We start from the raw sequence: 144,179 nt of genomic DNA on the forward strand, positions 1-144,179 counted from the left end.
TATTTCTTCATTCTCTGCTACCCTCAAATTGCATGATGTGGACCATAAGCCAATTATGAAATTTAGATGTTTGGGGCAAAATAGAGAGCTGTCATTGGACCAATTTCATAGCATTTTTGGGTTTGCAATTGATGGGTTATTTCGAGTGCCACATACTGGAGTAGAGGTAGCACACAAGGGTATTTGGAATGCTGCATAATTCTGGAGAATCATTACCAACCAACCTCAGACTTTCTCTGCTGGGAGATCAAAAACCTCTCAAATACTTGACCCTGCACTTAGGTTCATTCATAGGCTGATTGCTAGCACCATATTGGGCAGAGGGACTAGTTACAGTCTTTGGGAAATCTGAATTATTTATGTTATGGTGTGCATTTCACAAGGTCAAGGTTTCTCCTGGTTATTTCTTTTGTGAGCATGTGCTGCATATTGCCACCAAATCCATAGGTGACATTGTTTTGGGTGGGCTCATAACTGTCATAGCAAGGCATTTTGGTTTTAATCCTGAAGAGCACCCAATACCAGCACTTGTGGACACTTTATATTTTGATACTGCACTCTTAACCAATACAGGGTTGGTTGCCACATTCGACATTGCACAACTGCAGTGGCCGAGGCCCATTACACAAACCGAAGCCCAACCTTTTCCACCAGCCCCACGGCCTCTCAGACCTACCCCACCCCTCGGCTGCACAGGACACACCAGTAGCTTCTGCTCAGCCTTCACCTCCTACAGCTGAACCTTCCTCATCCACAGCCCCTCCTGCATTCAACACTAAAGCCTTATTCACCTATCTTGAAAGGCTTAGTGATGATATATATTTTGTGGATAGGAAGCTTGACACTGGTCTTGATACACTCAAGGATCGTCATGATCACCTATTTGACCTTGTCATGGAAACCAGGGACAAGCAGAAAGAATTGAAGGAGATGGTGAAGCAACTCATGATCTTTCTGGGCATGCCACCCCCACCTCCATCACCTCCTCCAGCACCATCATTTCGACAGCAACCAGCAGCTACCAGCCCCTTAGCAACATCTTTGGACAAGGGCAAAACAATAGAACTAGATTAGTTTTTGTTTTACTTTTGTTCAATCTTGTAGGACCTTTTCTTTATAAATATGTTCAAACATTTATAGTTTGTTTTGAATTATGTTTGTTTGTTTTGAATTAGTTTGTTTTAAATTCTGTTTTTCTTGAAGTTTTATTGGATAGCTATTCCATTAGTTTTCTTTGATTGCCCTTTTGTACATATTTACCCATACCCTGTATATATTTCAATGCTTCTACTGCTGGTTGTACATTTCCCCTTGCCAATCCTCATGCAGCAGCTTTTGTATACACTGCACAGGCTATGAATTTCCTTATGCAGATATTTTGCACAGCCTGTGCAACCCTTTCTGCTACTTATGCATAACTGCACAGGCCGTATTCCCCTTATGTAAATGTCCTGCATAGCCTATGCAACCCATATTGCCACTCATGCAGAACCGCACGGCTTATGCACCCTACTTATGCACATGTTCTGGACAGCACTTAACTCTGCATAACCTGTGCAGTTTCTTATGCATCCCTTTATCTTGAATTCTCATCTGCTCCATACCAGGTAACTCTTTCTTTTTGCTCTTAATTTTTACAATTCCTGGTCAATATTATTTGCTTTGAGTTTTGGTTATCTACTACTTGAGACATTGAAGACAATGTCCAATTTTGAGTTTGGGGGTGCAAATTTGATTTTTGGCTTTATTTTTCACATTTTGAGTATAGGAGCATCTCATCCCATTCTATTTACATATATTGTAAATATTTACATACACATTCATACATACATATACATAACACATTTACACACACATTATACATCACTTAGAAATTGTACACATTGCATACAAATAGACTTCCTCCATTTAGTTAATGCATTACTCATTTTTAGGAATCATGCATCATGCATTAAAATCTTTTGCCAAATCCCTTGAGTATTGAAAATGTGCCTATGAGAGTGATTTGACTTACCTTTAGTTGGGTTTGTGGATTGAAAGTTTCCTAAAATGTGCAAGGTTTTGAAGTGTCTATCCCTTGCCTATATCTTCTTAGCCAAAAAGCCACCCAACTAGTCATTTGGAGATTGGAATGCTTAGAGGGAATTATTGGATATAAAGTAATCAAATGATGTCTCACCAATCCTAGAACAAATTTTCTAAACCTTTCAAGGCGAAATACCAGCTTGTATTTGAAAAGAGAGATGATTAGGCATTCTTTGATTTAAAACCATCTCATTTTAAACCTTTGGCCATTTTTCCTAATTAAAATTGACCTTTGAAAACCCCTTTGAGCCTTTTTATCCCTAATTTTTCTTGAAATCCTTATTGCTACCTAGCCAATGAACCAAACACTCCAACCCTTTTTATGAGAATAATATTGAATATTAGGTACACTTTCTAAAAAAAAATAAAAATAAAAATAAAAAAAAAGAAAAAAATATACAATAAAAGGGAGAAGAAGTGCTTGTCATCTTGTAAAAGTGCTAGTATATGTGCTTTTCACTATTGCCATTCAAAATGAAAGAAATCCACCCAAAGTATTAAAAGAAATGAGTTTGGGGGTGGCATTTTTAGGACAATCATCAAAAGAAAATGCAAAATACAAGTTTAAAGAATCAAATGTCCCTCCATTTTTATGTGTTTTGTAAACTATGCTTGCACTTGACAATTCTCATTATGAATTTCTCTCCTCCATATATATATATATATATATATATATAAAAGTATAATAAAATAAGAAATGTACCTTATGTTGTCAAGATTGAAAATATTCTCATGCTTTGAATCCTTTTTACCCATTTTTCTTCTTAGCCTCATTTTTGAACCCCATGGCCCCATTACATCCCTAAAAAGACCTTTGATCTCTTGATAGTACTTGCTACATTAGTGGAGATAGAAGTAGGGAATTTGCCTATGGGATTGGAAAACTACTCATTCATTCATTCAATTCCATCATTCCATATAGAGACACTTTGACTATTGATTGTTCTAGAATTCCTTTTGAGCATGACCCTCTCTTTTGATTGGTTGGTTTGGGGATTTTGAATGATAATTGACTTGATAGCTAAGCGGTGAAAGCTTGGATAAGCATTAAATTCTTTGCATTTTGAAGGATGGGTATATGGATTGTTGGTATGGCTAAAGGTGTGTTTAGTTACTTTAATAGGTGATTTTCATAGCTCTTTGGACAAGGCACCCCTAAAAGTTTTGCATCACATTTTAAAGTTTGCTTGAGGACAAGCAAAAGCTTGAGTTTGGGGGTATTTGATGCATACATTTTGCATAGTCATTTAGGTCTAATTTCATAGCTATTTTATTCTATTATTAGTTATTTTTACCTAATTTTATTAGTTAATTAGTTAGTTTTCCATAATTGTCGATTTTGGATTTATTTGTATCTTTTACTTTGTTTTGTAGGAAAAATGGTGTTTTTGAAGGACTGAAGAGAAATTTTGCCATTGAGGAGTGACTTCTACAGCCAAAGATGTCAAAAACAAGTTTTCAAGCTGAAATATGCATTGACCAAATTGTGCATAACTTGCCGCATAAGCTATGCAGATCTGCATAAGGAGAAAAATCACTGTTCCAGAACCAACCGAAATGTGCATAAGGATACTGCATAGCTTATGCACATTCACACCTCTCTTATGCACCTTCACGGAATTGTGCATAGCCTATGCACCAAGTCATGCAGTTTCGCATAAGTGACCCAGAACCAGCCGAAAACTGCATAAGGGACTGCATGACTTATGCAGTCCCATAAAGAGTTCATTAATGAGCTGGCAGAAGATTCCCTCAGATAATTCCTCCTAGAACATACCATTTTAGGGCTCCATGTCAGAAAATACTATAAATAGTCCCATTTTCCCATTTTAAAGAGGAGACAAAGGGAGCAGAAAAGGAAAGGAGAAGAGAGGCAGAATTTGAGGAGTCACTTTCACCTTCCACACCATTTTCAACCAAGATTTGCAAATTTCTTTCTTCCCTACATTTTTCTATATTTCTAGTGTTTAATTTCTTATTCCTTAGCTTAGATTAAAGCTTTATTTTCATATAAACTCAGATTTTCTTGTAAACATTATGGATAGTGAGTAGTTTAATTTTGATTCTGGAGTAAGGGTTGTAATATTTGAGATATTTTGTGGATTTTGATTGGGTAATCCATATTTTGTGGTCTTAATGAGTTTTATTCATTTCTTGTGTGCTTAATGACATGCTTAGTGTAGGATCCCATTAAGTAATGTTCTTAATCCATGGTTGAAGCACCGAAAGGAGAAGGCCTTGTGATAGATAATCAAGAAATTGGACTTAATTAACTTAGACCTAGAAATAGGCTAAGGATTAAGAGGATTCACAGATTAATTAAAGAACTTAATGGGTCTTAATTAACTCTAAGTCCACGAAAGTAGGATTAGATTGATTAAGGCACTCTTTGTCTCACTCGAAAGGGAATTCAAAGGATTTAAGAATTAATCTCCTTAAAACCATAAGTTTTATAAGATTGGATAACCAATTTAAAATCCCAAAATAGCTCGGATATGAAATCCCGAACTCCGGAATCGCCTTTTTACCATCGTTAATTTCTAATTGAATTTAATTACTTGCCATTTTGAATATTGCCATATTTGAACTTGCTTATTTCAATTTTGATGCAATTTTAGTTTAATTAATACATTGTTGAATAGATTATTAATTTTGCATACATAGATTTCACATTCTCAATACCCATTAATTCATTACTTTAATTTCAAAAACATTTCAATTTAGTCAACTTTTATATCAAAAATTCAATCATTAACTCAACTCCTCGTGGGAACGATATCTTTACTGTATTACTTGTACGACCCGTGCACTTACGGTTGGGCCACATCACCGAGCAACATCCCAACAGCCTAACAACATTCATGTGACTAATTTGAGAAAGAATGAAAACCTTACTAATCTATCTATATATAAAATGTAGGCAAGTATTCCCATAGTATTGTCACATGACATTTTCTTTAAAAAACTTGTACCCACCATAAAAGATGAGTGTATAACTCTTTTATATTCCAATTATTTGATTCCTTTTTTAATTATCATTCTTACTAACGTTACTACTTAATTTTTATGATTTAAACTTTTTTTTTTCTTTAAAATTTGACTTTTAAAAATTAAGTCTTTTGTAATTAAATGCACCATTTAAAATTTTTTATGTTAATTTTATTATAAATTCATTTATACAAAAATATTATCTGTCACATGTCACCCTCCATAAAAAAAAAAGGTGTATAACTCTATTTTTATACTAATTATTTTATTCTTTTTTATTTTTCTTTTAATTATCATTATTATTGACATTACTAGCTTAATTTTGATGATCTGAATTATTATTTTCTTTAAAAAATGATTTTTAAAAAATTAAAATCTTTGCGATTAAATGTATCATTGAAAATTTTTTATATTGTTTTTTTTAAGCTTTTATAATTTTTTTTTCTATTTTTTTCTCAGCATTATCTACTAAATATGGTTCGTTGGTAATTACTGATGAACAATTTTCGTAAGTAATTTATTTTAAAATTTTATTTTTTATTTTCTTTTTAATATTAGCTATAAATAATAAGTTCGTTGGTAATTACAGCCGAAATATTTTTGTAGGTAAAATTTTTTAAGCCTTTGTAATTTTTTTTCTTTTCTCTTCTCAGTATTACCGACTAAATATGTTCGTTAGTAATTACTGATAAATAATTTTCATAAATAATTTATTTTAAAATTTTATTTTTTATTTTCTTGTTAATATTACCTATAAAAACTGAGTTCATTAGTAATTACCAACGAAAAATTTTCGTAGGTAATTTATTTTAAAATTTTATTTTTATTTTCTTCTTAATATTACCTACAAAAAATAATTACCGACGAAAAGTTTTATAGGTAATTTATTTCAAAATTTTATTTTTTTATTTCTTTCTTAATATTAGCCACAAAATCAAGTTCGTTGGTAATTACCGACAAAACATTAATTTATTTTAAAATTTTATTTTTTATTTTCTTTTTAATATTACCTATAAGAAATGAGTTCATTGGTAATTACCGACGAAAAATTTTCGTGGGTAAAATTTTATTTTTATTTTCTTTTCAATATTACCTACAAAAAATAAGTTCATTGGTAATTATCGACGAAAAGTTTTATAGGTAATTTATTTCAAAATTTTATTTTTTATTTCTTTCTTAATATTAGCTACAAAAATGAGTTCGTTGGTAATTACTGACAAAATATTTTCATAGGTAATTTATTTTAAATTTTTTTAATATTACTTAAAAAAACGAATTCATTGATAATTACATGTGAAAAATTTTTATAGGCAATTTCTTTAATTTTTTTTTTATTTTCTTCTTAACATTACCTAAAAAAGAGTTCGTTGGTAATTACCGATAAAATATTTTCGTAGGTAATTTATTTTAATTTTTTTTTAAATATTATCTACTAAATACGGTTGGTTGATAATTATTAATATAAAATTTTCATAGGTAATAGTTTTTAAGCTTTTTTGAATTTTTTTTCTTAATATTATCGACTAAATACGGTTCGTTGGTAATTACCGATGAAAAGTTTTTATAGGTAATTTATTTTCAAATTTTATTTTTTATTTTTTTCTTAATATTACCCACAAAAAATAAGTTTATTAGTAATTACTAATGAAATATTCTCATAGTTTAAAATTTTCACTTTTTTTATTTTTTTAAAATTTTATTTTTAATATTATCGACCAAATACGAGTTAGTTGATAATTATCAATGAATTTTTTCATTGGTATTTTTTTATTGGTCACTAATTTTGTTGTCAATATTAGGCGTTACTTTTACTTAAAAAATTACGTCATCAGTAAATTGTTCATCGATAATCAGTTGTTAATTTTGTGGGTATAAATTAATTTAAATTTTATTATTTTCATCGGTAAAGCGTTGATAAATTACCAATGAAATTTAGTGATCTGGTAATTTTTATAGTTATTTTTAAAATTATTTGCAATAAAATAAAATAATAATTTATAAAATAAAACTTTTAAAATAAAACTTTTCATAGTTTTCAAATCTTTCGTAACTTTTTAATATCGGGGGCAATTGAAAGTTTTTTAAGATATTAAAACGTTTTAAAGAAAAAATCTGGTTAACTCATAATTTAATAGATTAAAATTAAAGTTTTTGGTCCTCCAAAATTTTAAAAATATTATACTCTTTTAAACATAAATTTTAAGTTTTTCAAACCTGAAAGGTTTTTAATTTCAAATTTTTTTTTATTATCTTGTTTTACATTAAATTATCAATCCCTTATAAATTAGTTCCATCAAATATAATTCAAGTGATATTAGTAGAGATCTATTCATCAATCTTACAAAATATAATTAACCTAAATATAATAAGTACCATGTAACAGCATTAAAGCTTAGTGCCACGTTTGAGCTCCATTATCATTTTTCTTTATTCTTAATCTTGTTTATGGAATCGTAGCATGTACAGTTTGCTTAAAGATCTCATGTCGGTTATTCTGGGTTGGATGGTGACGTACAGGATGGGTATATCATGTCAAATACTGAATATCAATTACAGTGGTGTGTAGCACATATACAAAAGACAAAAGACAGTGGTCAGCGAAAATGGGGTGGTGCTGGGCCTTGTATTAGTTTTATTTAATGTAATTAAACCACATGTAAGGCTACATCTACCAACAATATTACAGAAATTTCATCATTATATTATATACTTTTGGGTAACTGTGTGGAGATGAGTAATAAATGTAAAATTCCCAGAACTATTTTCCAAACAACTCCAATTTTGGGAATAAATAATCGCAGTTGGCATCTTCTGACCATACAAAAACAAAACGATTAATTAAAATCACATCTTCCATAACAATTGCAGTAAGAAAAAATATAAAATTTAACAATTGAATATATTGTCCCAACTGTATATGATAGCGATATTTCACGTGATATCCACATGTTGCCTTATGTTAATGTTCAGTTTAATTGATTTTTAATTACACGTGCCTTAAAAACGTGGCAATCAAAGTGTATATATTGACCCCTCATATATTTAATTATTTAACTCTCATTTTAATAAAAATTAAAATAATTAACTTATTTATATAACTTGCTTGAATTTAGTAGTTTTTATTTTCACGTGAAAATATCAACTTCATTCGCTTCATTTTATTATATTAAAATTTTTATATATTAAATTTTTAATACTTGAGAATTCATTTAAAAGTATTATTTTCAAGTTTTATTTGTCTTGTGAAAAATAGTTTATATATAAAAAATATTTTTTATGAAAATTATTTTTTTTTAAAAATATTTTTTAAGTGCCTCAAATATTAAAAAAAGTAAAAAAAAATTAATAAAATATTTTCCACGAAACATTATTTATTAGAAGAGAAAAAATTTCCAAATTTATTTGTTCATTTTAGTTTTTTAATTTCTCTAAATTTGGGAAATTAGTTAAAATTTTTATGCTTAGAAAAATACAGTACTTGTCCCAAAAGCATTGAATTATATATGATCCGCCATATCAACATTTGACTCGATCAATTGTTGAAAAAGTCAAAATATCAAAAGAAAAAGGCAATGTAACTTCCAGGTGAAAGCCAAAATCCTAGCTCCAAAAACAAATATCTTATTTTCAAGTTCCCCAACATGGAAAAGGAATGCTAGTGACATTCTTAATTACCAAGTACTTTCAGAAGCCAATGATTTAATGTCGATTGATAAAGCCCTATTGGCAGCAAAACTTAAGCATGTCGAAGTAGATGCAGCAGAAATGTCGTGGAGCGCTAATTCATTTTCTTCCTTGTTTTCTTCAACACATGCATCTTCGTTTGAAAACCAGATTGCCTCCAACTCCATTGTCACTTGTCTCATTGTAGGGCGTTTCTTTCCATTGATGTTCAAGCATCTCTTTGCAAGGTTAGCAACAACCATGATTTCTTCTTTAATAGACAATTGCTCAATAATTCGAGGGTCAATTATCTCAAAAATTTTGTTATTTTCCATCATTTGAATAAAACTCGTTGCTAAACTAATTAGTTCTTCGGACTTTTCTGAATAAATTGGTTCTCGTCCAGTCAACAACTCAACAAGCACCACACCAAAACTATAAACATCACTTTTCTCTGTAAATTGACTTGAACGAAAATATTCCGGATCTAAGTACCCAAAAGTGCCATGTACATTAGTTGTAAGATGAGTTTGGCCAATTGCAACTGATCTTGAAATTCCAAAATCTGATACTTTCGCCCTATACTTTTCATCCAAGAGTATGTTTGTCGACTTGATATCCCTATGAAATATTGGTATAGGAGCTGCTGAATGCAAGTAGGAAAGTGCTCCTGAAATTTCTATGGCAATTTGCAGACGTTTTGCCCATAACAATGGAAATTCCTCATCTTGGTCATGTAGATACCTAGAAAGTGTTCCATTGGAGATGAATTCATAGACAAGCATAGGAACCTCTGTCTCTAAGCAACATCCAAATAGCTTTACCACATTCCTGTGATTAATTTGTGATAAAATGACAACTTCATTAATGAATTGTTCAAGTTTTGCTTCATCTACTATCTTGGATTTCTTAACTGCAACAATTCTTCCGTCCACCAACATTCCTTTATAAACAGTACCTTGGCCACCTTGGCCTATAATTCTATTCACATTAAAGTGATCGGTTGCCTTTTTCAACTCTTTTAAACTGAATATTTTGGCCTTCTCAACATTGCCTTGGCTTGAACATATTTGTTGGTGTAACATTCTCTTGAATAACTTTTCCCTCTGCTTGATCTTCTTTCTTTTCTGTATAGATTTATATAACCACTTTGCGCCTAGTATAAGCACAAACATTACTGGAATGCCAACACAAATACCTGACAAATTCAATTTAATCAGGAATAAGGAAAATTTGAGTTAATGAGCCTAATTTATTAATTATACTCAACAAACACATACTGATTTTTATATGTTTTTAATAATTGAATGATTAAATAGCCTAATTTATCTTGGGTCCATGATAGATTAGGTCTATACAAGAATTTTCCGCATCAAAATTATAGAAAAAGAATGCTCTATAATTATTAGAATCGTAACATCACAAATTAATTATCCATCTCATTCAAATCACTAATACTTGCCTCCACACTCCAAGGTACACTAGTACCATATCATGTCTTTAGTCTTTACAATAGTAGTTGTAAAGAAAAAAAAAATCTCTAATGATTTAATTTATCTTAATTTTTTTAAATTTTACCAATTTTAACCAAACTAATGTTATTGGTAATAATTTTAACCAATCTAATAAGAGAAAATGAAAAGTTACAAATAAATCAAGCTTAGCCAAATTGAATGAAAAAGCTAATATTATTATACTTATTTATAATGCTGATAAACCTAAAAACACAAGACAAACAAAAATGATTATTTGGTCAAATGAGTTAACGTTATTTTGAGAACAACCATTTGAATTAACGTTGGATAATAAAATTGCTACTTGCTGGCAAGTTTTATAGCTTTTGAAATTATAAATTGGGCAAAAGGAAACTTACTTATAATGATAATCCATTTTGGATCGATCACACAGTCATATGATCCATGAGTATTTACGCATTTTGTTATTCCTGAGCAAAGGTCATCCTGTTGCATTTTGCATTCATCAATATCTGTAAAAGAGTGAAAAAGAGGAGAATAGGCAAATGAATTAGAATAGCACCATTCTGGTGAACATATTTAGACATACTAGAAAATTTATAATTCAAAGTATAAATCAAAATGAAACAAATATAAAGGAATCCGTTGTAATAATCCTCTTACATAGTTGAATGAAATATAAATATTTAACTATGTGAAAAGGTACATATTATGAAAAGGAAATTCACAAATTTGCGGTTAGCATTTCCCTGATAATTTTGTTTGGACATATAACTATGAATAAATGTCATGAGCAGTAAATTTACCTGTGCATCCAATGTAAGCATTTCCCTCATACCCATTTTTGCATCGACATTGGAACTGTGATTCTGACGCATGGACATCAGAGTAGTAGAAGCAATCCACGGTTGCCATGTCAACAGCATCCGCGAGGGTAGAATTCACCGTCCACTCTAGGATCATCAGATACTGGACATAGGAATGATCTTGTATCACCACATCAAAAGCCAAAAATGCCAGTTTGCAACCGTCTGTGCTTTGATTCCCATCTATATCCTTTAAAATTGGATTGAAAACCTGATCAGTGGATTGAAAACAATCTTTAATCTTGCAGCAATCGGTGCCATTACAATCCCTCCCTATGTAATTATTTCCAAAGGAATCAGTTGTTACAAGTTTAGGAAGCATTTCTCGGGAATCAATGCCTTTCTGGCCATGGCATCTTAAGTCGCACCCAACGCTTCGGATTGGCTCATCCATCAATAAAGCACGGGTGTTGCAACCTACTCCAATGAAGGAATTCCGGTCGGAAAGATAGAAAGGACTTCCTGTCAAGTTGATAGGCACATTGCTCTCCCTGCCGGCAAAGTTGGAGTATATCACTGGACTTTTGACGATAACGCCGCCATAAACTTCAAAATGGAAGACCTCCATTTTTGTTCTACTTATAAAAGCTCTAGAAGAGTAGGCACTTTCGTTGCACTCAATCTCAAACCATTTGTTCAAATAACAATCTTTACCCATTCCGAAGGGGTATGGAATGGTAATATTTCCGCAATGATCTTTACAGTTCGGCTTCGACATAGGTGGCGCTGCTATTGCCAGCTGGGTACTTAGCAATAGAGCCAAACCGAAACTGACCTGACACACTAATTCTATGGCCATTCTTACTCTCTTTTGGCGTTTCTCTTGAGAGGCTTTTGAGTTCAGTAAAGTTAATATCTGCTTTTAATGAAAATGAAGAGATTGAAGATGTTTCTTTGCACCTTCAAAATGGAGACTCAAGTTGAAATGATTAGATCGTGGGAGTGCAAGTGTGAACTTGTCTTTATGTGAAGCGCACTTTTTTTGATAAATTCTGGCTCTTTCTCCAGTATCATAATATAGTATACAATTGTGAAGTTCACATGTCATCATAATTTTCTTTTTTTAAGGGCAAAAATAATTTTATAAATTATCCAAGACAATTAGATGCAATCGCCGGGAATCTTAGAGTAAACAAATTAAAAGAACGCATCTAGAGGCTAAATTAATAATATCAATCGTTTTTTAAGTTGATAAAAAGGAGAGTGACGCTATGCGGGTCAAAATAGAGGTATAATTGAAAATGATAAACAGTAATTTTTAAAATTTAGTGTTAATCTATTAAAAAGAGATGAAAATTACAAATATAATCTTACATATTAAATTAAAAAAGCAGTGCTAGATAATTATTATATATTTATTCATTTTTCTCTCTTCGGTCTCACATTTATTCTCTAATTTATAGACAATTAACTAAGGTCCAACAAAAGAGTAAAACAAAACTGAATTGAACCGATAAATTTCAGTTCCATTCAAAAAATTGGCTAGTCTTTTTTGAGGGATTTGTGATTTGGGAAAAAAAATCAAATTATATTGAACTCAAAAATAAAATGTTCTATGCAAGGAGTGTTTATAGTCCAGTCCTTACAACTTGTGAACGAGTCAAAGAAACTAACTACACAATACCAAGTCTACTAAATTAGAATTAAACAAAATAAATCACAATAGCTAAACCACCAATAACAACTCAACAAATTACAAACTCAGCAGCTCAAATCACCAGCTCCTTACCCTTCCCCCTCCTTAGCCTTTGTTACCGAGTGCATAGTCAGGCCGTGCACTTTTCTCCATCGACACAGTCAGGCCGCGCACTTTACTAGCTCACTTGAAAACTTTATTTTTCCCAGCTTTGTCAATTCCAAATGGCCTAAGCATGAACTTAAGCCTTTTGCATAGCCTAGCCATGCACTCTACTATTTAAATTACTCCCCGTTATGTGAAAAAGCTCCCATTATGCGAAAAAGCTCTAGTTCTTATCATTATCACAACCTTCTTGGTCATCAGGTTTTATGAGTAATCAATATCATTACATGTTCTATAAAGCAAGAACTAATATTATTAAATTTTGTAAAGTTTCTCCTATAACTTTGTTATAAACAAATTTAAAAACTGAACAGAGTACTAATAAACAGGTTCTTTCTCGAAAATTTCTCTTTGTTTTGGGTTTTCTTCCTATAGGGTACCAGGCCCTTTCTTTGCTACAGTAGGTGGTTTTCCCTTGCCCCTCCGGTTGGGGGAGGGCTGCCCTTCCCCCTACCCGGGATGTGGGTCCCTCTTTGCCCCTGGGTGTGGTTACAGATAGTCTTTTGGTTGAAAAGTAGTTAGTGGAGAATAGAATTTGTGGTTGTTGCTTTCGAGCTCTGAAGTGTCCCTACCGCAAGTGCACGGATCGTACAAGTGATATAGAAAAGATATTGTTCTCACGAGGAGTTGTGTTAATAATTGAATTTTTGATATAAAAGGTTGACCAATTTAAACTATTTTTGAAATTAAAGCAATAAATTGATGGATATTGAAGTACGAATTCTATAAGTGTAAAATTAATGACCAATTCAACAATGTAATTATTAAACTAAATTTGCATCAAATTAAAACAAGCAAATTGAAATAAGGCAAGATTTAAAATGACAAGCAATTGAATTCAATTAGAAATTAACAATGATAAAAAAAAAAAAAAGCGATTCCGGAGTTCGGGAGTTCATATTCAAGCTATTTTGGGATTTTAAATTGGTTATCCAATCTTGTGGAACTTACGGGTTTTAAGGAGATTAATTCTTAAATCCTTTGAATACCCTTTCGAGTGGGACAAAGAGTGCCTTAATCAATCTAATCCTACTTTCGTGGAGTTAGAGTTAATTAAGACCCATTAAGTTCCTTAATTAATCTGTAAATCCTCTTAATCCTTAGTATATTTCTAGATCTAAGTTAATTAAGTCCAATTTCTTGATTATCTATCACAAGGCTTTCTCCTTTCGGTGCCTCAACCATGGATTAAGAACATCACTTAATGGGATCCTACACTAAGCATGTCATTGAGCACACAAGAAATGAATAAAACTCATTAAGATCACAAAATATGGATTAGCCAATCAAAATCCACAAAATATCTCAAATATTACACATCCCATCTCCAGAATCTAATGAAAACTACTCACTATCCATAATATTTACAAGATATTCTGAGTTAATATGGAAATAAAGCTTTAATCTAAGCTAAGAACTAAGAAACCCAATACTAGAAAGGTAGGAAATATGCAAGAAAAGAAAGAAATCTCCAAATCTGGTTAGAAATGGTGTTGGTGACGTTTTTTACTCTTCAGCTGCTGCCCTCTTCCTTTTCCTCTTCTTCCTCCTCTTTCTCCTCTTTTTCTAAAATGGGTTAAGGGTCTATATATAACTTTTTCTGACAAGAAGCCCTAAAATGGTGTGTTTGAGGTGTGATTTTCTGAGGGAATCTTCTGCCAGCTCATTATGAAGTCTTTGTGGGACTGCATAAGTGGACTGCATAAGTTATGCAGTCCCTTATGCAGTTTTCGGCTGGTTTCTGGCTCTCTGTGCGAAACTGCATGAGCAAGGTGCAAGATTGCATAAGTTATGCACAATTCCGTGAGGTTGCATAAGGGAGGCATGAATCTGCATAAGTTATACGGCAACTTATGCAGATTTTGGTAGATGCTTGGGACATTGTTTCTTCTCCTTATGCAGAACTGCACAACTTATGCAGCAAGTTATGCGCAATTTGGCCAATGCATATTTCAACTTTGAGACTTATTTTTGACATCTTTGGCTGTAAAAATTACTCCTCAATGGCAAAATTTCTTTTTAGTCCCTCAAAAGCACCATTTTTCCTACAAAACAAAGTAAAAATTACAAATTAATCCAAAATTGACAATTATGAAAAACTATCTAAATAACTAATGAAATTAGCTAAAAGTAACTAATAATCAAATAAAATGGCTATGAAATTAAACCTAAATGACTATGCAAAATGTATGTATCAAATACCCCCAAACTCAAGCTTTTGCTTGTCTTCAAGCAAACTTTAAAACATAATGCAATTTTTAGGGGTGCCTTGTCCAAAGAGCTATGAAAATCACCTATTAAAGTAACTTAACACACCTTTAGCCATACCAACAATCCATATACCCATCCTTCAAAATGCAAAGAATCTAATGCTTGTCCAAGCTTTCACCGCTTAGCCATCAAGTCAATTATCATTCAAAATTCCCAAACCAACCAATCAAAAGAGAGAGTCATGCTCAAAAGAAATTCTAGGACAATCAATAGTCAAAGTGCCTCTATATAGAATGATGGAACTAAATGAATGAATGGATAATTTTCCAATCCTATAGGCAAATTCCCTACTCCTATCTCCACTAATGTAACAAATACTATCAAGAGATCAAAGGTCTTTTTAGGGATGTAATGGGGCCATGGGGTTCAAAATGAGGCTAAGAAAAAAAAAAAGGATAAAAAGAATTCAAAGCATGAGAATATTTTCAATCTTGAAAACATAATGTACACTTCTTATTTTATTATTTTTTTTCTCTCTTTTTTTTTATGTATATATATATGGATGAGAGAAATACACAATGAGAATTGTCAAGTGCTAGCATATTTTACAAAACACATAAAAATGGAGGGACACTTTGGTACTTTAAAATTGTATCTTGCATTTTCTTTTGATGATTATCCCTAAAAATGCCACCCCCAAACTCATTTCTTTTAATACTTTGGGGGGATTTCTTTCAATTTGAATGACAATAGTGAAAAGCACATATATTAGCACTTTTACAAGATGGCAAGCATTTCTTCTCCTTTTTTTTTTTAAGACCTAATATTATGAATAATTTTTCTCATGAAAAGGGTTAGAGTGTTTGGTTCATTAGCTAGGTAGCAATAAGGGTTTCAAGAAAAATTAGGGATAAAAAGGCTTAAAGGGGTTTGCAAGGGTCAATTTTAATTAGGAAAAGGGCCAAAGGTTTAAAATGAGAAAGTTTAAATCAAAGAATGCCTAATCATCTCTCTTTTCAAGTACAAGCTGGTATTTCGCCTTGAAAGGTTTAGAAAATTTGTTCTAGGATTGGTGAGACATCATTTGACTACCCTATATCCAATAACTCCCTCTAAACATTTGTGACGCCCCTAACCCGTCTACTGTATAGCCAAGCAAGAAGTGCCACATTTGGTGCCAGAGCACCCTATCTTGTTTATCATATCTATTATAAACTTTTAATGTCATTTAAAACATGTATTCAATGTGTAGAAATTTCTTTTTTTTTTTTTTTATTTCTGTGGAGACTCGGACAGAGCCTCCCTTGTTTTATTAGCATCTGTCGAGTTCCACTATCACCTGTTAACATATTCATAGTCATCTCACATATTTTCATATCATATTCTCTTTTATCATATCATTCACAACTATTTATGAGATCTTAAAATGAAATATCATCTATTGCATTCATATAGAAATTCATAGATAATAAATTATAAGTTTACATTTCAAGTCCAAAATGAAATACATCATAAATTAGTAATTACATCATGACTAAACATAATGAACCAAAATACTAGTCTTTACATAGGCCCTACCAAAATACAAAAGACCGGTGAGGTGACTCTGGACAATGGCAGATCTAATCAGAGCTCTGTCAGTGCACTACTAGTGGTGCTACTGCTGCTGCTGGGACTGATCACCAGTACCTATGCGATGGAAAACCAACGCGCTAAGCATAACGCTTAGTGGTGCATAATTTATAATAACAATAATTTAATAATTTGAAACAATATATGCAACTCCTAATTTCTTGATCTTTTATATTTTTATTGCTCTTTGGAAACAATTAACATTATCGGGATCTTTTATGATTACTCATTGTATTTTAAGTCTTAATTAATTTTTATTGTCGCAATGGGATTTTGCGGTCGCCCGGACGATCACTCACCGAAGTGGGAAAAAGTGAGGAGTCGCCACCTTAGTTTTGAGGGAAGCTAAGGAAAACCATTTGGGAAGTTAAAAAATGAAACCACTTCAAAACAGAGATTCTAAGTTCGGGGTCCGTAAACGGGTGGGGAAGGTGTTAGGCACCCCACCTCGTCCCTTAATAAGGGTAAGTAGATTTAATTCTGCGTCCTTTACAAATTAGTTAGAAGGGCTTAGGCGGCAATGTTAATCCTTTTGGTAGAAGGAATGTTTGATTTTTCACTAAATTTGGATCACCCAGATACATAAGTAAATGAGACAACCTTAGTGAACGGGTGTGAGAATCGGATAAGAACTCTCCTCCGATCTTTTTTTTTGTTCATTAAAATTTTGAGGGGAGACCGGATAAGAACCCTCCTCCGGTCTCTTTTAAATTATTTATTTGAAGTTTTGAGGATGAGACCGGATAAGAACTCTCCTCCGATCTCTTTCAGATGTTTATTAAAATTTGAGGTTGAGACCGGATAAGAACTCTCCTCCGATCCCTATTTAATGTTTATTAAAATTTTGAAGGGAGACCGGATAAGAATCCTCCTCCGATCTCTTTTAAGTTATTTATTAAAATTTGGGAGGAGACCGGATAAGAACCCTCCTCCGATCTCTTTCAGATGTTTATTAAAATTTGAGGTTGAGACAGGATAAGAACTCTCCTCCGATCCCTATTTAATGTTTATTAAAATTTTGAAGGGAGACCGGATAAGAATCCTCCTCCGATCTCCTTTAAGAGTTGACTTAAAACTTTTAGGCAAGGATAGGATAAGGACTCTTCCGACCCCTTCTATTTTGATGAGACTCGGACACCGACTTTTCCGACCTTTAAAAATTTAACCACATCACGGGTATTAAGAACCTAAAACTAAGAATTCTGACCTTCAAAAATGCCGGGGATAAGGTTTATGGATATCCTGTGGCTGAACGGGGAACACTAGACTTGATTCACTGACCTTTTCATGTAGTCATTTTACCAATATCTATTAATGACCGATCCACTCTGTTTCGTTTACTTTGGTCTTATTCCATTTCATGACATCTTTGTCAAATTGCTGTTTACGTCGGCCTAATAGTTCGGCTATCTTCCTGACGTGTTATTCAGGTCCTCTTTTTAAAGGAGACCTCTAAGTTGCAGCTACCTACGTTTACCCAACCATTTACATACTACAAAGAGTCAGAAAACTGGTTTTCAGAGATGACGGAGATCAATAAAATGAACTGATCACTAAAAAAATGATTTGAGAGTGACTTTCTTTGGGATTGCTTGTGCAGAAATGGTCTAGATGTAAGAAGAACAAGGAAAATGCGGGAAATAAACGTGGACGCTTAATAAAACAGTAACATGAACTCTTATAACAATATTTTCTCTTGGGTTCTCTTGTACAAAATACCCTTGAAGAAAGTTGCAGATGTATGAAGAACAAAGGAAGTGCAGGAAACAAACGTAAGCAGTAGTGTGAACTCTTACCTGTGAGGAGCCAAATATATTGAAATAACTGTGAAGTGGTAAATAGTGATGGCGGATTGATCAGCCTGAGAGTTGATGTCTGTCGTGAAACCGAGAGATGCTTTAGCTAAAAGGTAACAGGGTAAGAACCAGGTGAAAGGAAGTTGAGCTTGAACAGAGGAAAGGGAAGCAGAGATGATGAGAGTATGACCAGATAATGAACAAACTGGAAATGTAGAGTTCCAATATTCAAAATCTTTTTCAAGAAAACACTCCTGAAAACTAGTTTCAAAAGTATTTTTAATCACTACAAAACAGCAGAGTAACAAACTGAATGAAGTTTCAGAGTTCCTCCACGATAATAGCAGCCTCTTGCCTATATTTTTTTTGTCCCCCCTTGAACAGTTTTTCATGCAGGTATTTATAGGAATCGGGTGCTCCCCATGAAGGGTCAGGATTCATTTTGAGGGAGATGGAGGGTCAGGATTTTGAAGTACATGATCGGATGTTCAGGAATTAAAGAGAATCAAAACGAATGGCTGAGATCGCTTCTCAAAGTATTTGTCCTTTTCCTCTTTTAATCCGACGGTCTTGAATCCTCTTGTCCGGAACGATCTGAGGGCTGAGAGTGAAAAACGCTGGTATTATCATCTTCTCTTTTGATCCAAGGGTTCCGGATTCATCCTTACAAGTGAGATCAACGGTGGAGATTGGGATGTACAGGACTGTCATGACATACCCTGGCACCTGTCAGCATTGCGGGCGATTCTTAGGCGTGCGGTGGAGATCTCGTCTGCCACGCTTTAACTACCTCGGCTCTGATTCTGACGACGGTTATTGGAATTTGTCTTATTCTTTTTGTCTTCCGATCCCTCCCCTAGCTCCTATTCCGATCTCTCATGCTGATCTCCTATCTCCCGATCCCTTTTATCCCTTGATCAGTCTGGATTCGGTCCAAGCATTAATTACATCTCGATTTTCGAAGCGTCCGCTTCGTTTTCCGCTCAGCATTAAATGCCCATTTTCCCCTATATATACCCCTGTTGATAGTGGCATTTCCTTCATTCGATTTTTCTCTCTTTCTCCTTGTTTCTTGGTTCTAGCTGTTCCGGGGAAAGTTCCGGCTACAACTGTGGTTTTGATCCTCTTCCGATGGAATTCCCTTTTCCTCGACTGAAAATTTACGATCCCGGTGATTGGATGGTCCTAATTGACGATGGTGAGAGAACTGGATTTGACCGATCCGTATTGCGGGCTTCGGTTGTACCGATCTCGAGTTGCTCAACTGAGTTCATTCGGCTTCTCATCACATTGAGTGTTCCGACAGCGATTCTGATCCACATTGGGTGTTCCGACAGCGGATGAAGCATCCGGTCGGCAATATCCTTGGGATCAGTTATAAACTGATCCTTGGAACACCTGGGAGTATCCTTGGAATTAGTTATAAACTGATCCATGGATCTCCTGGGAGTATCCTTGGGATCAGTTGTAAACCGATCCTTAGATCGGCCTTTTGATATAGTCAGATCTCCAATGTATTCCGATCCTTAGAGATCGCCAAAATGATGTAGTCTGTCAATGTAATCAGATCTCTAGAGATCACCCAAATGATGTAGTTAGTCCTTTATTGTAATCCGATCCCTAGAGATCGCCCAAATGATGTAATCCGATCTTTTTGCAAATAAAGACTTTATTTTGCAGTTATCATCTTATTATTTTTGCATTGATTATTTTCCGATCTCTAAGGTGGTTATCCGATCTGGTTCTTTACTTGAATGACACTTGACTGATCCTTTATTCAAAATATTTAACTTATTATGCCGATCTCCAATTAACCGATCTCTGAACATTCGGATATTTGAGAGAAGTGTCAGAACAGCTGTCGAGTCTCACCAATCGATGCGCCGCCTAGAACCTCGCGAGCATTAAATGCTCGGACTAGTATAAATAGGGGAGGGTTAGCCAGTTGTTCTCTCATTCCATTTTCAATCCCCTGCTCACAACTTCGAAGTTCTCTCATTTTCTCCAGTTTCTCCGACGCCGATCAGACTCCGGTAAGGGCTTTAATCCTCTTTTTAGTTTAAGTTCTTTGTTTTTTCTTGAAAATGAGCGGTGCCGAAGGTCAGAGAGCGGCAAGCCCTCCTTCCATTCAGTTCTCATGGTCATCGTCTGATGAAGAAGAGGCGGTCGGGCCAAGCACGCAACCTGAACCCCCTAGGGTCTGCTCGCCTGGTCGGGTCGGGTCATACCATCAAGGCTTGCACCACCTTCAAGGAGAGAGACCCTTCCTATAGACGAGCTTCCATCGGTTCTTCGGGAATCCGATCTGCAATCGTTTGTTCAAGAATACAACATTTGTCCTGATTCATATGAGCTGATCAAGTGCCATGGCGATCTTCGTGTCGATCACTCCTTTGAAGAGAACGACATAGTCATGGTGTATGAGGAACAGTTAAAGGCCGGTCTGAGGTTCCCTCTAGACGATTTCTATAAGGAAGTCCTAAAATTTCACCGAGCATCCATTGTTCAAATCCATCCCAACTCGTGGCGGATCTTGGTAGCTTTCCGAGGTCTATGCCGAGCTAAGGGAATCAGACCTACGGCTAAAGTGTTCGCCAAGTTGCACCGGCTATCTCGCCGAAAGGACGATGACCACTGGTTCTTCCAGGCGAAGCCTCGCTATGGCTCTTTTCCGATCCGCCTCGTCTCTTAAGAATTGGAAGAATCGTTTCTTCATTGTGAGGAGCAAAGATCCGAGCCATTTTGAGGACTTCCCCCGCAGCTGGTGGTACCAGGGACCCTTGCTTCCGAACCATATTACCCTGAGCGAAGAGGAAAGTTTGATAGTGATGGATCTGAAGAGTGAGGCTGCCACTAAAAAGTATTCTTGTTTGTATTCGTGATCGCGAGCCGCACCATTGACTGCTCACCGCCATGGCCAAGACCGCGAACTTCCGCTCTCTAACCTCGGCATCGGTATTTTCTATACCTCAGATCTCAGGACCTTAGCGATCTCACTAACCTTTTCTTTGTGCAGGTATGGCGGGTGGTGAGGGTTCAAGGAAACGGAAGAAGGAGAGAGAGATCTCCCGGAAGATAAAGGAGATAAAGCGTTCGGAACGACTCCAAACGCCTGGTCACGAACACGGGAGATACAAAGTGATCCTCCCAACCTTCGGTCCGCCGACCACCGAAGCTACCCGATCTCCTCCTAGATCGGAGGAGCAGCCTCCGCCTCTTGCAGTTGTTCCATGCAGGGACGGGGGGCCTACTCAAGCTCGGGAGGACCTCTTCTGGGCGCTCAATCGATCGATCGCTTGAGGAATAATCGGATCCAAGGAGAACTCGATTTCGCCAAAGTCCCGGGTCTACCATCTTCTTTCCGAGGATCGGACAGCTATCCTGCAATGGTCTCGACGACATATTGACTCGGACCATGAGCTTAAACGTGGAGTGTCCGTGAACCGCACCATGATCCGGAAAGGATTCAGCTGGGTAAGGAGATCGGAAGAAGAATCGGAGGTGGATTCCTCCGATCCCAACTCTCATCCGCCGGATTATATATCTCAAGTCGAGGGACGGGCAAAGCTCCATGAAGACCGGTTGGCCGAACAGAATCGTGCTTTGGATGAGAGGGACCGTGCTCTTAAGGAAGTCCAGGTGCTTCACGCCAACGAAGCCGCTCAGGTCGCTCAACTTATAGAGGAACTTGAGGCGAAGGATAAGGAGCTTAAGGAGAAAGACAAGGAGCTTAAGGAGAGGGATGAGGAGATGGTGACGGGAATAGCCGAGGCCTATGTGAAGGCTCACAAGGATCTCTTGGCCGCACTCCAGGAGCGTTACCCAGAAGAAGACTTTTCTTGGATGGCCGATGTGGCTCCTGAGGACAATGATGAAGACAGTGAGGATGAAGCCGAGGGTGAGAGGGAGAGAGGGAGTGATCCAAATGTAGATCAGGCTGGGGGTGATCCCCCAGCCGAATAACTTGTACAAATTATGACATGAAATGAAATGCCTTTTGTTCAATGAATGATTGTGATCGGAAAATTTTAAACCATCGTTTGTCTGAGTATTTGATTGTATGAGCACAGCAAAACAAAAACTAAATGTGATTATTAATCTAAGTATGAGAGATCGGAAAGCATTTTGAACATGAGATCGGTAGGGAAGAAATGCTGAACAGAACTTGACTGAAAATTTAACTCGAACACTTAAGATCGGAATCGAACCAAAACTTTAGCTCTTAAACTTTCGGAAAGGAGGTCGGCAATAAAACTGGTAGGAAGAGATCTAGTGCCCGTTCATTTTATTCATCAACAGAGATCAGGAATATACCCGACGAGTCCGGAAATTCGGCAACGGGTTTGAGGGATCGGTAAATGATTTGAGAGATCGGCTGAGTTTTAAGGGATGCTAGGACTTAGCATTGATTCAAGTCTTTGTGAGGAGAGATCGGAAATGTGACCGCCTATCAAGGATGAACTGGAAACGTGATTAGCTGTTCAAAAAAAGAATTTTTTATTGAGTCTAGGGATCGACCAAAATATGGTGTCGACAGCTGCCCCTCTTTACATAATTTCTATTAAAGGAAAGATTTCCGTATAGGAATTATGTAAAGAATCCGACTCATATTTTGGACGATTAGGTATTTGAAATTAGGGAACTAAAGCACACCTAAGTTAATGACCTAGAAAATTAAAATCAACTTGGATCTAGAATCCAGAGGTTGATAACAGGAATGTAAATTGCATGACATTAAAATCAACTTAGATCAAGGAACCAGAGGTTGATAACAGAAATGTAAATTGCAGGAAATTAAAATCAACTTGGATCAAGGAACCAGAGGTTGATAATAGAATTTTAAATTGCATGAAATTAAAATCAACTTAGATCAAGGATCCAGAGGTTGATAACAGAAATTTAAATTGCATGAAATTAAAATCAACTTAGATCAAGGAACCAGAGGTTGATGGTGGAATTGCATGAAATTAAAAATCAACTTAGATCAAGGAACCAGAGGTTGATAACAGAAATGTAAATTGCATGAAATTAAAATCAACTTGGATCAAGGAACCAGAGGTTGATGGTGGAATTGCATGAAATTAAAATCAACTTGGATCGAGGATCCAGAGGTTGATGGTGGAATTGCAGGAAATTAAAATCAACTTGGATCGAGGATCCAGAGGTTGATGGTGGAATTGCATGAAATTAAAAATCAACTTAGATCAAGGAACCAGAGGTTGATAACAGAAATGTAAATTGCATGAAATTAAAATCAACTTGGATCAAGGAACCAGAGGTTGATGGTGGAATTGCATGAAATTAAAATCAACTTGGATCAAGGAACCAGAGGTTGATAGCAGAAATTTAAATTGCAGGAAATTAAAATCAACTTGGATCAAGGAACCAGAGGTTGATGGTGGAATTGCAGGAAATTAAAATCAACTTGGATCAAGGAACCAGAGGTTGATAGCAGAAATTTAAATTGCAGGAAATTAAAATCAACTTGGATCAAGGAACCAGAGGTTGATAGCAGAAATTTAAATTGCAGGAAATTAAAATCAACTTACAAGGCGAGTCTAACCCTGACACATGAAGTTCTTTCCCTGAAGAAGTGTACTTAACAAGATAATGAAGGCGGATGATTAATGGAGGAGGAGTTGCAAGACCTGACCTATGATCTCATTCTTTCGGATGCCCCTTTTTCATTCCCGACTTTCTTCTTACTCTACGGAGAGCGCCCTTGCAGGTTTTCACTTTCTCTTCGTCCATTCGACCAGAAGCGCCCTTTCGGGTTTTCACCTCTATAATTTTTTTTTTTTTTTTTTTTTTTTTTTTTTTTTTTTTGAAGGCTATTTCCTGCAAATCTCATAATAAAGTACGTGAGGTTATCAATTTTCAAATTCAAATCTTATGGCAAAAATTTTAACTAATTAATAGCGCATTAAACAAAGAGAAAGGATAACATGGGGAAAATAACAACAGAAGGAGTGAAGTATAACTTTATTAGAAAGAATAGACTTTCAAAGGAGAGGAAAAGGTACAAAGATAGATCTCACATATTCCTTATGGTTAGTTTTGAAGTCTTTTAACTGCCATTATTTCGATTCTTCTGAAGCCTCATGCCGTAACGGTCTCTTCTCTATCCGTGGTTGCATGCCCCTTTCCTTATTTCTCTCGCCGGTTGTTGGGACGCCCTTTTGGGTTTTCACCCCAAGAAGGTTTTTTTTTTTTTTTTTTTTTTTTTGAATGCCCTTTCGGGTTTTCATCCTTTCTCCTCCTTAGGCATAGTATCTCTTGACAGTGTCGGCATTCACAGGTCTCGGGAATTCTTCACCGTCCATGTGGGTCAAGATCAAGGCTCCTCCAGAAAACGCCTTTTTAACCACATAGGGTCCCTCATAGGTTGGTGACCACTTGCCCCGGGGGTCGTTTTGGTTCAAGAAAGACTTTCTTGATACTAGGTCCCCGGTTGGAATTCACGCAGCGTACATTTTTATCAAATGCCCCGCCATTCTTCTCTCGTATAATTGTCCGTGACATGTCGCTGTTAACCTTTTCTCATCCAAAGAAATTCAATCGATCCAACCTTGATCGATCCATTCTCGACTCATCGATCCCCGATTCCTTCGTAATCCTTAGGGACGGATTTCAACCTCAATAGGCAATGCCTTCCATCCCGTAGACCGGTGAGTATGGAGTTGCCGGCCGAGGTTCTTACTAAGTCCGGTATGCGTGAAGAGCGTAGGGAAGCATATCATGCCAATCCCTATATGTGACCGTCATTTTCCGGATTATTCTCTTGAGGTTTTTGTTTGCAGCTTCCACCGCTCCATTCATCTGGGGACGATATGGGGAGGAATTGAGGTGTCGGATTTTGTATTGGTCACATAATTCCTGAATCTTCGGACCATTCAAGTTCTTGGCATTATCAGTGACAATTTCATTCGGTAGACCATGCCGGCAGATGATATTGTTTTTGAAGAATTTGAGAAACGTGTTCTGCGTGATGTGAGCATAGGATGTCGCCTCGACCCACTTGGAGAAATAGTCGATGGCTACAAGGATGAATCTGTGCCCATTGGATGCCTTGGGATTGATGGGACCAATCACATCTACGCCCCACATTGCAAAAGGCCACGGTGAGACAAGATTGAACAGCTTGTGAGGTGGCACATTTATCGGATCTGCGTAAATCTGACACTTGTGGCACTTCCGGAAATATTCGATGCAATCTTTTTCCATTGTGGTCCAAAAATACCCACGTTGCATGATTTGCTTCGTCATCATGTGACCATTGGCGTGAGTGGCACAATTTCCCTCATGAGTTTCAAAGAGGATTCTCTTTGCTTCTTTTGCATCTACGCATCTCAGTAATTCGCCGTTGGAGCTTCTTTTGTATAGGGTTTCTCCACTGGGAAAGTACCCTAATGCTAACCTCCGAATCATCTTCTTTTCATTTTTGCTTGCCCCTGAAGGGAATTCTCTGGTTCTACAGTAGACTAGGATGTCATGATACCAAGGCTTTCCGTCGGGCTCTTCTTCAATCATGAAGCAATAGGCTGGTTCATCCCTTGCTTTAACCCTCAATGCTTGAGTTGTCTGCCCTTCTTCCATTTGGGCCATAACGGCTAGAGTAGCTAAAGCATCGGCAAATTGATTCTTGTCCCTGCTAAGATGAGTGAAAGAGATTTCTTCGAATTCCTTGATCAGCTCCAGTAAGTACTTCTGATATGGGATCAACTTGGGATCCTTAGTTTGCCATTCTCCCTTGACTTGATAAATTATCAGAGCCGAGTCTCCGTACACCTCCAACTTTCTGATTTTCATTTTGATAGCAGCTTGTAGACCCATCACACAAGCTTCATACTCTGCGACATTGTTGGTACAGTCAAACCTTAACTTGACAGCTATCGGGAAGTGTTTTCCGTCCGGGGATACCAGTACAGCTCCGATTCCGTTTCCGGATAAATTGACTGCTCCATCAAAATACATTTCCCATACATCGGCGGGCCTCTCCTCTTCGCAGTCTACTTCATTAATATGCTCATCAGGGAACTCAAAATCCAGAGCTTCATAATCTTGGATAGGATTTTCTGCTAGGAGGTCAGCAATTACGCTGCCTTTCACCGCTTTCCGGGTCATGTAGACTATGTCGTACTGGGAGAGTATAACCTGCCACTTGGCTATCCTTCCTGGCACGAATGGGCTCTCGAATACATATCTAATAGGATCCATCCTGGAGATGAGCCATGTCTTGTGATTCAACAGGTAGTGCTTGAGGCGATTTGCTGTCCAGGCTAACGCGCAGCAAGTCTTTTCTAAGGAAGAATACCTTGACTCACAATCGTTGAATTTCTTGCTTAGGTAATAAATGGCCCTCTCTCTTCGGCCGGTATCATCATGTTGTCCCAAAACACATCCCATAGAATTTTGTTGGACTGCCAGGTACAGGATTAAAGGCCTTCCTGCCACAGGTGGGACCAATACTGGTGGATTTGACAAATACTGCTTGATTGTCTCGAAAGCCTTTTGACAATCCGAATCCCATTGGGTAGGGTTGTTCTTCCGGAGTAATCTGAAAATAGGCTCAGCTTTGGCAGTGAGATTAGAAATAAACCTCGAAATGTAGTTCAACTTTCCCAGAAAACTGCGCACCTCCCTTTCTGTTTTTGGGGACGGCATTTCTTGAATAGCTCGAACTTTGTCTGGGTCCACTTCTATCCCTTTCTCGCTTACTATGAATCCCAACAATTTTCCCGATCTAGCTCCGAATATGCACTTAGCAGGGTTCAGCTTCAACTGATATTTCCTGAGCCTTTCAAACACCCTCCTTATCACCTGAACGTGGCTCTCCTCTCCCCGGGATTTGATGATCATATCATCCACATACACCTCCACTTCTTTATGCATCATATCGTGGAATAATGTGACCATTGCGCGCTGGTAAGTAGCCCCGGCATTCTTCAACCCGAATGGCATGACCCGATAGCAGAATACCCCCCATTGGGTGATAAAAGCAGTTTTATCCTTGTCTTCCTCGTCCATTGGGATCGATTGACACACGATGCCCCATCAATACACGAACATCTGCCCAAACCCTCGTCATTGTCAACTAGCACATCAATGTGGGTGAGAGGGAAATCGCTCTTCAAACTAGCTTTATTAAGATCCCGGTAGTCAACGCACACCCTGACTCTCCCGTCTTTCTTCATTACCGGGACGACGTTAGCCACCCATTGGGGGTATTTGACCACTTCTAAGAACCCGGCGTCATACTGTTTCTTGACTTCATCCCGAACCTTAAGCAGTGTGTCGGGATTCATTCTCCTTAACTTTTGCTTTACCGGGATTGTCCCCGGGATCAAGGGAATTTTGTGCGTTACTATCTGAGGGTCCAAACCGACCATGTCGTCATAGCTCCAAGAGAACACGTCGAGAAATTCCTTAAGCAGACCGATCATATCTCCCAATTCCTCACTCTCCACTACCTTAAGTTCCTTTTTTACTTCTTCCGTGCCTAAGTTTATTGTGCGCGTTTCATTTTCACAAGGCACGAGGGAGGGTTCATCTTTTTCATTGCTTTCCTCTGTAAGGTCTTCCTCAGAATCACTTGAAGTAATGGCAGTTATGGGGATTTCAAAATTAACCAGAGGGATTCCTGAGTCTATTGGATTATTAGGTGTTAATTGATGAATTGTCCTGAAGGAATAAAGAATAGAACATGTTATAAGGATGGAATTAAAAAGGAAAGAAAAAGGGTATTGGATTAAAAATGCGCTATCAATTCATTAATATTAATGCCATAAGAAAAGGTCCATTTACAGTATTACACTTGTCACCATGGACAAAGTGATCAAGTGTAGATAACCAGAGGTACTTTACTCGAGATTGAGTACAGGGATATCCTCCGTTGTCCAGTTGTCAAGCTCCTGCTCTTCAGCCATTGGCGAAACTAGGGCCTCATACAAGGAATCCAGTTGGATGACATCTATGGATGGATCATCAGGTGATTCTTCTGGATGTTGAATGACCGGTTTGGTGAAGATTTCCGTGATTCTCGGGACTACTTTCACCTTTCCCATCTTCTGGTCAAATCTCTGATCCCGAAGCATTTTTCTCATCCAGAATCGCCCATCCACGAGGGCATCCTCCTCATACCCCAAACCACAACGGCCTATCTTCTGAATGGCCGGTATAGGCTCGACAATCCCTTGTAATGTGGCGCCTAGGCCTTTACCCTCTTCATACCCGCTTCTTGACATTACTTTGGCCACCATAGCCATGGCCCCCTCCTTCCCAGTATCTTGCAATTCAAGGGCCTGGAAAGAACTTTCCAATGACTCCTACCGCTTCCACATAAGGGAGTGATTGCGGCTTGGTGACCAAGATGGCCTCTTCGCCTCACCGTGATGATTTTGCCGTCCTTAATGTATTTGATCTTCTGGTGCAAAGTCGAAGGAACAGCATTCGCAGAATGGATCCACGGCCTCCCCAACAACATAGTGTAAGCCGGCTCAATGTTCATCACTTGAAACGTGATATTGAAAGTACATGCACCGACCTGGATTGGCAAGTCAACGCCCCCAAAGACCTCTCTCCTTGTTCCACAAAAGCTCTCACCACCATAGCACTTTGACGTATGTCCGATTGGTCAATCGCAATCTAGCCAAGGTAGCGCTAGGCAGTACATTGAGGGCTGATCCGTTATCGATGAGGACCTTGGCTACTATACAGCCTTTACATTTCACCGTTACATGCAGAGCTTTATTGTGCCCTAAGCCTGCGGGATCTACCTCTTCTTCAGAAAAGGCTACAGAGCTGGATGCCTGGATTTGTCCTACTATTTTCTCAAACTGTCCCGGAGTAATGTCGGGGTTCACAAAGGCTTGATCCAGGATCCTTTGTAAGGCTTGTCGGTGGACTTCCGAGCTCAGGATCAATGATAACAGTGATATTCGGGCGGGGGTTTTCCTCAACTGCTCCACTACGTCATACTCGCTCTGTTTCATTATTTGGAGCAGCAGCTCCTCCTCTTCTCTATGCTCAACAGGCTCTGCTTCCCCTGCTTTCTCAACCTCCTCTTCCGTGTTTTTTGACGACTCTCCCATTTTTACTTTCCCTTTCCTCTTCTCTCTTTCTTCGTTCCCGTAACACCTTCCACTTCGAGTTATAAACTCGACTTCTTGTTCAGGTGGAGAGGATCTTGTTGCAATAACGGGCCGAGAACTGGTTTGGGGAGTGATGTTGCTGGTAGGTCCATCATAAGTCATCCTGAAATGCTCGTGAGGAGCAAAACATGGTTTTGGTGGTGCCGGAGGCGAGGCCAGGCTAGGAGCGGATGTGCTGCTTGACGCTCCCTGAGTAAAAACTTGGAAATTATAGTTCCAAGGGACAGCATGAGTGTTGGTGATGGGGAGCTGAGGTGGAGTTCGGATAACCGTTACCGGCGGTGAGGCTACCGGGGGTGAGAAGGTGATTCTGGGTTTGGAGGTAGAGGTATTCTGGCTGTATCTTGTGGTGTTCACTTCCCCTTCCGTCTTTGACCTCTTCTGACATCTCAGAACCTTAAAAGACAATAAGTTCCGGACCTCTTGCCTGAACCCCTCACAATCTCGCAGCTCGTGGTCAGCTGCCCCTCCGTGATAAGGACACCCCGTATCCTCCTCAGCTCCCGCTACCGGAGGGGAAAGGTAACCTTCCCTCGTTGCTATAGCAAAAATCTCCTCAAAGTAAGGAACCAGCTTATCCACTTCAGGTGTTGATCCCTCTCCCTTAGACTCAATCATATTTACACCACTACCCACATTATGGTTGGGCAGTGGGTTTGAGGTGACATTGGGGAGGGAACCATTCCCCTCAATCTTCAACCACCCGTTCCGGATTAAAGCGTGCACTCTCCCTCTGAGTGCCCCGCAGTTGTCAGTTGAATGCCCTTGTGCTCCTCCATGATACTCACAACGGGCTGTGGCATCATACCACCTGGGATATGGCGGCTGGATTGGGTCTAAAGGGACTGGTACGATTTGGTTTATACCGACAAGGTATCGGTATATTTCACTGAGAGGGAGGGGAAGGGGTGGATCAGGATTCCTTGGAGGTCTTGGGTTATTTTGTGGTGGCCGTGGTTGAGCTGGAGGAGGAGGTGGTCTTGGTTGGAAATTTGCAGGTGGGGCGTATTGTGGGCGTGGTTGTGAATAATTAGGGAAAGGGGGTGGGATGTTTGCGATAGTTGGGCCATGAGAGGGAGGATATGGCCGGTGGTTATTTTGGGGGAATTGGGGAAAATTATTCTGTCTAGTGATGGAATGCACATCACTCTCCTTTTTCTTGCCAAAATTGGCAGTCTTTTTCACAGGGTTCTCAGTCAACTCCTGTAGCCTTCCTATTCTCAGATTAGCTTCAATTCTCTCACCGGCTTGGATGATATCTGAGAAACTGTTGGAGGTATTTCCAATCATCAGGTTGAAGTAGGGAGCCTTCAATGTTTCAATGAATAGGGAGCAGAGTTCATTGTCAGTCACCGGAGGATATACTTCTGCAGCCTTCTCCCTCCATCGTTGGGCATACTGCTTGAAACTTTCCCGGTCTTTCTGCACTGTGCAGAGATCCTCCTTGAGGGGGCCGCATCACAATTGAATTTAGACTGCTTTACAAAGGTATCGGCTAAATCCTTCCAGGAGTGCAGCTTTGCTCGCCCAATTGTATGCACCATCTCGTAGCCGCTCCGAGAGGCTCGTGAAAGAAGTGAATGAGAAGTCTATCGCCTTCCGTTAAGGCGCATTTTGGCAATGTAGGTTGCCGTGGATGAGGATCTCGAGTTTCCTGTACTTGTCAAATCCGAACCTTGAATTTGGGTGGTACCACCACATCCGCACCAATCTCGGTGATTTATACATCGACTGAACCATACATGTTCAGCCCCTCTATTGCTCTCAGTCTTTCTTCTAGAGCCGATAGTTTCTCGTTCTCTCTTGCCCTATGTTCTCCTTCCACCGCATGATACACTCCTCCAACCGGGAGCTGAGGGGTGGAGTAAACTGGAGGGATCGGGATTGAATGGTGAGGCTCGGCATTTGAGACGGCCGGGTAATAGGAAAAAGGTGGGTCATTATTTATGGTCATCGGATTGACAGTGATTGTCGGGTCCGGAATGGGAGACTGAAAGGTAAAAGAGGTTGAAGCTTGTTGAGGATCATTTGCTGTAGGGGGCGGAGGAGGTAATGGTGGGCTAGGTTCTGAAGCAGGTTTGCTCTGAGACATTTCCTTCATTAGTCTCATAATTTCAGAAAGCTGATCCTTCAACTCGGAGACCTGTCCTTGTAGGTTCTGTACTTGCTCCTGATTTTCCATTATCTTCCTCGTTCGAGATCTTGTTAAGTACACTCGCTTGGGTTGGATCGTGTGCTTGGTCAGACTTGCCTTGTTTGAATCAATATTGATTTCCTGTGAGGAATAAAAAAAAATTTAAATGAATTTGAGTTTTGCAAAGAAACTAAAAGCCCTTGTCCGGACGAAGGATACAGTGGCGTTTGAGAGCCAGGTTGGAGTCTGCAAAAGGATAATCGCCTCAGCTTTATCATGGCATCGTTCGATAGTCTGACCGTGAATGACGGGATTGAATGCGCATTTATGATACCTGTCCATATAGTGCATTTCAATTTTTCACATAACCCTAGCGAGGAAGTTCCTACGGGAGTCATACTATTCATTCACAAATTTTGCTAAACAATGGTCCAAAAATCACTTCATTAACTGAGTAATTTGTACATCGTATCTTTTACATTGGCCTAGGCTCTGGAAGATTCTTTATAATAAGATGACATTTTCTGAGATACTCATATAACCTTTCTTCTTGCTTGGCAGGGTCGAACACTTTCAGAGCATACTCGGATTCAGGTAATAGTTCCTTTTTTCCCTGTGCTATCATCTTCTCCAACTGGTCCACATTTTCTTTCAGTCCTTGATAGAGGGCAGCTTGTTTCTCTTTCTCTTTCCTTTCTTTAGCACACTCTTTCAAGATGTCGTTGATGAGGAGTGCCTGTTCTTTTAATTCAAGCTTCTTCTTCTTGTTTTCCTGTTTATACTCTTCAACGAGTACCTCTTGGTACTTCATCCTTTCCTGAAGCTTACTATTCTGCCCTTTCATTTCTTTAACCTCAGCTTGGAGAGAGTCTCTTTCCTTTTCCCACTGTACCTCTTGCTCTTCGAACCCTATCCTTTCGGCCCTTGCCTCTTCCTTGAGCTTTCTTACCCTTCTCTTAAGTTTCTGCTGTTGGTCCTCCAATTGTGTCATTCGTTCTTGCAGCTGTGAGTTTTCGGTATTTGCCTTTTGTAGCGAGTCAACCAGGCGATTATTAGCTTCCTCTAATAGGGCGTCTTGGCGAGGGTTGTCGTCCTTGAATTCTATGGTAGAGCGTTCTTGGTCCCTATCAGCTCTCCATTTAAGGTAATCGTCCGAGGCACTCGGGCCTTTGGGTGATTTTTCCATTAGAGTGATGTTTTCCCAGGACTTGCGAGCCATTTTCAACCCTTCTTCCTTGAGCTCATGGTAGAAGTGACCTTGGTGGTATTCTTTAATGTTGAACATGGACTGTGTTGAGCCAAACTGCCTCATTACCAGTGCTGGAGTGTAACTTGTATACCCGGTTATTCCAATTAGGGACACCGACTGAATACCTCCTGTACCAATCAAGACGGGTTGGCTTGACGTCCACAGCTTCCTCCAACAGTAATCATGGCTATTGAAACTCAGAATCCGTTCCCGCCATCGTTTTCATTCTTCGAACTGATCACTAACCGGATCATCTTCTCAATGGGAGGCTGGTCAAGGTACCAAGTCAATCCTTTTGTCTCCATAGGACACATGTGACTGATAGTCCAGAGGTATAATAACTGAGAGCAACACTTAATGGACCCTTTCCCCTGTTGTCTGCAGTAAGTTAGGGTTAACAAGGTTTCGGCAAGGATTGCCGGTATCGGATTGATCCCCGCTTTCATCGTCCAAAATACCTCCACCGCATCGCTAGTGATGATCCCCAATGGCCCCGGAACAGGATCGGACCATAGATTCCCAAGGCGAGTGCCATGGAAGCTTGATCCCACCGCTTCTCTTGGAGGTAATGATCTAACCGCTTCTCAAGGTACGCCCAATACCATCCATGCGTGTTCCTTTGATCGCTCTGGACTTCACTTCTTCCGGGAGAACCCAACATATGTGCCAACCGCTTCTGTGTCCGCCTATGCTCGAGGTGTAAGTAGATCCGATTCTCGCAATGAGTATGGGATCCCCAAAGAATGCCCGATATTCCTCCATAGCGGGGCCGTATCAATGTCATTGAAAGAGAACACTGCATTTAGGATTCCAAACCGACAACATGGCTTTTAATGCCGGGATTTGGACCTTGACTTGCATTAAGGTTGCAATCCTTCCGTACTTCTCTTCAAACTGTACCTTGACCTGGTCGGGAAGCAACCTCCATCTATTAGACATACCCTCGAGGTTGTTCATTTTGACCTTTATTTTGTCCAGATCTAGCGAAGGTAGCGAGCCAACAGGTGCCTCGGAAGCATCATTTTGCGAGGGTACCGGACTATGAACTGATTCGGACCAAAGTTTAGCATTCTGAGCCTTTTCTCGCGATCGACTCGAGGATGCCATGATAAAAATGATGCCTATCCTTTGCTGCACTTCTGGTTTGGTAACGCTCATGGAGAATTTGTTAGTAAGACAAATTAGGGTAATTTTGAATCATACTGTTGACAGGGTAACACGTACACATTTATCAAAGTAGGAAAATGTGTAGGCGTTTTAGTAGGATTCAAAATTACCCTGAAAAGAAATAAACAAAAGGAAATTAAAGCAGAATAGGGTAAGAGTAAGTATGCCCCTTTTGTCCTATAGTAGGGAGACTCTAACACCGGTAAGCGCTACCTATCCGGATAGTTCTATCTTATGAGGCGCTTTACTACGGCTTTCACTATCGTGACGGTTTAGCTCAGATCTAATTTTTCTAATAGCCACGTGTTCCCAAATTGCCCCCATCAGAACAAGAGAGCCCCATTCTACCCCCATGATATTGTCGGAAAATTCCACGTATCACGGTAAATAGAACGAGTTTCAATTTGAGCAGAAGCCTTCACGGATACTAACGGTGTAAAACCCACGGGTACCGCTACATGACTCCCTCCTACTTTCCTAAAAGGGTAAGAAAGCCCGGTTAGGACCATAGTGTGTGAGGATATCGTGGGTGTTCAAAGGTGTGAAGGGACACCTTTACCTCTTCCCAGTTCAGGGGGATTTTATTTTTTCATTTTCCCTTTTTCCTTTTTTTCGAGCGAAGAGCACTGAGAGGGAATAAAACAGGCAAAACAAACAAAACGGTTAGCAGCAATAATAATCAACGTATAAAACATCGTCGAGTGAGCCCATCTAACTATAATTTGATCGGACAAAAATTAAGCCTACTTTTGGGCCTCTAGACTGGGGTTGGGTCCCTAGACATCCCGGTGAGTCGCTAAGTCGTCGTGAATGGGATTTTGCGGTCGCCCGGACGATCACTCACCGAAGTGGGAAAAAGTGAGGAGTCGCCACCTTAGTTTTGAGGGAAGCTAAGGAAAACCATTTGGGAAGTTAAAAAATGAAACCACTTCAAAACAGAGATTCTAAGTTCGGGGTCCGTAAACGGGTGGGGAAGGTGTTAGGCACCCCACCTCGTCCCTTAATAAGGGTAAGTAGATTTAATTCTGCGTCCTTTACAAATTAGTTAGAAGGGCTTAGGCGGCAATGTTAATCCTTTTGGTAGAAGGAATGTTTGATTTTTCACTAAATTTGGATCACCCAGATACATAAGTAAATGAGACAACCTTAGTGAACGGGTGTGAGAATCGGATAAGAACTCTCCTCCGATCTTTTTTTGTTCATTAAAATTTTGAGGGGAGACCGGATAAGAACCCTCCTCCGGTCTCTTTTAAATTATTTATTTGAAGTTTTGAGGATGAGACCGGATAAGAACTCTCCTCCGATCTCTTTCAGATGTTTATTAAAATTTGAGGTTGAGACCGGATAAGAACTCTCCTCCGATCCCTATTTAATGTTTATTAAAATTTTGAAGGGAGACCGGATAAGAATCCTCCTCCGATCTCTTTTAAGTTATTTATTAAAATTTGGGAGGAGACCGGATAAGAACCCTCCTCCGATCTCTTTCAGATGTTTATTAAAATTTGAGGTTGAGACCGGATAAGAACTCTCCTCCGATCCCTATTTAATGTTTATTAAAATTTTGAAGGGAGACCGGATAAGAATCCTCCTCCGATCTCCTTTAAGAGTTGACTTAAAACTTTTAGGCAAGGATAGGATAAGGACTCTTCCGACCCCTTCTATTTTGATGAGACTCGGACACAGACTTTTCCGACCTTTAAAAATTTAACCACAGCTACGGGTCTTAAGAACCTAAAACTAAGAATTCTGACCTTCAAAAATGCCGGGGATAAGGTTTATGGATATCCTGTGGCTGAACGGGGAACACTAGACTTGATTCACTGACCTTTTCATGTAGTCATTTTACCAATATCTATTAATGACCGATCCAAACTGTTTCGTTTACTTTGGTCTTATTCCATTTCATGACATCTTTGTCAAATTGTTGTTTACGTCGGCCTAATAGTTCGGCTATCTTCCTGACGTGTTATTCAGGTCCTCTTTTTAAAGGAGACCTCTAAGTTGCAGCTACCTACGTTTACCCAACCATTTACATACTACAAAGAGTCGAAAACTGGTTTTCGAGATGACTGAGATTAATAAATTGAACTGATCACTAAAAAAATGATTTGAGAGTGACTTTCTTTGGGATTGCTTGTGCAGAAATGGTCTAGATGTAAGAAGAACAAGGAAAATGCGGGAAATAAACGTGGACGCTTAATAAAACAGTAACATGAACTCTTATAACAATATTTTCTCTTGGGTTCTCTTGTACAAAATACCCTTGAAGAAAGTTGCAGATGTATGAAGAACAAAGGAAGTGCAGGAAACAAACGTAGATGAGTGTGAACTCTTACCGTGAGGAGCCAAATATATTGAAATAATCGTGAAGTGGTAAATAGTGATGGCGGATTGATCACCGAGAGTTGATGTCCGTCGTGAAACCGAGAGATGCTTTAGCTAAAAGGTAACAGGGTAAGAACCAGGTGAAAGGAAGTTGAGCTTGAACAGAGGAAAGGGAAGCAGAGATGATGAGAGTATGACCAGATAATGAACAAACTGGAAATGTAGAGTTCCAATATTCAAAATCTTTTTCAAGAAAACACTCCTGAAAACTAGTTTCAAAAGTATTTTTAATCACTACAAAACAGCAGAGTAACAAATCGAATGAAGTTTGAGTTCCTCCACGATAATAGCGACCTCTTGCCTATATTTGTTTTGTCCCCTTTGAACAGCTTTTTCATGCAGTATTTATAGGAATCGTGCTCCCCATGAAGCGTCAGGATTCATTTTGAGGGAGATGGAGGGTCGATTTTGAAGTACATGATCGGATGTTCAGAATTAAAGAGAATCAAAACGAATGGTCGAGATCGCTTCTCAAAGTATTTGTCCTTTTCCTCTTTTAATCCGGTCTTGAATCCTCTTGTCCGAACGATCCGAGGGTCGAGAGTGAAAACGCTGTATTATCATCTTCTTTTTGATCCAAGGGTTCGGATTCATCCTTACAAGTGAGATCAACGGTGGAGATTGGGATGTACAGACTGTCATGACATACCACGCACTGTCAAGATTAAGTGGCGATTCTTAGGCGTGCGGTGGAGATCTCGTCCGCCACGCTTTAACTACCTCGGCTCGATTCGACGACGGTTATTGGAATTTGTCTTATTCTTTTTGTCTTCCGATCCCTCCCCTAGCTCCTATTCCGATCTCTCATGCTGATCTCCTATCTCCCGATCCCTTTTATCCCTTGATCAGTCTGGATTCGGTCCAAGCATTAATTACATCTCGATTTTCGAAGCGTCCGCCGCTTTTCCGCTCGACATTAAATGCCCATTTTCCCTATATATACCTCGTTGATAGTGGCATTTCCTTCATTCGATTTTTCTCTTTCTCCTTGTTTCTTGGTTCTAGCTGTTCCGGGGAAAGTTCCGGCTACAACTGTGGTTTTGATCCTCTTCCGATGGAATTCCCTTTTCCTCGACTGAAAATTTACGATCCCGGTGATTGGATGGTCCTAATTGACGATGGTGAGAGAACTGGATTTGACCGATCCGTATTGCGGGCTTCGGTTGTACCGATCTCGAGTTGCTCAACTGAGTTCATTCGGCTTCTCATCACATTGAGTGTTCCGACAGCGATTCTGATCCACCTTGGGTGTTCCGACAGCGGATGAAGCATCCGGTCGGCAATATCCTTGGGATCAGTTATAAACTGATCCTTGGAACACCTGGGAGTATCCTTGGAATTAGTTATAAACTGATCCATGGATCTCCTGGGAGTATCCTTGGGATCAGTTGTAAACCGATCCTTAGATCGGCCTTTTGATATAGTCAGATCTCCAATGTATTCCGATCCTTAGAGATCGCCAAAATGATGTAGTCTGTCAATGTAATCAGATCTCTAGAGATCCCCCAAATGATGTAGTTAGTCCTTTATTGTAATCCGATCCCTAGAGATCGCCCAAATGATGTAATCCGATCTTTTGCAAATAAAGACTTTATTTTGCGATTATCATCTTATTATTTTTGCATTGATTATTTTCCGATCTCTAAGGTGGTTATCCGATCTGGTTCTTTACTTGAATGACACTTGATCGATCCTTTATTCAAAATATTTAACTTATTATGCCTATCTGAAATTAACCGATCTCTGAACATTCGGATATTTGAGAGAAGTGTCAGAACAGCTGTCGAGTCTCACCAATCGATGCGCCGCCTAGAACCTCGCGAGCATTAAATGCTCGGACTAGTATAAATAGGGGAGGGTTAGCCAGTTGTTCTCTCATTCCATTTTCAATCCCGCTCACAACTTCAAGTTCTCTCATTTTCTCCGTTTCCCGACGATCGACTCTCTAAGGGCTTTAATCCTCTTTTTAGTTTAAGTTCTTTGTTTTTTCTTGAAAATGAGCGGTGCCGAAGGTCAGAGAGCGGCAAGCCCTCCTTCCATTCAGTTCTCATGGTCATCGTCTGATGAAGAAGAGGCGGTCGGGCCAAGCACGCAACCTGAACCCCCTAGGGTCTCTGCTCCAGGTCGGGGTCGGGTCATACCATCAAGGCTTGCACCACCTTCAAGGAGAGAGACCCTTCCTATAGACGAGCTTCCATCGGTTCTTCGGGAATCCGATCTGCAATCGTTTGTTCAAGAATACAACATTTGTCCTGATTCATATGAGCTGATCAAGTGCCATGGCGATCTTCGTGTCGATCACTCCTTTGAAGAGAACGACATAGTCATGGTGTATGAGGAACAGTTAAAGGCCGGTCTGAGGTTCCCTCTAGACGATTTCTATAAGGAAGTCCTAAAATTTCACCGAGCATCCATTGTTCAAATCCATCCCAACTCGTGGCGGATCTTGGTAGCTTTCCGAGGTCTATGCCGAGCTAAGGGAATCAGACCTACGGCTAAAGTGTTCGCCAAGTTGCACCGGCTATCTCGCGAAAGGACGATGACCATCGGTTCTTCCAGCGAAGCCTCGTTGCGGCTCTTTCCGACCGCCTCGTCTCTTAAGAATTGGAAGAATCGCTTTCTTCATTGTGAGGAGCAAAGATCCGAGCCGCTTTGAGGACTTCCCACGTTTGGTGGTACCAGGGGACCCTTGCTTCGAACCATATTACCTCGAGCGAAGAGGAAAGTTTGATAGTGATGGATCTCAAGAGTGAGGCTGCCACTAAAAAGTATTCTTGTTTGATTCGTGATCGCGAGCTGCACCATTGGACTGCTCACCGCCATCGCCAAGACCGCGAACTTCCGCTCTCTAACCTCGGCATCGGTATTTTCTATACCTCGATCTCGGGACCTTAGCGATCTCACTAACCTTTTCTTTGTGCGGTATGGCGGGTGGTGAGGGTTCAAGGAAACGGAAGAAGGAGAGAGAGATCTCGGAAGATAAAGGAGATAAAGCGTCGAACGACTCCAAACGCTCAGTCACGAACACGGGAGATACAAAGTGATCCTCCCCAACCTTCGGTCCGCCGACCACCGGCTACCCGATCTCCTCCTAGATCGGAGGAGCAGCCTCCGACTCTTGCGGTTGTTCCAAGCAGGAAGGGGGCCTACTCAAGCTTCGGGAGGACCTCTTCTCGGGCGCCAAGCATCGATCGATCGCTTGAGGAATAATCGGATCACAAGGAGAACTCGATTTCGCCAAAGTCCCGGGTCTACCATCTTCTTTCCAGAGGATCGGACAGTTATCCTGAATGGTCTCGACGACATATTGACTCGGACCATGAGCTTAAACGTGGAGTGTCCAGTGAACTGCACCATGATCCGGAAAGGATTCAGTACCGGGTAAGGAGATCGGGAAGAAGAATCGGAGGTGGATTCCTCCGATCCCAACTCTCATCCGCCGGGATTATATATCTCAAGTCGAGGGACGGGCAAAGCTCCATGAAGACCGGTTGGCGAACAGAATCGTGCTTTGGATGAGAGGGATCGTGCTCTTAAGGAAGTCCAGTGCTTCACGCCAACGGTAGCCAGTGTCGCTCAACTTATAGAGGAACTTGAGGCGAAGGATAAGGAGCTTAAGGAGAAAGACAAGGAGCTTAAGGAGAGGGATGAGGAGATGGTGACGGAATAGCCGAGGCCTATGTGAAGGCTCACAAGGATCTCTTGGCCGCACTCCGGGAGCGTTACCCTAAGAAGACTTTTCTTGGATGGCCGATGTGGCTCCTGAGGACAATGATGAAGACAGTGAGGATGAAGTCGAGGGTGAGAGAGAGAGTGAGCCAAATGTAGATCAGGCTGGGGGTGATCCCCCAGCCGAATAACTTGTACAAATTATGACATGAAATGAAATGCCTTTTGTTCAATGAATGATTGTGATCGGAAAATTTTAAACCATCGTTTGTCTGAGTATTTGATTGTATGAGCACAGCAAAACAAAAACTAAATGTGATTATTAATCTAAGTATGAGAGATCGGAAAGCACTTTGAACATGAGATCGGTAGGGAAGAAATGCTGAACAGAACTTGACTGAAAATTTAACTCGAACACTTAAGATCGGAATCGAACCAAAACTTTAGCTCTTAAACTTTCGGAAAGGAGGTCGGCAATAAAACTGGTAGGAAGAGATCTAGTGCCCGTTCATTTTATTCATCAACAGAGATCAGGAATATACCCGACGAGTCCGGAAATTCGGCAACGGGTTTGAGGGATCGGTAAATGATTTGAGAGATCGGCTGAGTTTTAAGGGATGCTAGGACTTAGCATTGATTCAAGTCTTTGTGAGGAGAGATCGGAAATGTGACCGCCTATCAAGGATGAACTGGAAACGTGATTAGCTGTTCAAAAAAAGAATTTTTTATTGAGTCTAGGGATCGACCAAAATATGGTGTCGACATTTATCAGTGCCCAAGAAACCTATAACAAATTTATAAAGGCTGGATGCACGGGTGTATACTGGTTAGACAGCCATATGTCTATCCGCACGCCCGTGCACGAGGCCACCGTCGGGCACGAGACTCACCGCCGCTTGTAAAGCCAGAAATAAAGTAGGCACAATGGCCAGTAAGTAGGCATATAGCCTGTAGAACAATCATACCAGACATATATTGTCAGTTCATGATTTTCTCGGTAGGCAGTACTGCTATCTGTAGTCCCTAATTGGTATACCAATTTATCCAAACTAAATAAATAAGTCTAGGTATACTATGGGCAATTAAACATTTTTTTAATTAATTTAGCACTATTCACTATTACTATTTTTTAGTACTGTTCATTGGTACCATTAATTTCATATTAATAGGGCATTAGTCCTAATTTACATATTCATATCATTTTTAATATTAAATTTTCCTTATGAGTATTTTAATTATCCTATATAGCATTTTTCCCATGAACCTTTCTTTAGGTTCATGTTGATGTGTTATCTTTATCTAGGAATTTGACTAGGTTAGGATGTCTATTTAGTCACACTTCCTTCATAACAATTGCTCTTCTATGTTTAAACTTGAATTTCAGCTTTTGAATCACTGAATTTGGGGTTATAGAGCTCAAGTTATGGTCAAAATACCAAAGGAATAGTATTTTGGGACAATTTCTGGGTTGGCAGTTTTAGTGACTAAATTTGTGCTAACAATTTGATTTGGTTAAAGGCAAAACTAGGTCAAGTGGTCTTCATGAAAAGTGTATCCCTATGTCTAAAATTTCCATTGGTGAAATTTTAGGTCATTTGGACCAGTATAGAGAGAGTTATGACCAAATTAACACGTACTGTTCATTTGGTCATTTTCTGGGTTGGCAGTTTCAGTGACCCAACTTGTGCTAACAGTTTGAATTGGTTAAAGGTAAAACTGGGTTAAGTAGTCTTCATGAAAAGTGTATCCCGATGTCTAAACTTTCCATTGGTAAAATTTTAGGTCATTTGGACCAGTATAGAGAGAGTTATGACCAAATGAACACGTACTGTTCATTTGGTCATTTTCTGGGTTGGCAGTTTCAGTGACCCAATTTATGCTAACAATTTGAATTAGTTAAAGGCAAAACTGGGTTAAGTGGTCTTCATGAAAAGTGTAGCCCTATGTCCATTGGTAAAAGTTTAGGTCATTTGGACCAGTATAGAGAGAGTTATGACCAAAATGAACACGTATTGTTCATTTGGTCATTTTCTAGATTGGCAGTTTCAGTGACCCAAATTGTGCTAACAATTTGAATTGGTTAAAGGCAAAACTGGATTAAGTGGTCATCATGAAAAGTGTAGCCCTATGTCTAAACTTTCCATTGGTAAAATTTTAGGTCATTTGGACCAGTATAGAGAGAGTTATGACCAAATGAACACGCACTGTTCATTTGGTCATTTTCTGGGTTGGGTGCAGGGTAAATCCGGATTTAGGCAGTATTTAGGTCAAGTTTTGGACAGAATTTGGGCATGGTTTCTTCATAGAATATGGGCTATTTTGGGTCTAGTTTCACCTCCAATTGGCCTCATACCAATTGGGGTCACATAATTTCATTTATGGCCTAAAATGTATACTGCCCTCAACAAACACAACCTGCAGAAAATAACACTTCCAATAATTCATTTCTCCTCCAACTTCCTTACTTCAATTTGACATTCAAGGCACTTCTAAATATCATCAACACATCTCAACAATCCCAATTGCATGGTATAATACAAAAATACCAAAGTTAGGTCAAACCCTAACTCACAATTTCAACCTCATAAAATCTCAATGTAAATCAACTTCTAATACTTATAAATACATCAACCAACATCATTAAATCACTTTATATACATCATAGTCATCAAAATCCATCACTCACCATGGGTACCAAAAATTCACTCCCCTCATAACTCATCTATTTCTTTTAGTTTCTTACAAATTTCGCTTCATTTTAACCTTAACTCAAGGATTAATAAAGGAAGAAAGGAAGATTAGGCACTAACCTCTTGGGTAACTTGTTAAACTTCAACTTTTCTTCTTCTTTTCACTATCAATGGCTTCCTTATGGAGTGGGCTAATTTCTAATTGAATTTAATTGCTTGCCATTTTAAATTTTGCCATACTTCAACTTGCTTATTTTAATTTGATGCAATTTTAGTTTAATTAATACATTGTTGAATAGACTATTAATCCCACACACATAAAATTCACACTTCAATTTCTATCAATTTATTACTTTAATTTCAAAAATAGTCCAAATTAGTTAGAATTTGTATATCAAAAATTCAATCATTAACACAACTCCTCGTGGGAACGATAACTTTTCTATATTACTTGTACGACCCGTGCACTTATGGTTGGGCAACATCAAGTTTTTGGCGCCATTGCCGGGGAGTTGTTTGTTTAAGATTGAATTCTTGATTATTTTAGTTGTTTATAGTTTTATCTTTGTTATCTTTTCATTTTGTGTTTGTTTGTTCTTTTTCAGGTACTCTTAATCTTTTATGAGAAGAGCTAGAAGCACAAGTGACACATCCTTATTGTTTGATCCTGAAATTGAGAAATTTTGTAAAGCCAACAAGAAAGAAACCAGAAGAAGGAAAGAAGCCTTGAGAGAAACTGAAATTGAAGCAGACATGGCTGATGAAAGAATTAGAATTGGTGGCGGTAATGCTGGAAATGATCGAAACAATGAAAATGCAGCCTAAGGAGAAGAGGTTGTAAATGCTAATGTGCCTAGGGGAAGTATGATGGATCATGCTTTTACTTGTTTTGATGACTTGAGAGAGAGTATAGCAAGACCAAGAATTGATGCAAACAGTTACAAGATGGATTTTGGAGCTCTTTAAATGATTCAAAATTCCCAATTTGGGGGACATCCTTCTGAAAATCCACACACACATCTAAAGAAGTTTGCTATGATTTGTGATATGCAAAAACAACCTGGAGTATCTGATGATGTAGCAAGATTGAAGCTATTCCCATTCTCTTTGAAAGATAGAGCATTGGATTGGCTTGATTCTTTACCTCACAACTCAATTACAAATTGGGAGCAACTCACTGATGCATTTCTTGCACAATATTTTCCACCTGGAAAAACTCAAGAATTGACGAATCAAATGACAGCTTTTAGACCAAGAGAAGATGAAACTCTCTATGAATCATGGATGAGATGGAAGGAATTAGAGAGACAATGCCTACATCATGCCATTCCAAAATGGATGATAAACCAGAATTTTTACACAAATGTCACTCCTGCAATTAGAGGGATTATTGATGCTCAAACAGGAGGAGAATTTATTATGAAGCATGAAGATGAAGCTTATGAGCTATTGGAGAAAATTACAAAGAATACTCATCTTTGGAGTAGTCCAAGAGGACCAGCTCCAATTCAAAAGAGGCAAGCTGCTGGAATGTATGACCTTGATCCATTCAACATGATTAATGCAAAGTTTGATGCACTTACAAATGTTTTGGCTAAGAAGATGGAAGATTTAAGTATGTTGGTTAGTTCATCATCATCATCTGGAGGTTCACAACAAGTGGCTTATGTAGAGGGAACTACCAGCTGTGGAGTAGACTATGGAGAGCAAGCTGCATATATTGGTAATTATGGAAACAAACAAATGGGGAATCCTTACTCTCAAACTTATAATCCAACTTGGAGGAATCATCCCAACTTTCTATGAGGAAATCAGCAAAGTCAAGTTCCAAATCAGAATTTTCAACCACAACAGCAACAAGGAATTCCATATTAACAAAATAGGCAACCATTGCCTAATTTTCAGCAGAAAAATATAAATCCTCCACCAAAACAGCAAGAACAAAGTTCCACCACAGAAGCTTTATTACAACAGATTCTTGCTAACCAAACTAAGCATGATGAGGAGATGAGAGAGATGAAAGCAAGGCTAGAACAGATGCAAACACATAACAGAATGTTGGAAAATCAGATTGCACAACAAGCATCTTCCTCAGGTACTAAGTCTTTTAAAAAACTTCCAAGTTAACCATAAAACCCAAGAGAGCAGTGTCAAGCTATTACTTTAAGAAGTGGGAAAGTTGTAAATAATGAGAAAAGTGAAAATAGTGAGAAGAGAGAAAATGAGAAAGAAATTGATGAGAGTGAAAAACAAGAAAGTGAGAAAGAAAGTGCAGAAAAATGTAAAGAGAAAATTGAAGAGAAGGAAGAAAAGTATATACCTCCAGAGCCTTACAAACCACAACTTCCCTTTCCACAAAGATTTCAAAAAGCCAAGCTTGATAAACAATTTGGAAAGTTCTTAGAGGTTTTGAAGAAGCTATACATAAATGTGCCTTTTATTGATGCTCTTTCACAAATGCCCACTTATGCAAAATTCTTAAAAGAAATTCTCTCAAACGAGAGGAAACTTGAAGACCATGAAACTGTAGCTTTGACAGAAGAATGCAGTGCTATCCTCCAAAGGAAACTTCCTCCAAAGCTCAAGGATCCAGGGAGCTTTTCAATTCCATGCCACATTGGGGAATCATGTTCTACAAAAGCTTTATGTGATTTAGGGGCTAGTGTTAGCCTTATGCCCCTCTCCATTTATGAGAAGCTCAATATGGGAGATCTTAAGTCAACCCACATTTCTCCTCAGGTAGCTGACAGATCAATTAAGTATCTTGAAGGGATTTTGGAGAATGTGCCTCTAAAGGTTGGGAAGTTCTATAGACCTGTTGACTTTGTCATCTTGGACATGGAATAGGATTCTAATATTCCAATTATCTTGGGAAGACCCTTTCTAGCTACAGCAGGAGCATTGATTGATGTTAAGGAAGAAAAATTGACTCTTAGAGTTGGTGAAGATCAATTGGTTTTCAATATTAATAACAGTATGAAGAAGCATCATTCTGAAGCTGATACTTGCTTGAGAATTGATATCATTGATGAGCTGGTTGAAGAACACTTCAGAAAGAGATATCCAGAAGATCCACTTGAAAATTGCTTGGTTCATGGAGGAGGCATAGACTATGACAACCCTCATGTAGCTGCATATGCTCAACATTTAGAGGGTAGTCCACCATTCATTTCTGCTCCAGTTTTTCAACTCACACAAAAGGAAATAGCAGAATCTAAGCAACCATCATTCAAGGAAGAAGATGCACCTAAGGTAGAACTTAAGCAACTTCCTTCTCAGCTCAGGTATGAATTTCTTGGCACCAATAACACTTATCCAGTAATTTTAAATGCAAACTTGAGTACCTTAGAGGCTGATAAGTTGTTAAGAGTGTTGAGGCAATTTAGGAAAGTTTTAGGATATACCATAGATGACATTAAGGGAATAAGCCCACACTTTTGCATGCACAGAATTATTTTGGAAGAAAATTGTAAGCCATCTATTGAACATCAAAGGAGGTTGAACCCAAATATGAAAGAAGTGGTTAAAAAGGAAATTTTAAAGTTGCTTGATGCAGGGATCATATACCCTATCTTAGATAGTACTTGGGTGAGTCCAGCATATGTTGTCCCAAAAAAGGGTGGAATGACAGTTGTCAAAAATGAAAATAATGAATTAATTCCCACAAGAACAGTGACTAGTTGGCGAATGTGCATAGATTACAAAAAATTAAATATAGCCACTAGAAAAGATCATTTTTCGCTTCCCTTCATTGATCAAATGTTAGAAAGACTGGCTAGGCATTCTTATTTTTGCTATTTAGATGGATACTCAGGATTTTTTCAAATCCCTATCCATCCAAATGATCAAGAGAAAACCACTTTTACTTGTCCATATAGAACCTTTGCTTATAGGAGGATGCCATTTGGGTTGTGTAATGCACCAACCACTTTTCAAATGTGCATGATTTCATTGAAGATATAATGGAGGTTTTTATGGATGACTTTTCTGTTTATGGATCTTCATTTGACATATGCTTGGCTAACCTTTCTAAAGTATTGCAGCGATGTGCAGATACTGATCTTGTGTTAAACTGGGAAAAGTGTCATTTCATGGTTCAGGAAGGGATAGTGCTTGGACATTTGGTGTCTAACAGAGGAATAGAGGTTGATAAAGCCAAGGTTGAAGTGATAGAGGAGATGGCTCCTCCTACCAATGTCAAGGGAATTCGAAGTTTTCTAGGATATGCCGGGTTCTACAGATGCTTTATCAAGGATTTTTTCTAAAATAGCCAAACCTTTGTCTAATTTGTTAAGTCATGACATACCATTTGTATTTGACCAAGAGTGTTTGGATGCCTTTTGTAGGTTGAAGCAAGCTCTTATCACTGCACCAATCATGCAACCGCCCGATTGGAGCCTACCTTTTGAAATTATGTGTGATGCTAGCAACTATGCAATTGGAGTTGTTCTTGGTCAAAGAAAGGACAAAAGGGCTTATGCTATTTATTATGCTAGTAGAACACTGCATGAGGCTTAAACAAATTATGCAACAACTAAAAAGGCATTCTTAGCAATTATCTTTGCATTGGAAAAGTTTAGACCTTACATTATTGACTCAAAGGTGGTTATATTTTCAGATCATACTGCTATCAGGTATTTACTCCGTAAAAAGGAGGCTAAACCTAGGCTAATTTGGTGGATTCTGATGCTACAAGAGTTTGATTTGGAGATTAGAGATAAGAAGGGAGCTGAAAATGTAGTTGCGGATAATCTTAGTAGGTTGAAATTGGATGATGAAGAAATGGATGAAGTCCCTATTGATGAGTTTTTCTTGGATGAACAACTTTTCTCTCTTGTTGCTAAACTACCTTGGTATGCAGACTTGGTGAATTATTTATCTTTTGGAGTTTTACCTCTAGGAATGACATGCAAACAAAAGAAAAAGTTTTTACATGAGGCAAAATTTTATAGATGGGATGATCTTTTACTCTTTAGGAGATGCTGTGATGGTTTAATAAGAAGATGTATTCCTGATGAGGAGACACAGAGTGTTATGCATCATTGCCATGCTTCTGATTATGGAGGACATTTTGGAATCTCTGAAACAGTTAGTAAAATTTTGCAGGCTGATTTCTTTTGGCCAAATCTTTTTAAGGATGTGAGGAAATTTGTGTTAGAATGTGATAAGTGTCAAAGGAGTGGAAATTTGCCAAAAAGAGATTAAATGCCCCTAAATGATATTCTTGAAGTGGAATTATTCGATGTATGGGGAATAGATTTTATGGGGCCATTTCCTCCTTCATATATAAATACATTCTAGTTGGAGTTGACTATGTATCAAAGTGGGTGGAAGCTATTGCAACTCCAACTAATGATGCTAAAGTGGTAGTGAAATTCTTGAAGAAATTTATTTTAAGTAGATTTGGAGCTCCAAGGCCTGTAATTAGTGATGGGAGTTCACATTTTTGTAATAAGCAATTTGAAAGCTTAATAAGGAAGTATGGTGTAGTGCACAAGATAGCTACCCCATAACACCCTCAAACTTCAGGACAAGTTGAAATTTCTAACAGAGAACTCAAACATATCTTGGAGAAAACAGTGAGCAATTCTCGGAAAGATTGGTCTGTCAAACTAGATGATGCTTTATGGGCATATAGGACTGCTTACAAAACCCCTATAGGAACTACTTCCTTTAGGTTGGTGTATGGTAAGTCTTGTCATTTACCTGTGGAGATAGAACATAGAGCATATTGGGCCATTCAGACCTTGAATTTTGATCTTAAGCAAGCTAGTGAGAAAAGGCTATTGCAACTTAATGAGCTTAAAGAATTGAGGATGGATGCCTATGAAAGTGCCCGTATTTATAAAGAAAGAACTAAAGTTTGGCATGATAAGCATCTTAGGAAAAAGGAATTTAAAGAGGGTGATTCAGTTTTATTGTTCAACTCAAGATTGAAATTGTTCCCTGAAAAACTTAAATCAAGATGGACTGGTCCATATAGAGTTTCTAAGGTTTTCCCTTATGGAGCAATTGAAATTTGGAGTGAAAAATCTGGGAATTTTAAGGTCAATGGGCATAGATTGAAACATTACATAACTGGAGACCCAATAGAAGGAGCAAGTTATTGCAAGCTCTCTAATCCCTCACCTCTTTTTAGTGAAATGCATGAAGAGTCTAGCTAAGGACTATAAATTAGCCCTCTTGGGAGGCATCCCAAGTTCTTTTATTTTGCTTTTGTTGATTTACTTTTATTTACTTTGCTTTTGTTTTTACCTTAAATCTCCCCAAATTCAATTTTTGACATTGTTGAATCTTGTCCCTTGTAGATGTATTTCAATGGAGGAAGGTTGGTGAACTACTGGGGAGTGACTCTTAACATGAAATTTTGTCCTTCAACTCTCCCAAGATTGATTTATTTTCACTGCATAACCTGTGCAGGTTTGCTTCTTGATTTATGCAGAAAAATGAAATTTTCAGCAAAGAAGGGTCTGCAGCACATGGCATATGTTTCTTTGTGAGGTTGGGTGTGTAACTTTTAAGTATTTGTGCTTATCATGTTAACATGATGGTAAGTGGGTCATTTTTGTAGTTTTGAGCTTATTTGGATTGTGTGATTCAAGGTGGACATACTGCATTTTCTTGGCATAACTTGGGGAGTCCATTCTCATTTGTGGATAAATGCAACTTTATGCAGATTTTTATTGAGTTTTTAATGTGCTAAATGTTGATTTGCAGAGTTTGAGTTGAAATGGCATAATTCACAAATGCCTCTTATGCAGAACTCACTTTTACAAGCTTGTATGATGCAATTGTGATGGATTTTGTATATATTGATGTGTTTTTGATAATTTCTCATGATTTATGCTTCATAGAATTATATTTCTTCATTCTAGTGTATTTTTCAAACTTGCAAACCATCTTCAATTGTAATCTCAATCTTGTTGAATTGTACATAAATAACTGTATAGCTTATGCAGCTTTTAGACCACAAATTTTACCATTTTTCATCTCTGCTAAAACCTGCATAACCCATTGCATAACTTATGCAATCCTGCATAACCATAATTTTTGCCATTTTTCATCTCTGCTACAATCTGCATAAGGATGTGCATAGCTTATGCAATTCTGCACAGCCACATTTTTGCCAAATTTCATTTCTGCCGAAACTTGCATAAGTGTGTGCATAACTTATGCACTCTTGCATGACTTCAAATTCTACATTTCCACTTTCTGCTGAAATCTGCATAAGGGAGTGCATAAGTTATGCACTTCCGCATAACCACATCTTCTGGAATTCCAAAATCTGCCGAAACTTGTATAAGGGAGTGCATAAGTTATGCACTTCCGCATGACCAACTTTTCTCATTTCCATTTTCTGCCGAAACTTGCATAAGGGAGTGCATGGCTTATGCACTTCCGCATAACCACATTTCCTGCACTTCCAAAATCTATCGAAACTTGCATCAGGCAGCGCATAAGTTATGCACTTTTGCATAACCAATTTTTTCATACTCTTTATCTTCCACCGAAACCTGCATAAGAGAGTGCATAACTTATGCACACCCATTCTCCCCTTATGTAGTTTTACACAGGTCCTGTGCAAATAAAAAAAAAAAAAAACCTTTCGGCACCCACTTTTCCTCTTCCCATCATTCCTGTTCACTTCACCCACATCCATTTTTCTCGGCATCATCCTTCCTTCCTACTCCTCTTTTCGCCGCCCTATGCCCTAACTTCCCTCTACCTCCTTCACTTTCTTTTTCCCTCCTCCATTTCCATCATCGATAACACCATGGAATCGCCTCCCCATTCCCCTCAAGGCTCTCCTCTCCAAGTCTCACCCTTAGCAATGCAGCCCCCTAATCCCGATTCCCCTCCAGAACAAACCCCTCCACCACCTCCCACAGCCACCTATAAAAGGAAAATCCGATCGAAATCCACCTGACCCATGGCTTCTGCACCACCTCTCACAAAACGCAAAAACCCACCTACCACTCCACTTTCAGAGCCTGCACCCGAAAACCCCAAAACTTCAGCCTCCACACGATAGGGGGTTGGCATTTCTACCTCTACCCCACAAGCCAAATCACCCTCTTCTAGCAAAAAGCAAACTTCAGCCACAACACAGGTATCTAAACTACCTTGGCCCCTTCCTGATGCAGCTCACAAGGTAACCTTTAAGAGACTTAAGGACAGAAAGGTGCAACCCACAAGGTATATTTCTGCAGATGCCCTCCAATCAGTTGGTTTATTTGATAATGTTGTTGCCTACCTTGATGGTTTAGGTTGGATGGAATTTGTGCATAAACAAGAACTAGTTTATCCAGCTCTAGTTTTGGAATTTATTTTCTCATTTTCTGCTACTCTGAAATTGTGTGAGATAGATTACAAGCCAACTATGAAATTTAGGTGTTTGGGGCAAAATAGAGAGCTATCATTAGACCAATTTAATAGTATTTTTGGGTTTGCAATTGATGGACTATTTAGGGTACCATATACAGGCATAGAGGTAGCAAATAAAGGTGTTTGGAATGCTGTTCAGTTTTGGAGGAGTATCACAAACCAACCTCAGAGTTTTTATGCTGGCAGATCTAAGACCTCTCAAATACTAGACCCTGCACTTAGATTTATCCATAAGCTTATTGCTAGCACTATCTTGGGCAGAGGGACTAGTTTTGGTGTTGTTGGAAAATCTGAATTGTTCATGCTATGGTGTGCTTTTCACAAAGTCAAAGTTTCTCCTGGTTACTTCTTTTGTGAGCATGTGTTACATATTGCTACCAAATCCATAGGTGACATAGTCATGGGTGGGCTCATAACTGTTATAGCTAAGCATTTTGGTTTTAATTCGAAAGAGCATCCTCTACCAGCACTTTCAGACACTCTATATTTTGATGCTACACACCTATACAAAACTGGATTCAGTTTGCCACCTTCTGACACTGCACAACCAGCAGCAGATACAGGACCCATTGCACAACCAGAGGCACAATCTGTACCACCAGTCCAACAGCATTCTACTGAACCTGCACCACCCACTCAGTCTGCACAGGACATCCTAGCAGACTCTGCACAACCTACACCTTTTGTAGCTGGACCCTCTTCATCCATAGCACCTCCTCCCTTCAATACTAAAGCCTTATTCACCTATCTTGAGAGGCTTAGTGATGATGTATACTTTGTGGATAGGAAGCTTGAAACTAGTCTTGAAACCCTCAAGGATTGTCATGATCAACTCTTTGATTTTGTCATGGAAACCAGAGATAAGCAGAAAGAATTAAAAGAGATGATGAAGCAGCTCATGGTTTTTCTGGGAATGCCACCTCCACCTCCATCACCTCCTCCAGAACCACCCCTTCGACAGTAGCCAACTCCAACCAGTCCCTTAGCAACATCTTTGGACAAGGGCAAAACCATAGAATTAGATTAGTCTTTATTTTGATTTTGTTCAAACTTCTAGGAGTTTTTCTTTTTGGATGTGTTGAAACAATTTTAGTTTGCCTTGAATTCTGTTTTTCTTGAAGTTCTATTGGATGGCCATTCCATTAGTTTTTCATTGATTCTCATTGCCTTTACTGCCCTTTTGTGCATACTTGTCCATACACTGTATATATTGGCAGGCTTCTACTGGTGTTTGCACATTTTTCCTTGCTATATCATCATGCAGCAGCTTTTGAATATACTGCACAGGCTGTGAATCCCCTTATGCAAATATTCTGCATAGCCTGTGCAGTCCTTTATGCCACTCATGCAGAATCGCATGCCTTATGCACCTCCTTATGCACTGCTGCATAAAGATTTTATTCTGCATAACCTGTGCAGCTTCTTATGCATTCCCTTTATCTCTTGAATTCTCATCTGCTCTATACCAGGTAACTCTTTCTTTTTGCTCTTAAAATTTAACAATTCCTGGTTATTCTTCTTTGTTTTGAGTTTTAATGCCGCACTGCTTGAGACATTGAGGACAATGTCCAATTTTGAGTTTGGGGGTGCGCATTTTGATTTTTGCTACATTTTTCACATATTGAGTGTATGAACATCTCATCCCATTCCATTTACATATATTGTAAATATTTTACATATACATCCATACATACATATACATAACACATTTACACACACATTATACATCACTTAGAAATTGTACACACTGCACACAAATAGATTTCCTCCATTTAGTTAATGCATTGCTCATTTTTAGGAATCATGCATCATGCATTAAAATCTTTTGCCAAATCCCTTGAGTATTGAAAAGTTGCCTATGAGAGTGATTTGACTTACCTTTAGTTGGGTTTGTGGATTGAAAGTTTCCTAAGAGGTGCAAAGTTTTGAAGTATCTATCCCTTGCCTATATCTTCTTAGCCAAAAAGCTACCCAATTAGTCCTTTAGAGATTGGAGTGTTTAGAGGGAGTTATTAGATATAAGGTAGTCAAATGATGTCTCACCAATCCTAGAACAAATTTTCTAAACCTTTCAAGACAAAATACCAGCTTGTACTTGAAAAGAGAGATGATTAGGCATTCTTTGATTTAAACCTTCTCATTTTAAACCTTTGGCCCTTTTCCTAATTAAAATTGACCCTTGCAAACCCCTTTGAGCCTTTTTATTCCTAATTTTTCCTGAAACCCTTATTGCTACCTAGCCAATGAACCAAACACTCCAACCCTTTTCATAAGAATAATTATTTATAATATTAGGTACATAAAAAAAAAAGAGAAAAGAAAAGAAAAGAAAAAAAATACAATAAAAGGGAGAAGAAATGCTTGTCATCTTGTAAAAGTGCTTGTATATGTGCTTTTCATTATTGTCATTCAAATTGAAATAAATCCACCCAAAGCATTAAAAGGAATGAGTTTGGGGGTGGCATTTTTAGGGACAATCATCAAAAGAAAATGCAAGATACAAGTTTAAAGTATCAAAATGTCCCTCCATTTTTATGTGTTTTGTAAATTATGCTAGCACTTGACAATTTTCATTGCGTATTTCTCTTCTCCATATATATATATAAAAAAAAAGAAAAAAAATATATAATAAAATAAGAAGTGTACCTTATGTTGTCAAGATTGAAAATATTCTCATGCTTTGAATCCTTTTTACCCATTTTTCTTCTTAGCCTTATTTTGAACCCCATGGCCCCATTACATCCCTAAAAAGACCTTTGATCTCGTGATAGTACTTGCTACATTAGTGGAGATAGGAGTAAGGAATTTGCCTATGGGATTGGAAAATTATCCATTCATTCATTTAATTCCATCATTCTATATAGAGACACTTTGACTATTGATTGTCCTAGAATTCCTTTTGAGCATGACTCTCTCTTTTGATTGGTTGGTTTGGAAATTTTGAATGATAATTGACTTGATGGCTAAGCGGTGAAAGCTTGGATAAGCATTAGATTCTTTGCATTTTAAAGGATGGGTATATGGATTGTTGGTATGGCTAAAGGTGTGTTAAGTTACTTTAATAGGTGATTTTCATAGCTCTTTGGATAAGGCACCCCTAAAAATTGCATTACATTTTAAAGTTTGCTTGAGGACAAGCAAAAGCTTGAGTTTGGGGGTATTTGATACATACATTTTGCATAGTCATTTAGGTTTAATTTCATAGCCATTTTATTTGATTATTAGTCACTTTTAGCTAATTTCATTAGTTATTTAGTTAGTTTTTCATAATTGCCAATTTTGGATTAATTTGTAATTTTTACTTTGTTTTGTAGGAAAAATGGTGCTTTTGAAGGACTAAAAAGAAATTTTACTTTTGAGGAGTGATTTCTACAGCCAAAGATGTCAAAAACAAGTTTCAAAGTTGAAGTATGCATTGGCCAAATTGCGCATAACTTGCCGCATAAGTTATGCAGTTCTGCATAAGGAGAAGAAACTGTCCCAAGCACCTGCCGAAATCTGCATAAGTTGCCGCATAACTTATGCAGATTCGTGCCTCCCTTATGCAACCTCACAGAATTGTGCATAACTTATGCAGTCTTGCACCTTGCTCATGCAGTTTCGCACAGAGAGCCAGAAACCAGCCGAAAATGGCATGAGTTATGCAGTCCACTTATGCAGTCCCACAAAGACATCATAATGAGCTGGCAGAAGATTCCCTCAGAAAATCACACCTCAAACACACCATTTTAGGGCTCCTTGTTAGAAAAAGTTATAAATAGACCCTTATCCCATTTTAGAAAGAGAGAAGAAAGAGGAGGAAGAAAAGGAAAAGGAAGAGGGCAGCAGCTGAAGAGTCAAAAACGTCTCCCACACCATTTCCAACCAGATTTGGAGATTTCTTTCTTTTCTTGCATTTTTCCTACCTTTCTAGCATTAGGTTTCTTAGTTTTTAGCTTAGATTAAAGTTTTATTTCCATATTAACTCAGAATATCTTGTAAATATTATAGATAGTGAGTAGTTTTCATTAGATTCTGGAGTTGGGATGTAATATTTGAGATATTTTATGGATTTTGATTGGGTAATCCATATTTTGTGGTCTTAATGAGTTTTATTCATTTCTTGTGTGCTTAATGACATGCTTAGTGTAGGATCCCAATAAGTGATGTTCTTAATCCATGGTTGAGGCACCGAAAGGAGAAAGCCTTGTGATAGATAATCAAGAAATTGGACTTAATTAACTTAGATCTAGAAATAGACTAAGGATTAAGAGGATTTATAGATTAATTAAAGAACTTAATGGGTCTTAATTAACTCTAACTCAACGAAAGTAGGATTAGATTGATTAAGGCACTCTTTGTCCCACTCGAAAGGGTATTCAAAGGATTTAAGAATTAATCTCCTTAAAACCCATAAGTTTCACAAGATTGGACAACCAATTTAAAATCTCAAAATAACTTGAATATGAACTCCCGAACTCCGGAATTGCCTTTTTATCATTGTTAATTTCTAATTGAATTTAATTGCTTGCCATTTTAAATTTTGCCATACTTCAACTTGCTTATTTTAATTTGATGCAATTTTAGTTTAATTAATACATTGTTGAATAGACTATTAATCTCACACACATAAAATTCACACTTCAATTTCTATCAATTTATTACTTTAATTTCAAAAATAGTCCAAATTAGTTAGAATTTGTATATAAAAAATTCAATCATTAACACAACTCCTCGTGGGAATGATAACTTTTCTATATTACTTGTACGACCCGTGCACTTGCGGTTGGGCAACATCATTCCGTTAGCAACCAATGATTCAACATCCATTGGTAGAGTTTTAACATTACTAAAATCACAGCTAACTGCAATCACAATATCATCAACTAGGCTACCTTAAGTCTCTCAACTCTCTGTAATGGAAACGTTATCAGATAGGGATCCCTTCAATCTTTTCATTATTTTGTTGAATATTCAACTTATTTCGTGATATTTGAATCCCTTCCGACTCTATTGTAACTTTTTCATTGTAGGTCTGTTTCTTTCCATTCAAATGTAAGCATCTTTTTGCAAGATAAGCAACTGCAATAATGCTCTACAATGTGAGCATCAATGACATCGAAGAGTCTATCCTCTTCCACCAAAAGAATAAAATGTGAGGCTAAACTCCTGATTTCTTCTAAGTTTCTTGAACAAATTGTTTTTTGTCCACTTAAAGGCTGCACTAGAACTACTCTAAAACTATAAACATCACTTTTATCTGTAAACTGTCTGGTTTGAAAGTATTCTAGATCCAAATAACCAAAAGTGCCTTGCACATGAAACATCAAATTAGTTTGATTGATGGCAATTAATCTTGACGTTCCAAAATCTGATACTTTTGCTATGTTTTTCCCATCTAATATTACATTTGTGGATTAATGTCACGGTAATAAATAGGAAAAGAAGCCACTGTGTGCAAATATGCAAGCGCTCCAGCAACTTCACCAACTTCCATTGTAATAGAGGCTCCTCACTTTGGTCATGGAGATATTGGAAAAGAGATCCATTAGGTATGAATTTATACACAAGCAAAGGAACTTCTGCCTCCAAGCAACATCCCAACAGCCTAGCAACATTACTATCTTAATTTTGATGATCTGAATTATTATTTTCTTTAAAAAATGATTTTTAAAAAATTAAAATCTTTGCGATTAAATGTATCATTGAAAATTTTTTATATTGTTTTTTTTAAGCTTTTATAAATTTTTTTTTCTATTTTTTTCTTAGCATTATCTACTAAATATGGTTCATTGGTAATTACTGATGAACAATTTTCGTAAGTAATTTATTTTAAAATTTTATTTTTTATTTTCTTTTTAATATTAGCTATAAATAATAAGTTCGTTGGTAATTATAGCTGAAATATTTTCGTAGGTAAAATTTTTTAAGCCTTTGTAATTTTTTTCTTTTCTCTTCTCAGTATTACTGACTAAATATGATTCGTTGGTAATTACTAATAAATAATTTTCGTAAATAATTTATTTTAAAATTTTATTTTTTATTTTCTTGTTAATATTACCTATAAAAACTGAGTTCATTAGTAATTACCGATGAAAAATTTTCGTAGGTAATTTATTTTAAAATTTTATTTTTATTTTTTTCTTAATATTACCTAAAAAAAAATTCGTTAGTAATTACCGACGAAAAGTTTTATAGGTAATTTATTTCAAAATTTTATTTTTTATTTCTTTCTTAATATTAGCCACAAAAACAAGCTCGTTAGTAATTATCGACAAAACATTAATTTATTTTAAAATTTTATTTTTTATTTTCTTTTTAATATTACCTATAAGAAATGAGTTCATTAATAATTACCGACGAAAAATTTTAGTAGGTAATTTATTTTAAAATTTTATTTTTATTTTCTTCTCAATATTACCTACAAAAAATAAGTTCATTGGTAATTATCGACAAAAAGTTTCATAGGTAATTTATTTCAAAATTTTATTTTTAATTTCTTTCTTAATATTAGCTACAAAAATGAGTTCGTTGGTAATTACCGACAAAATATTTTCATAGATAATTTATTTTAAATTTTTTTAATATTACTTAAAAAAAATGAATTCATTGATAATTACTGGTGAAAAATTTTTATAGGCAATTTACTTTAATTTTGTTTTATTTTCTTTTTAATATTACCTAAAAAATAGTTTGTTGGTAATTACCGATAAAATATTTTCGTAGGTAATTTATTTTAATTTTTTTTTAAATATTATCTACTAAATACGGTTGGTTGATAATTATTAATATAAAATTTTCATAGGTAATAGTTTTTAAGCTTTTTTGAATTTTTTTTCTTAATATTATCGACTAAATACGGTTCGTTGGTAATTACCGATGAAAAGTTTTTATAGGTAATTTATTTTCAAATTTTATTTTTTATTTTTTTCTTAATATTACCCACAAAAAATAAGTTTATTAGTAATTACTAATGAAATATTCTCATAGTTTAAAATTTTCACTTTTTTTATTTTTTTAAAATTTTATTTTTAATATTATCGACCAAATACGAGTTAGTTGATAATTATCAATGAATTTTTTCATTGGTATTTTTTTATTGGTCACTAATTTTGTTGTCAATATTAGGCGTTACTTTTACTTAAAAAATTACGTCATCAGTAAATTGTTCATCGATAATCAGTTGTTAATTTTGTGGGTATAAATTAATTTAAATTTTATTATTTTCATCGGTAAAGCGTTGATAAATTACCAATGAAATTTAGTGATCTGGTAATTTTTATAGTTATTTTTAAAATTATTTGCAATAAAATAAAATAATAATTTATAAAATAAAACTTTTAAAATAAAACTTTTCATAGTTTTCAAATCTTTCGTAACTTTTTAATATCGGGGGCAATTGAAAGTTTTTTAAGATATTAAAACGTTTTAAAGAAAAAATCTGGTTAACTCATAATTTAATAGATTAAAATTAAAGTTTTTGGTCCTCCAAAATTTTAAAAATATTATACTCTTTTAAACATAAATTTTAAGTTTTTCAAACCTGAAAGGTTTTTAATTTCAAATTTTTTTTTATTATCTTGTTTTACATTAAATTATCAATCCCTTATAAATTAGTTCCATCAAATATAATTCAAGTGATATTAGTAGAGATCTATTCATCAATCTTACAAAATATAATTAACCTAAATATAATAAGTACCATGTAACAGCATTAAAGCTTAGTGCCACGTTTGAGCTCCATTATCATTTTTCTTTATTCTTAATCTTGTTTATGGAATCGTAGCATGTACAGTTTGCTTAAAGATCTCATGTCGGTTATTCTGGGTTGGATGGTGACGTACAGGATGGGTATATCATGTCAAATACTGAATATCAATTACAGTGGTGTGTAGCACATATACAAAAGACAAAAGACAGTGGTCAGCGAAAATGGGGTGGTGCTGGGCCTTGTATTAGTTTTATTTAATGTAATTAAACCACATGTAAGGCTACATCTACCAACAATATTACAGAAATTTCATCATTATATTATATACTTTTGGGTAACTGTGTGGAGATGAGTAATAAATGTAAAATTCCCAGAACTATTTTCCAAACAACTCCAATTTTGGGAATAAATAATCGCAGTTGGCATCTTCTGACCATACAAAAACAAAACGATTAATTAAAATCACATCTTCCATAACAATTGCAGTAAGAAAAAAAATATACAATTTAACAATTGAATATATTGTCCCAACTGTATATGATAGCGATATTTCACGTGATATCCACATGTTGCCTTATGTTAATGTTCAGTTTAATTGATTTTTAATTACACGTGCCTTAAAAACGTGGCAATCAAAGTGTATATATTGACCCCTCATATATTTAATTATTTAACTCTCATTTTAATAAAAATTAAAATAATTAACTTATTTATATAACTTGCTTGAATTTAGTAGTTTTTATTTTCACGTGAAAATATCAACTTCATTCGCTTCATTTTATTATATTAAAATTTTTATATATTAAATTTTTAATACTTGAGAATTCATTTAAAAGTATTATTTTCAAGTTTTATTTGTCTTGTGAAAAATAGTTTATATATAAAAAATATTTTTTATGAAAATTATTTTTTTTTAAAAATATTTTTTAAGTGCCTCAAATATTAAAAAAAGTAAAAAAAAATTAATAAAATATTTTCCACGAAACATTATTTATTAGAAGAGAAAAAATTTCCAAATTTATTTGTTCATTTTAGTTTTTTAATTTCTCTAAATTTGGGAAATTAGTTAAAATTTTTATGCTTAGAAAAATACAGTACTTGTCCCAAAAGCATTGAATTATATATGATCCGCCATATCAACATTTGACTCGATCAATTGTTGAAAAAGTCAAAATATCAAAAGAAAAAGGCAATGTAACTTCCAGGTGAAAGCAAAATCCTAGCTCCAAAAACAAATACTTATTTTCAAGTTCCCCAACATGGAAAAGGAATGCTAGTGACATTCTTAATTACAAAGTACTTTCAGAAGCCAACGATTCAATGTCGATTGATAAAGCCCTATTGGCAGCAAAACTTAAGCATGTCGAAGCAGATGCAGCAGAAATGTCGTGGAGCGCCAATTCATTTTCTTCCCTGTTTTCTTCAACACATGCATCTTCGTTTGAAAACCAGATTGCCTCCAACTCCATTGTCACTTGTCTCATTGTAGGGCGTTTCTTTCCATTGATGTTCAAGCATCTCTTTGCAAGGTTAGCAACAACCATGATTTCTTCTTTAATAGACAATTGCTCAATAATTCGAGGGTCAATTATCTCAAAAATTTTGTTATTTTCCATCATTTGAATAAAACTCGTTGCTAAACTAATTAGTTCTTCGGACTTTTCTGAATAAATTGGTTCTCGTCCAGTCAACAACTCAACAAGCACCACACCAAAACTATAAACATCACTTTTCTCTGTAAATTGACTTGAACGAAAATATTCCGGATCTAAGTACCCAAAAGTGCCATGTACATTAGTTGTAAGATGAGTTTGGCCAATTGCAACTGATCTTGAAATTCCAAAATCTGATACTTTCGCCCTATACTTCTCATCCAAGAGTATGTTTGTCGACTTGATATCCCTATGAAATATTGGTATAGGAGCTGCTGAATGCAAGTAGGAAAGTGCTCCTGAAATTTCTATGGCAATTTGCAGACGTTTTGCCCATAACAATGGAAATTCCTCATCTTGGTCATGTAGATACCGAGATAGTGTTCCATTGGAGATGAATTCATAGACAAGCATAGGAACCTCTGTCTCTAAGCAACTTCCAAATAGCTTTACCACATTCCTGTGATTAATTTGTGATAAAATGACAACTTCATTAATGAATTGTTCAAGTTTTGCTTCATCTACTATCTTGGATTTCTTAACTGCAACAATTCTTCCGTCCACCAACATTCCTTTATAAACAGTACCTTGGCCACCTTGGCCTATAATTCTATTCACATTAAAGTGATCGGTTGCCTTTTTCAACTCTTTTAAACTGAATATTTTGGCCTTCTCAACATTGCCTTGGCTTGAACATATTTGTTGGTGTAACATTCTCTTGAATAACTTTTCCCTCTGCTTGATCTTCTTTCTTTTCTGTATAGATTTATATAACCACTTTGCGCCTAGTATAAGCACAAACATTACTGGAATGCCAACACAAATACCTGAAAAATTCAATTTAATCAGGAATAAGGAAAATTTGAGTTAATGAGCCTAATTTATTAATTATACTCAACAAACACATACTGATTTTTATATGTTCTTAACAATTGAATGATTAAATAGCCTAATGTATCTTGGATCCATGATAGATTAGGTCTATACAAGAATTTTTCGCATCAAAATTATAGAAAAAGAATGCTCTATAATTATTAGAATCGTAACATCACAAATTAATTATCCATCTCATTCAAATCACTAATACTTGCCTCCACACTCCAAGGTACACTAATACCATATCAGGTCTTTAGTCTTTACAATAGTAGGTGTAAAGAAAAAAAAAATCTCTAATGATTTAATTTATCTTAATTTTCTTAAATTTTACCAATTTTAACCTAACTAATGTTATTGGTAATAATTTTAACCAATCTAATAAGAGAAAATGAAAAGTTACAAATAAATCAAGCTTAGCCAAATTGAATGAAAAAACTAATATTATTATACTTATTTATAATGCTGATAAACCTAAAAACACAAGACAAACAAAAATGATTATTTGGTCAAATGAGTTAACGTTATTTTGAGAACAACCATTTGAATTAACGTTGGATAATAAAATTGCCACTTGCTGGCAAATTTTATAGCTTTTGAAATTATAAATTGGGCAAAAGGAAACTTACTTATAATGATAATCCATTTTGGATCGAGCACACAGTCATATGATCCATGAGTATTTACGCATTTTGTTATTCCTGAGCAAAGGTCATCCTGTTGCATTTTGCATTCATCGATATCTGTAAAAGAGTGAAAAGAAGGAGAATAGGCAAATGAATTAGAATAGCACCATTCTGGTGAACATATTTAGACATACTAGAAAATTTATAATTCAAAGTATAAATCAAAATGAAACAAATATAAAGGAATCCGTTGTGATAATCCTCTTACATAGTTGAATGAAATATAAATATTTAACTATGTGAAAAGGTACATATTATGAAAAGGAAATTCACAAATTTGCGCTTAGCATTTCCCTGATAATTTTGTTTGGACATATAACTACGAATAAATGTCATGAGCAGTAAATTTACCTGTGCATCCAATGTAAGCATTTCCCTCATACCCATTTTTGCATCGACATTGGAACTGTGATTCTGACGCATGGACATCAGAGTAGTAGAAGCAATCCACGGTTGCTACGTCAACAGCATCCGATAGGGTAGAATTGACAGTCCACTCTAGGATCATCCGATACTGGACATAGGAATGATCTTGTATCACCACATCAAAAGCCAAAAATGCCAGTTTGCAACCATCTGTGCTTTGATTCCCATCTATATCCTTCAAAATTGGATTGAAAACCTGATCAGTGGATTGAAAACAATCTTTAATCTTGCAGCAATCGGTGCCATTACAATCCCTCCCTATGTAATTATTTCCAAAGGAATCAGTTGTTACAAGTTTAGGAAGCATTTCTCGCGAATCAATGCCTTTCTGGCCATGGCATCTTAAGTCGCACCCAACGCTTCGGATTGGCTCATCCATCAACAAAGCACGGGTGTTGCAACCTACTCCAATGAAGGAATTCCGGTCGGAAAGGTAGAATGGACTTCCTGTCAAGTTGATAGGCTCATTGCTCTCCCTGCGGGCACAGTTGGAGGATATCACTGGACTTTTGACGATAACGCCGCCATAAACTTCAAAATCGAAGACCTCCATTTTTGTTCTACTTATAAAAGCTCTAGAAGAGTAGGCACTTTCGTTGCACTCAATCTCAAACCATTTGTTCAAATAACAATCTTTACCCATTCCGAAGGGGTATGGAATGGTAATATTTCCGCAATGATCTTTACAGTTTGGCTTCGACATAGGTGGCGCTGCTATTGCCAGCTGGGTACTTAGCAATAGAGCCAAACCGAAACTGACCTGACACACTAATTCTATGGCCATTCTTACTCTCTTTTGGTGTTTCTCTTGAGAGGCTTTTGAGTTCAGTGAAGTTAATATCTGCTTTTAATGAAAATGAAGAGATTGAAGATGTTTCTTTGCACCTTCAAAATGGAGACTCAAGTTGAAATGATTAGATCGTGGGAGTGCAAGTGTGAACTTGTCTTTATGTGAAGCGCACTTTTGTTGATAAATTCTGGCTCTTTCTCCAGTAGCATAATATAGTATACAATTGTGAAGTTCACATGTCATCATAATTTTCTTTTTTTAAGGGCAAAAATAATTTTATAAATTATCCAAGACAATTAGACGCAATCGCCGGGAATCTTAGAGTAAACAAATTAAAAGAACGCATCTAGAGGCTAAATTAATAATATCAATCGTTTTTTAAGTTGATAAAAAGGAGAGTGACGCTATGCGGGTCAAAATAGAGGTATAATTGAAAATGATAAACAGTAATTTTTAAAATTTAGTGTTAATCTATTAAAAAGAGATGAAAATTACAAATATAATCTTACATATTAAATTAAAAAAGCGGTGCTAGATAATTATTATATATTTATTCATTTTTCTCTCTTCGGTCTCACATTTATTCTCTAATTTATAGACAATTAACTAAGGTCCAACAAAAGAGTAAAACAAAACTGAATTGAACCGATAAATTTCAGTTCCATTCAAAAAATTGGCTAGTCTTTTTTGAGGGATTTGTGATTTGGGAAAAAAAATCAAATTATATTGAACTCAAAAATAAAATGTTCTATGCAAGGAGTGTTTATAGTCCAGTCCTTACAACTTGTGAACGAGTCAAAGAAACTAACTACACAATACCAAGTCTACTAAATTAGAATTAAACAAAATAAATCACAATAGCTAAACCACCAATAACAACTCAACAAATTACAAACTCAGCAGCTCAAATCACCAGCTCCTTACCCTTCCCCCTCCTTAGCCTTTGTTACCGAGTGCATAGTCAGGCCGTGCACTTTTCTCCATCGACACAGTCAGGCCGCGCACTTTACTAGCTCACTTGAAAACTTTATTTTTCCCAGCTTTGTCAATTCCAAATGGCCTAAGCATGAACTTAAGCCTTTTGCATAGCCTAGCCATGCACTCTACTATTTAAATTACTCCCCGTTATGTGAAAAAGCTCCCATTATGCAAAAAAGCTCTAGTTCTTATCATCATCACAACCTTCTTGGTCATCAGGTTTTATGAGTAATCAATATCATTACATGTTCTATAAAGCAAGAACTAATATTATTAAATTTTGTAAAGTTTCTCCTATAACTTTGTTATAAACAAATTTAAAAACTGAACAGAGTACTAATAAACAGGTTCTTTCTCGAAAATTTCTCTTTGTTTTGGGTTTTCTTCCTATAGGGTACCAGGCCCTTTCTTTGCTACAGTAGGTGGTTTTCCCTTGCCCCTCCGGTTGGGGGAGGGCTGCCCTTCCCCCTGGTACGGTGTTGTCCGCAAGTGCACGGGCCACAGTAGTATAGTTTAAAAAAAAAATGATATCGATCCCACAGGGAATTGTGCTTAAATTGGAAATAAAAGTATAAGCTAATTAGAATGACAAAAATTAAAGATGTAAAATGAAATTTGGAATTAAAATTGGTGTTTGAGGAATTAAAACTAAATCAAACAATTAACTAAAATTAATTAAACTAGATTACCAAAAATTAATTTGAAATTTCTATTTATGAAATTTGAGAGGAATTAAATCTAAATTCAATAAAAAATAAAGTGATTCTAGAGATTGGATTTTTCAATATTGTTTGCATGTGGTTTATCCCTAATTTAGCCAAACACATGAGAATTGCAATTTTGAGGGAAATCATTTCTTAAATTTTTGAAACCTTTTTCAAGCATTTCAAAGTTGGTTTTCATTAAATCAAACCCTGTTTTCACGGTATTTCAAACCTAACAAAAACCCATTTAAAGCTCTAATTGATTTTTGGAAAGTTCCCCTTAATCCTCTTAGCTTATCTCTAACACCAAGAAAATAAAATTTATTGCAAGATTATCTATCCCTAATATTCACTTTTCAGTCCATCTATTAAGGATTAAAGCTTAACTTAATGAGGGCCCATTCATCAAGCAAGGCAACAAGCTCACAAGCAATAAATCAAAATGTAACAAATCCCATTTAAATGGCTAAATCAGTTCAAAACCACAATACAAATCAATATTTACAAACCCATCTCTAGAATCTCAATCAACTACTCACTATTCATAGTTTTAAGACAAACCCAAATGTATAAATGAAGAAATAATGGAAATGTAAGCTAAGGGGTAGAAAAACCCAGAAAAATGCAGAAGGATCTGCTGTAGAAAAGTGCAGAAACGTGATCCTTGCTGCTGCTGGAAAAATGCGAGCAGGCTCCTCTCTTTCTCTCTTTCTATCCTTCCAAAAATGCCTCCCTTGCTCTCTATGGAAAGAAAATGATAAATGAGACTTTATATAGGCTAAGGGTCTGCCCTAGAATGGGTAAAAAGGGGGAAGGTTCCAGAGAAAGTGAGGTAAAAAGCCAGAGTAACGGAAATGCCACGTCAACTATTTCCAGTAAAAATGACATAAGCCGAGTCAGTTGTGTCGTGGGTTGTGTTGCGGGTTGTGTAGCTCTCGGCCTGAATATCTGACGATCGACACAACCTGCGACATAAGCTAACTCGGTTGTGCTGCAGGTTGTGTCGCTCTCGGCCATTTTTTTACTCAACTTTAAAAATTTTTGCAATTCAACTCTAATCTCCTCCAAATGGCTACTCTGATCAAAATACATCAAATTTCTCCAAATTTAACCTACAAAACAAATAAATTCCAGAAATTAAACTAAGAAGTGTGAAAATTGTAAAGTTGACTAAATATGTGCTAATATCTATAGTAATAGCTATGAACAAGGGTAAATTATGTGCAAAAATTACTCCTAAATGATGATATTAAATGCATGCATCAAATTCCCCCATACTCAAACTCTTGCTTGTCCTCAAGCAAAATTTCATTGAAACTCATTTGGAAGGGAATAGAATCAGTCTTTGAAAACACAAAAATCACTAATCCAAACCACCAACTTACCTCTAGCCACCAACATTCCAAGTTCCCACCAGCAAAAGCACAAAGAATGAAGCAAGCACTCTCAACAATTACAGAATAGCTAAGAATTAACCAATCAACAGAGTAACGGAAATGCCACGTCAACTATTTCCAGTAAAAATGACATAAGCCGAGTCAGTTGTGTCGTGGGTTGTGTTGCGGGTTGTGTAGCTCTCGGCCTGAATATCTGACGATCGACACAATCTGCGACATAAGCTAACTCGGTTGTGCTGCAGGTTGTGTCGCTCTCGGCCATTTTTTTACTCAACTTTGAAAATTTTTGCAATTCAACTCTAATCTCCTCCAAATGGCTACTCTGATCAAAATACATCAAATTTCTCCAAATTTAACCTACAAAACAAATAAATTCCAGAAATTAAACTAAGAAGTGTGAAAATTGTAAAGTTGACTAAATATGTGCTAATATCTATAGTAATAGCTATGAACAAGGGTAAATTATGTGCAAAAATTACTCCTAAATGATGATATTAAATGCATGCATCAAATTCCCCCATACTCAAACTCTTGCTTGTCCTCAAGCAAAATTTCATTGAAACTCATTTGGAAGGGAATAGAATCAGTCTTTGAAAACACAAAAATCACTAATCCAAACCACCAACTTACCTCTAGCCACCAACATTCCAAGTTCCCACCAGCAAAAGCACAAAGAATGAAGCAAGCACTCTCAACAATTACAGAATAGCTAAGAATTAACCAATCAACCCAAGCAACAAATACCAACCAGCTACAAGAGTCAATTGTGCCAAAACAAACCTAAATGAAATAGATAGCCAATGTGTCTCAAATAGATGGTGAGTAATGTATGGAAGATTATATATCCAAACCCATATGCAAGCATAAAAGATCTAACTCTACTAATGTAACAAGCATTTTTCAAAGAATCATTAGGTCTTTTTAAGGGTTGTAATGGGGTCTAATAGGGTAAAATTGTGGTTAACAAAGAAAGGGAATAAGGTAAACAAAATATGAGAATAATATTAATCATGAAACTCAAAGTGCATCCATTTTTTTTTTTTATAAAGAGGAAAGAAATTCACAATGAATCTCAAGTGCTATCACAATAAAGGGACTACTTTTATAATATATATATATTTTTTATTTTATTTTATTTTTATATTTTATTGTGTACTTGTCCCTATTTCATGTCACACCCAAAATTACCTTTGGGATATTTTGGTGACCATTTTTTTTTATCAACTTTTCACAATTACTCTAGCACTATTCAAGATGTTTCAATCCTCCAAGTTTTTTTTTTCTTTTTTTTTATATATATCATTATTTATTTTATTTTTTTATGCACTTAATTGCTAAAATATTATTCTCATAATAGGTGGTAGTGTTTAGGTTTAATGGCTAGGTAAATGATTTGGGTTCCAAAGAAATTAGGGAATTAAGGTTCAAGGGGGGTTTGCAAGGGTTGAAATGAGATTAAGGTAGATTAAGGCTAAATGCGAGGTTTAAAATATGAAGGAATGCCTAAATCATATTCTTATCAAATGCAAGTTAAAAATTTCGCTTTGAAAGATCTAAGATGCTTGTTCTAGGAATGGTGAGACGACAAGGACCATTTTCTTCCTTAAAGGCTTATTCAGACACTCAAAACTCAAAATAACTAATCAGAATTTGCATACCTAGATGAATGTATTAATTTTCAGCTATTAAGTAAGAGAAAGAATAATGCTTAAGACTTTGTACCCAGCTGGAACTTTCATTCCACTAACCATCTAAAGGCAAGTTGGATTGCTTGAATAAGTGGCTTATGGAATTCAAAGACTGGTTTAAAAATTCAAAAATTTTAAATGAATGAATAAAATGCATGAGTGTATAAATGTATAGTCAACCTATATGCAACTAAGTATGCATAACTAAGTATATGAAGCTATATGCAGTGTATATACGTGAATATGTACAAGTATGAAGTAATGAATGAGTATGTCACTATATGCAAATGAAAAAGGAAAAAATAATTTTTGCAAAAAATTTACCCTCTTCCCCATACTCAGAATGAACATTGTCCTCAATGTTAAAAGATTGCAAGAAATGGGATTATATGTGGCTATATGTGCAGAAAATGGGTGGCTCATATGTGCATAAAGAATTATTACCCTGTTGCATAAGCGATAGCACAACTTGTGTTGACAGTGACACAAGCTGAGATGAGAATTGTTACCTCATTGAAGTGCAGCCAATTTAATTAAGTAAAATTTGGACAGCTGCTGCACTCATTGCAAAAGAAACAGTGCAATGGAATCCATTAAATCAATTAAACTCAAAAAGTTGGAATAAAGAGGTTAAGCTCAAAAATATAGCCATCAAGTGTAAATCCGAAGTAGCAAATCAAAGCAAGTGAGCAATGTACTAAAGATATAAAAGAAAAATGTATTTTATGAGGAACTAAAAAAAACTGAATAAGTAAATGGTTCAAGTAAAATAAAAACAACACAAGCAAAATATTAACTAAATAAGTTCAAAATACTAAGTAATTAAGCAATGAAATTAAAGACATGAAATGTAAATGGAGAATAAAAGCTGGTCAGTCGGGTATGAGAACTCCTTTGCCCTTGCCATCTTGTGGAGGTGGTGGTGTTTTTGGTGGCTGCTGTGGAGAGATGATGCTCAAAATCAGTGCCTGGTTTGTTTCGATCTTCTCCAGCTTAGCTCGCATGACTTTCAACTCGTCTTGCATTTCAGCACTTCGATCCAAATATATGTCAGCTAAATCTCGTAGTGTCTGAAAAGAGACATCCGTCATTTGCCGAAAAGAATAGATCTCATCACTGAGATTCTCCATGAACGTCAAAAAAGTTGCTATGGATAGTCCAGAAGCTATTGATGAAGCAGGTTGAGCAGCTGGTGGAGCTCGGCTTGCAGGTTGTGTAAAAGGCTGCTCAAATGGTCGCTCAGATGCTGAGGAGGAACTAATTGCAGTGGGAGAACCAGGTGGTGGGTCTGTTAGTGCAGGAATCTCATACAGCTTGGTAGCCTCATTTTTTATACAAAATTTTTGGTTGGCCAAATGAGGTCCATCCAAAAATAACAAACCTGTTGGAAGAGCAAGACACTTGTGCATTTGAGGATTAAAGCCAAAATAATGTGCAATGGGTGTGACCAAACCTCCAAAGACAATGTTACCAGTACCCCTAGTGGTCTGGCGGATCACATGGCGGCAGAAATAATAACCAGGGGAAGCTTTTTTGCTAGTTTTTGCACACCACAAAAAGAATAGATCATACTGTGACATTGTGCCAACACTAGATCCTCTGCCTAAAATTGTATTTGCAATTAGTCGCTGAAGCAGTCTCAAGGCATGATTCTCAATCTTGGAGGCCTTACTGTGTCCCGGTTTGAAGGTACCTGCTGAAGGTGCAATTCGCTCCCAAAATTCATACGCATTATAGTCCCTTTGGCTAGTAGTTATTTTGAACAGACCATCAGGTGGAAAGCCAAATATATGGTGAAAATTATCCATAGACAGCACCCTATCTTGACCAAGGCATCTAAATTTGATTGTCAAGTCATTATCCAATGCAATTTTATGCTCATTAGTGGACAGGGAGGCCATAAATTCCTGCACTAAAATGGGGTAGACCAGTTCCTGTTTATGTGCAAATCGCACCCAACCTAAAGCATCTAACAGAGTCTGCATTTCATCATATATCTTCAAGGATTTAAGTGTAGACACATCCAAATACCGAGTTTGAACCATTTGTCGGGCTGCAACTCTTGCCTTATTTTTCTTCATGTCGGCAGTAGGTAATATCCAGTGTGTAGCAGTAGGCAAAGAGGAGGGGAATGCAAAGTTACCTTTAGATGTACCGGGGCACTTAACCGCCGACTTTGGGATGCCACGTCGGACAGCAGGTGCGGCCGGCATTGGAGGCGGGATTGGGGGTTGTTGTGTGGCCGGTTCGGGTCGCTTCCTCTTGACGTCGCCCATTGATTTGTGTGGCTTAATGTTTTTCGCCTTTTTCTTTTTGAATGTGGCGATCGTGGCGTCACCAGAGTGGGCCGGCGATGGGTCGGCGTTCATGGGCGGGGTGCCTTGGGGCTGCAGCGGCTGGGAGGAGTGGGGAGGTGAGTTTTTGAAGGATAATGGGGAGTCGGACATGGCGAAATGGAAGGTCATGATCGGAGAAAGAGAAATATGGGAAGAATGGTGGTTGGTGGAGGCGACGGTGAAGATGAAGGTTACGACGGGAGGGGAGGGTTGTGTCGGGGGTGATGTCGAGAGGAAGAAGGATTTAGTGGGTTATCGGGTTAGGGGCTTTAGGTATGGGTTGTGGGCTTTGGGTTTTAGTTGGTTGGGTTTTAGGTTTTAGTTTCGGGCTTGGGCTTATGGGGTACGGTTTTTAGGGCTTTGGGTTTGCTGCTGGCCCATTCCGGTGAAGGGAGTTTTTATCCTGCAAAACAAACAGGCGACACAAGTTAGAACATAAGGATAGGGGGGTTGTGTCGGAAGTTGTGCAACAATCTGCCCAAAAGTGTGCCCAGCGGACATAAGCGGTGACACAAGCAAACCCGGTTATGTCGCAGGTTGTGCAGTCTGCTGCCCAAAAATGACCGAATTTCATAGCACCTAAAAATTTGAAACAAATTAGATTTCAATTGATTAAACCTTCATAACATGAATTCTAATTGTTCAATTTGTCATGTTCATCCAATACTCATAAAAAATAATTTTTTCAAAGCACCAATTCACACATCCACATTCAAATAATTTTCTTTTGAAACCAAGATGTCAAAATTTGGAAAAATTTTCTCTTGAAATTAACCAAAAGGGCAATGAATCCAGCAAAAATCACCAGCAAATACTCAACAAAAGAAAGATGAAAATTATAAGTGAACAAATTTAAAACTAAAAATTTTAAAGCTAAAATTTAAAGCTAACACAAAAATAAAATTTTTTTATGCTCATTTGCTTGCAATGAATTGTATCCCATCTGCACAAGGAAATTAGAACAATGTTAAACTCTGAATAAGGAGTATAGAAAAACTTAAAACAAATATTTATATAAAAGAAATAAAGAATCAATGAAAAATTATGAGTTATGCACAAAAATGCTAAGTTTGGGTCTTTAGCTTGACCATACTCACTCAAGATTTTATGGAGAATGAGAGAGATAGCAAGTTGCTATCTTCTCAATTGGCTCACCAACTGAATAGTGCCTCAATCTTTGTTATGGGGGTTGCATGATAGGAGCTGTTGTTAAGGCCATCTTCAACCTGCAAAAAGCAACCATACAATCTTGATTAAAATCAAATTTAACATCATGATTCAAAAGATTTGTTAAGGGTTTAGCAAGTTTAGAAAAATCCTGAATAAATTGCCGGTAAAACCCGGCATGTCCAAGAAAACTCCGCACTCCTTTGACAGTAGTTGGAGGGGGCATTTTTTCAATAATTTCTATTTTAGCTCTATCCACTTCAATTCCCCTATTTGAGATCAAATGCCCTAAAACGATCCCCTCTTGGACCATAAAGTGGCATTTCTCCCAATTCAACACCAAATCATTATCAGCACATCTCTGCAAGATTTTAGACAAATTAGTCAAGCATGAATCAAAATTAGTGCCATAAACTGAAAAGTCATCCATGAAGACCTCCATAATTTCTTCAATAAAATCAGAAAAAATGGCCATCATGCACCTTTGAAATGTGCCAGGCGCATTACACAATCCGAATGGCATCCTTCGATAGGCAAAGGTGCCATAGGGACAGGTAAAGGTAGTTTTTTCTTGGTCATCGGGATGGATTGGAATTTGAAAGAAGCCAGAATATCCATCTAAATAACAAAAGAATGAATGCTTGGCTAATCTTTCTAACATTTGATCCATAAAAGGAAGGGGAAAATGGTCTTTTCTTGTAGCATTGTTCAACTTCCTATAGTCTATGCACATTCTCCAACCTGTAACAGTTCTAGTGGGTATCAATTCATTATTCTCATTTTTAACAACTGTCACCCCACCTTTTTTGGTACAACATGCACAGGACTAACCCACTCCTTTATCGTAAATAGGGTAAATAATCCCAGCAGCTAGTAATTTTAGGATTTCCTTTTTCACAACATCCTTCATTGTAGGATTCAATCTTCTTTGATGTTCAATAGAAGGTTTACTATTTGGCTCAAGGAAAATCCTATGCATACAAACTGTTGGACTAATTCCCTTTATATCATCAATTGCATAACCCAAAACTCTTCTATATTCTCTCAAAACTCTCAACAATTTGTCAATCTCAATATCAGTCAAACATGCATTAATTATAACAGGATATGTTTCATTCGGTCCAAGAAAAGCATACCTGAGGTTGGAAGGAAGAGGTTTAAGATCTACCTTTGGGGCATCCTCTACCTTTAATGATGGTGGTTTGATCTCCAAAGTTTGCACTTTTTCAAGCTGAAAAATTGTGGCTTCAGGATGTGGTGGAGAGCTATCCAAGTGTTGTGCAAAAGCAGCTATGTTATGATTGTCATCATCAATGCTCCCACCATGGACTAAGCAATTTTCAAGAGGGTCTTGTGGATAGCTTTTTCTGAAATGCTCTTGAACAATCTCATCAATAATATCTACCCGCAAACAAGACTCAACTTCTTCATGTTTCCTTTTCATGGCAGGATTGATATTGAATATCATTTGATCATCTCCCACTCTAAGTGTCAATTTCTCACCCTTTACATCAATTAATGCACCAGCTATTGCCAAAAAGGGTCTTCCCAATAAGACAGGAACTTTTGTGTCTTCTTCCATATCTAAAATGACAAAGTCCACCGGAATGTAGAATTTCCCAACCTTGATAGGCACATTTTCTAGAATGCCTTCTGGATACTTAATTGAACGGTCAGCCAATGAAAGATACATATTTGTGGGCTTCAACTCTCCCATATTCAACTTCTCATATATTGAAAGTGGCATTAGGCTGACACTAGCTCTAAGGTCACATAAGGCATTTGCCACACAATTATCACCTATATGACAAAGAATGGAAAACACACCCGGATCTTTGAGTTTGGGAGGTAACTTCTTCTGAATTATAGCACTGCATTGCTCTCCCAAGTTAATGGTGTCATAATCTTCTAATCTTCTCTTGTTGGAAAGAATCTCCTTCAAAAACTTGGCATAACTTGGCATTTGGGATAGTGCCTCAGTGAATGGCACATTGATATACAACTTCTTTAGCACTTCAAGGAATTTGCCAAATTGTTTGTCTAGCTTATGCTTGATGAATCTTTGAGGGTAGGGAAGGGTGGGCTTGTAAGGTTCAGGTGGGATGTATGGTTTCTCTCCTTCATCTTGCTCACTTTTGCTTTCTTCTTCTTTTTCATTTTTCTTGCTCTCAACTAAATTTTCTTCTTTTGTGCTCTCTTTTTCTTCTCTCTTATTTTCACTCTCTTGACCAACTTTTTTACCACTTCTCAAGGTTACAACCTTACATTGTTCATGAGGGTTTTGTGGTTGGCTAGGTAGTTTCCCATAGGAATTGCTTCCCGATGAGCTTGCTTATTGAGCCAATTGAGTCTCCAACATGCGGTTGTGGACTTGTAATTGATCCATGGTTTGTCTCATGTGTTGCATTTCTTCCTCCAATTTGCTATTCATCTTGCTTTGTTCAGCAAAAAATTTCTCCATCATGCTTTCCAAGGTTGGCTTCGACTCATGAGGTGGAAGGGATTGTTGTGCTCTTGCTTGATATCCAGGTTGTGGCTGCCTTGTGGGCTGAAATTGAGGCTGAAATTGAGGCCTATTTTGCTGCACATACTACTGGTTATGAGCATAATTTGAGCTTTGGCCTTGTTGAGCAAAAGTTGCTTGTGGTCTCCATGTTGAGTTGTTCACATTAGAGTAAGCATTTCCCATAGGTTTCTGTTGATAACCTCCTGCATAAGCAGCTTGTTCTTGCAAATAATCATCACCATAAGAAGAGTAATCAACTCCACAACTTTGAGTTCCATCTGTGAAGGCAACTTGTTGCATAGTTGTAGGAGTTGAGGTTGTTGCCTTTGTGCAAAAATCACTAAGAAGCTGAGTCAACTGATCAAATCTTGCATTCATGTAGCTAACTGAGTCAAGTTCATAAATCCCAGCCTTCTTTGGCTCAAGTGCTCTAGGATTTCCCCATAAATGGGTATTATGAGCAATCTTCTCTAATAGATCATAGCATTCTTCACTTATCATTCTCAAGAAATCTCCTCCTGCTTGTAAATCAATTGTGTTTCTTATGGCTGGAGTAACTCTGGTGTAGAAATTCTGAACAATCATCCATTTCGGTATTTCATGATGAGGACATTGCCTTTCAAGCTCCTTAAATCTCATCCAAGATTCATACAAAGTTTCATCATCTCTTGGTTTAAAAGCTACCATCAAATTCCTCAAATGAGTGGTCTTCCCAGGTGGGAAAAATTGAGATAGAAAAGCTTGAGATAGCTGCTCCCAAGTAGCTATAATAGCTTGTGGAAGTGAGTCATACCACTCCAATGCTGAATCCCGAAGAGAGAATGGAAATAAGGTGAGCCGAATCACTTCATCTGAAACTCCAGGCTGCCTTTGTGTACCACATATCATAAAAAATTTCTTCAAATGAGAATGAGGATTTTCAAGTGGGCTACCTCCAAATTGTGAATTCTGAATTCTGAACCATTTGAATGAGACCAGTCTTTAACTCAAATTAATTAGCTCCAATAATAGGTCTGTTATCTCTCACATCTGCACATCTAGGAAAAGCATAATCCAACATGGATCTTCTTTGAGGATCATTTTGATTAACCACTTCATTTTGCCTATTTTGCTCATTTCCTCCATTATCTCCACCAATAGCTCCATTTTGATTCTCCATATTTTCTATTGTCTCCTCTTGCTCAAATCTTTGTTGTTCTTCTTTTTCTGCTTCCTTTCTTCTCTTATATTCCTTTTTGTTGGCTCGGCAGAATTTTTCAATTTCTGGGTTGAACAACAATTCAGTGTCACTTGTGCTTTTCGATCGTCTCATAAACAAGAAAAATACCTGAAAAACACAAGGAACAATAGTGAAAATAAAAGAAAATAAAAATTCTACTCAGCTTAAAACAATTAAAATCCAACTTAAAAACAAACAATTCCCCGGCAACGGCGCCAAAAACTTGGTACGGTATTGTTCGCAAGTGCACGGGCCACAGTAGTATAGTTTAAAAAAAAAATGATATCGATCCCACAGGGAATTGTGCTTAAATTGGAAATAAAAGTATAAGCTAATTAGAATGACAAAAATTAAAGATGTAAAATGAAATTTGGAATTAAAATTGGTGTTTGAGGAATTAAAACTAAATCAAACAATTAACTAAAATTAATTAAACTAGATTACCAAAAATTAATTTGAAATTTCTATTTATGAAATTTGAGAGGAATTAAATCTAAATTCAATAAAAAATAAAGTGATTCTAGAGATTGGATTTTTCAATATTATTTGCATGTGGTTTATCCCTAATTTAGCCAAACACATGAGAATTGCAATTTTGAGGGAAATCAATTCTTAAATTTTTGAAACCTTTTTCAAGCATTTCAAAGTTGGTTTTCATTAAATCAAACCCTGTTTTCACGGTATTTCAAACCTAACAAAAACCCATTTAAAGCTCTAATTGATTTTTGGAAAGTTCCCCTTAATCCTCTTAGCTTATCTCTAACACCAAGAAAATAAAGTTTATTGCAAGATTATCTATCCCTAATATTCACTTTTCAGTCCATCTATTAAGGATTAAAGCTTAACTTAATGAGGGCCCATTCATCAAGCAAGGCAACAAGCTCACAAGCAATAAATCAAAATGTAACAAATCCCATTTAAATGGCTAAATCAGTTCAAAACCACAATACAAATCAATATTTACAAACCCATCTCTAGAATCTCAATCAACTACTCACTATTCATAGTTTTAAGACAAACCCAAATGTATAAATGAAGAAATAATGGAAATGTAAGCTAAGGGGTAGAAAAACCCAGAAAAATGCAGAAGGATCTGCTGCAGAAAAGTGCAGAAACGTGATCCTTGCTGCTGCTGGAAAAATGCAGAACGAGCTCCTCTCTTTCTCTCTTTCTATCCTTCCAAAAATGCCTCCCTAGCTCTCTATGGAAAGAAAATGATAAATGAGACTTTATATAGGCTAAGGGTCTGCCCTAGAATGGGTAAAAAGGGGGAAGGTTCCAGAGAAAGTGAGGTAAAAAGCCAGAGTAACGGAAATGCCACGTCAACTATTTCCAGTAAAAATGACATAAGCTGAGTTAGTTGTGTCGTGGGTTGTGTTGCGGGTTGTGTAGCTCTCGGCCTGAATATCTGACGATCGACACAACCTGCGACATAAGCTAACTCGGTTGTGCTGCAGGTTGTGTCGCTCTCGGCCATTTTTTTACTCAACTTCAAAAATTTTTGCAATTCAACTCTAATCTCCTCCAAATGGCTACTCTGATCAAAATACATCAAATTTCTCCAAATTTAACCTACAAAACAAATAAATTCCAGAAATTAAACTAAGAAGTGTGAAAATTATAAAGTTGACTAAATATGTGCTAATATCTATAGTAATAGCTATGAACAAGGGTAAATTATGTGCAAAAATTACTCCTAAATGATGATATTAAATGCATGCATCACCCCCTACCCGGGATGTGGGTCCCTCTTTGCCCCTGGGTGTGGTTACAGATAGTCTTTTGGTTGAAAAGCAGTTGGTGGAGAATAGAATTCGTGGTTGTTGCTTTCGAGCTCTCTTCACGCAGATCTAGTTCTTATTGGGGAGGGTTTCAATGCAACCTATGGAGCTTTTTGTTTTGTTTGTCTTTTCTTTGTTTATGTTGGTGTGCTAGTGTTGGTATTAATAATAATGCCGAATGGTAGTGCTAATGGAAAGGTTTCCCCGATGCTGGTGTTTGTGGAGATTGGGATTTTTGTGTTTTTGGTGTCTATGAAAGTTCTCGAGGTGTAAATGTGTTTTGGGACAAGACCCGATCTGATTGGTGGCTGGATCGGCCGAAATTTGGCAACAAAGATGAAAGGATGCGAGCGCAGGGGAAGCGCATTGGCGTAATTTTCCGGCTGCCTGGAGGCCTGCCGGTGGCGGGGGAAGGGCGGGGGTGGTTGGCGCGGAGGGAGAGGGAGGAGAGAGAAATAACGAAGAGAAAATGGCGTCGAGGAGAGAAGAAAAGAGAAGAAAAAAGAGAAGAAGGGACCTGTTCCATTCAGGGTACCTGAAATTAAATTTTTACTCTGTCTTGGGACTGAAAACGATGCTCAAAAATTCCAAAAAATTTCAAAAAACTCAAAAAAATTTGTAGAGTCTAAATGTATTTTTAGTTTTATCACGTAGTCTTTAAATAAATTTTTAAAAATCATCAAAGTTTTATATTTTTAGAAAATCGAATCCGATTTCAAAAATTCGAAAAATTTCAAATAATTTCCCAAAATTTAAATAAAATAAAGTATTAATATCTACCTATAAAATAATTAATTTAAAAATTAGGGGTATTACACACTATTAATATTGCAGTATTTGGTAAGGCAATCGGTTATTGTATCAATCTCTTGTGACTAATAGCTATGTATATCTTCATATATGTCTATCCTCATCCTATTTACAAATACATATATCTCAATATACATGTAGTTTGCTTATAGTATTCACTGCATTATTGCTTATAAAAAGAATTAATTAAATATCTTTTATGCATTTGTTTGATTGCAGTCAAAATAAATAATTTGCACAGGTAAAACAAAATTATTATGGAAAACCTCAGGGTACATTGAAATCAACATACGAAAAGAAAAAAGGCACATGTAAATTCCGACTTCAGGTGAAAGCAAAATCCTAGCTCCAAAAACAAATATCTTATTTTCAAGTTCTCCAACATGGAAAAGGAATGCTAGTGACTTTCTTTGTTACCAAGTACTTCTAGAAACCAATGGTTTAATGTCGATTGTTAAAGTCCCATCGGCAGCAAAACTTGAGCATGTTGAAGTAGATGCAGCAGAAATATCCTGGAGCTGTAATTCATTTTCTTCCATGTTTTCTTCAACACATGCATCTTCATTTGAAAACCAGATTGCCTCCAACTCCATTGTCACTTGTCTCATTGTAGGTCGTTTCTTTGCATCAATGTTCAAGCATCTCCTTGCAAGGTTAGCAACAACCATGATTTCTTCTTTAATGGATAATTGCTCTATAATTAGAGGGTCAATTATGTCAAAAAGTTTATTATTTTCCATCATTTCCAAAAAACTTGCTGCTAAACTAATTACTTCTTCGGACTTTTCCGAATAAATTGGTTCTCGTCCAGTCAGCAGCTCAACAAGCACTACACCAAAACTATAAACATCACTTTTCTCTGTAAATTGACTTGAACGAAAATATTCTGGATCTAAGTACCCAAAAGTGCCATGTACATTTGTTGTAAGGTGAGTTTGGCCAATTGCAACTGATCTTGAAATTCCAAAATCTGATACTTTCGCCCTAAACTTTTCATCCAAGAGTATATTTGTCGACTTGATGTCCCTATGAAATATCGGTACAGGAGCTGCTGAATGCAAGTAGGAAAGTGCTCCTGAAATTTCTATGGCAATTTGCAGACGCTTTGCCCATAAAAATGGAAATTCCTCATCTTGGTCATGTAGATACCGAGAAAGTGTTCCATTAGAGATGAATTCATAAACAAGCATAGGAACCTCTGTCTCTAAGCAACATCCAAATAGTTTTACCACATTCCTATGATTAATTTGTGATAAAATGACAACTTCATTAACGAATTGTTCAAGTTTTGCTTCATCTACTATCTTGGATTTTTTAACTGCAACAATTCTTCCGTCCACCAACATTCCTTTATAAACAGTACCTTGGCCACCTTGGCCTATAATTCTATTCACATTAAAGTGATCGGTTGCCTTTTTCAACTCTTTTAAACTGAATATTTTAGCCGTCTCAACATTGCCTTGGCTTGAACATATTTGTTGGTGTAACATTCTCTTGAATAACTTTTCCCTCTGCTTGATCTTCTTTCTTTTCTGTGCAGATTTATATAACCACCTCGTCCCAAGTATAAGCACAAACATTACTGGAACGCCAACACAAATGCCTGAAAAACTCAATTTAATTAGGGATAAGGAAAAATAGGTTAATGAGCCTAAATTTATCAATTATTCTCAACAAAATCATACTTATTTTATATACGTTCCTAATAATATAATGGTTAATTAATGTAATTAACAAGTGAATTTAGCTTCCACTTTATTTATCAAAGTTCAAACCTTGACACTTCGAATATAAAGAATTAATGTAATTTTCTTTAGGGCATATCATCTTAACGTGAATGGTACATGCATCTTCTTAACTGGATTCGGTAATGTAGTTACAATAATTGATAATACAAAATATTATTACTTTAATATTTTTTATAATATTAATAATTTATTTTATAAATTATGCAAATAATAACTACTTGCATCAAAATTTAGGAAAAAGAATGTTCTACGATTATTAGAATCCTAACATCACAAATTAATTCTCTATCTCATTCAAAAAATCAAACACTACAATTGTTGTCATCACCAGTCACTTGTACTTGCCTACACAACTCCAAGGTACATTAATACCATATCAAGATTCAAGTCCTTAGTCTTTAAAATACTAGGTGTAAAAGGAAAAAAATTTTTCCCCTATTTCTCACATTTCCTCCCTAATCAAAATATAATCTAAAGAAAAAGAAATCTCTAATGATGTTATATATCTTAAATTTTTTGTGTTTTTTAATTTTAACCTAACTAAAATATTGGTAATAATTTAAACCAATCTAATAAGAGAAAAATGAAAAGGTACAATCAATCTTAGCTAAATTGATTGAAAAAACAAATATTATTTTACATTTATAACGCTGATAACCATAAAATGTTTATCTCTTTAATTAATGATTATTTGGTCACATGAATTAATTAAAGGTTTTTCTTTTTTTGGAAGAAAAACCATATGAATTAACTTTGGATCATAACATTGCTAGCAAATTTTGTAGCTTTTTATATTATAAACTGGGCAAAAGGAAAAGAAAACTTACCTATAATGATAATCCATTTGGGCTCGAGCACACATTTATATGACCCGTAAGTATTCACGCATCCTGCTAATCTCCAACAACGATGCTCTTCCGTTTTACATTCATCGATATCTGTAAAATAATCAAAATGGAAAGAATATGCAAATGAATTAGAATTGCACCATTCTAGTGGCCAGTGGATATAAACATATTTATAGATACTAGAAAATTATAATTCAAAGCATAAGTCAAAATGAAACTTATATATTTCATTAACATAAAACAATCATTATTATTGTTATTAAAAAACATCACATGATATAAATCTAATTAAATGAATGAAATATAATTAAATATTTTGATTGTTAAAATAAAAAGACCTATTAATTATTTCGAGCTAATTTTAGTGGGTAAATAATAATTTATTTTAAAATATTTTATTAGAATTTGAAATGAGGAGAGGGACAATAAAAAAAAAAAAATCGCAGATTTGCGCTTAGCATAATTGTTTTGATTGAAGTAAAACATTTGGAAAAAATTTTTTTGACATATAATAATGAATAGATGTGATGAGAATGTATAGCAGTAAGTATACCTGTGCATCCAATGTAAGGATTTCCCTCATACCCTTCTTTGCATTGACAAGAGATTCCTGACTCAATGACTGTGTAGTTCCAGCAAGAGAAGGTTTCCCCGTCAACAGCTTTCATTAGGGGGGAATTGATCGTCCAATATAGCAACATCGGAAACTGGACAAAGGAAAAATCTAGTGTCCCGTCAACACCCAAAAATGCCATCTTGCAACCATCTGTGCTTCGATTCCCATCTATAGCCTTTAAAATTGGATTAAAAACCTGAGTTTTTGAAGTTAGTTTAATGCGACAGCAATCGGTACCATTACAATCGCTCCCTGTGTAAAACATTCCGTCGGAATCAATTGTTGAAAGTTTAGGAAGCATTTCTCCCCAATCAATGTCCTTCTGGCCATGGCATCTTGACTCACACCCAGCGCGTAGGAGCGGCTCATCCGTCAACAAAGCACGGGTGTTGCAACCTACTGCAATGAATAAGTTCCCACGGTAGATATAGAAAGGACTTCCTGTCAAGTTGATAGGCCCATCACCCTCCCTACCGGGACAGTTGTAGGATATTATTGGACTTTTGACGGTAGCGAAGCCCATAATATCAATACTGAGTACCTCCATTTTTATTCTACTTATAAAAGCTCTAGGAGGGCGGGCACTTTCGTTGCACTTTATCTCAAACCATTCGTCGAAATAGCAACCCACGCCCATTCCGAAGGGGTATGGAATGCTAATATTTCCGCAATGGTCTTTACAGTTAGGCTTCGACATAGGTGGCGCCGCTATTGCCAACTCAATACTTAGCAATAGAGCCAAACTGAAACTCACCTGACGCACTAATTTTACAATCATTCTCTCTGTTTTGATCTCTCTCTTGAGAGCCTTTGAGTTGAGCAAAGTTGATATCTGCTTTTAAAGAAAATGAAGCGACTGAAGATGTTTCTTTGCACCTTCAAAATATAAGTGTGAACTTGTATTAATATTTCAAGTACAATTTTGTTGACAAATTTTGACGCTTTCTACTGTATTATAATTCCATACAATTAATTAATTAAAATATTGTCGGTTATTAAATAAAATTAATTATTTTGTTAGTGTATTATATGAATTATTTATTATTTTATTTTAATAAAATAATTTATTTTTTTATATTTTATATTTTCAAAATCATATATTATAAAATTAAAATTTTTAACTGATTATATTAAATATACATAAATTTTAAATAATTATATGCATATCAAAATAAAATGAAAATTTTCTTTCTTAAATGATTATTAATTATTTTTTAAATATTATTTTTATAAAAAAATAATTTTAAAATAAATTGATTAATATATAGACTATGAGCACATAAAAACAAAATGATTGGAGAATGTAATCTAAATTAAAATCACATCTTCCAACAATTGCTATAGGGAAAAAGAAAATCTAACAATTGAATATATTCTCCCAACTGTATATAATAGCTGTATTTCACGTGATATCCACATTTTGCCTTATATTGTTTATGTTAATGTTCAGTTTAATTGATTTTTAATTATTCATGCATCACATGCGTATCTTTTTTCTTTTTTAAATTTCTAATTCTTTATTTAAAATGCAATTATTTTAATTTATTTAGATTTACAATACAAATATATATATATATATGCAAATATAAATCCCTTCTACTGTTGAGGGAGTATATATTTTTTCAACAAAGAAATATATATATATAATGCCCGTTATCGCTCGAGGATTGGCCAAACCCAGCCAAGCCGTAGGTATGTCTCAGTGGTCACACTCCCTGCACTTTCCCATATTTATGAAAGTGTCCACAAAACTTCTCACCCCCTACACTTTCCCATATTTATAAAAGTGTTCACCAAACTTCTCATTCTCATCAATTGTGCCCTTGCACCATTTCATAGGCCTACAGCTTGGCTAGGTTTGGCCAATCCTCGAGGGATAACAGGCTATCCCCCTTACACTCAGAGCCCATAATTTTTAAGGAATGCAGGTGGACCAAAAGCCTTGAGTTTTGGTATCAAAGGAATGGGACCAGAAAGGTTGCTAGAGGACAGATTAAAATATGTTAAGTTTGTCAAAATTTCAAGGGAAGATGGGATTGCCCCAGAAAAATTATTTGGTGAGAGGTAAAGAGCTAGGAGGTTTGACAGGTTTCCTACAGTTTCAGGTATGCTGCCATCGAGTTGGTTTCGATGCAGATCAAGAACTTCTAAGAAAGTCTTATTGTAAAAGGGATTGGGAATTTCTCCGTGTTTGGCAATTAAAAGACAATAATTGTCTAAATAAAATGGATTTAATTAATCAACACAAAAACACTTAAATAATTTTATTGATTGAAAAATAGTACAAACACTTCTCACAAAATATAAATGCACTGCTCACACACTCACAACTCGTAAGAGCCTTTTTCACTTAAATCGTTGGAGTTAAATTCACTAACTATTCTCTCCAGATTTTCTCATCACACCACCATATTACAATTCCTAATACTTGGTTCCTATTTATAGGAAACTATTAGTTGTTAAAGGTAATAAGCCAAAGCTTTGCCGACTGACTAGCTAGCAAATTGCTAGCTTTACGAGTTGCTTGAGAAATCCAGCTTGCATGCAAGCTGGACCTTGACAACTCTTCATGGATAAGAAATTGAAGGCGGTGGACAACTTGATTTACTTCTAACATTGCCTCCCTCCCTTAAATCAAGTTTTCATTCCAAGTATCTTCTTTAATTTTAAGAACAAATCAACTTTGAGTAGCTTAGTGAAAATGTCTGCAACTTGATTTTTAGATGCACAGTATTCAACCACAATCTCTTTATCTTTTACCAAGTCTTGAATGTAGTGATGCTTAATATTGATGTGCTTAGTGTGATGGTTGATGATGCATACATTTTGCATAGTCATTTAGGTTTAATTTCATAGCCATTTTATTTGATTATTAGTCTCTTTTAGATAATTTCATTAGTTATTTAGTTAGTTTTTCATAATTGTCAATTTTGGATTAATTTATAATTTTTACTTTGTTTTGTAGGAAAAATGGTGTTTTTGAAGGACTAAAAAGAAATTTTACTTTTGAGGAGTGATTTCTACAGCCAAAGATGTCAAAAACAAGTTTCAAAGTTGAAGTATGCATTGGCTAAATTGCGCATAACTTGCCGCATAAGTTATGCAGTTCTGCATAAGGAGAAGAAACTGTCCCCAATACCTGCTGAAATCTGCATAAGTTGCCGCATAACTTATGTAGATTCGTGCCTCCCTTATGCAACCTCACAGAATTGTGCATAACTTATGCACTTGGTCATGCAGTTTCGCATAAGAGAGCCGAGAAACAGCGCATAAGGGACTGCATAACTTATGCAGTCCACTTATGCAGTCCCATAAAGACTTCATTGATGAGCTGGCAGAAGATTCCCTCAGAAAATCACACCTCAAACACACCATTTTAGGGCTCCTTGTCAGAAAAAAAGTTATAAATAGCCCCTTTTTCCATTTTAGAAAGAGGAAGAAAGAAAGGAAGAAAAGGGAAAGGAGAGGGCAGCAGCTGAAGAGTTACAATCGTCTCCCACACCATTTCCAACCAGATTTGGAGATTTCTTTCTTTTCTGGCATTTTTCCTACCTTTCTAGTGTTGGGCTTCTTGTTTCTTAGCTTAGATTAAAGCTTTATTTCCATATTAACTCAGAATATCTTGTAAATATTATGGATAGTGAGTAGTTTTCATTAGATTCTGGAGTTGGGATGTAATATTTGAGATATTTTGTGGATTTTGATTGGGTAATCCATATTTTGTGGTTTTAATGAGTTTAATTCATTTCTTGTGTGCTTAATGACATGCTTAGTGTAGGATCCCATTAAGTGATGTTCTTAATCCATGGTTGAGGCACCGAAAGGAGAAAGCCTTGTGATAGATAATCAAAAAATTGGACTTAATTAACTTAGATCTAGAAATAGACTAAGGATTAAGAAGATTTACAGATTAATTAAAGAACTTAATGGGTCTTAATTAACTCTAACTTCACGAAAGTAGGATTAGATTGATTAAGGCACTCTTTGTCTCACTCGAAAGGGTATTCAAAGGATTTAAGAATTATTCTCCTTAAAACCCGTAAGTTCCACAAGATTGGATAACCAATTTAAAATCCCAAAATAGCTTGAATATGAAATCCCGAACTCCGGAATCGCCGTTTTATCATTTTTAATTTCTAATTGAATTTAATTGCTTGCCATTTTAAATTTTGCCATACTTCAACTTGCTTATTTTAATTTGATGCAATTTTAGTTTAATTAATACATTGTTGAATAGACCATTAATCTCACACACATAAAATTCACACTTCAATTTCTATTAATTTATTACTTTAATTTCAAAAATAGTCCAAATTAGTTAGAATTTCTATATCAAAAATTCAATCATTAACCCAACTCCTCTTGGAAATGATAACTTTTCTATATCACTTGTACGATCCGTGCACTTGCGGTTGGGCCACATCAAGTTTTTGGCACCATTGCCGGGGAGTTGCTTGTTTAGGATTGAATTCTTGATTATTTTAGTTGTTTATAGTTTTATCTTTGTTATCTTTTCATTTTGTGTTTGTTTTTTCTTTTTCAGGTACTTTTAATCTTTTATGAGAAGAGCTAAAAGCACAAGTGACACATCCTTATTGTTTAATCTTGAAATTGAGAAATTTTGTAAAGCCAACAAGAAAGAAACCAGAAAAAGGAAAGAAGCTTTGAGAGAAAGTGAATTAGAAGCAGACATGGCTGATGAAAGAATCAGAATTGGTGGCGGTAATGCTGGAAATGGTCGAAACAATGAAAATGTAGCCCAAAGTGAAGAAGTTATAAATGCTAAGGTGCCTAGGGGAAGTATGATGGATCATGCTTTTCCTCATTTTGATGACTTGAGAGAAAGTATAACAAGACCAAGAATTGATGCAAATAGTTACAAGATGGATTTTGGAGTACTACAAATGATTCAAAATTTCCAATTTGGGGGACATCCTTCTGAAAATCCAAAACACATCTAAAGAAGTTTGCTATGATTTGTGATATGCAAAAACAACCTGGAGTATCTGATGATGCGGCAAGATTGAAGCTATTCCCATCCTCTTTGAAGGATAGAGCATTGGATTGGCTTGATTCTTTACCTCACAACTCCATTACAAATTGGGAGCAACTCACTGATGCATTTCTTGCACAATATTTTCCACCTGGAAAAACTCAAGAATTGAGGAACCAAATGACAACTTTTAAACCAAGAGAAGATGAAACTCTCTATGAATCATGGATGAGATGGAAGGAATTAGAGAGACAATGCCCACATCATGCCATTCCAAAATGGATGATAAACCAAAATTTTTACACAAATGTCACTCCTGCAATTAGAGGGATTATTGATGCTCAAACAGGAGGAGAATTTATTATGAAGCATGAAGATGAAGCTTATGAGCTATTGGAGAAAATTGCAAAGAACACTCATCTTTGGAGTAGTCCAAGAGGACCAGCTCTAACTCAAAAGAGGCAAGCTGCTGGAATGTATGATCTTGATCCATTCAACATGATTAATGCAAAGTTTGATGCACTTACAAATGTTTTGGCTAAGAAGATGGAAGATTTGAGTATGTTGGTTAGTTCATCATCATCATCTGGAAGTTCACAATAAGTTGCTTATGCAGAGGGAACTACCACCTGTGGAGTAGAATATGGAGAGCAAGCTGCGTGTGTTGGTAATTATGGAAACAAACAAATGGGGAATCCTTACTCTCAGACTTATAATCCAACTTGGAGGAATCATCCCAACTTTTCATGGGGAAATCAGCAAAGTCAAGTTCCAAATCAGAATTTTCAACCACAACAGCAACAAGGAATTCCATATCAGCAAAATAGGCAATCATTGCCTAATTTTCAGCAGAAAAATATGATTCCTCCACCAAAACAGCAAGAACAAAGTTCCACCACAGAAGCTTTATTATAACAGATTCTTGCTAACCAAACTAAACATGATGAGGAGATGAGAGAGATCAAAGCAAGGCTAGAACAGATGCAAACACATAACAGAATGTTGGAAAATCAGATTGCACAACAAGCATCTTTCTCAGGTACCAAGTCTTTTGGAAAACTTCCAAGTCAACCAGAAAACCCAAGAGAGCAGTGTCAAGCTATTACTTTAAGAAGTGGGAAAGTTGTAAATAATGAGAAGAGTGAAAAAAATGAGAAAAGTGAAAATAGTGAGAAGAGAGAAAATGAGAAAGAAACTGATGAGGGTGAAAAACAAGAAAGTGAGAAAGAAAGTGCAGAAAAATGTAAAGAGAAAATTGAAGAGAAGGAAGAAAAGTATATACCTCCAGAGCCTTACAAACCACAACTTCCATTTCCACAAAGATTTCAAAAAGCTAAGCTTGATAAGCAATTTGGAAAGTTCTTAAAGGTTTTGAAGAAGATATACATAAATGTGCCTTTTATTGATGCTCTTTCACAAATGCCCTCTTATGCAAAATTCTTAAAAGAAATTCTCTCAAATAAGAGAAAACTTGAAGACCATGAAACTGTAGCTTAACAGAAGAATGCAGTGCTATCCTCCAAAGGAAACTTCCTCCAAAGCTCAAGGATCCAGGGAGTTTTTCAATTCCATGCCACATTAGGAATCATGTTCTAGAAAAGCTTTATGTGATTTAGGGGCTAGTGTTAGCCTTATGCCCCTCTCCATTTATGAGAAGCTCAATATGGGAGATCTTAAGCCAACCCACATTTCTCTTCAGTTAGCTGACAGATCAATTAAGTATCCTGAAGGGATTTTGGAGAATGTGCCTCTGAAGGTTGGGAAGTTCTATATACCTGTTGACTTTGTCATCTTGGACATGGAAGAGGATTCTAATATCCCAATCATCTTGGGAAGACCCTTTCTAGCTACAGCAGGAGCATTGATTGATGTTAAAGGAGAAAAATTGACTCTTAGAGTTGGTGAAGATCAATTGGTTTTCAATATTAATAACACTATGAAGAAGCATCATTCTGAAGCCGATACTTGTTTGAGAATTGATATCATTGATGAGCTGGTTGAAGAACACTTCAGAAAGAGATATCCAGAAGATCCACTTGAAAATTGCTTGGTTCATGGAGAAGGCATAGACTATGACAACCCTCATGTGGCTGCATATGCTCAACATTTAGAGGGAAGTCTACCATTCATTTCTGCTCCAGTTTTTCAACTCACACAAAAGGAAAAAGTCGAATCTAAGCAACCATTATTCAAGGAAGAAGATGCACCTAAGGTAGAACTTCAGCAACTTCCTTCTCAGCTCAGGTATGAATTTCTTGGCACCAATAACACTTATCCAGTAATTGTAAATGCAAATTTAAGTACCTTAGAGGCTGATAAGTTGTTAAGAGTGTTGAGGCAATTTAGGAAAGTTTTAGGATATACCATAGATGACATTAAGGGAATAAGCCCACACTTTTGCATGCACAGAATTATTTTGGAAGAAAATTGTAAGCCATCTATTGAACATCAGAGGAGGTTGAACCCAAATATGAAAGCAGTGGTTAAAAAGGAAATTTTGAAGTTGCTTGATGCAGGGATCATATATCCTATCTCAGACAGTACTTGGGTGAGCCCAGTACATGTTATCCCAAAAAAGGGTGGAATGACAGTTGTCAAAAATGAAAATAATGAATTAATTCCCACCAAAACAGTGACTAGTTGGCGAATGTGCATAGATTACAGAAAATTAAATGTTGCCACTAGAAAAGATCATTTTCCACTTTCCTTCATTGATCAAATGTTAGAAAGACTGGCTAGGCATTCTTATTTTTGCTATTTAGATGGATACTCAGGTTTTTTTCAAATCCCTATCCATCCAAATGATCAAGAGAGAACCACTTTTACTTGTCCATATGGAACCTTTGATTATAGGAGGATGCCATTTGGGTTGTGTAATGCACCAGCTACTTTTCAAAGGTGCATGATGGCAATCTTCTCAGATTTCATTGAAGATATAATGGAGGTTTTTATGGATGATTTTTCTGTTTATGGATCTTCATTTGACATATGCTTGGCTAACCTTTCTAAAGTTTTGCAGCGATGTGCAGATACTGACCTTGTGTTAAACTGGGAAAAGTGTCATTTCATGGTTCAGGAAGAGATAGTGCTTGGACATTTGGTATCTAACAGAGGAGTAGAGGTTGATAAAGCCAAGGTTGAAGTGATAGAGAAGATGGCTCCTCCTACCAATGTCAAGGGAATTCGAAGTTTTCTAGGACATGCCGGGTTCTACGGACGCTTTATCAAGGATTTTTCTAAAATAGCCAAATCTTTGTCCAATTTGTTAAGTCATGACATACCATTTGTATTTGACCAAGAGTGTTTGGATGCCTTTTGCAGGTTGAAGCAAGCTCTTATCACTGCACCAATCATGCAACCGCCCGATTGGAGCCTACCTTTTGAAATTATGTGTGATGCTAGCAACTATGCAATTGGAGCTGTTCTTGGTCAAAGAAAGGACAAAAAGGCTTATGCTATTTATTATGCTAGTAGAACACTGGATGAGGCTCAAACAAATTATGCAACAACTGAAAAGGAATTCTTAGCAATTGTCTTTGCATTGAAAAAGTTCAGACCTTACATTATTAACTCAAAGGTGGTTATATTTTCAGATCATGCTGCTATCAGGTATTTACTCCGTAAAAAGAAGGCTAAACCTAGGCTCATTAGGTGGATTCTGATGCTACAAGAGTTTGATTTGGAGATTAGAGATAAGAAGGGAGCTGAAAATGTAGTTGCGGATAATCTTAGTAGGTTGAAATTGGATGATGAAGAAATGGATGAAGTCCCTATTGATGAGTTTTTCTTGGATGAACAACTTTTCTCTCTTGTTGCAAAACTACCTTGGTATGCAGACTTGGTGAATTATCTATCTTGTGGAGTCTTACCTCTAGGAATGACATGGCAACAAAAGAAAAAGTTTTTGCATGAGGCAAAATTTTATAGATGGGATGATCCTTTACTCTTTAAGAGATGCTGTGATGGTTTAATAAGAAGATGTATTTCTGATGAGGAGACACAGAGTGTTATGCATCATTGCCATGCTTCTGATTATGGAGGACATTTTGGAATCTCTAAAACAGCTAGTAAAATTTTGCAAGCTGGTTTCTTTTGGCCAAATCTTTTTAAGGATGTGAGGAAATTTGTGTTGGAATGTGATAAATGTCAAAGGAGTGGAAATTTGTCAAAAAGAGATCAAATGCCCCTAAATGATATTCTTGAAGTGGAATTATTCGATGTCTGGGGAATAGATTTTATGGGGCCATTTCCTCCTTCATATGGTAATAAATACATTCTAGTTGGAGTTGACTATGTGTCAAAGTGGGTGGAAGCTATTGCAACTCCAACTAATGATGCTAGAGTGGTAGTGAAATTCTTGAAGAAATTTGTCTTGAGTAGATTTGGAGCTCCAAGGGCTGTAATTAGTGATGGGGGTTCACATTTTTGTAATAAGCAATTTGAAAGCTTAATGAGGAAGTATGGTGTAGTGCACAAGATAGCTACCCCATACCACCCTCTAACTTCAAGTCAAGTTGAAATTTCTAATAGAGAACTCAAACATATCTTGGAGAAAACAGTGAGCAATTCTCGGAAAGATTGGTCTGTCAAACTAGATGATGCTTTATGGGCATATAGGACTGCTTACAAAACCCCTATAGGAACTACTCCCTTTAGGTTGGTGTATGGTAAGTCTTGTCATTTACCTGTGAGCTAGAACATAGAGCATATTGGGCCATTCAGACCTTGAATTTTGATCTCAAGCAAGCTGGTGAAAAGAGGCTATTGCAACTTAATGAGCTTGAAGAATTGAGGATGGATGCTTATGAAAGTGCTCGTATTTATAAAGAAAGAACTAAAGTTTGGCATGATAAGCATCTTAGGAAAAAGGAATTTAAAGAGGGTGATTCAATTTTGTTGTTCAACTCAAGATTGAAATTGTTCCCTGGAAAACTTAAATCAAGGTGGACTGGTCCATATAGAGTTTCTAAGGTTTTCCCTTATGGAGCAATTGAAATTTGGAGTGAAAAATCTGGGAATTTTAAGGTCAATGGGCATAGATTGAAACATTACATAACTGGAGACCCAATAAAGGGAGCAAGCTGTTACAAGCTCTCCAATCCCTCACCTCTTTTTAGTGAAATGCATGAAGAGTCCAGCTAAGGACTATAAATTAGCCCTCTTGGGAGGCATCCCAAGTTCTTTTATTTTCCTTTTTGTTGATTTACTTTTATTTACATTGCTTTTGTTTTTATCTTAAATCTCCCCAAATTCAATTTTTGACATTGTTGAATTTTGTCCCTTGTAGATGTATTTCAATGGAGGAAGGTTGGTGAACTGCTGGGGAGTGACTCTTAATCTGATATTTTGTCCTTCAACTCTCCCAAGATTGATTTATTCTTACCACATAACCTGCGCAGGTTTGCTTCTTGGTTTATGCAGAGAAATGCAATTTTCAGCAAGGAAGGGTCTGCAGCACATGGCTTATGTTTCTTTGTGAGGTTGGGTGTGTAACTTTTAAGTATTTGTGCTTATCATGTTAATATGATGGTAAGTGGATCATTTTTGTAGTTTTGAGTTTATTTGGGCTGTGAGATTGAAGGTGGACATACTGTATTTTCTTGGCATAACTTGGAGAGTCCGTTCTCATTTGTGGATAGATGCAACTTTATGCATATTTTATTGAGTCTTAATGTGCTAAATGTTGATTTGCAGAATTTGAATTGAAATGGCATGATTCACAAATGCCTTTTATGCAGAACTCACTTCTACAAGCTTGCATGATGCAATTTTGATGGATTTTGTATATATTGATGTTTTTTTGGTGACAATTTCCCATGATTTATGCTTCATAGAATTATATTTCTTCATTCTAGGGTATTTTTCACACTTGCAAATCATTTTCAATTGTAATCTCAATCTTGTTGAATTGTGCATGAGTAACTGCATAACTTATGCAGTCTTGCATAACCACAATTTTTGCCATTTTTCATCTCTGCTGCAATCTGCATAAGGATATGCATAGCTTATGCAATTCTGCGCAACCTCATGTTTGCCAAATTTCACTTCTGCCGAGACTTGCATAAGTGAGCGCATAACTTATGCACTCTTGCATGACTTCAAATTCTGCTTTCTACTTTCTGCCAAAATCTGCATAAGGGAGCGCATAGCTTATGCACTTCCGCATGACCACACTTTCTGGAAATCCAAAACCTGTCGAGACTTGCATAAGGGAGCGCATTGCTTATGCACTTCCGCATAACCACCAATTCTGGAAATCCAAAATTTGTCGAGACTTGCATAAAGGAGAGCATAGCTTATGCATTTCCGCATGACCACACTTTCTGGAAATCCAAAATTTGCCGAGACTTGCATAAGGGAGTGCATAGCTTATGCACTTCCGCATGACTAACTTTTCTGGAAATCCAAAACCTGCCGAGACTTGCATAAGGGAGTGCACGGCTTATGCACATTTGCATGACCACATTTTCTGCACTTCTCTTTCAGCCGAAACCTGCATAAGAGAGTGCATAACTTATGCACACTCATTCTCCCCTTATGCAGTTTTACACAAGTCCTGTGCAAATCAAAAAAAATTTTCGGCACCCACTTTCCCACCTCCCACTTCCCGTCTTTTCTGTTCACGCCTTCCCCCCCCCCCCCCCCTCAACATTCATTTATCCCGGCATTACTCTTCCTCTTCCTCTCCACTACTCTTTTTGCCGCCCTTTACCCTAGCACTCCTCTGCCCCCTTTTACCTTTTCCATCACCTCCTCCATTTCCATCGTCGACAACACCATGGAATCGCCTCCTCATTCCCCTCAAACCTCCCCTCTCCAAGTCTCGCCCTTGGTAATGCGACCTCCCAACCCTGATTCGCCTCCACAACAAACCCCTCCACCACCTCCCACAGCCACCTATAAGAGGAAAATCCGATCGAAATCTACCCGTCCCATGGCTTCTGCACCACCTCTCACAAAACGCAAAGACCCACCCACCACCCCACTTTCAGAGCCTCCACCCAAAAACCCCAAAACTTCAGCCTCCACATGACAGGGGGCTGGCGTTTCTACCTCTACCCCACAAGCCAAATCACACTCTTCCAGCACAAAGCAACCTTCAGCAGCAACACAGGTATCTAAACTACCTTGGCCCCTTCCTAATGCAGTTCATAAGGCAGCCTTTAAGAGACTTAAGGACAGGAAGGTACAACCCACAAGGTACATTTCTACGAATGCCTTCCAATCAGTTGGTTTATTTGATAATGTTGTTGCCTACTTTGATGGTTTGGGTTGGATGGAATTTGTGCATAAACAAGAACTAGTTTATCCAGCTCTAGTTTTGGAATTTATTTCCTCATTTTCTGCTACTCTGAAACTGCATCAGATAGATTACAAGCCAACTATGAAATTTAGATGTTTGGGGCAAAATAGGGAGCTATCATTAGACCAATTTCATAGCATTTTTGGGTTTGCAATTGATGGACTATTTAGGGTACCATATACAAGGGTAGAGGTAGCAAATAAAGGTGTTTGGAATGCTGCTCAGTTTTGGAGGATTATCACAAACCAACCTCAGAGTTTTTCTGCTAGCAGATCCAAGACCTCTCAAATACTAGACCCTGCACTTAGATTTATCCATAGGCTTATTGCTAGCACTATCTTGGGCAAAGGAACTAGTTCTGGTGCTGTTGGAAAATTTGAATTGTTCATGCTATGGTGTGCTTTTCACAAAGTCAAAGTTTCTCCTGGTTACTTCTTTTGTGAGATGTGTTACATTTTGCCACCAAATCCATAGGTGACATAGTCATGGGTGGGCTCATAACTGTTATAACCAAGCATTTTGGTTTTAATCTAGAAGAGCATCCACTACCAGCACTTTCAGACACTCTATATTTTGATGCTACACACCTATCCAAAACTGGATTCAGTTTGCCACCTTCTGACACTGCACAACCAGCAGCAGACACAAGACCCACTGCATAACCGGAGGTACAATCTGTCCCACCAGTCCAACAGCATTCTGCTGAACCTACACCACCCACTCAGTCTGCACAGGACATCCCAGTAGATTCTGCATAGCCTACACCTTCTGCAGTTGGACCCTCTTCATCCACAGCACCTCCTCCCTTCAACACTAAAGCCTTATTCACCTATCTTGAAAGGCTTAGTGATGATATATATTTTGTGGATAGAAAGCTTGAATCTGGTCTTGATACCCTCAAGGATCGTCATGATCAACTCTTTGATTTTGTCATGGAAACTAGAGATAAGCAGAAAGAATTAAAAGAGATGGTGAAGCAGCTCATGGTTTTTCTGGGAATGCCACCTCCACCTCCATCACCTCCTCCAGAACCACCCCTTCGATAGCAGCTAGCTCCAACCAGTCCTTTAGCAGCATCTTTGGACAAGGGTAAAACAATAGAATTAGATTAGTTTTTATTTTGCTTTTGTACAAACTTCTAGGAGTTTTTCTTTTTGGATGTGCTGAAACAATTTTAGTTTGCCTTGAATTCTGTTTTTCTTGAAGTTCTATTGGATGGCTATTCCATTAATTTTTCATTGATTCTCATTGCCTTTACTGCCCTTTTGTGCATACTTGTCCATACACTGTATATATTTGCATGCTTCTACTGGTGTTTGCACATTTTTCCTTGCTAATCATCATGCAGCAGCTTTTGAATATACTGCACAGGCTGTGAATCCCCTTATGCAAATATTTTGCATAGCATGTGCAGTCCTTTATGCCACTCATGCAGAACTGCACAGGCTGTCAATCGCCTTATGCAAATGTTCTGCATAGCCTGTGCAGTCCTTATTGCCACTCATGCAGAACCGCATAGCTTATGCACCCTCCTTATGCACCTGTTCTGTACAGCATTTTATTCTGCATAACCTGTGCAGCTTCTTATGCATCACCTTTATCTCTTGAATTCTCATCTGCTCTATACCAGGTAACTCTTTCTTTTTGCTCTTAAATTTAACAATTCCTGGTTATTCTTATTTACTTTGAGTTTTAATGCTGCATTGCTTGAGACATTGAGGACAATGTCCAATTTTGAGTTTGGGGGTGTGCATTTTGATTTTTGCTACATTTTTTCACATTTTGAGTATAGGAACATCTCACCCCATTCCATTTACATATACTGTAAATGTTTTACATATACATCCATACATACATATACATAACACATTTACACACACATTATACATCACTTAGAAATTGTACACATTGCACACAAATAGATTTCCTCCATTTATTTAATGCATTGCTCATTTTTAGGAATCATGCATCATGCATTAAAATCTTTTGCCAAATCCCTTGAGTATTGAAAAGTTGCCTATGAGAGTGATTTGACTTACCTTTAGTTGGGTTTGTGGATTGAAAGTTTCCTAAGAGGTGCAAAGTTTTTGAAGTGTCTATCCCTTGCCTATATCTTCTTAGCCAAAAAGCCACCCAACTAGTCCTTAGAGATTAGAGTGTTTAGAGGGAGTTATTGGATATAAGATAGTCAAATGATGTCTCACCAATCCTAGAACAAATTTTCTAAACCTTTCAAGGCGAAATACTAGCTTGTACTTGAAAAGAGAGATGATTAGGCATTCTTTGATTTAAACCTTCTCATTTTAAACCTCTGGCCCTTTTCCTAATTAAAATTGACCCTTGCAAACCCCTTTGAGCCTTTTTATTCCTAATTTTTCTTGAAACCCTTATTGCTACCTAGCCAATGAACCAAACACTCCAATCCTTTTCATGAGAATAATTATTTATAATATTAGGTACATAAAAAAAAAAGAGAGAAAAGAATAAAAATACAATAAAAGGGAGAAGAAATGCTTGTCATCTTGTAAAAGTGCTAGTATATGTGCTTTTCATTATTGTCATTCAAATTGAAAGAAATCCACCCAAAGTATTAAAAGGAATGAGTTTGGGGGTGGCATTTTTAGGGACAATCATCAAAAGAAAATACAATATACAAGTTTAAAGTATCAAAATGTCCCTCCATTTTTATGTGTTTTGTAAATTATGCTAGCACTTGACAATTCTCATTGCGTATTTCTCTCCTCCACACACACACACACACACACACACACACACACACACATATATATATATAAGGAGAAAAAGAGAAAAAATATAATAAAATAAGAAGTGTACCTTATGTTGTCAAGATTGAAAATATTCTCATGCTTTGAATCCTTTTTACCCATTTTTCTTCTTAGCCTCATTTTTGAACCCCATGGCCCCATTACATCCCTAAAAAGACCTTTGATCTCTTGATAGTACTTGCTACATTAGTGGAGATAGGAGTAGGGAATTTGCCTATGGGATTGGAAAATTATCCATTCATTCATTTAATTCCATCATTCTATATAGAGACACTTTGACTATTGATTGTCCTAGAATTCCTTTTGAGCATGACTCTCTCTTTTGATTGGTTGGTTTGGGAATTTTGAATGATAATTGAATTGATGGCTAAGCAGTGAAAGCTTGGATGAGCATTAGATTCTTTGCATTTTAAAGGATGGGTATAAGGATTGTTAGTATGGCTAAAGGTGTGTTAAGTTACTTTAATAGGTGATTTTCATAGCTCTTTGGATAAGGCACCCCTAAGAATTGCATTAAATTTTAAAGTTTGCTTGAGGACAAGCAAAAGCTTGAGTTTGGGGGTATTTGATGCATACATTTTTCATAGTCATTTAGGTTTAATTTCATAGCCATTTTATTTGATTATTAGTCTCTTTTAGCTAATTTCATTAGTTATTTAGTTAGTTTTTTATAATTGCCAATTTTGGATTAATTTATAATTTTTACTTTGTTTTGTAGGAAAAATGGTGTTTTTGAAGGACTAAAAAGAAATTTTACTTTTGAGGAGTGATTTCTACAGCCAAAGATGTCAAAAACAAGTTTCAAAGTTGAAGTATGCATTAGCCAAATTGCGCATAACTTGCCACATAAGCTATGCAGTTTTGCATAAGGAGAAGAAACTGTCCCCACTACCTGCCGAAATCTGTATAAGTTGCCGCATAACTTATGCAGATTCGTGCCTCCCTTATGCAACCTCACAGAATTGTGCATAACTTATGAGCTTGGTCATGCAGTTTCGCATAAGAGAGCCAGAAACCAGCCGAAAACTGCATAAGGGACTGCATAACTTATGCAGTCCCATAAAGACTTCATTGATGAGCTGGCAGAAGATTTCCTCAGAAAATCACACCTCAAACACACCATTTTAAGGCTCCTTGTCAGAAAAAAAGTTATAAATAGCCCTTTTTTCCATTTTAGAAAGAGGAAGAAAGAGAGGAAGAAAAGGGAAAGGAGAGGGCAGCAGCTGAAGAGTCACAATCATCTCCCATACCATTTCCAACTAGATTTGGAGATTTCTTTCTTTTCTTGCGTTTTTTCTACCTTTCTAGTGTTGGGCATCTTGTTTCTTAGCTTAGATTAAAGCTTTATTTCCATATTAACTCAGAATATCTTGTAAATATTATGGATAGTGAGTAGTTTTCATTAGATTCTGGAGTTGGAATGTAATATTTGAGATATTTTGTGGATTTTAATTGGGTAATCCATATTTTGTGGTTTTAATGAGTTTTATTCATTTTTTGTGTGCTTAATGACATGTTTAGTGTAGGATCCCATTAAGTGATGTTCTTAATCCATGGTTAAGGCACCGAAAGGAGAAAGCCTTGTGATAGATAATCAAGAAATTGGACTTAATTAACTTAGATCTAGAAATAGACTAAGGATTAAGAGGATTTACAGATTAATTAAAGAACTTAATGGGTCTTAATTAACTCTAACTCCACGAAAGTAGGATTAGATTGATTAAGGCACTCTTTGTCTCACTCGAAAGGGTATTCAAAGGATTTAAGAATTAATCTCCTTAAAACCCGTAAGTTCCACAAGATTGGATAACCAATTTAAAATCCCAAAATAGCTTAAATATGAACTCCCGAACTCTGGAATCGCCTTTTTATCATTGTTAATTTCTAATTGAATTTAATTGCTTGCCATTTTAAATTTTGCCATACTTCAACTTGCTTATTTTAATTTGATGCAATTTTAGTTTAATTAATACATTGTTGAATAGACCATTAATCTCACACACATAAAATTCACACTTCAATTTCTATCAATTTATTACTTCAATTTCAAAAATAGTCCAAATTAGTTAGAATTTCTATATCAAAAATTCAATCATTAACACAACTCCTCGTGGGAATGATAACTTTTCTATATTACTTGTACGACCCGTGCACTTGCGGTTGGGCCACATCAGTTGACTTGTTGTCACAAAAGATTGTTGTTGGATGATCTTGTTGATGTTGTAGCTCATCAAACATCCTTCGCAACCAAACTGCTTGAGTAGCACAACTAGCCGCTGCTATATACTCCGCTTCTGCTATTAAAAAAGCCACTACTTTTTGTTTCTTTGAAGACCATGAAAATGCTCCTAAAATAAGATGAAACACATATCTTAAAGTGCTTCTCTGTTTCTCAATATCTCCAGCCCAATCACTATCTGTGTAACCAACAAGCTCAATTCTGTCAGTACTTAAATAAAATATGCCATCATCAAGTGTACCTTTAATGTGTCTCAAAATTCGCTTTGCAGCTTGCCAATGGGATTGCCGTGGTGAATTTATAAATTTGCTTATAATTCCAACTCCATAGACAATGTCAGGTCTAGTTACTGTTAGGTACCTTAAGCATCCAACAAGTCTTCTAAAATTTGTTGCATCAACCAAGTCACCACTACCATCTTTTACAAGTTTTAATCTTTTTTCTACTGGAGTTAGAATTGGCTTGCATGCTTTCAACTTGAATTTCTTCAAAACATCTTGTGCATATTTTCCTTGTGAGATGAATATGCTTTCATTTGTTTGTTGCACCTCAATGCCAAGAAAGTAAGATATTAAGCCCATATCTGTCATCTCAAACTGAGCAATTATAGCCTCCCTGAATTCTGATAGCAGCTTTGAATTGTTGCCAGTGAAGATCAAGTCATCCACATACAAATAGACAATAGTAGTATCTCCATCCTTGTTGGTCTTTACATATAAAGTATGCTTATACAGGCACTTATGAAAACCATGATCTAGAAAATAGGAGTCAATACTGTTAATAGTATGCCCTAGAGCATATCATTTAGTATGTATCTTGTACATGTTTTATTAATAAAAGGCATTTCCACTTTTCCGTTTACATAATATATTTATGTGTAATAGAAAAGGTCCATCGATATTTTGTTAGAAATTCTATTCTTAAGTTGTTAAGAATATGAGTGACAGTATTTCTAGTACAAAGTATCATAAATAGGTTCACAATCGAGGATACTTCATAATAAGGACATGACTTATCCAGAAAGATTGTATTCATGTTTGTTCCCAAGTTATTTATATAAAGATATAAATAAGATGGAATGGTGAGTCTCATGCCATATGACAAACGTGATAGGCACTTACACATGATAAGTAGGCCAAACCAGTGACACTTATAACAAGCACATGGAGTTTACTCTTGTCAATGCATTGTCATAAATCATATCAGTGCATATAATCTTTAGACCTGAGATAGCACAGTTATCTTGTATATAGATAGTTTGAGTTTGATACTACTTTCATACTTGTAATATGTATGGGTATATGGGCATGTGTTGGCTCCTACTAGTTATATATGGAGGTAGGTGTTAATCAAGATGGAATCTGTTCCTCTAAGTAAATAGGGTTAAAATCCTATGTTCATTTAATTGTTCTTGATGTTTCAAGTTCCTGGCCAGGACAGATAGATTTAATTAGAAAAGAGTTTCTGATGAGAAAATCTTTTTAATCAAGAACTGAAATTAAAAGAGAACATAATATTCATAGCAAATGGAGTTTGACATAAACCATGACTCCAGCTTGAGTTGGGATTTTGTAACAGAGAGATTCTAGTGCATGGTAACATATGATTACAGGTTTATTTAAGGTAAACTTTATTACTGATTGGGTGGCCATGGCATGCTATGCTAGGTGTTAACCATGGTCTATGAGGTGCATAAAATGATTTAGAGAAATCATTTATGGTAAGAAAGAGTTCTGATGATATTAAGAGTTGATATCATGTCTCATTGCCAATTAGTGATGAGCCTAGTAAGTCACACACATACACAAGTTATCACTTAATTAAATATGATTTAATTAATTAATTAAAGAGTTTAATCGATTAATTAAATAGGTTTGGTTTGCAATTAGATTGCAAAGTCTCTAGCATGACTTGAAACCAAATCTAGATTATTGGATGTAAAGTATAAGTTAAATTTATATTTAAAGTGTTTAAATATGAATTTAATTAATGAGAAATTAATTAATAGAGATTAATTAATTTATTTATATTTGATATAAATTGATTAGAAGAAGAGAAATAATTATTTTGGGTTAAGAACTCAAAATTAAGACACAGGGGCATTTTGGTCATTTCACAAGGTGACATGTGGCACCATGTGATGGTGACACATGGTATTACACATAAGCTTGCCAAATGTATTTTAATCATGTAAGATGATTAAAATTAAGATTAAATATAGGTTTGACACTTGGCACAATGTGATTGGGTCAATTAAACCTAGAACCAATCAAAGGGTGACATGTGGCAAAGGTTTAATGTGTTAACCTAGCTATATAAGTGTTGTTATGAAGAGAAAAAACATAACCAGCAGCTACTCCTCCTTTGTCACGCCATTTTGAAGCTCTCCCTCTCTTCTTCTTCATCTCTCATCAATTCAAAGAGATTAGCCATCAATCTCTTGAATTAAAAATACTAGAAATCGTTTCTAGTGTCATGTTTACGTCTTTAATCTCTTAAAAGGCAGAACTTGATTTTCTAAATAATAGAAAAAGCTTTATAAGCTGTTCAAGGGCTACCATAGGTGTTCTTGGTGTGGACAAGCTAGAGGGACAACATCTGGTGTCCTTAAGACGCATCTCAAAGGCGCAAATACACTGCAGTATATCAAGAGGTTAGTGTGTTTGTTCTTGATTTAATCTAGGGTTCTAAAATTAATCTGATTAATTCTAAAATCTTAAATGGCAAATACAGATCCAAAAACATATTAAAAGAGTTTTAATATGTTGTTTATCATTGAAATCAAATAGATAAAAATAAATCTTGTATGATGTATGTGACCCTAGGTGAAAATTTTTGAATTCAATGGTATAAATTTATGTTTTTCACGCTTCCGCTCCTTCAATTGGTATCAGAGCCACTATATTTGTCATTTAGATTGTTGATTATATGATTTAATTGTGTGATTTGATCATGAGATGATTAATCCATTGCTGGTTGCAATGGATGTGTGGCGGCATGCTTGAAGAACACCATCAATGGTGCGCATGGTTTGGCTTCATGGGTGGTGCAAAGATTTGGCTTTTTAATTTGCAATTGTTATATGATCTAAAAGCTCATCCTATGTCTAATTAAATTGTTTAATTAGAATTTTAATCACACAATTAAATTTTGATTCAAATCAAAATTTTAAAAATTGTTTGAATGTGATTCAAATCTGAATTTTAAAAGTTGTTTGAATGTGATTCAAATCTGAATTTTTAAAGTTGTTTGAATCATATTTATATCTGATTTTTAAAGTTGTTTGAATAATTTTTAGATCTGAATTTTTAAAAATTATTTGAATGTGATTCAAATCTGATTTTTTAAAAATTGTTTGAATGTGATTTAAATCTGAATTTTTAAGATTGTTTGAATGTGATTCAAATCTGAATTTTTAAATTTGTTTGAATGAGATTCAAATCTGATTTTTTAAATTTATTTGAATCATATTCAAATCTGGATTTTTAAGTTGAATATGAGATATTCAATTTAATTTAAGTATGTATGTTTTATTTAATTGTTAAATAGTGATATGCATGATGGATGATCATGGACTATAAAAGACCAATGTGATTGGATTTATTTCTTTTATGTTTCTTTGGGATTGTAAATTAATTTATTTATTTTAATTTATTTTGGGCATGTATTATTAAGATTGTAACAATTTTTTTTTGTTGTAATTTCATTTATTTAAGTTCTTGTAAATTCGCCTTGGTATGCCAAGGATTGTTATGTAATATTGAATCGCAAGAAGTTCAAGGAGGTCAAGAGCATTGGTGGGACCAGTGGGAGGCATTCAAGATCAAGTGTTGATTATGTACTCCTTCAGCAACTCTTGTAAAATGAATGAATGAAATGCACCTAGGAATGCCCTGATTCAATTCTTGGTGGCTCAGAATTGAATCCCTTAAAAAGTCTATGATCATACCATATTTACTGCTTATCCATGAATGCATGAGATGTATGGGAATGTATGCAATTATATGATATATGCATGCTAAATGGATAATGTGTAAAGTGAGACCTTAATAGTAATTAGGATGACTATAAAATCTTCCAAACAAATGATTAAGTTGGAAATGCTATAATTAAAGTAATTATAACATGGGTCCTCCATTGGGGCAATTATTTTAAGAAATTTTAAATAGTTGCATAAGATGCAATTAATTTAAGAGATTTTCTTAAGAATAATTGTTAAGCATGAGATGTTGTAAATATGTAAATGGTTTGGTGGCCAATATTGGATGTACCTGAGGATATTAAAATTATTTGCATAATTACTGGCTCAATGGGATCAACTTAACTAATGCAAGATAAGTCAATAATGGATGTACCTGAGATTTTGAGCATTAGGGGCTAGGTAAAGGATTGAACCACACATGAGATGTGATGGGCAAGGAGTTGCTCACTTATAGTTTATTGTAATTCCAATAACGGATGTACCTGAGGATGATTATTAGAATTATAAGAATTCAATCACCCACTAGAAATCCATCCAACTAGGATTTCCGTTTTCTACTTTGGAAGTGTAGGATTCGCTAAGTGAGTGGGAGGACCAATTTGATTAAAAGACCATAATCATTTTGGTTAATTACTTGATACATTTACTAATTAATCTGGTTATTTTCTGCAGTTAATTTTCTGATAATAATGAGCACAGAACAACCACCACCATCCAATATCCTTGTAAGCATACTTGATTGTAATAGGTTGACAGGACCTAATCTATCTGATTGGCTAAGAAATTTAAAACTTGTCCTGAACCTTGAACATATAGGATATGTTCTAAACTCAAATGTTCCTGGTCCCTTACCTCTAGAGGCCACTTAAGAGGAACATGAAACTTTGGACAAGTGGAAGGAGCATGATATGAGAGCTAAGTATTACATGCTTGCTTCCATGAGTAATGAGTTACAGAAGCAGCATGAGAATATGCAAAGTGTGAGTGAGATCCTCCTTCACCTATAAGAGTTGTATGGTGAGCACAGTAGGAATGCTAGGTATGAGATATCTAGGCAGCTGTTCCGCATGAGGATGTCTGAGGGACAGAATGTTGGGGATCATGTCCACAAGATGATTCGGCTGATTGAGCAGTTGGAACATCTTGACTTCAACATGGATTTCCAACTACAGACGAATTTGATCCTTCAGTCCCTTCCTGAGTCTTTTGGGAATTTTGTGACAAATTTCCATATGACTAAACAGGAATGCACCTTAGCTAGTTTACTCAACATGCTGGTTATTGCCCAAAAGAATATGCCGGGCAATAAAGAAAAAGAGGTAGCTTTGATTGCATCTTCTTCTGGAAAGTCCAACAAGAAGAAGGTCAATAAAAAAAGAAATCTCAGATTCCTGATCCTTTTAAGAAAATAGCTAAACAGAAAGAGAAGACTAAAGCTGATGGAGGCAAAGGAAAGTGTTTCCACTGCCAGAAGGATGGGCACTACAAAAGGAACTACCCAGAATATTGCAATCTAAAAGAATGCAATGCCATGGTGAAAACCAACTCAAGTTCAAAATATATTTGGCACTTAAGGTTATGTCATGTTGCAGAAGATAGGATTGCAAAATTGGAGAAAATGGGGATTCTATCCTCATTGGGCTCTAAGCCTACTCCAACTTGTGAATCTTGCCTTCAGGGCAAAATGACTAGATCACCTTTTATTGGACAAGGGCTAAGAGCTAAAAATATTTTGGAGTTAATACATAGTGATGTATGTGGTCCATTTAAAGAAATGGCTAGAGGCAGTTTTCATTACTTGATTACCTTTACTGATGATAAATCAAGGTTTGGGTATTTGTATTTGATGAAATACAAACATGAATCCTTTGAAAAGTTCAAAGAATTTAAATCTGAAGTAGAAAATCAAATAGGAAAGAATATTAAAGCTCTTCGATCAGATCATGGAGGTGAATATTTGAGTACTGAATTTGATGAATACTTGAGAGAGCATGGCATTGTTTCCCAATTGACTCCTCTAGGAACACCACAGCTGAATGGTGTATCTGAAAGGAGAAATCGTACCCTATTGGATATGGTACGTAGCATGATGAGTTATACAGATATGCCAATCTCTTTTTGGGGATTTGCATTAGAATTAGCTTTGTATATTCTGAATAGGATTCCATCAAAATCAGTTTCTTCCACACCTTATGAGATATGGCATGGAAGAAAACTAAGTCTTAAGCATGTTAAGATTTGGGGTTGTCCAGCTTATATCAAAAAGCTGAACACTGATAAATTGGAAACCAGATCAGAAAAAGGTCGATTTGTTGGATATCCAAAAGATAGTTTTGGATATTATTTTTATTTGCCTACATCACAAAAGGTTGTGGTGAGTAGAGATGCTATATTTCTTGAACAACAGTTTGTTCAAGAAGGAGGCAAAGAAAGGCAAATAGAGTTAGAATTGGAGAATTCTGACCAATCAACAGATCAGATGGATATAGATCCATCTAGTCAACCTACACCCATTGATGAAACATCTACAGCTATTCCTCGTAGAACAACCAGGGTATCTCACCCACCAGTGAGATATGGTTTCCTTCATGAAGAAGAACAAGAGTTGTCTACTCATGAAGAAGTAGATCATGGAGATGATCCACTTACCTATGAAGAAGCTATATCAGATAAAGATTCTTCAAAATGGATTGATGCTATGAAATCTGAAATTGATTCCATGTATAAGAATCAAGTTTGGGATCTTGTTGACCCACCTAAAGGTATTGTACCTATAGGGAACAAATGGGTTTTCAAGAAGAAAATTGGTTCTGATGGAAAGGAAAAGACCTATAAGGCAAGGTTAGTAGCGAAAGAGTTTCGCCAAAGGCAAGGAATCGACTATGAGGAGATTTTCTCGCCTGTTGCTATGCTTAAATCAATTAGGATTCTATTAGCAATAGCTACATACTATGATTATGAGATTTGGCAGATGGATGTCAAAACATTTTTCTCAATGGATACATTGAAGAAAACATTTTCATGAAACAACCTAAGGGTTTTGAATCCCAAGATGATTCCAAGGTATGCAAGCTAAAGCGATCCATTTATGGGTTGAAGCAAGCTTCGAGGAGTTGGAACATCCGTTTTGATGAAGCCATTAAATCCTTTGGTTTTATAAAAAATGAGGATGAGCCATGTGTATATAAGAAAGTTAGTGACAGTGCTATCACTTTCCTTGTCTTATATGTGGATGATATATTGTTGATGGGTAATGACACAGGTATGTTGACAACTGTAAAGGTATGGTTGTCAAATACATTCTCCATAAAAGAATTAGGGGAGGCAACCTATATTCTTGGGATTCGCATCTATAGAGATAGAGCGAAAAGAATAATTGGTTTATCCCAAAGTCTATACTTGGAAAAGGTGTTAAAGAGGTTTAACATGCTTGATTCCAAGAGAGGATTGTTACCAGTGAGACATGGTATCCATCTTTCTAAAGAGATGTCTCCAAAGACACTTGAAGAAAGAGATAAGATGGCTAGGATTCCATATGCTTCGGCTATTGGAAGTTTAATGTATGCAATATTGTGTACTAGGTCAGATATCGCATATGCTGTTAGTTTGACTAGCAGGTATCAATCCAATCCAGGTTTGGAACACTGGATAGCTGTCATGAATATCCTTAAGTACTTGAGAAGAACTAAGGATTTATTCTTGATCTATGGAGTTGGAGACTTGCAATTGGATGGTTATACTGATTCTGATTTCCAATCAGATATCGATGATAGAAAGTCTACCTCTGGATATGTGTTCATTTGTAATGGAGGTGCAGTCAGTTGGAAGAGTTCTAAACAGAGCATGACTGCAAATTCCACTATCGAGGCTGAGCATATTGCTGCATCAGATGCTGTAAAGGAAGCTATTTGGATAAAGAAGTTCGTGACAGAACTTACAGTAGTTCCTTCCATTGAGTCAGCAGCTCCACTACACTGTGACAATAATGGAGCAGTAATACAGGCTAAGGAACCAAGGTCTCACCAAAAATCCAAACACATAGAAAGGCGCCGCTACATTATCAGAGAAATAGTTGGGCGAGGCGATGTAGCCATGCAGAGAATAGCATCAACTGAAAATCCAGCTGATTCATTCACTAAGTCCTATGTCACAGACTCAATTAGATCGACATCTTGAGAAGATGGGTCTAAGGTATTATAATGAATGGCTCTAGTGCTAGTGGGAGATTGTTAGTAGTATGCCCTAGAGCATATCATTTAGTATGTATCTTGTACATGTTTATTAATAAAAGGCATTTTCACTTTTCCGTTTACATAATATATTTGTGTGTAATAGAAAAGGTCCATTGATATTTTGTTAGAAATTCTATTCTTAAGTTGTTAAGAATATAAGTGACAGTATTTCTAGTATAAAGTATCATAAATAGGTTCACAATCGAGGATACTTCATAATAAGGACATGACTTATCCAGAAAGATTGTATTCATGTTTGTTCCCAAGTTATTTATATGAAGATATAAATAAGATGAAATGGTGAGTCTCATGCCATATGATAAACATGATAGGCACTTATACATGATAAGTAGGCCGAACCAGTGATACTTATGACAAGCACATGGAGTTTACTCTTGTCAATGCATTGTCATAAATCATATCAATGCATATAATCTTTAGACCTAAGATAGCACAGTTATCTTGTATATAGGTAGTTTGAGTTTGATACTACTTTCATACTTGTAATATGTATGGGTATATGGGCATGTGTTGGCTCCTACTAGTTATATATGGAGGTAGGTGTTAATCAAGATGGAATCTGTTCCTCTAAGTAAATAGGGTTAAAATCCTATGTTCATTTAATTGTTCTTGATGTTTCAAGTTCCTGGCCAGGACAGATAGATTTAATCAGAAAAGAGTTTCTGATGAGAAAATCTTTTTAATCAAGAACTGGAATTAAAAGAGAACATAATATTCATAGCAAATGGAGTTTGACATAAATAAGTTTGGTTTGCAATTAGATTGCAAAGTCCCTAGTATGACTTGAAATCAAATCTAGATTATTGGATGTAAAGTATAAGTTAAATTTATATTTAAAGTGTTTAAATATGAATTTAATTAATGAGAAATTAATTAATAGAGATTAATTAATTAATTTATATTTGATATAAATTGATTAGAAGAAGAGAAATAATTATTTTGGGTTAAGAACTCAAAATTAAGATACAAGGGCATTTTGGTCATTTCACAGGGTGACATGTGGCACCATGTGATGGTGACACATGGCATTACACATAAGCTTGCCAAATGTATTTTAATAATGTAAGATGATTAAAATTAAGATTAAATATAGTTTTGACACTTGGCACAATGTGATTGGGTCAATTAAACCTAGAACCAATCAAAGGGTGACATGTGGCAAGGGTTTAATGTGTTAACCTAGCTATATAAGTGTTGTTATGAAGAGAAAAAACATAACCAGCAGCTACTCCTCCTTTTTCATGCTATTTTGAAGCTCTCCCTCTCTTCTTCTTCATCTCTCATCAATTCAAAAAGATTAGCCATCAATCTCTTGAATTAAAAATACTAGAAATCATTTCTAGTGTCCTGTTTACATCTTTAATTTCTTAAAAGGCAGAACTTGATTTTCTAAATAATAGAAAAAGCTTTAGAAGCTGTTCAAGGGCTGCAATAGGTGTTCTTGGTGTGGACAAGCTAGAGGGACAACATCTGGTGTCCTGAAGACGCATCTCAAAGGCGCAAATACACTGCAGTGTATCAAGAGGTTAGTGTGTTTGTTCTTGATTTAATCTAGGATTCTAAAATTAATATGATTAATTTTAAAATTTTAAAATCTTAAATAGCAAATACAGATCCAAAAACATATTAAAAGAGTTTTAATATGTTGTTTATCATTGAAATCGAATAGATAAAAATAAATATTGCATGATGTATGTGACCCTAGGTGAAAATTTTTGAATTCAATGGTATAAACTTCTGTTTTTCACGCTTCCGCTCCTTCAAATACGAGTATACCATGCCCTTGGTGCTTGTTTCAAACTGTACATAGCTTTTCTTAAGTGACAAACTTTATCTTCTTCACCCTTCTTTTCATAGCCCAGTGGTTGTTTAATGTAAACTTCTTCTTCAAGTACACCATTTAGGAATGTTGACTTGACATCCATTTGGTATATTTTCTAATGGTTTTGAGTAGCAAGAGAGATGATCATACGTACAGTATCAAATACTTCAAAGTAATCAATACCTAGCTTCTACTTGTATCCTTTTGCCACCAATTTTGCCTTAAAGCGCTCCACCTCTCCATTGGGCTTATACTTTGTCTTTTACACCCACTTGACTCCAATTGGCTTTTTCCCTTTTAGTAGAGTAATTAACTCCTATGTATTATTATTTTCGATGCATGAATTTCTTCATCCATTGCTTTGATCCAATGATCACCTTTAGTTGCTTCCTCAAACATTACTGGATCACAATCTGCAAAGAAAACATAACTGGAAACATTTTCCTTGTCATCATCATCAAGATCTTTGTCATCACCAATTTCATAATCTTGCAAATGAGCAGGTGGCAACATTCACTTTGTGAGCATCTAGGTACAGGAGGAGTTGACTCTTCTGAAACTAAAGGAGATGAAGGTTCACCACTCTTATTAACTGTTTCCACTTCATTGTTTATGAACACTAGTACTGGTAATGATTTATTTTCTTCTTTTAATCAATCCCATACTCCATCTTCATAAAAAATAGCATCCCGACAGATAATCACTTTTTGAGTTTTTGGATTGTACAACTTGTACCCATTCATTTCTAAATTATAACCAATGAAGATGCATTTTTCTGCTTTGTCATCTAGCTTTTTTCTTAATTCATCAGGTACATGTGAGTAAGCAATGCAACCAAACATCCTCAAATGACTGAGATTAGGCTTTTGTTTACTCAATGCTTCCTGTGCAGTTTTATCATGAACACTTTTAACAAGGTACCTATTGAGGAAGTAAATAGCACACGCCATAACCTCCACCCAGAAGCTTTTAGGCAACTTCTTACAGTGCCACATACTTCTCATGTCACACCTTACCCCTCCGTAAGGCATAACATGATCCCGTAGAATACTTAATGAACTACCGAACTTCACCTACCGATAACTCATTAAGTACCCTACAAGGGATTTTAAAACAATTTTCTTACATTTTGGAAGTGGTGAGCATTTTGGTAGGAATTAAAAACCATTTATTCAAAGCTTAAGGACTAGTAAAAATTTTTGTGCATTTAAATTTTGCATAAATTTTATAAAAATTTTGACAGAGTTCCTCTGTATTTTGAGAAACCATTCTTCAAATACCAGAAAAGCACTTCCAAACATATTTCACAACTCCCAACCACCAATAATTCTCAAATCAACTCAATCAAGGCACTTCAAATAATTTCACAATACAAATCAAGATTTCTCATCTCAAAGTATTTAATATCTTCATTTACAAAACATAAAGTAGAAAATTCATGTTTACAAATATTAAATTTACGTAAACAAACCCAAAATAATATTATTACAATTTATTTACAATCGCTCAATTTACATTGATACTTATGACATTACAAGATTTACATCAAAATAACCATAAGGGTATAAAACAATACCCGCATAAAAGCTTGATGTGATCTTCAACTCGATGTACTCACTCTGCCGCTTTTTCCTTGCTCTTATCTGCGATAAGAATTAAACTATCACTGAGTATAAACATACTCGATGGTGCACAATAAAACTTTAAAATGCGATACATAAATCATTTATTGATGAAACATAATTTGAATACTTCACAATCACATTTCACAAATATCAAAGCTCATAACAACTTATTTTGTCAAATAAAATATTAAACAACAGATTAGTCAAACAATTGCGTAAACACAGTGTTGCCAAAGTCGTACACAACTTAAGCCATGACACAAAATTTCCGATCAATGCCGTGTTGTACACCACGACAAAGCAATCTCAACCCCATTAATCGAAACCAATGAGGGAGGTGGCTAGCTAGCTAATGAGTACTCATCCGATCTACAACCTCAATCGCAAGCCGAGAGGAGGAAAATAAACGATCTCAACCCCATAAATGGAGGAGGAAATGTGATACTGTCATGCTAAGTGTGAACATAAAATCCATTTCAAACATTTCATTCAAATATTGCATACAAAAATCAAATCAATTTCCAAAGTTATAATTTGATCACAAGGTGGCAACACAAAAGTTCATATGTTCATAATGCATGCTAAATCAATTTTTCAAGAGTAAAATGCTTAAATAGGGTTTATTGTGCACAAACCTCAAGCGAGTCGTCCCTTAGCCTCGACTCGTTTCCTCGGGTTCCTTCCCGATATTCTTTTCAACTGAAACACAAAATTTTACAATGTTTCAGTACTAGAACTTAACATAAATCCCAAAATAAATTTTAACTTCGTATTTACTTAGCTCTAACGTGTTAAATTCGACGTTCTCGAAATTTTGTGTTTCGGGTTACTATTCACTGCACTATTCAAGTCAAATAATTGACTTTCTAAGGATTAATAGGTATGGGAACTTCAACTTCACCCACATACCACATTTTGTTCATTAAACTTGTTGGTTTTGGTCACTTTTTCAAAGCATAGGTCATTTTGGCAAATTGCCAATTTTCGGTTTTGTGCTCCGAAGTTGCACTATTCCATTGGTCGATCTACTATTGGAATTTGACAAAACTTCCTTCATATAAAATGTTCCTTATTGTCTAAAGTGTATTCTCATTTTTGGATCACCTCAATCGGAGTTTTGTAGCTAAAGTTATGGCCAAAATAAGTTTACTGTTCACGCAATCGCTCATACTGCAATTTAGGTGCTGGCAGATTTTTGGTCCAACTTTGGTCAGTAATTTGATCAAGTTAAGTTCATAATTTGGTCTAACTTTCTTCAGATGAAATGTTCTACTATGTCTTAGGTTTCCATCGATTCAAGAATCGCCTAAATCCGAGTTTTCTATAGAGAGTTATAGCCATCCAAACATTGCTGCTCCACTGAAAATTCTGCAGAGTTTCAGTACAGTAATTTTAACTTTGCTCAATGATTTGAATGAGTTAATGGCCTAATTTGGGCTGGTGTTCTTCATGAAAGTTTTAGGTCTATATCATATCTAATTGCTGGTAAAATTTCAGGTCAATTTGACCTACCTAGCTCGAGTTATGACCAAATGAACAGTTACTGTTCATTTGGTCAGTTTGGTGCAGGGCAGCCTGCTATCAACTCACTTTGGTCAATTGTTTCACCAAGTTTTAGTCAGTTTTTGGTCATGGTTCCTTAATGAAAGTTGTGCTCTTTTATGTCTATTTTCATCTCCAATTGGTGGCATATCCATTAGGCTTGTAAATTTTGAGTTTTGTTACTTCAAAGTGGGTTTGGTCTTGCTGCCAGCATGACCATTGACCTACGAATTTAGCTAAATTTTCCACCATTCCCATACAATTTATTTGGTCCTAATTGATCATTATTTCATTTCACAATAGGTCAAATATGCCATTTATGCATTTCTCCAATTTCTGATTCATAAACCCTTGCATTGAAACCCTAAACTCACTAACTCTTGCATTTAACCATAACTAGTGCACTTAACCTTAACCATTCAACTAATCAAAGCTTTTAAACTCATTCTAATGCATCAATTTCATGTAAATCATACTCCTATCAAGCTGCCCAAATTTCAGTTTGGTCCCTCTCCCATATTTGTTTCATTTAAATCAAGTTCTAAGCTCACTTAATTACCTAAACATGCATTTAAATGGAAAAATAAAGAGTTTGATATACTAACCTCACTTAAAGCTTCAAAACCCTAACCTTTGCTCTTCTTTCTTCTTGAAATCTCCTTCTTAAGTAGTAATAACAAGCTTTAAAGAAGTCCTTATGAGAGTTATTATGGTTGGTAAATAAAATTTCTAGGTTGGGATTTAGAGGATTTATGGAAAGGAACCAAGAATTCCAAGCTTTTCTTGCTTAAAAATGGTGGAACAACATAAGAAGAGAGGGAGAGGAGAGAGCTACGGGAAAAGCAAAAGAAGAAGCAAAAAAAATGTTTTTGAATTTTTATTTTTATCCATTTTTGAAGACCAAAATTCCCAAATTAATAAAATAACTTAATTAATCTTTTATGACATCATCTTTGACTTTTCTAACTTCTTTCTTTTCTTTTCTTTTATTTTCTATTTATGTTTTTCTATTCGTTCTTTAATTTAATTCTCGATTCAAATTTTCTTTTCTCCGATTTTATTTGTGATTAGGTCGAGTCACTCGGGTTAATTGACCAAATCGCCTCATGCTCATCCGGTTTGCAAATAATTCCATATTTCTTCCGCTTCGACCTAATTATTTGACCGGCTTAATGCTTCTTTTTCATGATTTTCTCTTTTCCATTGTGTTCATAAGGGTCCTAAGGACCGCAGTCATTACTTTTTACGGTTCAAATTTGAGTTTAAAACGACTTTCAGCTTGTTCCCGAGGAGGTCACTCATCGGTGACTCTCGCACGCTTAACCTCTTATGTTCTGTTTTTCTTATTTATAGTTAACTAATTAAATATTACTAATTATTTGTGTTTATGGCTTCTCAAATTGTCTTAAGTGTGGCCCTAATCCCATTAATTGTCCGACCGACACCGTCATCGGAATGATGAAATCTACCGTGCTATGCAATGGGGTGTTACAATTCTCCCCTTAAATAAATTTCGTCTCAAATTTTACAGTATCAATCTCTGAATAGTGTGGGTGTTGTCTCCTCATATCCTGCTCTCGCTCCCAAGTAGCTTCTTGGCCCAAATGATGGTTCCACAAAGACTTTTACCAACGGTATCTGCTTATTTCGTAGCTGCTTCACCTCATAAGCCAGAATCTTTATGGGTTCTTCTTCATATGTGAGGTCTGGATTCACTTCTATTTCTTCTACTGGTAGTACATGAGATGGGTCTGATCGGTATCTCCTCAACATGGACACATGGAAGACATTATGTATCTTCTCCAACTCTGGAGGTAGTGCCAACCGATATGCCAAAGGACCCACTCTTTCCAGAACCTCATATGGCCCGATAAAACGAGGACTTAGTTTTCCCTTTCTGCCGAATCTCATATTCCTCTTCCAAGGAGAAACCTTGAGGAAAACTTTCTCACCCATCGCATACTCAATGTCCCTTCTTTTAAATCAACATAGGACTTTTGACGCCTGATGCGACTTTAAGTCGATCTCTGATCACCCTGATTTTCTCTTCAGTCTGTTGAACAATTTTGGGTCCGATCATCTTTCTTTCACCCACGTCATCCCAACACAACGGGGTTCTACATTTTCTGCCATACAAAGCTTCATATGGAGGCATCCCAATGCTTGATTGGTAGCTGTTGTTGTAAGCAAACTCAATCAAAGGCAAGTGTGTATCCCAACTGCCCTCCAACTCAATCACATAAGCCGTTAGCATATCCTCCAAGATCTGAATTACCCTCTCGGATCGCCATCCATGCGTGGATGGAATGCGATCTGAAGTTCAATCTAGTTCCTAGGGCTCTCTGAAGACTACCCCAGAATTTAGAAGTGAACCTAGGATCTCTGTCTGATACGATAGATACTGGCACTCCATGCAATCTCACACTCTCATCGATGTACAACCTGGCCAACTGTCCAAAATCGTAGTCCATTGATCGGCAGAAAATGAGCAGACTTGGTTAGTCTGTCAACAATGACCCAAACTGCATCATGACTCTTCTGTGTCCTCGGAAGTCCCATCACAAAATCCATTGTTATTCTTTCCCATTTCCATTCCGGCACTGGTAGCGGATGTCACAATCCAGTGGGTACTTGATGCTCTGCCTTTACTTGCTGACAAGTTAGACATTTGGACACCAACTCTGCCACATCTCTCTTCATACCTATCCACCAAGAATGCTCCTTTAGCCCTCTATACATTTTTGTACCACTGTGGTGCATGGCAAAGGAGACTCATGTGCTTCCTTCAAAATGATCTGCCTCAAATCAACATCATTAGGAACACACATTCTACCTTGGTGTAGCAGTAAACCATCATCTCTGATTGAGAACTCTGGTTTCTTGCCCTGCCGGACTTCTTCCAACGACCGATACCTTGCATCATTCTGAGCAGCCATTCTGATCTGATCAATTAACACTGGCTGTACATGCCATGCAACTGCTGCCTGCCCATCATCATTAATCTCTAAACTGGCATGTAATAACCTCAACTCATGTACCAAAGACAAAGGAGTAACCCGTAGACTTGCCATAGTCTTGCGACTTAGGCGTCCACCACAACATTAGCTTTCCTCGGTGATAGTCTATCGGACAATCATAGTCTTTATCAATTCTAACCATCTCCTCTGTCTCAAATTCAACTCTTCTCGGGTGCCCAAATACTTCAAACTCTTATGATCTGTAAATGTAACACTTCTCCCCATACAAATAATGTCTCGGATCTTAAGAGCAAACACAATAGCAAGCTCCAAGTCCTGTGTTGGATAATTCCTCTCTTGCGTTTTTAGCTGGCGTGATGCATAGGCAATAACATTTCGATCTTGCATCAACACACAACCTAACCCATTGTGAGAAGCATCGCTATAAACTGTGTACTCTTTACCCGGAGTAGGTAAAGTCAGGACTGGAGCCTCTGTCAAACATCTCTTCAATTCATTAAAGCTTTGCTGGCATTTGTCCGTCCACTGAAATTTCACATCTTTTCTAAGCAGCTTGGTTAATGGAGATGCCAACATGGAAAATCCCTTCACAAATCAACGGTAGTATCCAGCTAACTTAACTGCGAATCTACGTGACATTTCGGTGGCTTCCAATTAATGACAGCTTCAATCTTGCTAGTATCTTCCTTAATTCCATCTTCTGACACTACATGAACATAAAAGTATATCTCCTTCAGCCAAAATTCTCACTTCGACAATGTGGCATATAGTGCTTTCTCCCTCAAAGTTTGCAGTACAATCCGCAGATGTCTATCATGCTCTTCTGCATTCCTCGAATAGACTAATATATCATCGATAAATACCACCACAAATTGGTCGAGGTATGGTCTGAAAATAGTGTTCATCAGATCCATAAAAGCAGCCGGAGCATTGGTTAACCCGAATGGCATGACTAGGAATTCATAATGGCCATAGCGGGTTCTAAAGGCAGTTTTAGAAATACTCTGCTCTTGTACTTTCAGCTGATAATAACCTGATCTCAGGTCAATTTTGGAGAATACAGCTGCACCCCTCAACTGATCAAATAAATCATCAATACGGGCAATGGATATCGTTTTATTGTCACCTTATTCAATCCGATAGTCAATGTATAACCGGAGAGTGCCATCCTTCTTCTTTACAAATAATACTGGCGCTCCCCAAGGTGACACACTAGGGCGAATGAAGCCCTTATCAAGCAACTCTTGCAACTGCACTTTCAATTCTTTTAGTTCTGCTGGTGCCATTCTGTATGGCGTTATGGAGATTGGGTCCACACCAGGCATAACATCAATTTCAAACTGCACATCTCTTTCTGGAGGTAATCCTGGCAATTCTTCAGGAAATACATCCGGAAAGTCACATACAGTAGGAATGTCCTCCAATGCTGGACTCCCCACTTGGGTGTCTATCACATGTGCCAAGTACGCCTCACACCGTTTTTTAATCATTTTTCTGGCCAGTGCAGCTGAAATGATATTTGAAGGCAATAACTGTCTCTCCCCATGTATTACTACATCACCATACTGAGAGAGACCAAAAGTGACAGTCTTCGCCTACTGATCAATCATGGCGTGATGCCTGGCTAACCAATCCATGCCCAAGATAATGTCATAATCTCTGAAGGGCATTTCAATTAAATCAGACAAAAAAGTGTGTCCTTGGATCACCAAAGGACAGTCTCTATACAGCCTATTTACCCTGACCTCCTGGCCTAATGGACTAGTTACTAACACATCATAGTCCATTGGTACACACGGAATAGTAGTAGAACACATCACACTAGCACTAACATACGAATGTGTGGAGCCAGGATCAAATAACACATGCACATCTTTGTCAAGGATGGAGAAATTACCAGCTACAACATCTGATGTTTCAGCCTCTTCCCTTTGACGCATGGTATATACTCTAACTGGTGCGCCACTGGATGCTGGCTGGTTAACAGTGCTCTGACTTCCAGGGGTGTTACCAGGACCCCTACCTCTGCCTCTGCCTCTAGCAGCTGACTGTGACCCTCTGGGTGCAGAGACTTGAGCTGATCCTTCAGATGTAGTAAAAGATCCAGACCGGCGCGGACTAGTGCAATCCTTAGCGAAATGTCCGCTTCCTCCACAGTTAAAACATGCACCAGTAGCCTTGAAACAAACCCCACCATGTGTTCTACCACACGTTTCACACTGCCGGACCGATAGAGATCCTCGGGGTGCCTGGTCTGTGACACTGCAGGGTGGTCTTTGGCCGAAAAATCGCCTCTGCCTCTACGGAGCTAGATCCCCAAAGCTGCTTTCCTCTTCCTGCAACCACTTCGGATGTTTGTTCAAGAATCTTTTGCTTTTCTCTTTCTCTTGTGAACCCTTCTTCACCGCCTTCAGATTCTATCCTTTCTAATTCCAAGGCTTGTGAGATCAATTCAAGAAAATTCGATGTCTGAAACCCACAACTTGAATTCTCAAATTCTGCCTTAGCCCGGACTCAAACCTCTTGCATCTGTCTCTGGGGGTGGAGACTAAGCTTCCAGCATAGTGGCTTAGTCTTGAAAAATCTCTCTCATATTCGCTCTGATTCGGTTCCCTTGTTTCAAACTCGTAAATTCTTGCAACTTCATGTCCACATATGCATCGGAACCCATTTCTGAACTCCTCAAGAAGTCCGACTGTGTCAAGACAGTGGCTCAACCAGGCTATGGGGGATGGTCTTCCACCATTCAAACGCATCCCCTTGCAATAAGGAAACAGAATACTCAAACTTCAATTCCTCTGTACACTGTAGCTTCCTGAAAACTCGTTCCATTCTTTACAACCACTGCTCGCCTCGGTGGATCCACAAAGGCCTTTAAACTCGTGGCCCCAAATTTCATCAATTTTTCATACCGAGCCGAGAAATGTGGTTGGGCTACAGTATTGGCATCCGAGCTTGGGGCGGCACATTACCCTCCATTTCTTTGAAAGAAGGCAGCCATCTGCATAAATTGAGCAGAAAGCTGGTCTTTGCAGAGAGCGGAGTGGTGACCCACTCACATTGCAGGTCTGGGGCTTCCTTGAACCTCGGCCTCAGCATTGTTCTTCGGAATGATCTCCTCCTTTCATTCCGCTTTTTCACAATTTTCTACTTCGAGATCAAACACAAGGAGGTTGACCTCGTTAGTGCATATTTATGATGTAAATACGTCATATGTATCAATTAAAGACACTTGAGCAGTTGTACTTATCAGAGAAATATTCACATGCATAGTCAAAATTTATTGCAAAATCATGCTCTGATACCACTAAAACATGTCACACCTTACCCCTCCGTAAGGCATAACATGATCCCGTAGAATACTTAATGAACTACCGAACTTCACCTACCGATAACTCATTAAGTACCCTACAAGGGATTTTAAAACAATTTTCTTACATTTTGGAAGTGGTGAGCATTTTGGTAGGAATTAAAAACCATTTATTCAAAGCTTAAGGACTAGTAAAAATTTTTGTGCATTTAAATTTTGCCGCAAATTTTATAAAAATTTTGACAGAGTTCCCTCTGTATTTTGAGAAACCAGTTCTTCAAATACCTGTAAAAAAGCACTTCCAAACATATTTCACAACTCCCAACCACCAATAATTCTCAAATCAACTCAATCAAGGCACTTCAAATAATTTCACAATACAAATCAAGATTTCTCATCTCAAAGTATTTAATATCTTCATTTACAAAACATAAAGTAGAAAATTCATGTTTACAAATATTAAATTTACAGAAACAAACCCAAAATAATATTATTACAATTTATTTACAACTGCTCAATTTACATTGATACTTATGACATTACTGATTTACATCAAAATAACCATAAGGGTATAAAACAATACCCGTACAAAAGCTTGATGTGATCTTCAACTCGAGTGACTCACTCTGCTTTTTCCTTGCTCTTATCTGCGACAGTAAATTAAACTATCGCTGAGTATAAACATACTCAGTGGTGCACAATAAAACTTTAAAATGCGATACATAAATCATTTATTAATGAAACATAATTTGAATACTTCACAATCACATTTCACAAATATCAAAGCTCATAACAACTTATTTTGTCAAATAATATATTAAACAACAGTTTAGTCAAACAATTGCGTAAACACAGTGTTGCCAAAGTCGTACACAACTTAAGCCATGACACAAAATTTCCGATCAATGCCGTGTTGTACACCACGACAAAGCAATCTCAACCCCATTAATCGAAACCAATGAGGGAGGTGGCTAGCTAGCTAATGAGTACTCATCCGATCTACAACCTCAACTGGCAAGCCAGAGAGGGAGGAAAATAAACGATCTCAACCCCATAAATGGAGGAGGAAATGTGATACTGTCATGCTAAGTGTGAACATAAAATCCATTTCAAACATTTCATTCAAATATTGCATACAAAAATCAAATCAATTTCCAAAGTTATAATTTGATCACAAGGTGGCAACACAAAAGTTCATATGTTCATAATGCATGCTAAATCAATTTTTCAAGAGTAAAATGCTTAAATAGGGTTTATTGTGCACAAACCTCAAGTAGTCGTCCCTTAGCCTCGACTGCTTCCTCGGGTTCCTTCCCGATATTCTTTTCAACTGAAACACAAAATTTTACAATGTTTCAGTACTAGAACTTAACATAAATCCCAAAATAAATTTTAACTTCGCATTTACTTAGCTCTAACGTGTTAAATTCGACGTTCTCGAAATTTTGTGTTTCGGGTTACTATTCACTGCACTATTCAAGTCAAATAATTGACTTTCTAAGGATTAATAGGTATGGGAACTTCAACTTCACCCACATACCACATTTTGTTCATTAAACTTGTTGGTTTTGGTCACTTTTTCAAAGCATAGGTCATTTTGGCAAATTGCCAATTTTTGGTTTTGTGCTCCGAAGTTGCACTATTCCATTGGTCGATCTACTATTGGAATTTGACAAAACTTCCTTCATAGAAAATGTTCCTTATTGTCTAAAGTGTATTCTCATTTTTGGATCACCTCAATCGGAGTTTTGTAGCTCAAGTTATGGCCAAAATAAGTTTATCGCTCACGTGCAATCGCTCATACTGCAATTTAGGTGCTGGCAGATTTTTGGTCCAACTTTGGTCAGTAATTTGATCAAGTTAAGTTCATAATTTGGTCTAACTTTCTTCAGATGAAATGTTCTACTATGTCTTAGGTTTCCATCGATTCAAGAATCGCCTAAATCCGAGTTTTCTATAGAGAGTTATAGCCATCCAAACATTGCTGCTCCACTGAAAATTCTGCAGAGTTTCAGTACAGTAATTTTAACTTTGCTCAATGATTTGAATGAGTTAATGGCCTAATTTGGGTTGGTGTTCTTCATGAAAGTTTTAGGTCTATATCATATCTAATTGCTGGTAAAATTTTAGGTCAATTTGACCTACCTAGCTCGAGTTATGACCAAATGAACAGTTACTGTTCATTTGGTCAGTTTGGTGCAGGGCAGCCTGCTATCAACTCACTTTGGTCAATTGTTTCACCAAGTTTTAGTCAGTTTTTGGTCATGGTTCCTTAATGAAAGTTGTGCTCTTTTATGTCTATTTTCATCTCCAATTGGTGGCATATCCATTAGGCTTGTAAAATTTGAGTTTTGGTCCTTCAGTGGGTTTGGTCATGCTGCCAGAAGATGACCATTGACCTACGAATTTAGCTAAATTTTCCACCATTCCCATACAATTTATTTGGTCCTAATTGATCATTATTTCATTTCACAATAGGTCAAATATGCCATTTATGCATTTCTCCAATTTCTGATTCATAAACCCTTGCATTGAAACCCTAAACTCACTAACTCTTGCATTTAACCATAACTAGTGCACTTAACCTTAACCATTCAACTAATCAAAGCTTTTAAACTCATTCTAATGCATCAATTTCATGTAAATCATACTCCTATCAAGCTGCCCAAATTTCAGTTTGGTCCCTCTCCCATATTTGTTTCATTTAAATCAAGTTCTAAGCTCACTTAATTACCTAAACATGCATTTAAATGGAAAAATAAAGAGTTTGATATACTAACCTCACTTAAAGCTTCAAAACCCTAACCTTTGCTCTTCTTTCTTCTTGAAATCTCCTTCTTAAGTAGTAATAACAAGCTTTAAAGAAGTCCTTATGAGAGTTATTATGGTTGGTAAATAAAATTTCTAGGTTGGGATTTAGAGGATTTATGGAAAGGAACCAAGAATTCCAAGCTTTTCTTGCTTAAAAATGGTGGAACAACATAAGAAGAGAGGGAGAGGAGAGAGCTACGGGAAAAGCAAAAGAAGAAGCAAAAAAAATGTTTTTGAATTTTTATTTTTATCCATTTTTGAAGACCAAAATTCCCAAATTAATAAAATAACTTAATTAATCTTTTATGACATCATCTTTGACTTTTCTAACTTCTTTCTTTTCTTTTTCTTTTTTTTTTCTATTTATTTTTTTCTATTCGTTCTTTAATTTAATTCTAGATTTCAAAATTTTCTTTTCTCCGATTTTATTTGTGATTAGGTCGAGTCGACTCGGGTCAATTGACCAAATCGCCTCGCGGTTCATCCGGTTTGCAAATAATTCCATATTTCTTCCGGCTCCGACCTAATTATTTGGTGGCTTAACAGTTCTTTTTCATGATTTTCTCTTTTCCACTGTGTTCATAAGGGTCCTAAGGACCGCGTCACTTTTTACGGTTGAAATTTGAGTTTAAACGACTTGATCATTCCCGAGGAGGTCACTCATCGCTGTGACTCTCGGCACATTTAACCTCTTATGTTCTGTTTTTCTTATTTATAGTTAACTAATTAAACATTACTAATTATTTGTGTTTATGGCTTCTCAAATTGTCTTAAGTGTGGCCCTAATCCCATTAATTGTCCGGACCGACACCGGTCACCGGAACAGTGAAATCTACCAGGCTATGCAATGGGGGTGTTACATCTCACCATATCCATGATAGTTCTATTTTTCCTTTCTACTACTCCATTTTATTGAGGAGTATACCTAGCCATCAACCGATGCTTAATTCCATGCTTTCTCAGGTAATCATCACAAACAATATATTTAATACCTCTATCAGTTCTTAAAGTTTTATAGAATGACCACTTTACTTTTAAACATATGCCCCAAAATTCTTGAGTACTTCACATGCATCAGACTTTTCCTTCAAGAAATAAACCAATGCCTTTCTACTGAAATCATCAATGAAAGTAATGAAGTATTTGTTAACCCCATTAGATGGAACCTCCACATAGCATAAGTCTGAATGCACAAGCTCAAGTGCTTCTTTGGCTCTCCACGGCTTCCTTGTAGGAAATGGATCTCTATGCTTCTTTCCCATAATAAAGTCTGACAAATTTGGTCTGGAACTTGAATAGTTGGTCCCTATTTGTAAGGATTTGATACTTGCAAAATTCAAGTGTCCAAAACATATGTGCCACAACCAATTATCATCAACAATTATGGAACTGCAGTGAGAATAATTACCATAACTGATGTGTGTCAAAAATAATGGTTGGTTAACATCTTTGTCTTTAATATCACACCTTTCTTTATATTACTTACAGTGCACCTATGCTTATTGAAACACAAGTTATAGCCCTTTCTGCTAGTTGTCCCACACTCAATAAATTTTAACAGATACTAGGAGCATAGTACACTTCAGAAATATAGTTTGAGGACCTATCCTTGACTTTGATAACAATCCTCCTTTTCCCTAAGACTGGAATTTTATAGTTATAACCAAGCTTCACTAAAGAGCGAAATGATTCATCTAACTTAGAAAAAACTTCTTTATTGCCACTTGGCTTATTACTGCAACCTGAGTCTAGCAACCACTGGCTATCATTACTACCACTAATTTCATTACTAGCCAGCAATAAGGTTTCTGGATCATCATTTTGAGCAATCTGGCATGATATTCTTATTTTCTGATCTTCGAGCACGATACTCTCTACTATAATGGCTATACTTTTTATAGTTATGGCATTGGATATGTGACTTGCATTCAGATTGATAGTGATCATTCTTCTTTCATTTATAGCATTGAATATTAGATTTTTCCTAAGAAAATTCATCGCCTCTTGCTCCTTGTCTACCAGTTGTTCTAAAATTTCTACGTCCTTTGCCTCTGTTATTTAGGTCTCCTTGATTCTGCTATGTACTGTTTAAAGTAGTCTCCTTTTCACTCCTTAAATTCACCTAGGGCTTTGATGCTTGCTCTATTGAGTTATCTAACAGCCCGATCCATCTTCAGTTAGTATTGTCCACTTTGGCCCGTGGGCCTCACGGATTTGTCCCTTGGGAGGTTTCATTCCCAAAAGGGTGCTAACCAGGTGAGGAAGGCTTCCACATATATGGCCCAAATCATTTCTTCCTGTTTTCGATGTGGGACATGAAGCTCACTCCAATGCGTAGCTGGTTGAACGAGCACGTCCTAACCCCATCCCTGAGTCGTGACATGCCCACCAGCTTTCGCCTGGTGTGTCCTCGCACCACACACCGTACTAGAGAGAGACCAACTCTGATACCACAATGTAAGAGCTCGATCCATCTCCAGTTAGTATTGTCCACTTTGGCCTGTGGGCCTTACAAATTTGTCCCTTGGGAGGTTTCATTCCCAAAAGTGTGCTAACCAGGTGAGGAAAGCTTCCACATATATGGCTCAAATCTTTTCTTCCCGTTTCCAATGCGGGACACAAAGCTCACTTCAATGCATAGCTAGTTGAACGAGCACATCCCAACCCCATCCCTGGGTCGTGACAAGTTATGTGACCTTTCATTCATCCATGTCTCATGCACCTCCAATGAAGCTTGTAGATCACTCAGAGTCATAGTCTCAAGATCTTTGGACTCCTCAATGGCAGTTGCTACATAATCAAATTTATTTGACAGCATCTGCAAAAAATTTTTCACCACTTTTTTCTCCTTCATTTTGGCACCATTATCTCTCATTTTGTTAACTAGCCTCTATACTCATGAAAAAAAATCACGAATAGTTTCATCTTTGCCGTGCTCCATTAGCTCATGCTGTCTTTTCAATCCTTTTAGTTTGGTTTGTTTAACTGGATCTACACCTTCATATGTTTTAACGAGAATACTCCATGACTCCTTTGCAGTTTGGCATTAAATATTTTTTCAAGAACTGTCAACTCAACAGATTGACATATTAGGAATAAGACTTTTTAATTGAGAGAATAAGCAAGAACCAGTTGTTGTATTTCTTCGTCTGATGGCTTTTCTTTTTCAATGAAGCCTTTTCTCTAAAATTTCTCCATAGCCATTGCTCTTCAAAAATAATTAATCAAATGCTTCCACATCACAAAATTATTTTTTCCATCGAACTTGAAAATTGTTGCCTGCACCTGCTGGACTTGTTGTACTCTTGTGTTTGAACTCAAAGCCATCTTGTTGTAACTTGGCTCTGATACCAGATATTGGCAATTAAAAGACAATAATTGCCTAAATAAAATAGATTTAATTAATCCACATATAAACACTTAAATAATTTTATTGATTGAAAAATAGTACAAAAACTTCTAACAAAATACAAATGCACTACTCACACACTCACAACTCATAGGAGCCTTTTTCACTTAACTCATCAGAGTTAAACTCACTTACTATTCTCTCAAGATTTTCTCATCACACTACCATATTACAATTCCTAATTATTGTTTCCTATTTATAGGAAACTATTGGTGGTTGAAGGTAATAAGCCAAAGCTTTACTGACTGACCAGCTAGCAAATTACTAGCTTTATAACTTGCTTGAGAAATCTAGCTTGCATGCAAGCTAAACCTTGACAACTCTTCGTTGATAAGAAATTAAAGGCGGTGGGAAACTTGATTTACTTCTAACACTCCATATAAATTATTACCAGATAGATCCCTGCATCAACATGACATAAATGTAGGTTTGGATTAAAAGAATGCAAATGAAAATCTAAAACATAACAAGATGGTTACTAGACTCATAGTTCAAGAAGATAACTTGCAATTGCTTATATCTCTAGGAATTTTGCCTATAAGGTGAAGATTGTGCAAATCCAAGACCAAAATCTACTCAATGCTTCCAAATTCTATAAGGATTACCTATCAATCGAATTATTGCCCAAATTAAGCACCTAAAGCATCTCTACATCGGCAATCCCAACTAGCTAGAATACTCCCATTCAACCTGTTAAATCCCAAATTGAGAACTTTTAAGGATTTTGCAGTTTGTAATACTCAATGGGATCTCTTCATCCAAATCATTACCCGAAATATCAAGATTTCTAGTCCCTTTCTACTGGTTCCAATCTCAGGAATCTCTCCATGAAACCCATTATACGATACATAAAACCCAAACCTTACTCCACTAGAAGAAGGCATTTCGATATAAAAATACAAGGATTAAAGGTACACAAATCTCTTTACATTAAGCGAAAATGGTCCATACGTAAAGCCTAGTTTGGCAGGAATAGTTGTAAAGACTATGGACATGGATAGTTGGATATTAAAACATTAAGAGTAATTGAAGAATTAGTGGGTAGGGGTATTTTCAGGATAAATATGTAATGTTTATGAAGTGAGGTTAGTTTTGGAATAAAAATTGTTTCTCTCTCATTTGAGCTCCTTTATTTGTATTAACTAACAAAAAATTAGTGTTAAATTGGTTGGAAGGACAATGTAATTAACAGAATTAAACATGATTTATTAACTAATTGACTTTTAAAAATAGGAGGACCTATTCATTAATATTGTCAAACCTTAGAGATTAAATATTATTTACCCTAACAACAAATATATAAAGAGAAATTGGGAGAAGAAAGAAAAGAATACTTTCAATTGCTGTTCTACCTCACATGCTTTGGATGTAGTCTCTATTTTAGGCTCTCTACCACAAATACACATATAAGGGCTACAAAAATATAAATAGGAAAATGATAAACTCATTTTACATAGATATTTTAGGGTTGTTTTGCATTCATTTTGCCCTTTTTAGTTTGGTAATTTTATGCTTTTAGTGTTTATTTTAGTTAATTTGTTAATTTTAGTTTCATTATATTTGATTTTTGTAATTTTAATATTTTTGATAGGTTTTAATAAGGTTTAAAGGCAAAAAGGTCCATATAGAAGAAATTCAAAGTGATTTGGAAGCTTAAAGTAGTGTAAAAAATGAAGAAAATTTGACTAAGGAAGAAGACCGATCGAGATTTTCAAGGGCTTCAACATGCCCCATGTTGAAGGTCATGTGAAGATAAGAGTCAGCCAGCGAGAATCCACGTGAGGTATGTAGAGTCAACACTGGATCATGCAGACAGAGATTTTGGAACAAAACTTGCCAAATGTTTTAGGGACTTCAATATGCCCTGTGTAGCTGGTCGTGCAGAATCTAAAGGCTCCTCCTCCGAATCAACATGAGGCATGTTGAAAATAAATTAAATTAACATGAGGCATGTGGAAAGATGCTGGCAGATTTGCTGACATAGAAAAATTTTCTCTTTTCACACCTTTTACTCCTTTTGTCTTTCTCCCTTTACAGACCATTTTTAAAGCAAAGCTTGAGGGGATATATAAGCATCATATTCTCATTTTTACTATAAGGAGAAAAGGAGTGAAAAATCAAAGGAAAAAGGAAAGAAGAAAGCACGCCATTTTTGGAGGAAGGACACCTGCAGAGTGATGTTTCCAGCTTCCATTTCCAAAGATTTAGATTCTTTTCTTCTGATTTCTTTTATTTTTAGTCTTGTTTTTATATTTTCTTGCTCAATTTCATATTTTCTACTTGTAAATTCAAGCATGAGTGAGTAGATACTTAAGATTTTAGAGTTGGGTGTAATGATTTAAGTTTTATTTGTGGATTTGGACTGGTTTTAGGCAGATTTTAATATATATAAGTTTTGATTCTTATCTTGTGTGCTTAGTTACATACCCATTATTGGTACCCTTTGGGTTTTATTTTTAATCTTAGATTGAAGGACTGAGAGGTCAAAATCTATGATAGATAATCAAGATAATAAATTTAATTACCTAGTGTTAGAAATAAACTAGTGGGTTAAGAGGAATTTTAAGTTGATTAAAGAGTTTAAAGGGTTTTAAGTAATTAAACATCGCATAAGAATGGGGTTTAGTTTCCTTTAAAACACTCTTTAATTTACTTGAAGTAGAAATTAAAGGAAATCAGAATCAACTTCCTTCAAACCTGTATTTCCCTTAATCTTGGTTTTGCCTATCTAAATCCTAATGAAATTTACTTCATGAACCTCAACTCTTGAATCAATTTTTGTCATTAATTAATTAAATCTTTAGTTACTTGCTGAAATTTTAGTAAATTAGTATAGTACGTAGAAATTTAATTGCTTATTTCATTATAATTTCCTTATTTTCTCAATTTAATTTGTTGCATCTCTTATTATATTTTTTTTGGCACACATTATTGATAGGGGTGAGTAGATTTCGGTTCAAGCCGAAAAATCAAACAGAATCAATTCAGTTCAATATGCTCGATTTTAAAATTTAATCAGTTTGGTTCGGTTTTATATTATAAAAATTTCGATTATTTAGTTTCAGTTCGATTTTGAAGAGAAAAAAATAGGTTAAACTGAATCAAACCAAATAGTATTTTATATATTCAAATTGAACCAAATCGAATCGAATCGATTTTTGAATTGATTTATTTTTATGGGGAATTTATGAATTATATTTAATTTTATATATATATATATATATATATATATATATATATATATATATATATATTATTTAATTTCATTGATTAATGGTTAATAGGTTCAAACCAAAGTGAAAATTAGATCAAATAACTTGAAAATCAAGTCTAAATTAAAAAATCAATAAAAAATCAAAACCGATTGGTTTGAACAGAATCGAATCGAAATAGAATGATTCGGTTCAATTTGATTTTTTATCAATTTCGATTTGGTTTGATTTCTAAAATATGTAATTCGATTTTCATAATTTAATTTGGTTCGGTTCAGTTCAAACCGAATACTCACCCTTAATTATCGATAGCCCAAATAATTGTGACTTTTATAGTTTGATACTCAAATAATAAATCTCTATGGGACGTTATCTTTTCTTTACTATTTGAACGACCCATATACTTGTGAAGTACGCATTAAGTTTTTTGGCACCGTTGCCGGGGATTTGTTTTTGTTAGATATTAGACGATTGATTGTTTAATTAATTTGGGATTTTATTTTTGATTTTAATTTTATTTCTTTAACATTTTACTTTGAGATTTTCTTGTTTTGATTTTTCAGGTACATATCTTTTATATGAGAAGAACAAAAAGTGCAGAAATTGATTTAATTTTTTATCCTGAGATTGAAAAGACAGCTAAAACTTTGATAGCAGCATCTAAAAGAAGAAAAGCTGAACTCAGAATTCAAAGACAGCAAGAGAAACATCAAGAGCAACCAGTGATGGAAGCTATAGTAAACAACAACAACAACAACAACAAATTAATTAAGGATCATGTTTTTCCTAGTTTTAAATATTTTAGACCAAGTATTACAAGGCCTAGACTGGAAGCAAATAATTTTGAGTTGAAGCCCCCACTTTGTCAAATGGTTCAATAATTACAGTTTGGGGGAGGTCCTACTGAGAGTTCACATGTGCACCTCGCACATTTTCTTGAGATTATTGACATGCTGAAGATAAATGGAGTGTTAGATGATGCTATTCAGCTGAGATTATTCCCTTTTTCTTTAAAGGATCGTGCTAGGGAGTGGTTACATTCATTACCTCTGGGTTCAATAACTACTTGGGATGAGTTGTCACAAGCTTTCTTAGCTCAATACTTTCCTCCTAGCAAGACTGCAAAATTGAGAAATGAATTAACTTCTTTTAGACCAAGAATGATGAGAGTATATATGAAGCATAGGAGAGATACAAGGATCTTTAACAGAGATGTCCACATCATGGAATTCCTAAATGGATGCTAGTTCATCATTTTTACAATGGTGTTTCTCCAGCAATTAGAAGTATAATTGATGTATCTTTAGGAGGAGATCTTATGGAGAAGTTAGAAGATGAAACTTATTCAGCATTAGATAAAATTGCTTATAATAATTATCAATTGATCTGTGAAAGGAATGAAATGAAGAAGCATCAGCGGGTGTATATGAGTTAGATGCCATGAGTATGTTCAATTCCAAATTTGATCCTTCGATAAGAAAAATGGATAAGTTAAGCATGAAGGTTGATGCTTTAATTGGAGGATCTAGTCATACAGAAGATGTTGGTGCAGGAAATGTGCATTGTATTAATGATTTTCCTTCCTATGGGTAAGAGTTTGGAAATGAGCAAGTTGATTTTGTTGGGAATTACAATTAAAAACTAGTTGTTAATCCTTTTTCTGTTACATATAATCCAGCATGGAGAAATCACCCTAACTTTTCTTGGGGAGGTCAACAAGGACAGTAGCAGCAAAATTATTAACAACCTCCTAATTTCCAGCAACAATAGCAGAATTTTTAGCAAAACAGAGGACCACTTGGATTTCCACCACAAAGGAATCAAAATGCACCTATTCCATAACCACCAGTTTAGTTTTCATATCAAGATTCAATTTTGAAGTCCATAATAGAGAATTCCTTAGCTGCTCAATATAAATAAGGAGAAATGATTCCACAATTAACTTCAAGAATGGATTAGCTTACCACTCATAACAGGATATTGGAAAACCAAATAGCTCAACAAGCAAGTTCTTCTAGCAAAGCACAAGGAAACTTCCAACTCAACTAGAGAATCCTAGAGAACATTGCAGGGCAGTGATCCTAAGGAGTGGGAAAATTATGGGAGAAGGAAAGAAATATGAGGTAGAAGAGGAAAAGAAAAAAGAAGATGAAGACAAGAATGAATCTACTTCAAATCATGATGAAGTTAATGAAGAAGCAAATAGAAAGAAAGAAGTTGAAAAAGAAGAAGAGGAAAAGTATGTGCCTCCACCACCATACAAGCTACCATTGCCATATACTCAGAGGTTTCAGAAAGCAAAGCTAGATAAGCACTTTAGGAAATTTTTGGAAGTTTTGAAGAAATTATACATCAACATTCCATTTATAGATGTAATTTCTCAAATGCCCTCACATGCTAAGTTCCTAAAAGAAATTTTATCAAATAAGAGGAGACTAGAAGATTATGAAACTGTGGCATTAACAGAGGAGTGTAGGAAGTTTTCCCTCTTACAGAATAAGCACCCACCGAAGTTGAAGGATCTAGGAAGTTTCTTTATTCCTTATCACATTGGGGATAATAGCATTGATAAAGCATTGTGTAATCTTGAAGCTAGTGTAAGCTTGATGCCACTCTCCATTTATGAAAAATTGAAGGTTGGAGAATTAAAGCCAACAACCATTTCTTTACAACTAGCTGATAGATCTATTAAATATCTAGTAGGAATTTTGGAGAATGTACACTTAAAAGTTGAGAAATTTTTCATTCCTGTGGATTTTGTGGTTCTTGAAAAGGAAGAGGATGTTCACATACCTATCATTTTAGGAAGGCCATTCTTAGCCACAGCAAAGGTTATAATTGATGTGAAGAATGGTAGATTGACATTAAAAGTTAGAGAAGAGGAGGTGGAATTTAATTTGAATCAAGCTTTGAAGAACCATCACAAAGTTGAACCTTGTTTAAGAGTAGATGTTATTGATGAGATTGTGGAAGAAGAATTTAGGAAAAGATATCCTGAAGACCCTTTGGAGCATTGTTTGGTACATAGTAAAATAACAAAGGATGAAAATCCTAAAGTTGCAGCTTTTGCTCAAATTTTGGAGGCTACTCAAGAAGTTGTAAGAGATCAAGTTTTGTAAGTTGAAGAGTTGAAACATGAAGTTGCACAACCACGCTTGCTAGATGAGAAGGAAGCACCACAAGTAGACCTCAAACCACTTCCATCTACATTAAGGTATGCTTTTCTTAGACCTAATTCAACTTATCCTATCATCATTAGTGCAAGTCTGAGTGATGTACAACTTGAAAAATTATTGAGAGAGTTAAGAGCACATAGGAAAGTCATTGGTTACACCATAGATGATATTAAGGGTATAAGCCTAACCTTGTGCATGCATAGGATTCTTTTAGAGGATAATTTTAAAGCCACCATAGAACATCAAAAACAATTGAATCCTAATATGAAAGAGGTGATAAAGAAAGAAGTTTTGAAATTGCTTGAAGCTGGGATCATTTATCCTATTTCTGATAGTAGTTGGGTTAGCCCAGTTCATGTAGTCCCTAAGAAATGAGGTGTGACCATTGTAAAAAATAAAAATAATAAGTTGATACCTACTAGAATTGTCATAGGATGGAGGATGTGCATAGATTACAGGAAGCTTAATAGTGCCACTAGGAAAGACCATTTTCGCTTGCCTTTTATTGATCAAATGTTAGAGAGGTTAGCAAAACATTCATATTTTTGTTATTTGGATGGATATTCTGATTTTTTCCAGATCCCAATATATCCTAGTGATCAAGAGAAAACCACATTCATATGTCCATATGGTACATTTGCATGTAGAAGGATGTCTTTTGGCTTATGTAATGCACAAGCGACTTTTCAACGGTGTATGATGGCCATTTTCTCTAATTTTATTAAGGAAATGATGGAAGTTTTTATGGATGATTTTTCTGTATATGGTTTTTCTTTTGATAATTGTCTATTAACCTCTCTAAAGTGCTTAAAAGATGTGAAGAAATAGATTTGGTCCTAAATTGAGAAAAATGTCATTTCATAGTGCAAGAAGGCATTGTACTTGGACATTTGGTGTCACCTAGAGGAATTGAAGTGGACAAGGCCAAAGTAGAAGTGATTGAGAAGATGCCTTCACCAACTTCAGAGCAGGAAATTAGAAGTTTTCAAGGGCATGTTGGTTTCTACCGGCGATTTATAAAGGATTTTTCAAAAATTGCTTAACCTCTTACAAATTTGTTAAATCATGATGTTCCTTTTAATTTTCACTAAGCTTATTTTGATTCTTTTAACAGGTTGGAGGAAGCTCTAATAACAGCACCTATTATGCAACCTCCGGATTTGTCACTGCATTTTGAGGTTATGTGTGATGCTAGTGACTTTGCTGTGAGAGCTGTACTTGGCCAAAAAAAAAGAGAAGAGGACATATGCAATTTATTATTCTAGCAAAACCTTAGATGATGCTCAAGTAAATTATGCCACCACTGGAAGGAACTTTTAGCTATGGTATTTGTTGTGGATAAGTTCAAGTCATATTTGGTTGGATCAAAAGTGATTGTTTATACAGACCATGCTGCCATAACATATTTGCTGAATAAAAAAAAAAAAGCAAAGCCAAGACTGATAAGATGGGTTTTATTGCTACAGGAGTTTGATTTACAAATTAAAGATAAAAAGGGAGCTGAAAATATTATAGCGAATCATCTATCAAGGATTAAGCATGAGAGTAAAGATGGAAATGAAGAGGAATCGCCAATTAATGAGTTCTTCTCAAATGAGCAATTGTTAGTTGTTATCGGTGCATTGCCATGGTTTGCAAATTTTGTCAATTACCTGTCACGAGGAGTTCTCCCACTAGGTTTGAGCTATCAACAGAAGAAGAAATTTTTGCATGATGTGAAATTTTATATTTGGGAGGATCCATTGTTATTTAAGAGATGTAATGATGGCCTAGTTAGAAGATGCGTGCCTAAAGAGGAAATAGGAAACATTTTAGAGTATTGTCACTCTTCTAACTATGGAGGTCATTTCAGTGTGGATAAAACAATGGCTAAAGTACTTCAAGTTGAATTTTATTGGCCACACATCTTCAAAATTGTGAGAGAATTCATTTTGAGATGTGATAGATGTCAAAGAGTGGGGAATATTTTAAGGAAAAATGAAATGTCACAACAAGGAATTTTGGAGATTGAGTTATTTGATGTTTGGGGCATAGATTTCATAAGACCATTCCCATCATCTTTTGGCAATGAATACATTTTGATAGGTATGAATTATGTGTCAAAATAGGTTGAGGCCATTGCTTCCCCTACAAATGATGCAAGGGTAGTAGTGAAATTTTTGAAGAAGTTTATTTTCACTAGATTTGGAGCTCCAAGAGCTATAATTCGTGATGGTGGATCTCATTTATGCAATAAATAGTTTGAAAATCTTTTGAATAAATATGGGGTTGCTCATAAGGTAGCTTCACCTTACCATCCTCAGATCAGTGGGCAAGTTGAAGTATCTAATAGGGAATTGAAGAGAATTTTGGAAAAAATTGTTAATCATTCAAGGAAGGATTGGTCATTGAAACTAGATGATGCATTGTGGGCATATAGGACAGCTTACAAGACACCCATTGGAACTACACCTTTTAAGTTAGTCTATGAGAAATCATATCATTTGCCAGTTGAGTTGGAACACAAAGCATATTGGGCAATCCGAACTTTGAATTTTGACTTAAAAAGTGCTGGAGAGAAAAGATTGCTTCAATTAAATAAGCTTAAAGAGATAAGGTTGGATGCCTATGAGAATGCTAGGATTTTTAAGTAAAGGACTAGATTTTGGCATGATAAGTATATTAAAAGGAAGGAGTTTAAAGAGGGTGACCTGGTTTTATTATATAATTCTAGACTTAGACTCTTTCCTAGGAAGTTGAAATTAAGATAGTCTGGTCCTTTCAAGATTGTGAAAGTTTATCCCCATGGAGCTGTGGATATTCGGAGTGAACATTCTGGGCTTTTTAAAGTTAATGGTCAAAGGCTTAAGACTTATATCACAGGCCAGCCAATTGAGAAGGGAACAAGTTGTTTCCTTGATGATCTACCAATTCACTAAATTAAGGAGGGTCAAGCTAATGACCTAAAATTAGCGCTCTTTGGGAGGTACCCCAAAATTCTTTTCTTATACTTATCTTTTGTTTTGTTTTGTTTTGTTTTATACCCCATTGAACTCAAATTTGACATAGAAATTTCGTTATGTAGGTTAATGGTGATTTTTAAGCTAATGTGTATGTTGAATTGAAGGAATTAGTGTTTGGGAAGTTTCTGAGCCTTATATTTGTTTTCTATGATGCATGTTGTTTTTAACAAAGTCAAATCTGAACTAATTTGAGCTTTATGTTTGATTGCAGCAATATGGTGAAGTGGAAGGCTGGTTTTCTTTCAAAATTTTGAGGAAATTGGTGAGAAATATATGAAATTTCATGGTAATCAATAGCAATATGTTCTTGATTTTACTCATTGGGTAATTAATTTTGATGTATTGCACTGAGATTGACATATTTGCCATTGGATATTTTGTGAAATTTCATAGTATAATTCTACAGAAATTTGGTCATGTGAACAGTGTTTGTAGCAAAATTTTGTTCCTTGTTCATGAATTTTTAATGCTAAGTTTGGGGTTGAATTTGGTTGTTATTCCTTGTGGTGTGATTGTTAGTATGAATATTAGTTGAGTAATATTTTAGTTTGTGTTTGGTGGATTGATGAATTTTAATTGTTTTTAGTGATTAATTGGGTTTCAATTGGATTTTGAGTAAAATTTTTGTACAAATTGTGTCTTGGGTTAGGTTTAAGTGTGTTTAGGATCACATTTTTGAGTTGTACATCAGGTCATTTAGCACGAGGTTCAACATGATGTATGTTGGGGGTAGTGTCACCATCAAAACCTGTTCTTAGCACTTTAAATTGCTAAAAATGTAAAACCTGCTGAGAGTTTCAAAGGGTCTCATATGCCTCATGTAGCACCTCATGTAATACTTTCTATAATCACACAGGGCATGCCATTTTTCCCTTTATCCCAACATGCCTCATGTCATTCATATTTTACCCAACCACACGAGGCATATCACCCTATGACTATTCCCATCTGCCTCATGTTAAACCTTAGGTATATCATCACTTAAATCTTTACCCTAGCCATTTTATTTTATTTCATCTCATCAGCCGCATGACCCAAACCTTCACTGTTCCTTCCATGGTGCGCACCAAACAACCTTCCACCCACATACCCAAACTTCAAGCCCTAAAAATGGTTAGAAACAGTAGTTCTTTGACCTCAACACTACATTTTACACCACCTAATGCTACACATGTCATACCTTATCCCTTGTAAGGCATGACATGTTCCCGTAGCATACCTAATGAATTAAGGTCCCTTAGGCAAATGCCACATCGGCAAAGCACGGAGATGGTCTTGGGTTCAAAAAGTAATGATATATAAATTGGGAAACTAATCACTAGAGGCACCTTTTGGTGGAATGGCCTGGAGAGTTGGAAGAACTCTAGGGTTAAGCGTGCTCGCTTAAGAGAAATCCTAGGATGGGTGACCTCCTGGGAAGTTCTCCATTCCACCTATGGGACAAAACCGAGAGGCTTATGGCCAAAGCTGACAATTCCACTAGTGGTTGGAGCCCGATCGTTACAATTGGTATCAGAGCCGCTCGCGTGTCCTCTTGAGCGATGGTGGGGCAAACCTCAGTGAGGACGCTAAGTCCCAAAAGGGGGGGAGAAAGGTCCCTTTGGCAAATCCCACATCGGCAAAGCACAGAGATAGTCTTGGATCCAAAAAGTAATGATATATAAATTGGGAAACTAATCACTGGAGGCACCTTTTGGTGGAATGGCCTGGAGAGTTGGAAGAACTCCAGGGTTAAGCATGCTCGCTTGAGAGAAATCCTAGGATGGGTGACCTCCTGGGAAGTTCTCCATTCCACCTATGGGACAAAATCGTGAGGCTTATGGCCAAAGCGGACAATTCCTCTAGTGGTTGGAGCTTGATCGTTACAACACCCAAAGTTCCCATTTTGCCCCCAAATCCCCAAATTCCCGATGCGAACCCTAGTTCCCCACCTTTCCCAATCCTCTCATTCGACCCCTAATCCCGACAATACAACCCAAGACACGACACCTTCCTCCTAAAAACATAGTAAATCTGCCCCTTCCACTGTGCATGAGTCGCAAAAAAGAAAAAAGTCAGTTCCTAGCTCCTTTGCTCCACCAAAATAGCCTAGGGTTATTTCCCCACAGCCTGTCAGTGCCAAGACCCGCTATGCTGCTCAAGTTCTTATTTCTCTGCAGGTCTCTTCTGCTCCAATTAGGGTTCATTCACCTCTGCATCATTCCCCTACAATGTCTCAAACTATTCCAGTTATTCCTCAATCCGGAGAAAAGGTAAATTCATTCTACCCATGGACTTTTAGAGATGTTGATATGAGGAAAAACTATGAAGCACTTTCTAAAAAGAAAATTCTAACCACCAAGTATATTAATGAACACAGTCTTAGGGAGATAGGGCTATATGAATCTGTTAGTGAATATTTGGAGAATGTAGGTTGGAGTGATATTGCTAAAATTCATGAACTTACTTCTAAAGAAGTGACATTTGAGTTTTTAAGCTTACTAAAATTGGATTTCTAGCCCATGACCAATAATCATGGGGACACCATATCCTTTAGGTGTTTGGGTTAAGATCGGAAACTTGACACTGCTTAAGTGAATGCTTTATTTGGTTTCAGTAATGATGGTGCAAAAATAATTGAGTGGCAAAGGACTATTTATGACCCCCCTTCATTTTGGAAGTCAATTACACCATATGGAAAGTATTACAACCCTAGTTCTGCTAAAGCCTCAGCTATCCAAGACACTACTCTTAGATACTTGCAAAGGTTCATGTCTTATACTATCTTAGGCAGGGGGCACAGTAATGGAGTTATAGGGAAAAATGATTTATTCTTTTTATGGTGCATGAAAGAGAAGAAAAAGATAAATTGTGCTTATTTTCTTTGTTCTCATATGGAACATATAGGGTGTAAGCATTCAGCTGGCAGTATAGTTATTAGAGGGATGGTGATTGTAATTGCCAAATCATTTAGTTTTAACCTTGACCAATATACTATGGTATATATGGTTGCCCAGTCCTTTTTGGAAAGGATTATTATGACCCATATGAAAATTTGTGTAAAAAGATGTGATGTTTATGTGCTGGTAAATGAGGGACATGATGGTGTAGAGCATTAACAATCACAGGGTATAGGATAGCCACCTAATGCTGGTCCTTCCAGCTCTCACCCACCTACTATTGGATAATCAGACTTATTTTCTTTCCTTAAAAATTTGAGAGCCAAAATTGACAAAATGAGTGATGCACAGCAGCCTGCCTCTAATGATAGTTCTGATATTGTGGTTGCTTTGAAAGCTTTAGAGGCTAAGGTTGATGCACTTGGTCAGAAATAAGCCAAACTTAAGAAAAAGATTTAAAAAAAGTTTTCCTCATTCTAGAAAAAGTAGAGAATTCATAACAGAGAAATGATTAACATTTATAACAAGGTGGCAATCTCTTTTAACCAGTTGTATAAATGGGGCCAAGACATTTTTGAAGAGATGAAAGCTATGATAGAAAATCTGGATACTGCTTCTGAGAAATCTAATCAGCCATCACCTCCTGCGGCAGCATCACCCATGCCAGAACCAGATACACAAGCAACAAATGAGCCAGTGCAGTCCACCAATGTAAAAGACTAACCAGCTATCTAGTTTTAGAACTTTTTTTTTTTGTTAGTTTTAGTCAAATTATGAAATTTTAGCTTTTGATTGTGTAATTTGGTCAGTATGATTTATGTTTTAGCTGTTAATTTCCTGGTTATTGGAACTTTTAAATATTTTATCTATTTGTGAATGGTTTAAACTTTTTTTTTTTATTTCTATTTGTTTAATGAATCTTAAGTTGGCTTGTTCATTATTGCCGGCTGCATTGGTGTATTTTGCTGTGTAACATTCATTGTTTTTGCAATCTAGATTTCTATTGAACTGATCACTTTCTTTAATCTCAATTTCTATTGGCTATTGTATTAGCATTATTGATATTGCCTTTTGATAGTCATATAACTGGATTATTGAAAGTATAGCAGCTGCTCTTCTGTTAGCTATTGCAATATAGCATCTGAGGTAACTTCTGGATATTCACATGCCCTATGTTGAAACTGCTTTCATTCAACACGCCTCATGCCTTTCGTTTAACATGCCTCATCCTCCAAATACTTATAATTCACATACCTCATGTACATATTCTGATTATTCAAGACAGGGCATGTATGTTCTACATGGCAACCTTTTTCCACTCTTTCTTAGTTTATATCTCTCGAGTTACCATTTATTGATTTAATTTACACTTTTGCCACTTCAATTAAGCCAAAGAGGACATTGTCTAATTTGAGTTTGGGGGAGGCAAAATTTTTGTAAAAAATTTTTAATCCTTTTTATTTACATTACTTAAATTGCATTTTATATATACTTAGTTACTTAGTTCACATACACCATACACCTACACTATGTAAATATATACACTTGCATATAGATATCATATAGATTATGTATAGTTTTTATTTCATTTTTTTTTGTTTCATATCATTTTCAATTTTTGCATTCATTTTAGGAATCATGCATGCATAAAAAAAAATAATAAATTTTTACCTAATTCTTAGAAGATTGAGAATCATTTTGAAAAGTAATTGAGCTTGCCTCTAGATGGGTTTGATGGATTGAAAGTTCTGGATTGGTATGAGGTTATAAGATTCTTATCTTGGTTTATATCTTCTTAGCCAAGGGCCACCCAATTAATTACACAGAGTTTTGAGTGCTTAGAAAAAAACTCTAGAGTAAGAAATAACTAATTGTGTCTCTCTGATCCTAGAACAAGCCTTCTAAACCTTTTGAGGTGAAATCCTAGCATTCACTTGAAAGAGAAATGATCAAGGTATTCTTTGAATTTTAAATCCACAATTTTAGCTTTAACCAACCTCATTTTAAAATTTCCTTTTGAAATCAATTTGAGCCTTCATTTATACCCTTTATTTCCTTGGTACCTATAATTTACCTAGCCATAAACTTAAACACTTACCTACCCTTCGTGAGAATAATTTGTTTAAGTGATAGATGCACCGAAAAAAAAAAGGGTATATACGCATCAAATGAGAGAAGTACTAAAGTAAAATTGGCTAGCAGTCATATCATGTTGCGAAAAATTACTTACCACCTAAGTATACAAAGAAATGAGTTTGGGGGTGGATTACAAAGGAACAATTGCAATACAAAATTCAATGTTATTTATGTAGTCCCTAAAAGAGCTTCAAAAATTGTATGCTAGTATTAGTGATTTATTGTAAAGTTCTTCCTCCCATTTGATTCTAAAAAATAATAATAAAAAAATAAAAATAAAAGAAAAGTGTATCTTGATGTTTTTAACAATTTAATTATTCTCATATTTTGCTTCCCTTTTACCTTTTCTTTGTTGGCCACGTTATTACCCCTTAGCCTCATTACAACCATTAAAAGTCCTTTTGATCTCTTGATTGTGTTTTGCTACATTAGTGGAAATTGGAATAATTGGTTTGCCTATGGGATTGGCATATTATTCATCCATTTAACTATTTCCATCATCAATTAAGACACTTTAGTTTATGGATTATTTTAGAGCCTATCTTAGCATGATTTCTCTATGTAATTAATTGGTTTAGATTTGATGGAATGAATAATTGACCCAAGGCTAAGCGGTGATAACTTTGGTGAGAATTGAATTCCTAATATCTTAAAGGTAGGTATATGATTTGTTGGTGGCTAGAGGTAAGTTTGAAAGCTTGTATGAGTGATTTTCATGAATCTAAGAAAAAGGGACCCCAATTGCATATAATTATTTTTAATTTGCTTGAGGACAAGCAAAGATTTGAGTTTGGGGGAATTTGATAAACTCATTTTATATAGGTATTTTAGGGTAGTTTTGCATCCATTTTGCCCTTTTTAGTTTAGTAATTTTATGCTTTTAGTGCTTATTTTAGTTAATTTGTTAATTTTAGTTTCATTATATTTGATTTTTGAAATTTTAATGTTTTTGATAGGTTTTAATAAAGTTTAAAGGCAAAAAGGTCCATATAGAAGAAATTTAAAGTGATTTGAAAGTTTAAAGTAGTGTAAAAAATGAAGAAAATTTACCTAAGGAAGAAGACCAGCCGAGATTTTCAAGGGCTTCAACATGCCCCGTGTTGAAGGTCATGTGAAGATAAGAGTCAGCCAGCAGGAATCCACATGAGGCATGTAGATTCAACATTGGGTCGTGCAGACAGAGGTTTTGGAACAAAACTTGTTAAAAGTTTCAAGGACTTCAACATGCCCCGTGTAGCTGGTCGTGCATAATCAAAGGCTCCCCCTCCGAATCAACATGAGGCATGTTGAAAATAACTTAAATCAACATGAGGCAAGTGGAATGACGCTGACAAATTTGCTGACATGGAAAAATATTCTCTTTTCATACTTTTTACTCCTTTTGTCTTTATCCGTTTAGAGACTATTTTTAGGGCAAAGCTTGAGGGGATATATAAGCATCATATTCTCATTTTTACCATAAGGAGAAATGGAGTGAAAAATCAAAGGAAAGAAGGAACCACGCCATTTTTGGAGGAAGGACACCTGCAGAGTAATGTTTCCAGCTTCCATTTCCAGATATTTAGATTCTCTTCTTCTAGGTTCTTTTATTTTTAGTCTTGTTTTCATGTTTTCTTACTCAATTTCATATTTTCTACTTGTAAATTCAAGCATGAATGAGTAAATACTTAAGATTTCAGAGTTGGGTATAATGATTTAAGTTTTATTTGTGGATTTGGACTGGTTTTAGCCAGATTTTAATATATATAAGTTTCGATTCTTATCTTGTGTGCTTATTTACATATCCATTATTGGTACCCTTTGGTTTTTATTTTTAATTTTAGATTGAAGGACCGAGAGGTAAAAATCTATGATAGATAATCAAGATAATAAACTTAATTACCTAGTGTTAGAAATAAACTAGTGGGTTAAGAGGAATTTCAAGTTGATTAAAGAGCTTAAAAGGTTTTGGGTAATTAAACATCGTATGAGAATGGAGTTTAGTTTCCTTTAAAACACTCTTTAGTTTGCTTGAAAGAGAAATTAAAGAAAATCAAAATTAACTTCCTTCAAACTTGTATTTCCCTTAATCTTGATTTTGCCTATCCAAATCCTAATAAAATTTATTTTATGAACCTCAACTTTGGAATCAATTTTTTCTATTAATTAATCTGAAATTTTAATAAATTAGTATAGTACTTAAAAATTTAATTACTTATTTCATTATAATTTCCTTATTTTTCTAATTTAATTTACTGCATCTCTTAATCTATTTTTTTGGCACACGTTATCGATAGCTTAAATAATCGTGACTTTTATAGTTTGGTACTCAAATAATAAATCTGTGTGGGATGATATCTTTTCTTTACTATTTGAACGATCCGTATACTTGTGGAGTATGCATCAGAAAATTAAATAATGATAGAATTTAAATATATTGGGAGTTAATTCGTAGAAGAACAATGTCCTCTAAAACTTTCCCACCCCACCTTCCACCAACCCTATTCACCATAACCATTCCTTAGCTGACTGTAGAAATAACTTTCCTATCAACTCTAACGAGACCCATGATGCTCCTTCCATTTACGTCAAAAATTTCCCCCTTGAATCAAGTGCTCAAGGCCTCCGGAGGGCCTTCTCCAAGTTAGGTACAATCCTCAATGTTTACATCCCAAATAAATTAAGTAAACAGGGTTACAGGTTTAGTTTTATTAGGTTTCCCTCATCATCAGTTGTTGAGCATCTACTATATGTCCTAAACTTCATCTGAATTGATTCCTATAAGCTTAGAGCTTTTGTCTCTAAATACTATAGGGGAATAACACCATTATTTGTTCAACATTCCTTTATCCCTATTAAAGGCAGCCAAAACTTAGAAGAAAAAAAGCTTGATCTACAAAATCATAGCCAGAAATTTAGTAAGTGTCCCAACTCTTAAATTTATACTTCTACCTTCGACATCTGCCTAGAGCAACCAAGGGAATCAAATTCTCTAGAGTAGCAACCTCTAATGAGAGGTCGTTATAAAATCCTAAAGGCAATAGAGGAAGCAGACTTGGCTTGTCTTGTTCCTGAAGAACATTCACTCTCTGGATAGTCTTCAAGTAAACTTCATGTCGAAGGGAATTTTCTCCGTTGATGTTAAGAGCTTCGGTGGAGACACAGTGCTCTTAACCTTTGACGATAAAGAAATCATGGATAGTTTTTTTATGAAATCCAACGGATTGTTTACTGCAATGGTGTGAGAACGTTCAACCTTGGCAAGACATTCATACCCCCCACCACTCGGCTTGTTTGGCTTAATATTCATGGTGTTCCGCTTTATGCCTAGTCAGAGGACTTCTTTAGATGGATCAAGAGTTTCTATGGCAACTTTGTATCAATGGACAGTACCACTAAGTTAAAATCAAGATTAGATTACCCTAAAATTCTGTTGTTAACTAGTCATTCAGATCACATTAGGAAATTGATACAAAAACTTGATACAGTGTGTCCGCAAGTGCACGGGTCACAGTAGTATAGTTTTAAAAAATGATATCGATCCCACAGGGAATTGTGCTTAAATTGGAAATAAAAGTATAAGCTAATTAGAATGACAAAAATTAAAGATGTAAAATGAAATTTGGAATTAAAATTGGTATTTGAAGAATTAAAACTAAATCAAACAATTAACTAAAATTAATTAAACTAGATTACCAAAAATTAATTTGAAATTTCTATTTATGAAATTCGAGAGGAATTAAATCTAAATTCAATAAAAATTAAAGTGATTCTAGAGATTGGATTTTTCAATATTGTTTGCATATGGTTTATCCCTAATTTAGCCAAACACATGAGAATTGCAATTTTGAGGGAAATCAATTCTTAAATTTTTGAAACCTTTTTCAAGCATTTCAAAGTTGGTTTTCATTAAATCAAACCCTGTTTTCACGGTATTTCAAACCTAACAAAAACCCATTTAAAGCTCTAATTGATTTTTGGAAAGTTCCCCTTAATCCTCTTAGCTTATCTCTAACACCAAGAAAATAAAGTTTATTGCAAGATTATCTATCCCTAATATTCACTTTTCAGTCCATCTATTAAGGATTAAAGCTTAACTTAATGAGGGCCCATTCATCAAGCAAGGCAATAAGCACACAAGCAATAAATCAAAATGTAACAATACTCATTTAAATGGCTAAATCAGTTCAAAACCACAATACAAAGCAATATTTACAAACCCATCTCTAGAATCTCAATCAACTACTCACTATTCATAGTTTTAAGACAAACCCAAATGTATAAATGAAGAAATAATGGAAATGTAAGCTAAGGGGTAGAAAAACCCAGAAAATGCGAGAAGGATCTGCTGAGAAAAGTGCGTAAACGTGATCCTTCTGCTGCTGGAAAAATGCGAGCAGCTCCTCTCTTTCTCTCTTTCTATTCTTCCAAAAATGCCTCCCTTGCTCTCTATGGAAAGAAAATGATAAATGAGACTTTATATAGGTGAGGGGACTGCCCTAGAATGGGTAAAAAGGGGGAAGGTTCCAGAGAAAGTGAGGTAAAAAGCCAGAGTAACGGAAATGCCACGTCAACCATTTCCAGTAAAAATGACATAAGCCGAGTCAGTTGTGTCGTGGGTTGTATCGCGGGTTGTGTAGCTGTCGGCCTGAATATCTGACGATCGACACAACTTGCGACATAAGCTAATTCGGTTGTGCTGCAGGTTGTGTCGCTCTCGGCCATTTTTTTACTCAACTTCAAAATTTTTGCAATTCGACTTTAATCTCCTCCAAATGGCTACTCTAATCAAAATAAATTAAATTTCTCCAAATTTATCCTACAAAACAAATAAATTCCAAAAATTAAACTAAGAAAAGTGAAAATTGCAAAATTGACTAAATATATACTAATATCTATAATAATGGCTATGAACAAGGGTAAATTATGTGCAAAAATTACATCTAAATGATGATATAAAATGCATGCATCAGAAATCTATTCCAATAGATAATAATTTTTCACAGTTCAACATTAAGATTTTCAAGGAACCCTATTTTAATCTTGTTGTCCCAATTAGAAACCAATTCACCCTTCCCCTCTTAGGTTGCTATAAGGGACAACAAGGAGTATGGGAGCTCGTCTCCATTTAATAAAGATTTAATCATCTTGGAGCAAAGATCAATGGCAATCCTAAATGCACAAGAAGGCCAATCGGTGATAAGACCTCTTTTTTTTTATGGTAATGATTTTCTTTATTAGAAAAATAGGATGTATTACTTCCTTAAATTGAAAGGAGTAGATTTGTGGGATATTGTTGAGAGCGAACCATGCACCACAACCAAAGTAGTAGAAGGTGTACATGTAGCAAAATCAAGGGTGAATGAAGTAAGCAAGAGAAGAGAAGAGTTGCTCTAAATGATAAAGCCATTCATGTTTTGTTTTGTGCCTTGTTCTTTTTTGAGCCTTGGTGTCTACTAGTTTTGGCTTTTGTCTATTTTC

General features: G+C 36.2%; 4 protein-coding genes and 4 non-coding genes across 8 annotated transcripts; 1 reads left to right on the forward strand and 7 right to left on the reverse strand.

Moving 5' to 3' along the window:
- Positions 1 to 8,627: 8,627 nt before the first annotated feature.
- Positions 8,628 to 11,890, reverse strand: LOC131180639 (wall-associated receptor kinase-like 2). The gene is made up of 3 exons (XM_058148000.1): positions 11,018 to 11,890; positions 10,610 to 10,723; positions 8,628 to 9,934 (listed from the first exon to the last, which is right to left on the reverse strand). The coding sequence occupies exons 1-3, from the start codon at positions 11,874 to 11,876 to the stop codon at positions 8,745 to 8,747; spliced, it is 2,163 nt and encodes a 720-aa protein (XP_058003983.1). The 5' UTR covers positions 11,877 to 11,890; the 3' UTR covers positions 8,628 to 8,744.
- A 32,292-nt stretch (positions 11,891 to 44,182) lies between these two features.
- LOC131169766 (small nucleolar RNA R71) lies at positions 44,183 to 44,289 on the reverse strand. The gene has a single exon (XR_009140673.1). It is a non-coding gene; the product is annotated as a small nucleolar RNA R71 (small nucleolar RNA).
- Positions 44,290 to 60,325: 16,036 nt separating this feature from the next.
- LOC110635699 (wall-associated receptor kinase-like 2) lies at positions 60,326 to 63,498 on the reverse strand. Its single transcript, XM_021785129.2, has 3 exons — positions 62,599 to 63,498; positions 62,191 to 62,304; positions 60,326 to 61,515 (listed from the first exon to the last, which is right to left on the reverse strand). Exons 1-3 carry the CDS (start codon positions 63,455 to 63,457, stop codon positions 60,326 to 60,328), a joined length of 2,163 nt encoding a protein of 720 aa, XP_021640821.2. The 5' UTR covers positions 63,458 to 63,498.
- Positions 63,499 to 74,834: 11,336 nt separating this feature from the next.
- On the forward strand, positions 74,835 to 74,941 carry LOC131169746 (small nucleolar RNA R71). Its single transcript, XR_009140655.1, has one exon. It is a non-coding gene; the product is annotated as a small nucleolar RNA R71 (small nucleolar RNA).
- Positions 74,942 to 78,326: 3,385 nt separating this feature from the next.
- On the reverse strand, positions 78,327 to 82,058 carry LOC110635695 (wall-associated receptor kinase-like 8). The gene is made up of 3 exons (XM_021785123.2): positions 81,199 to 82,058; positions 80,625 to 80,735; positions 78,327 to 79,652 (listed from the first exon to the last, which is right to left on the reverse strand). The coding sequence occupies exons 1-3, from the start codon at positions 82,037 to 82,039 to the stop codon at positions 78,463 to 78,465; spliced, it is 2,142 nt and encodes a 713-aa protein (XP_021640815.2). The 5' UTR covers positions 82,040 to 82,058; the 3' UTR covers positions 78,327 to 78,462.
- A 4,361-nt stretch (positions 82,059 to 86,419) lies between these two features.
- Positions 86,420 to 86,526, reverse strand: LOC131169577 (small nucleolar RNA R71). The gene has a single exon (XR_009140494.1). It is a non-coding gene; the product is annotated as a small nucleolar RNA R71 (small nucleolar RNA).
- Positions 86,527 to 110,901: 24,375 nt separating this feature from the next.
- On the reverse strand, positions 110,902 to 122,167 carry LOC131183433 (uncharacterized). The gene is made up of 3 exons (XM_058154202.1): positions 121,970 to 122,167; positions 116,682 to 117,033; positions 110,902 to 110,963 (listed from the first exon to the last, which is right to left on the reverse strand). Exons 1-3 carry the CDS (start codon positions 122,165 to 122,167, stop codon positions 110,917 to 110,919), a joined length of 597 nt encoding a protein of 198 aa, XP_058010185.1. The 3' UTR covers positions 110,902 to 110,916.
- A 6,483-nt stretch (positions 122,168 to 128,650) lies between these two features.
- On the reverse strand, positions 128,651 to 128,756 carry LOC131170234 (small nucleolar RNA R71). Its single transcript, XR_009141144.1, has one exon. It is a non-coding gene; the product is annotated as a small nucleolar RNA R71 (small nucleolar RNA).
- Between the last annotated feature and the right edge of the window lie 15,423 nt (positions 128,757 to 144,179).

Source organism: Hevea brasiliensis, chromosome 1, assembly GCF_030052815.1.
Source record: "Hevea brasiliensis isolate MT/VB/25A 57/8 chromosome 1, ASM3005281v1, whole genome shotgun sequence".
Classification (NCBI taxonomy): Eukaryota; Viridiplantae; Streptophyta; class Magnoliopsida; order Malpighiales; family Euphorbiaceae; genus Hevea; species Hevea brasiliensis.

What these genes read in the sequence shown, in the direction of transcription:
- LOC110635695 (XM_021785123.2), bottom strand. Translation starts at nt 82,039, where the DNA reads ATGATTGTAAAATTAGTGCGTCAGGTGAGTTTCAGTTTGGCTCTATTG. An exon ending in TCCTTACATTGGATGCACAG is followed by an intron (nt 80,736 to 81,198) that starts GTATACTTACTG and finishes ATTATTTTACAG; the next exon opens with ATATCGATGAATGTAAAACG. An exon ending in CAAATGGATTATCATTATAG is followed by an intron (nt 79,653 to 80,624) that starts GTAAGTTTTCTT and finishes TGAGTTTTTCAG; the next exon opens with GCATTTGTGTTGGCGTTCCA.
- LOC131183433 (XM_058154202.1), bottom strand. Translation starts at nt 122,167, where the DNA reads ATGGGAAAGAAGCATAGAGATCCATTTCCTACAAGGAAGCCGTGGAGA. An exon ending in AAAAGTCTGATGCATGTGAA is followed by an intron (nt 117,034 to 121,969) that starts GTACTCAAGAAT and finishes GTCACAGACCAG; the next exon opens with GCACCCCGAGGATCTCTATC. An exon ending in AACATCAGATGTTGTAGCTG is followed by an intron (nt 110,964 to 116,681) that starts GTAATTTCTCCA and finishes TTTGTGTTTCAG; the next exon opens with TTGAAAAGAATATCGGGAAG.
- LOC131180639 (XM_058148000.1), bottom strand. Translation starts at nt 11,876, where the DNA reads ATGGCCATAGAATTAGTGTGTCAGGTCAGTTTCGGTTTGGCTCTATTG. An exon ending in TGCTTACATTGGATGCACAG is followed by an intron (nt 10,724 to 11,017) that starts GTAAATTTACTG and finishes ACTCTTTTACAG; the next exon opens with ATATTGATGAATGCAAAATG. An exon ending in AAAATGGATTATCATTATAA is followed by an intron (nt 9,935 to 10,609) that starts GTAAGTTTCCTT and finishes TGAATTTGTCAG; the next exon opens with GTATTTGTGTTGGCATTCCA.
- LOC110635699 (XM_021785129.2), bottom strand. Translation starts at nt 63,457, where the DNA reads ATGGCCATAGAATTAGTGTGTCAGGTCAGTTTCGGTTTGGCTCTATTG. An exon ending in TGCTTACATTGGATGCACAG is followed by an intron (nt 62,305 to 62,598) that starts GTAAATTTACTG and finishes ACTCTTTTACAG; the next exon opens with ATATCGATGAATGCAAAATG. An exon ending in AAAATGGATTATCATTATAA is followed by an intron (nt 61,516 to 62,190) that starts GTAAGTTTCCTT and finishes TGAATTTTTCAG; the next exon opens with GTATTTGTGTTGGCATTCCA.